Genomic DNA, 144,179 nt, shown 5'->3' on the forward strand with positions numbered 1-144,179 from the left:
TCATCCGTCCTACAACCTTGTCTCCTTGCCCAAGAACATTACTTACGAGATCACAATTATGCATTATGGGGATTGTCAAGGTCTGTAGATATTCACACGAAATATAGGTATATTAGCATTCTCTAACCCATTCTAGCAGCAGAGGTTAAAAGTTTTAGCACCTTTAACATATGTGAGATTAGACAATGTAACTAATGCACATTGTTTTACTTAATATGGTTTTGGCAAGTCCACCGTTTTGATTGTGCACAGTGAAGTGTCTGCAAACAATATTTACCTAACATTGTCATGCTTTTGGATGTAGATCTTGTGGAACATCATATCTTCCTTCTTGGCATTGATATCTTCCTTCATTTCAACTGCAACATGCCTTGGCAGCACTGACAGTAGTAGGCGCTCCTGAGACACACACACAGACAGACAGGGGAAGTGGAAAATGGACAGATGAGGAGAGAAAAACATTGTCCATTCATTTATTTTCATGTGTGAATGCTCAATGAGTCACTGTGCCACGCTGGCATCTGCGTGGGAACGTGTGAGTCTAGCATCTAGCACAAGGAGGTGGTGCTACACAATATACTCGTGAGCATATTGTTGGTCTGGGCACAGTGACACAAACAAATTGGAAATAGGAAACACCCCTCAGCTCTTTTACATATGAATGTGGTTGCCTGGAGCTCATTTGCTTGGGAGCTGTGTGAGAGGCTGTTTACTATGCCAGTACCTGCTGTTGGTTTTCTCTCTGTAGGTGTAGCCTGGCCTGGATGTACCCTCTGGTCTCTTGAAAGGCCTGCCTCTGGGACACCTCGGCGGGATAGTGGGTGCAAATCCCAATCATGTTAGTGCACAGGAAGATCAGCACGTTGGCACTGATCTGAAACACAAACATTCACATAACATGGTCAAATAAGGGAAAAATGACACAGAATCCCACCAAGTATGTGCATGTCAAATTGTAAACCAGGGTGAACTTTGCCTGACCTGGGTGAGGTCAATAAAACTAAATTGATAACACTCGATGTCATAGGATTTATGGCAACATTCTTCAAGCGTCTGAGGAGCCATTAGAAGTGATGTGGTTAGAGAGGACCAGCGCAGACTCATGGTTTACTTTGGAAAAGGGACAGTCTCTAACAGTGGACTGGACACATGACTATCGGCACATACTGCCTTTGTGACTCCACTAAGAGAAGACATCATTCTCCAACAAACTAGTAGAAAAAACATTTGTCAATAATCTTATTTTTAATAAACCAAAGAAAGCTCAAATCAAAGTTGGGTTGAGCAGACAATATTTATATAAGCTACAAGCTGTGACACTTAAATATTAGCCCCTAAGTCATTGTGGCACTAGAAATATTGTAGCGTGAACTTAAAAAGAGACTCAAGTAAAATAGTGATTAAGCTAAATCAGGGATTACCATTTAACATGAATAATAAATAATGATTGGCTAGGATGCGCAACAGAGGAGGACCTTAAAAGGACTAAATGTAGGAAGAAATTAAAACTATATTAACATATGAACACTAGAAACCTTATCATAAAGAGCTTATGGAGACCAAAACCAGTGTGTTTACTAATGAAGAGCCATGAATTCGCCTAGTAAAATGACCACAGGAAAATAAATCATGGTTCCTTGCGGAGAGTAGGAGGGTTTGGCTGATAAATATGTTCCTTGCCATTTAAAAATAGATGGTATACTTGGTTTTCATAATAAAAGGGGATGTCAAGAATGGGATTGAGGGTGGAAGCAGAATGAGTCTCTCATTTGGGTTGCCATTTCCAATATCTAAATCCAGTTGGTTTAAACCTACAATGACTCTCAGATCTAAAGCCTCACTACCTAAACCCCAGCACCTGCAGCCAAACATGAATCAATACTAGTGCAGCCTCTGCAGCTTAGTGAGTGAATTCTAAAGGTTACATATATGTAGAGAGAGAGAATGACAGAAACATATATGTGTCCTCTATATGCAGGCTAAGGCACTGGCAACCAAAATTTAAAAACCTACATTAAAAAAAAGCTTAATATTTGAAAACTAAAATAAAACATTAAACAGGTGAAAGACGTCTCAACCAAACATGCAGTTAGTTTAAATGTCGGCTGATAGAAGGAAACAACAAATAATGCCCGGTCCATGTGCAGTACGGAGGTATTTTGGTTATACAATGAGTATTTTTAAGCACATAACAGCATTATCTCTGGATGGAGCAAGTGAAGTTTAGACACAGTTAGCTTTACAGGGTCATCGGCCTTAAAAGCATTCCTCTGCACTACTCTATGTATGTGATGGAAAGTCTGTGTTTGTGCTGTTTATGAACGTGGGCAAAATCTGATATAATGGGTTTAATAATAAAACAAATTTTGAATTCATTTTAACACTCAAAACTCATTCCAATTACACTGGATATAGAGTTGATGCTGTGGACTTCCCCTCGCCGCTTAAACACACACCACAGTAAACTGTGCTACACACAAGGACACACAGGCACACACTCAGCCTGGGAAAGTCACTTGACCCATGACCGGAGCACACAGTGTTTCCTCTGAAGATGATATCATCAATAATGAGAAAAAGACATGCAAACATGATACATGTGCACGCACAAAGAGGCCCCACTTCAATCATTTTTAAGCAACATCACAGCTTCAAGACGAAGGACTGGAAAAAAATCCTCTCCAGCATCAGTATTTATGAATCTGCTGGTATGTTGCCAAACTTGTGTTTGTGTATATTTGTGTCAATGAGAGAAGCACAGGCCTGTACACTGCAGAGACCATGACTATCTCCCAGGCTGGATTCATGGAATAGTTCTATTGAGCCTGCTTCTTTATCAGTTCATAGTGTGAACTCTAGGGCCTCTCATGCTATAAAGGCCTGGTAATATAACATTTGTGACAAACCCAAAGCCATAAACTGTGAAAGCGGTGGCAGCGGTGCAGGTTTACACTGTACACACACATGGGCTGGGCCCTTGTTGCCACAACAGACCATCCAACAACCTGGACCTGAAACAAAACACTATTAACACTGGATTGCCATAGGCAAATACTGCTGCAGAGCTTCAGTGTGCATTAAGTGCAGCCATTGAAATAAACAGGCAAACTAATGGGGAAACTTAGGAGCAATTATGAAAATAAAACCATTCATAGTTAATACGTAGAAAAGTGAACATGCCTTTGATGTAGTGGGTAAATACCAATGGGAGTTGGTGAGAATCGGCATCACAACAACCAAAGAAGTATGTTTAATTTGAGAGGCTCCAGCCCGGAAGACAGAAGCTTCATGGCTGAACTCCTTGACACTGGATGATAGAGAATAACAGATCAAACAGGATTCAGATCAAAGCTGTCAAGAGGTGTGAGACACCACATCATCACCACTCGATTGAAAATCAGCAGGAACAACCTAGAGAACATCCACTCATGTGCACATGTTACATCATCAGACTCCCGTCGACCTGCCAGCCCATTGTCCTCCTCACTCACAGGCCATAGTCCTGATGAGCTGTGCTCAATGGACCACCAGAGGAGGTGCATGCTCTCAACAAAACCTTTATCACATAAAACTCAAACAGATGCCTCCCAACAATGAGAACCAGTAACTTCGTTAAGTTCTCAGTCTGAGACCCTGGGCCACCTGCAGTTCCCAGGACAGAGCTGCAGAGCAGAGCCCGATAACATCCTAATCTAGGGCTGTGAAATGTGACAAAAACAATTGTCATATGTTTTTACAATCATATTGATCAATCACAATTTTTATTAAATTTTTTTTTTGTCTTATTAAAAACAAATAAAAAAGTATTTTCAATATTAATTTCCTGGACATAAACAAAATAGACTTTTAGTAATAGGCCTTTAAAACAAAATTTTTTTTAATGGTCTTCCTCCAAAATATGATCTCTGCCTCAAGCCACATGCTTCTGCTCACAGAAGGTCGGCTGTAGATCTGTCGATTAAAAAGACCAAGCACATCACTGACAATTAAAGATGACCGACTGTCAAGCTCCATTAAAATTCCATTAATTGCACACCTCATTCCTAAGACTAGGCTTTGGCAATACAGCCTTTGCCTAAAATGCATGTTTGGAAAACACTCAATTCGTTTAGTGAGCCAACACAAGCAAAGTGTTAAAAGTTAAGGTATTCATTTATTTCTGATGAGGCCTTGTGTTGTCCAGGTTACAACCAGTGCTTGTTTAGTGTTAAAATAGAAATTCAAATTTATTCACACACCCTCCTCCATCCATGCTCAATGAGCAGTATTTGTGACTCAGCTCTTGACTGATGTCTCCATGTGAAAGTAGCTGGGTATAAGTGCAGTGCAAAACATGATGAACAAAGCTTGTGTTAATGCCAATTTATGCTGATGCTTAGTCACCACTGGGTCCGCAGATTAGAGCAGGGCATTCAGAGAGGCTTTTGAATAAATCTTGAAGTGTGAACGGTGTGGGGGTGACTGTCAGGACTAGAGGCTCTTTGATCCTGTGCGTGTCATGTCTGTTGATGCACTAATATCACTGCGACCTCACAATCCAGCAGTGAGCCCAGCCCGCTCAGCTCCGGCACTCCCAAGTCTCACAACACGCGGAGACTGAAAACACAGCAACTGCACTATGCACCAAACTTTGATTTCTTTAGTCTTTTGGGCCCAGTGATTCTCACTCTACGTCTATTTTGGAAGGAGGCTCTTGGCGGTGAAGTTAAAAGAACTCCAAACATTAGCTTATAAGGTGCGGCTGACGGCAAGGTGCTTCACAAAATAAGACAGATGGACAGAACATTAAAGAGCAAATGAAGGGAAGGGATTTGGGCAGATATGGGCCTGGCACACAATCAGCAGACCTATTCTACAAAATGAATAATATCCAAGTATGTTTTGGTAAAGAGAATTCAAGAAATGTGACCACTAGAATGAATTTTTGTTGTCTAGGACACAATAAATATGGACATTTGTGGGCAATGTTGATATTTGGGGATTTAAATATGGAAATAACCAACTCATCAGTCAATATAAGTTTTTTAAATCTTGAATAATAATAACTGTTGCTAAAGGTCCAGCTTTTCAAACATTGTTAATCAAATACATCTTTTCTTTATAACAGACGTACACTAAGATTAGACATGGAACTTTCCAGCCTCTAGTTTCATCCCTTTAAAAATGACTCTATATAAAAATTGATTTGAATCCAAACATATAAATGCCAATGGCAAACAATTAATAAACGTACAGCAGCAGTGAGGAGAGCCAAAGCTTTCAAAAACATGGTTTGGAAATTAATCTATAATAAAAATGTATAAAATTATTATTTATTTGTGAGACACAAAAGTGAACTGGTGGAACAAATCTACATCTAAATATGCAGTTCTTTGAAATGCAGCTGTTGTTCAAATTATCAATGAACAGACTTATCAAGGAGCATTTTGAAAGACTTACAGCCCAAGGTAAAATAAGCTCCGATCCATGACCTGTGCTTAAGCTACAAGTCTAAACTTTGAACAGCCAAAACGTCAACACTCAGGGGACAATGCTCTTGACTTTGGGGTTTGTCTCTACTCATGACAGGCATCTGCTGGAGCTTTCAAAATGACTTAGAGGGAGTAACATCAACACACACTGCAATAATAACATGTGGTCAGCCAACGGTAAAAATAGAACACACTACGATGCACAATTACTGTCACAAGAACACTGCTATTCCTTATAAAGATAAATGTTGCTGAGTAAAGTGGGCGGGGGTGGACTGGTGGTGCCATCTTGGGCCCCTGCCACTTGGAATGGAAGCTCCTTTTTCATTGTGGATTGAGCCCAAAACCAAAATTGGTCTCAAGTGACCAGTAAGGCCAGAAAGTAATCTTTGAGAAAACACTGGAGCGGATTGTGTGAAGCTCTGTGAAGGCCCCACATCAGTCAGACAAAAGAGAGTCTAAATTAATAATGACTGATAAGACTGTACAAACACAGTGTAAATCCTACCCATCCAGACCACTCAGTGAAACAAAGGTAAACTACTTTATTGAACACCAAGTTCTCAAATCATTGAAAATAAATGTACAGAAATCTACTCCACATAATGCACAATAATACTACTACAATAACTGAGAGCAATCATTTGCTTAAGAGCTCCAAAGTAATAACTGGTGACTAAAACTATGACTAAAGTAGTAAATAAATGTGTTAATTATTATAACTTCTCAAAAATGGACTAAAGAAGTGTGGACAAGAGGTATGCTCCTCATGGTTGAAACTTAATGTATTCTTTGCCAATCCACAAGAAGCTAAACAAACATCTTAAGTCACGTTCTTTGTTAAATCTGCATCACCAGATTTTTCCCCTGCAGAAGGAGGAAGTCGGTATTTAAGTCTATCCAACTTGTTGTGAGCTCTCTCTAACCCTTTGACCTTTGAAACGTCACTATTATTCACCTGCAAACATTTTTGGGAGCTTTAGCGGCTTTGTTGTGACTGCAAAGTAATGCAGGGGTTTGAAATTGATAAAATACTTTATTATTAGCTGCAAATAGTGCACAGTGGTTTGCTTTCATCATTAAGTGCTGCTCATAAAATAAAGTAAAAAATGTGCTCATTTACAAAAATAAAGTTGGGTACCACAGCTTTAAATGACTAAATAAGTCACAATAAGTCCAACTAAAATGTGAGGCTAAAGACTTTTTAAAATATATACTAATCTCTGTAGGGCTTTTCTAAAAGGAGGAAACCAAAAGAAAAAGGTTAACCAAAACATTGGAATTGAATAAAACAGCAATAGTCTGCTGTTCAAGCTCAAGACATCCTCAGACAGTTGTATTCTTGTTTGTTGATTCTCTGTCAAACCTTTGAAGGAATTTAATAAAAGGTATTAGGTGACTTTCTGGCAAAGGCAGACATTTCCTCTACAAGATTTCACTTTCAGGAAATAATGATAAAACAGAAGCCTATAAATATTGAATTTAGGAGTCAAGTCAACTGCTCCTGGTCTAGACAATTCAATATCGAAGTTGACATTAATTCACTTTTTTCTTCCTTCAGTTTGGGTTGGAAATTGTAAATGACTGTGGTCTACTATTCATTTGATAATCAAAATAATCAATCAATAATCAATATGACAATAATGACGTCAATGGGTTACAAATGATTGCATCATTCATTTCAGGTATTTGGAGTTCGAGTCTTTTCTATTGATCAATGAGCAGCTTGGGTCTTTTTAATCAGGAGGTCCACACCCACTCCTTTGTTAGTAAAAGCATGACACAGAATTCAGACTTTGGAGGAAGAAATGTGACTATTTTTATGTTAAATGACAATTATTAAGGGTTTGTATTGTTATAAATCGAAAGTCATTTTAATTTGTTTTTTAATTAATAAGACAAATAAAATTAAATAAAAATGATCAATACAATCTCCAATCTTTATATTGAAATGAGTAACTTTTTTTCTGTCCTAATCACAATTTTTGTTTAATTTTTTGCCTTAAGCCACTAATCAGTGCCATTTGAGACAAAAATTCTAATAAATAAATCAATAATCAATCAGCTTGGACAATAAAATGACCAAGCAGATTAGATTAAAATCCAGTTAATTAAATGGCACTACTGAATTATAATCAAATCATGAGATATCCATATTCTTGTATTATATTAAATCTATTGTATAAAACCATTTCTAATCGTATCCCTTCATCACATTGGTATTGTTGTTGTGAATCCATAACATTCTGCAGTTACGTAAGTGCTACATGCAGAGCTGGTAAAACACATGTCACATGCTCTGGGTCTGTCAATAGTATTGCTGTCCATTAGGTCTGTGTTTATTGTTTGTCAGAATGGCCCTGAGCTGGGAGGGGTTAAGTGGGCAGAACAGGCCACACCCCCCTGTCCTCAGTCACCCTCCACTCACAGCAAAAAACAGCCTGTATAAAGTATGTATGCATATATTTTATTAATTAGGAAAGTTACCAGTTGACTCCCTTTTTTGTGGCATGATTTGTGTGACTGTGAGGTAATCATGTCGGAATTCCCATTTGAACTGCAGCAGCTCCTTCTCCTTTTAAGCCCAACTTGGTATAAGAGCCACAGTCATATATTCACTGTGACAGAGATAAATATGGTGTGTTTATCAAGAAAGGAATGCTGCCATTTATTATGAGGGTATTGCTCCAGTACAAAATGAAACTATTGTAATTATTCAAAGGGCGGTATAAGGCTGTTCAGCAAATGTTAATGTTGTCTTTTGTTTAAAGATCAAATGTGTGCCAGCTGGTGCACAGGTGGGAAATGACAACAACGGATCAATGTTGTAAAGTTGATTGTCATTTGAAATAGGCAGAATCGTGTGCATCATAAAACTGAAATATTGTTTTGAAGAAAATTTTGAATACTGAAGGTTTTGTGTATAGGAAATAAGCTAAAAAAGGGGTTAAAGGGGTCCCAATGGAAGTCTTCTTACACCAGGCCCAGCGAGCAGACGAGCTTGTCCTCTGCAGCGCTCCTCTATGTTGACATTTACTACAGAGTATATCCATCTCCGGAAACAGGTAATACTTTAAACCAATGGACAAAAGTGCTTCAGTCATTCCACAACTGCCCTTTCTGACCCATCTTCCTCCATGTGCAGAGGCTTGGGACTCAACTGTCATCCACCAACATGGAGTTCACTTCAGTGCATGTTTTTTTTTTATAGATACCAAGTCCTTAATGGAAAAATGAAAATAAAATCATAACTTCAAGGATTGTAGGATTCATTTAAATAAGGACACACTGTTTCAGGGACAATATGGGGATATGTTTGAGAATTTGTTGATCTTACATAAATCGTGCTGTCCCACTTAATCGTGCTTTTAAATAAACATTGAGTCTGGTTAAAAGCATCTGTTGAAAGCAGATTGAAGAAGACATTTTTACGTTTTGTTCATTGTATACCACAATATTGATCTAAAATGGCTTAGTAATAGAAACAGATCCATTGACTTCATTTTCAAAAAAACTAATTGACAGACTCAGGCTTTTCATGGCAGCTTTTCATCGTAACAAACAGCCGATTTTTATTTACAGATTTTATTGCTATATGACCATGGTACATTTTGTAACTCTACGTTGTATGGCCCAGAGTTTGAATTTTTGTCTGAAAGAGTGAAAAAAAATAGTGAGCACTCAAACCTTAAATGCAGGACAAAACAAAATTACTCTATTTATAAGTACATTTTAGGTAATATGTCCCCTTTAACAAAGACAGACATTTAATTGTAATTAACCAGGTTTTAGACTGAAATGACCTTGAATCGCATAAGGTTGGTTTAAATCTTCACGAGTTGGGAGTGAGAGCAATAAAGTTGTGAAACCAGACAAATGTGGCCGATGTTTATGTTAAGTCCTCTAGGTGGAACCAGCAAAGGCACAAAATCCACTGTAACTCTCCACTGAGCCACTGTAGTGACATCATGGGACAAGGGGTCTTGTTTTTGTAGGTGACATCATTTTTTGAAAATAAGAACAAGCTGGATATGAGTTGAACATTATACAAAAAAAAAAATATTTGTTCTGTGGGTGCATATACATTACAGTGAGCCATTTGGGGAATAAGGCAAATGGAATGAATACCACATAGCCTCAAATCTTCTCAAAAAATTAAATTACCTTAATTGTAGATGACAAAGTTGGAGCTCTATAAACATTGTGTAGGGGTGTTGTTGGTGACGTGTGTAGAACAGGCACAATCCTCTTGTTGGTGTATGTGGCAGGTGGGTTTCATGAGAACATGATCACTCAACACTGAATGAACCCCACTCAAAGCTCTGGGACATGCACAACACATAGTTCAACATTTAACACTACAAATTGACTTGGTAGATATATTTCCTGGCTATGTGCCAGCATCCTACTGCCAAGCATTTGATCCCTCTATTTACTTTTAGATACTGGTAACTTGTGCACTGTTATTATAAGGCTTCAGTTCCCAACAGCTATTAATAGTCATGTAATCATTTCTTTATCAGTAGCCGTATTTTAAGAGCAATATTTGTGCTTATCACTGGTTTAATTGAGCTCCCCACAGTTGTCGGGAGTGCAAGTTATCCGTGTTTGTATCACTGCCTCTGGTGGTAATACAATAAGTGGATGAGTCACAAGCTCTCCTTCACTCACAGGGGGTGGGGTTACAACTGAAGGGGATCTATTATTTGAGCTGCTTCATTGTTTAGGCTTGGACTGTACCTGAAGATGTTCTCAACATCTGATAGTAGCCACAAGCTAAGCTACACTACACTCAGCATAAACACATTTTAATGGAAGGAAGTAAATGGAAAAAAGTTAAAAAACACAACTTACTCATTTGCTCCAGCAAAAAGCTGGTATTAAGCATAAACTACCCAATTAGAGCTGGATGCTCAGCAGCATTGCATAGCAGTAAATTCTACTATATGGAACAATTTAATAACCAACCGTTTTTCAAACAGATAAAATTAAAATGCAGAAAATCTTAAACTGTATCTTATCTGAAATCAAATTATTATAAACAATCATCAAAGTACTTGTGCAAATTAATTGACTGATTTAAATAGTTTCCTTATTTGTTTGATAAATACATTGCAATTCATGACTAAAGACAAAGTGTATATGCACTGTCACTGTACATAGGCGACAGTGCTCTTAAAGAACACATGAGCAGAAGCCTATAGGCTACACTGCACTGTGTGTGGTTGTCAGAGGTTTGTTACATAAGGCCAATGCCTAAATTCATTATACATGCTTTGGTTGTGATTGTGCTGATTCATTGATTGGTATCTTTAGCTTTGCAAAGGATAGTGCTGTGTACATATGTTCCCATAGTCCCACATGTGTTGACCCCATAACAGTTGTTTGCCAAGAGAACTGTTTTTTCTTCAGATTTAGCTCACAAAAACAAAATATACAAATGCATGTTTCTGAGACACACAGCAAATGAAGCAGACGCCAGCACAACTCTCACGGACTCCACTTGTGATTTACTTAACCAAATATACAATGTCACATAAAAGCACTTTTTTGTTTGTTGTTAATCTCTCTTTGATATCTAGCACACCGGATGGCTAAGCATTTTTAGAAACAAAACAATAGTCAAAACCTCTTGATCTCTTGAAAATCTTGTAATCCCTCAAGACAAGCATGCAGCTGTTGCGCATATATAGCAAAACGAGTGCTAAAGACTGTGGAAGACAGGTGGTCTCTCACAGAAACAGCCTGGAGAGATGTGGAACATGTGACGATTTGTGCTGAACAAGTTTGACTTGCAGCCATAGATTCTGTACTGTGAGGTGGAATCATACCTCAGATGACTGGGCCAAAGATACACCAAGATAAAGAGACACTTTACACAGCTATCTGTTTAATCTTTGCCTTGAGTTTCATATGGTGCAGCAACTGTTAGTTAACAGTTTTAGAAATGTATTGATGTGGGATTTGGGGATTTTACAAAGAAAAACTTGTCAAGGCTACCATGAATGTCTAAACACACTGGTTATCAGCCAAACGGCAGGAAATAAACATTTTCCAGAACAGCTTCAGCTGTCCCAGCTGTCTCCAGCAGACACTAACCAAAGTGCGTTAAAGGATGAAGCATGCGAATCCAAGTAACACGGGTGACGACACAGGAATAATGAACGGGCCCTGATGTGTCCCAAGCTGCCCACCACAGAAAAAAAACACAAGAAACAAACCTCACCTTATACTGTGCCAATAACTTCTAGTTTCCAGTAAACAGTAGTTACTTAAAGGCCCCTGTCCAGATGCAGTTAAAGCAGCCTCACAGCAGCACTGTATCATCACAGGTTTGAGACAGTTAAGGTGAACTTAAGTGAGATGCTTGTTTGTTTACGAGAGACACACTAACTAAAGATAACCATTGCCTCCTTAGTCCACAAAATATTTCAATATAGTCTTACAGATCATCCAGATTTTTTGGCAAACGAGACGCGTTCGTCACATTGAAACTCCTCTATGGACTAGCACCCATCTTACAATTGGAGTGTTTATTTGGGTTATATAAAAGTGCTCGAGAAGATCATATAATACATAAACTATGTTTAGTATATACACAAAATGGTCATGGCACTGTCCTGAATAGTGTAAACAACACAGAGTGTCATAGAAAAGAATCACATTATAAGATACACTCCAATTTCAGACTATGAAACATTACAAAATATATACATTTGTTAAAAACAATCACAAATGGGAGTATAATCCATGTAAGCCTACAGTCGACCTACGCGATTATCTATCCCCCTCCTCTCCCCACACACACCATTTACTATTAGGCGTGAATCTTACTTTTGATTAAAATGGTATTTATTGCCAAGCCCTAAATAAAAATTTGAAAATGTGTTTTAAAAACCACCTGTTTGAATGTGTTCCCCTTCTCAGTGCTGTCTTTTGTCTAAAACAGAGCTAATCTTTTCTGCTTTGACCGTCATCAGCTCATTTGTGCAGTGGTCTGAGGAGGCCCTTTAAAGCCTGCACATCACGGACACAATCCCCACGAGCCGCTCACCAATAAAAGACCACTTCATGTGAGGATTTTCTCTGACTCACAGAAAGGAAAAAGACTGACGGGCTTTCACAGAGCGATGCATCATCCCAGCTTCATTTCACACTATCCATGGTTGTCCCCTTGTCTCTGCCATAACCCCCTCTGCCCCCCCGCCCCACTGAGGAGGTCCTTCAAACAAAGACCCCCATTGTCCTCGTCATCACCAGGCTTGCATCTTCTGAGCACTGATCCTGCCTGAACATCTCCGTGGGGAACTTTGAAAAAAAGAAATGAAACTGTGGAAAAAACAAGAAACAAGGCCTAAGGACGGTGAGATCCCTAAAGAAGAGGCAGTAGCGTTCCCAGATCAGGATGAGGGCCCATGTGACGCCCAGGGCCACAGAGGGCCGCAGAGGCTTATGTGTGTGATGAGGAGCGTGTGATGGACTCAATGGGTCCAGTATTCACCAGGAGCTGCACGTCAGGTCTAGGGTAAATCTAATGCAGATTCACAGTGCTACAGAAGTTGTAAAGGGGATGTTTTCAGTAGTTTTAAGCTTAGCTGGGGGCATTGTTTTTAATTAAAATGTGCACTACGTAACTTTTCAGGTAGAGAGTTAATCAACTGCTTCCGTCCATGGAGATGCTTTGCCTAGAATGTTCTGCAATATGGCATTAAACTTACGGAGACAAGCAGGTGGTGTCGTGACAGTAAAAATTGATGCAATGTTTTGTTTTGTTTTTTTTCGAGGTACTTTTGATCAAACAAACCTTAATAAAACATAATTGAACTAATGGAAAAAAGGTTACGTTTAATGCCACACTATGGGATATTTCAGCAAAGCAATATCATCAAGCAACAGTCCTTCACCAACAAAGTTGTATAGTGCAACAACAAGAAAGCCAAATATATTCTAGGATAATACTTGGAGTGAGTGATTTTGACAAAAATTAGTTGCTTGATATTTTCACAATATGGATGATCAGAAAACATTTTTTGCCAATCCAGCTGAAATGAGCATGTGTAAATATATCACTTTGTCATAATTTTAAAGATTACAACATTACAACAATTTTACTTTTAATTTCCTCATTTTAAAACTTTATGAGATAGATTATAACATAAACAATATAGTCGATATTCAACTTTTGCATATCTTCAAAACAGCATTCACAATATTATCAATAGTTCCATATATTGCCTGATAATTGTTGAACAACGCAACCCAAAAAGTCTGTTTGTGCCAGTCCCAGTATGTAAAAAATAGAAACATTAACAGGGTGACAACAGGACAGCTAACATCCAGCTAAAAATACTGCCAATCTAGAGGCCAAGTGATTTTAAGTGTAAAAGTAAGATGTGTGTAAGAGCAGCCTCAGACGACTCATGTTATTTCTCTCTATCAAACCCCAACAGAGAGAGTAAGTGTCCAACACCACAGGCCCATGTCCCATCATTGATTGTTCAGAGAAGTGGAACGTAGAGCGTTTGGGGTCCAGGCCCTGGGGCAGAGCAGCAGTCCATCAGACTAGAGCCAACCAGAACACAGAGCCAGCAGAGCAGCCTCTGTGTGGCACTGTCTAGGCCGGGACATGGCACTTAACACAAAGCTCAGTGGACCAGCAGTGCTAAGTCAATATTGCCTTATTCACAGTGCAGGCTTCACACACGTCAGGTTGCTTAATACTGAAGTTTGGGAGGGAAAAGCACGACTCCTCTCAGGCCAACAGACAAGTATGTTTGTTGAATGTGCTCTAACTGGATCTTTAAAAGAATAAAATCAAATTGGTCAATAGATTCCAAGTTATCACACGTACAATAAAGAACTTCCATACTGAAATTGCATCATGGTGTCAGACTTTTCTGGGACATTTTAAAATAAAAATATAATCATATACAGCACATAATTTGAGTGCCTTAGAAACAAAGGCTTGTGGATCAAATTTGATGTTTTGTATTGCTATAATAATCAATAAAATTTGGAAGTAAAAGCAAAAATAAATTCTTTGCTATTTGACACTGAGAGGCCAGTTTTAGGATTTAGCTTACAAGAATGGTTTTCAGTGGTTAACATTATTGCCTTAAAAGAACTATGTCAAAGGCCAACTCTAACATAGTTACAGAATATTGGAGATTTGCTGTTAACAATTAGGCTCTGAGTTTATACAGCTAATCTTTTCGCCATTTTAAACATGTTTTTTTTTCTCTAGCTGCTATTAAGTTTGTATATTAATTAAGGTCAGGAGCTAGGTGACCTACTTCCAACAATGTCCCAAAAAAGGTGGTATCCAACAAACAAAAAACTACAGTAAAACACTCAACAGCTTCCATGTGTTCTTTGCTAAACACTCTGAAATCTGTTTATGCCTTTCCTCAGAATCCAATACGAGGAACTAATCATGTTGTTTTGCATCAACTTCATTGCACAATCTCAGTATCCCACCCTTTTTCATTTGACTACAATAGCCTCCTTGTCTTGGGGGATAGCGGATCGGAATGGCACCATGCTACATTATCATGATATTTCTCCACATAGTGCTGCTAAAGGCTTCACTCAACCCAGACGACCTCCAACAAACCCCTACAGAGCTGCCACCGGCTCAAAGACACAGCTCAAAACACAAGCTCATTAAAAAGCTCATTTGAGAGGCAGCCAACATCTACAGCACCATCTACTTTTAGCATGCCACCTCTGAAAAGTAGTGGAGAAGCAGCCCGCTACACTGTTTGTCCCATATTGATGGAGAGAGAAAGTAGGGCGTTTCCACTGGCGAGTACAGTGACAACATTGTGCTCAATTGTATAGGTCCCAATTAGAGAAAGTGAGCTTTGTTTTGTTTCTGAATAAGCATTTGCATGTTAATAGCACATGTCTCTGGGTCTGAATATGCATTTGAGCAAGCTTAAAGTAGTGCAGTTAAACATGTGAATATCTATGGCCACATGACTTTCCTGGCAAATCCAGAATGATATCTCTATGTATTTTTTATACAGAATGATATCAGTCTGGTCCTCACGTCCTCCATTGCGTCTCAAGCCCGGTCAAACGTGATTGTGCAAGATCCGTTTTTTTCAGTGACACATGTGAAATAAAGGAGGTCATTGGTCACCTATGATTTACAAATAAAATAAATTTTACCTCAGAGAGTTTAGTGTTTCGTCAGTTCATTCTGCAGAAATCCTCAATGTTTTTCAGCCCCGTGTAATTTTTTTAAATTTATTTTTTCTGATATGGACAGACCATGCCTGTCCCTGATTCGCCAATCAACCTGTCAATCACTCCCACTTGAAAATAGGGAGACTCACTGTATTGAAGAAGTGTGTATTCTGGATCCCAGGCAACCTTGTTGGGTCTCCTGGATGTGAAATTAATTACCAGAAATACTTAAAATGAATCTGTATAAGTTTTCTAAGCTTCAAAAGAGAACTACTTCAGAGGCTGCAGCTACTAGTTTACATTCAAGACAAATTAAAAACAGTAAAGCTCCAAAAAACAAACCAAGTCTTTAACCGTTTACTAAATACAATGTGCTGAACTCAAACATCTTAGTATCAAGGCTGCAGTGACTATGACATGCCTATGCATTTAATGTGAGAGATTCGAACAACCCGTGTGTGATAATGATGTTGTACCTGTGTGAAAATGAACTTGTCCTCCTGGTTGAGTTGCCAGGCTGTGACCAGGTGGATGATGGACAGCACTGCTCCACTGAGGACCGCAGCTCTCATGCGCACCGGCAGCAGAGTGTAGATGATGTAAATGAAGAAGACGGTCCACCAGACACCCTCTGAAGCACTGCGGGGCTGCACCATGAGCACCCCAAACACCTGTACCACGATCAGCACGCCCATCACCAGGTAACTGACTATCCACATGTAGTCCTGGTGAAAGCCATTACGGTTACATACCACCATCAGAGCCAGGAACAGGGTCATGGCAATAGAGAGGATGCAGATGTAGGCGATGTCGGGATCCGCATTGATGCAGTGAAATACCAGCATGACCCCACACACCACCACCAGCACCCCCATTAGCATGGTCAGAGAGCTTTGGTTGAGTCTGAAGAAGTAACGCTGGTACAGGCGTTCCAGCTTGGCTGAACTAAACTTCTTTGATTGAAAAACCCAAACTACTCTCCTCCAGCAGTCTGCGGCACTCATGGCCTTGCAGCTGCCCTCTCCTCGCTCCCCCAGTTCTTCATCCTTCCTGCCCTTCACGTCACCATCTTCAAAGCCCAGATCCACAGCCTTCAAACCCACATCTCCAGCTGTGGGTTTCTTCAGGTAGTGGTCCTCCTGCCATACACAGCGCAAGTTGTAATTGCCTGCACTGGTGCCTGCTCCACCAGGGTAGTGCTGAGAAGCTGCATTAGGTGAGTCGAGATCTTCAGTGTCCCGCAGACAGCTCATGTAGCGGGGGTGGCACAGTGAGGAACTGTCCTTTCGCTTCTTGCCATTGCGCTCTCCCCATGCTGTTTTTCGCTCGTCCACTCTTCGTACAAAGAGCCTTCTGGCCCACGACATCCTACACCATAAATACAACAAACATTAAGACACACAGTAGCACATGACAAACAGCAGTGACTTTGGCGTCTCTCACCTGTGTGGGCTTTGTTGTGTGTTGAAACGTTGGCCAGGCCACTAGTTGATCCCAGCGAGCACACACCATGAGCTCAGTGCTGCCAGAGGCATCAGAGGTGAGTCTGCGAGTGTCTCAGTAACAGACAGAGAGATACTCCTCCGCCCATTGCCCCTCTCTCCACCTGTTCTCCTGGAAAATACAAACATATTACACATAATGGCTCTGAGTGGTCACAACCTGGGAAATGGACACATTTCAGAACCATTACAATAAACACGAAAATATTCATAACAGTTGTTTAGCTGTGAGTAATTCTGTGAGTAGTCATGTGTTTGTGCATGATTCGACAGCAGAACTCAAGTGATCAAAAACACAGCCAGGCTATAAAGTCCAGCAAATGATTTGTCATAACACTTTCCATCGCCTATAAAGCAGGGACTAATTTCAGGGGGTTTAAGGTTTTGTTTTTAAAAGCACACAGATGTGACAACAAAATCTCCTCCAACAATCACCTGATGGAGCATGCGGCTAGTTCAAACCATACAATATAGAAAAAAACAAACAGAGACACTGGCATCTTTCAGCGACTCCTCACCAAACTCGTCTTGGTGCAAAGGACAGCACCCAACTCGACTTTATCACTGCAATCGGGCCTCACATCTTGAGCCGACAGGGATGGGTGTGCTCTATTTGACAACAAAGACCTCCTGAGTGGGCACCATCAGAGATCAAGAGCTCTCCAGTCCACATTAAATTGTCCATGCTTCCCCCATTAGCTTTGATGAGTCACTACGGTTGACTTCTGGCAACACATGTCAAGGACATTGCTAACCTCTAAACTTAATAAGCAAATCTCTGCCAGAGCTGAGACAAACAGCCATCTGCACATGATGTGAACAATATACACCAGTCAGTGAGCCTGTGAACCCCAATGTCATTACCAGACTGTAGTAAAAGTTCATCATAATCAAGTGCTCCAGCAGCTGCTGTCCACTTAAGCAGAGCTCCAGTCAAGGACTTAACTTTGTGTAGAAAATACAAATAAACTAAAACATGTTTTTTTGTAGATTATCACCTACAAAATGGAATTTGTCTCTCAACAGTACAGCTCAATCATTAGTTTATCCCTAAAGCCAAAACATTCTGTCCTTTTATTTGAATATGCCTCATGCTAGAAACAATAAGCTCTGTCTCTAGATAACTGAATTGTTAGCAATTAATTTCCCTTCCATTTAAAGTGATTGGATCAATAGACAACTCAATATGCAATTTACAGTGAGACAAAAAGCCTGAAAGCTTGAAAGCGTCAGTTTACCATGTGACCTACTGAGGAACTGTGGGCAAATGTGTGGAGGCTGAGCTCCAGTGTTCAGAACCACGTAGTAGGTCACCTTTGATACAAATGTGACAGGAGGACACTTCTTGGGTAATCTAAATTATCCTCGTATCAGGAATAACGTCAAGATAAGTATGGCTGTTTAACGCGACAGCTGCTTGCCCTAATGCCCTCCTGGCACTAGAGCATTATTCCTTAGAAGCCAGATAATGAGAACAATGTTCAAAATGGTATTTAGATTTAACACGTGTAGGCCCAGGCTGTTTGGTTGCGGGCAATCGGCCGAAGCAGCCCATTACATAACAGGATGCACCAAGTAGCCTACATACTAAGTCGACAGCTCCCTAATTTTCAAATGTAGCCTGCAATCGGGGAGTTTTCCCTGTATTAAGTTAGATTTTTGTTTAAATAAACAAATCGCACTGTGTTAACTACAGCCCATGGATGCGTGGATGAGATGGTGCACCCAGCGCACTCCTGCACCCCCAGCAACTTAAAGCATTCCACTGGCCAACTTAGGGGCCAGGGACCGTGGCTCTTGTATCTTAGAGGATGTGCGCGAAAGCTGACATGTGGTAATAACAGGGTCTCTCCACACTGGGCCTGACTCCCTATAACAGCCAAACGTCATTATGTTTGGACTCTAAACAGGTCAATGGACTCAAACGAATTGGCGTGAAAGGACTACTGGCTGCTTTACGTACCACCAAACAGCTTTTGACCCTAGTTAAGTGTCACAATTAAAAATGTCTTGTGAAGTGCCTGCGTGTGCGCAAGGAGCGAGCTGGCTGCTTCGCACAGTCCTGCAGAACAGTTCCCAGCGCTGCAGCAATCATCACAGCGGCACAGACATAGTACAAGTCAGATGTTGGCATTTGTCCGACTGCTATCGGCTTACTTCGATCCCGATCTGCAAGAAATAACATTGTGCGGAACAGTTGCCCAACAAACAGAACCGCGGGAAAAGCTGAGGAAGGCAGCAGTATCAGCGCACTCACCATTGGATATCCAAAGAGTAATACTGCAGTGGAGATCCAGTTTTTACCGCCGTGTTCGGTCCAGCATGTAAGCCGCCGTCCCACGTCTCAAACGCTGTCGAGTCCGTGCCAAAGAGGCCGACAAGCTGCTCCACAGGCTCGGGTAAAGGAAGGCTGCCAGACCGACCGGGACAACCTTCACTGTTCCCAGCCCGAGCTACAGTACATTCCCACCGCCTCGACCTCCCCGACTCCCTCTGGTTCTCTCTCACTCTCGCATAGCCCGAAACCAAAGGCATCCCAATCAGTGTGTCCAAGGCGCACTCTAGCGGGCGGATAGGGAGGTAATCTGCACTACTGGAGCCTAAATAGTGGATATATATGTCATTTTTCAGTGTTTTTTTTTTTTTAATGGTTATTTAAAAGTTGATGTTTGATGTTTTACGCATAATCATTTAGACTGTATTGCTTGCTAAAGACACCATTTGGACATTTTGACAATACATTTTAAATAAATTCAATACATTAACTTGTGTGTTTTGCAAAAAGACAAGCCTATGTGTTCTGCACGACAATGAAAAGGGTAAATATCTGACATTCTGCATGAAATCTATGTAACTTTACAGCACCTTGTATTGACAAAGAGGTGTAATCTCTTGCATGCCAGTCAATTAGTAAAAGCAGATGGCTCCTTTCCTTTTGGTGTTTCTTAGTGGTCTGTGAGATCATTTCCAGAAACAATAAAACCAATAACAAAGGTGGTTCAGCCAGAAACAGGACAGCCAATTGCACTGAGGAGTTTGATGTGTAACCAGAAAGGGCACGCTAATGTTGACACAGACCAGAGAATATGTTGACTTTTCATCCTGTAAACAAGCCCACACCCTCAGACTCACCTACATGACATCAAGTTCACCATCAGTGCAGCCAGCTTGTCTGTCAGAGGGCCAAACTGACAGGAGTCAAAACAGTGTGACAGTGTGACCAATACGCTGATTAGGCCTGTCATACATTCATATTTGCATCCAAAAAGAAATAAATATTTAATACAACATAAAACATTATATATTTATCTGTATGTATAAGGCTCCACTCTGTCAGAAGCTCTATTAGCCTTTAATCTGACTTTTAATTTGACAAAATCTGACCAGAACGAGTTAATTCAGTTGGAACTACAAGTGAGATGATTTGCGCTGTTAAACAAGTCACAAGATAGTCAGGATTTGCCAAGATTAGACCGTTTTTCTGTTAGTCTCTCTCACCTTTTAGTGAAAAATTAAACAGGACCTGAAAATGTGTTTTTTAAATCCATTTTGTATTTTTTCTTGAATTTTCAGTCAATCTAAAAAGGAGTTTGACAGTGTGCATTATGTTTCCATGGTAACTACTGAACATTGCACCATAGAGATCCATGTAGAACACCCTCAGAGTGACGTCACTATTACTATTAGACTATTACCCAGATACCGACCATTGAAGCATACCATATGTTGCATCAATAAAAATTTTTTAAAGGATATTACTATATTGTCTTTATCTTGATCATCACTCTCATTTGATTGTTTTAACTTATTACTCACATATCATCAAACAACAATGGCATTTTTCATCCTGATAAAGGTTTTGACCTATTCAGACATTCAGCTCAACAACTAATATTTGAGTCTTTTGTTTAGCCTAATAAAATATTACAATTATTTGCATTTTTATTTCAGCAGAAAAATATTTCACTTATATTCTCTTTCTTTCTTTTTTTTTTCTTTTTTTTTACTGATTTAAACATTATCTTATCTTTGACTTTTAGATATTTTAAAGAGTAGCGTTTAACTGTGCTGCCTTCATATTCCACCATGTGGCGCCATTGCTCAACAAACATTTGGATTTGTTTTGGGCTCAACACATCACTAAACACCCAGACTACACTGTTACTGTACTGGGCCAGTGTTGCAGTAGAGCTTAATGGCTTTGTGCTTTCCATTTGAGTTTGAGTTGTTGAGTGCTACAGTGGGACATTATTCAATCACTCAACCACATGCCCAGTGCTGAGCTGTTTCTGCCCTGGGCCTGACTGGGGGAGATGTGGCTGCCAATCTGTGCCAACTGCCTCCCTGACCACCAGTAGACCTAAATCACTCACAAGTCACATTCACACAGACTGGGTCATTAGACTCAGTGTCTTGTCCCAAATGTTACAACTATTACTTTTAATTGAATGTTTGGTCTGAACAGTGGCACTATATTCTTTGCCTATTCACGCCTGTATCAATGGAGGATGGGACAAAGACAAAATGCTGATTCAGTGAAAAATGAGCCGAGCTGCTGCCTTGGCCACTGGATGGGGCAGGCTGTGTATCAAGACTTAAGTTTAAACACATCCCTGTTTCAATTACCCATCTCTTAACTTTGGATCTATTCTATGTACCTCATTATTTCTGGGTTATTAATAGAATCTGTCTATGCTAATGATAATTGGGTATTCCTAATTAACCTGGCTCACGACAGATTGATATGTTTAGCACTCTGTAAACTCACAAATATCTTGAGAATCCATTGTCCTGTGCAAGATTAATCCCTAATGAAAATGCCATGTAAATAATGAGAAACTGGCTCTTGCCCCCATCTGAGAATATGATGTAATCACAGTCTAAAATCTGAAATAACATCTCGAAGCAACAGTGGGTATATTTAATGGCTTATTTAGGGGGAACTAAAGGGATTTTATAGCCCTGTTATGATGTTATTATACCTTAGTCGTTGAGGTGTATCGATAAACTCACAACTCCCTCTAGTGGTGTAATAGACCTGCTGTAAATTGTCAAAATGTGTAAAAAAAAAAAAAAGTCTACTTTCACAGTGACGTAATATAAGATATAGGCTGTAAACTGTCAGTAACTTTAAAAATGAGCCAAATGCATCTCTGAAAGTAAATAAGTGCATCTGCATATTGATGTAGACACAAATAATTGGCCTATATCTTCAGTGAAAATCCAAAATAGTCGCACAGACCCCGGGGACAGGGCTGTGTGAAAAGTGCAAGTCCTGCATAATTTATCAAGAAAGCTGTAATCTATCCCTCCGTGTGTCCGCGCGCATGGCTTTGTGCACACTCATCGATCATGGTGCGCGTCCGAAAAACTGGAGGATTTGAGTGTGGACCGTGCGCCTCCAGCCGCGTGTCTGCGTTTGAGAGAACTGTGTGTTTGAGCCGCGATGATGTCTTCATTTGATGTTTTATAATGCACAAACGCGATTTTTACACAAGTTTGACTCCAGCAAATAAAATCTCAGTGAGCTACGGATGTCCCTGACCAATTCAAGCGTCTTCCTGCTCAACGAGGTGAGTTCGTCTGCAGGTTTCTTCTGTGACTGTCCAGCTGCATGTGTTACTTCTACAGTCACAGGCGTCTGTTCGCAGACGATTTTTAGACTATTGAATTTTAAGACTATTGCAAGTCACTTAAATATTAGGAATACTTTAACTAAAAGATTATACTTTTCAACAACAATGGAATTTTCTTTTTTAAATCTAATATGCCATTAATTCTGAGAGTCTGAAAGTATTTCACTGAACTTCACTTAACTAATTGTGACCTCACTAGGGTAGCCTAAAGCTTGCACTTGTTGAAGTTTTCATTCATTGTTAGAATGATGTTAAAAGTTGATTTAAGCATTTTAATTTTATATTTGTTAAAGGAATTGTAGCCTATGTCTTGTCTGGACACTGAACATGGAGGAGAGTTTTAAGTTAGATTGTATAATTTCAGTGTCAACAAGTCATAGTAAATAAAATCTATATGTCTCATAGTGGAAACATAGAAAATGTTCATTTTATGATAGGTGCTATAGCTGTTAGTCTATGCTCTAAACCAACCAGTCTTAATCAGGTGTACCTCATCCCTCTTCAGATCAGTACAGTAAAAGTACAGTTAATGTGACATGCTCCTTGATGTCTTTCTGTTTACATCATACTTCAAACTGGGGTCAGCTCTGTGCACATGCTCTGCCTTCATGTCTCCACTCATCACTGCTCTGCTCTCTGAGGAAGAGATTCAGCAGCAGCCAGGTGCCATCTCGCCCCGCTCACAAATCAAAACGCACCATCCCCAAAGCCTTAAAATAGCCTCATCCATAATGCACCAGCAGCAGCAGCAGCAGCAGCAGCAGCAGCGGCAGAACAGCCCAGAGCAGTGCCTCGTGTGGGACAGACTGACAGACAGATACTCTCAATGCTTGGGTGCCGTTCCTAAAAGTCGTTCTTTCCATTTCTTTAGTTTCAAGAGGCCATTCGTTCGTTCATGTTTTATTCAGCTCCATAGTTTAAGCAGAATTCAGGTTGCAGCCATTTTTGTGTGGCAGATTCTCTTTGCTGCACCATTTCCTGCAGCCTCAAATATGAATAATGAATGTAAACTTTGATGGGGATTTTTCTCAGCTGTCATCGTCCTTGTTACTGTAATGTCAGACCATTTAATTCAACCGTTTACTGGTGCTGTTTCAATTATTTATCCAATTCCCAATCATTCTCATATGGAGCTTGTCTATTGTGTTTCATAAGTTCATGTAGGTGGACTTTTTTCCTTTCCTCAGTTGTATCTTCAAATGCTTCTTATGAAATGTAATTCATTCACGTTGTGTACAAGTAGATGAGTACTATCATCATTTTATAGGCTTCAGTATTTTAAAGGTAATGGATGATCTCCCAGGTTCTATGGGCATTTGGCATGGTATAGCAGCAGAATCAGCATGGGCCAGCCTATATAAAAAAAATACTTTTGACTGGAACACAACTCATTTCTTTATATTGCCATTAAATGTAACTAAAGCTATAGGGTTGGGAAAAGTGTCTGAGCATAGAATTGCATTAAACAGCACTGAATATGACGTTATCACAAAAATAGCACCATCACACAGAGGCAGAAATGATAAAAGTGATAATATAATAGGCTATGTGTGTATATGAATAGTAACTGTAAGAAATCATATGCATTGTATAAACTGTTCAAACCTATACAATCTGGTGAGACAGCAAGCGAGGTTAGACAAAGATATCCAAAGTCTTTTCATGTATAATTTCCTTAGCTATATTTATACTGCAAACATCTCCTGATCATAATGTAACTATTGACATTGTGTCTTGCAAGATTCTTGGAGAAACCCAATCCTCTCCCATTCCATAGGACAAGGTAATGAGGAGCAAGAGGAGGAGGAGGAGGAGGAAGAGAGAGATGTGCGGAGAGTCTCAGTGACGTAGTTGGGCTTGTGTTCAGTGAGAGGTGGAGAATGGAGCGGAGGGTGGGGGTGAAGAGGGGGGGCAGAGAAAGAAGAAGACTGCTTATGAGCACGCTACACTTCACTTTAGTGTTACCCCAGATAGGGCGCACCATGAGCGAATAGCAGAAGGCACGAGCCACTGCCTACCTCCAACTGAGTAAGTACACTGCAGCATCTTCCACATCTTGTAGCTTACTATTGCACTCATCTGTGTCTGTGGAATCTGTGATAGATGTTTACTTGTCAATGCTTTCATGCAGTTTTAAAGAAGTTTGCAAGCTACCTTTCGTGGTAAAATTTCTTAATTTCTTCCCAAATGGTTAGTTTGGTTTAAACATTTTCTAAAACACTCTTCTGTTTTAATACAGTTGATATTGTATAGCCATACTTGCTGGTGCTCCGTGTGTGTTGTCGGATGGGGAAGAGGCAGTGCATTTGGGACCGCTAGGCTTCCTGTGCAGGGTCAATTAAATACTGCATGAGACAGAGCACTAAAAGCCTGTCCCGCGAGGAGCCGAGTGCTTTGTGTGTGTGCGATTCCTATGCGTGTGTGTTGGAGCGTCAGCGAGCAGTGGCTTGATTAAATCTGATGAACCAGCAATGTGCAGAAATTCAATGATCTCGGGTCTAGTGTTTTTGGTTCCTTATTATCAGCCTGGACTTCCATAAGTGCCATAGTGAAATAAGAACTGCAGCTGGTATATATGAGTACTTTTTATGTAAAGTGAAGTGAATGATTGTAAGCTGTCTTTATATTAGGGACAACGGCAAAGTGACTCACAACATGAAAGTCCAACTGGTTTCAAATCCCACACTTTGCCTTATTTATGGTTCCCTATGAGTTGTGTTCATCTAGTCCTCCTGTTTCCCCCATCAATATACGACCTGGACCATGTACCCCACTTATGGATTTCAGTGAGTCAAATTTCCCTGCAAGCACTGTAACTTATACTTAAAATTGCTCCCAACTGCATTCAGTCCTACAAATATGGCTGTCTGTAAACATAAATGTGACCATTATTAAGTATTGTTAATAGCCAATACATCTATTGTGACCCACACAATATATTTTCAGTACCAGTTTATATATTAAATTTAACCTGGGTTCTTTTTAATCATATAACATTAAAAGATTTTTTATTGAGATCCAAATTCAATCATTTCTAATCGTCAATGATCAGCTTGGGTCATTTTAATTGAGCGGTCCAGGGCCAGACCTCTGTCAATAAAAGCATGTAGTTTGGAGCAGAGGTTAGAAATTTGACTATTTCTGTGTTAAATGGCACTAGAGGTTTATTTAAACGTTTGTTCCTGTGTCTTATTATTGAATTGATTTTTTTAATTTTTTTATAAGAAACCTTAAAAAAGAGAAAAAACTGTGTTGTCATGGCAGCCAACCCTATTTAAATCTTTTGCATATTGATGATTTAGTTTTTCACTGTTTATCTCGAACAACTACCTCCAAATTCAGAGCACCCAAATGAGGCTTTAATCAAACCCAGAGCTTAAATCAGGTCAGATAGGAAAAGAAAACATCCCGTTTACAGGCGGCAGCAGCACTGCACTGTTATTGCTGGTACACAGTTTATGTTGGCAGCTCCAACACTTTGAAGCAGTTTCGTCAAGTCAGGTTTGACGTTTTCCAGGGAACTAAAGGCCCAGGTGCGCACAGCACAGTCAGCAAGGCCAAGACCTTCCCATTGATTAAAAGTTAGTCTTGATTACAGACAATAGAAAAAATAATATTTTGCACCTCTGTATATGTACAGTTCAATGTGTCTCATACTAACACATCTCCAATCATTTTGCCTGTCTGTCCAACTATGTTTTCCATTTATTACAAGGCCTGTATTTGTGGATCTTCCATCAGGCTTCCGTGGCTAAGCAATTCACAGCTTTATCCCCAAGTTTGAAGGTACAAAACAAAAACAAAAAAATCCATATTCCATTCTCTGGAATTATAGCCTTAAAATAAGGAGGCTGTTTGTCCAGGATCTGACCTTTAAGTCCAAAGTAGTTGGGATAGGCAGCCTCCTAACCCTCACCATTTGTCACAAATAAAAACTGAAGTAACTTATATGCTAACTGTATGGACCTTTAAACAATCGTGTCCGTAGTTATCACCTTGGACAAACAGCAGATGGATAATTTTTTCTGAAAGTCTATTTATAAACAGTGAGGTCTGACAGGGGCTTATTATAGATGGCAGGAGACACAGTATCCTGAGGTCATATGATGGAGAGGAGGGTGGAGCTGGGGCAGGATACAGAGGAAGAGGATGGAGAAAACGTGTGGTGTGCTCATCGATCCACTGGGCTGTTCTGGGTCCACTTTCAGGAGACTGTAGATCGTCATGTAAAAGGCCTGGTCAATCACAGAGGGTGGGGGCCTGTTATACATGAGGAGGATTTCAGGTGATAACCACACAAAGATATGCATGCATTAGTCTCATTTGTGGTTTTACATTCTTTTGAAGTGTCAGTCATCCTAATTTACCAAAGAATACAGGAAAAAGATACTAATAATAAAAGTGCCAGAACATTTTGAGCAATTTCGAAGCTTGTATTTTTTGTCTTTTTCCTTCAATATGACTTATATTGTTGATGGGTTTCTGGCATGTTTGGAATTTGTTCATATCTGACTTTATTCATGGAGAGGCCATTGTTATTTGGTGCTATCTAAGGACTATTCTCAATACAAATTTACATGTTGCATGAAACTAAACATTTGGCAATGAGTATATATGAGTAAATATAAAACCATCTAAATATGTCAGTGTGGCTAAGATTTGGATAATGGATCAATTATCTCAACTGTCATCCAGACGTCATTTTGAGTCTCACCACATTTGAAACCTTTGAAAGCTTTTATACTGGGGACCACTCCTGAGGGGTTACACTTCAACAGAATTCCATTTTTAAAGTACCATCCTATGTGCAATGAGCACTGGACTAAACAGTGCACCCTGCATAGTATAGTAGTACAGCAAAGTGGAGACAACATGCATTATTTTTGCTTTAGTAAATGCAGTTGATTGGATGAGAGTCAGGATAAGAAATAGAAAAGGAGAAAGCTGACCAATGAGGGCCAGTTATATGCAAATAGTCCAATAATCATGTGCTGTTCTACTGGAAATGGGATGCTTAGAGCTGGACAACCCAAACCATCTAAATGTAGCTCATTCAAAGCTTGAACCTGAAGGTCAATATAGACAACCAGTTTATTATCTCAAGAATTAACATAGAAACATTTACACATTTAGACAGCTGCACATATACAAACTGAAACTCTCCCATTGTTCAGTTACCACTTCTGCAACACAAGATCTGATTGACAATAGAAAGGTGTATAACATCTGTGTGAAGACTGAAGAACACTCTAACTTTAAAGGAGCTGCAGACCCAGTGTCCCTCAGATGTGCCTCGGTGCGTACGACGCCGAAAGGCTCAGAACCTGCTTCAGTCTCACAGTGGGGAATTCATCAGAAGTCAGTGAACTTTGACAATCTCCTCCTGCCTCTTCTGCACCCAGGGCCGGTCAGGGAGGTGTGAGGAGAGAGCTATATTTAGACAAAAAGTCAGCTTGTATTTATTTTAAAAATCTCTTATCTCTCATACTTAAGTCAGGATGCTCAACATTAGAAACATGCAAATATATATCCATCCATCAAACTAAATAAAACCTTGGATATTATTGAAAGCGTGTGTACACAAGAGAGTGCAGACGCAGCAAACTTTCAAAACAAAAAAGACAATTGAGGTGCTAATATTTTCTTCATCTTATTTATAACAGCATCCACTATAATTAATTTAACTTTGCATTAACAATCACAATCACAATGACCAGCAACTGTATATAAATGAATAATACATAAACACTATACATTATCAAATACACTTGACTTAATTTAATAATGATCTTGCAATATATACTTTAGCATTACATTACATACATTTAGTGTATTGGCTATCGGTCTTAAATCTCTAGCCGTGGCTGGTATTTTGTTTTGGTCAATCTGCTGCCTACAAAATACAGACCAAGCTTTATATTAACACTTAAATACAAAAGGATTGTACAAACTGTAACTGTACAAAACTTGATTACACAGCTCTCTTATAGGTTTGTGGTAACGTGAGGGCTTGGAGGGAGTTTGTAGTGAATTAAAATTAAATAATTTGGGGAAAATAATCAAAATTGTTTTTACATATTGGCCCAAAAATATCAGCAGAGCTTATCGACCATCAGTTGTTCCGTATTCTGAACAAAATGTATCGTCATCGGCAATGAAAGTAGTATGGAAAACTCTGATCCAGTGTTGATTCAGTGAAGACATTTGCAAAGTGCTTTATTACATGCACCAACATAATTGCAACTTAACATTAAATATCTTTTATTGTAGATTTTGAAATTATTAATGGCTGCAATCATTTTCTATCCGATTCCACTACCTTGTGTGTTTCTTAGCATTATACGTCTTTAAAAGTCCAGTAGATCTAGCCTTAAGTCATTTTCACAAAAAGCTCCAGTGAAGTGCACTTAATTCTGCAGCAGTCAAAGTTGAATAAGGTTGACCGAGAGTGTGCAACATAATGGAGGGCAGAGCAGGGTCTTGATGTCCTGGGGCAGTGCGCTGAGTGAGTGTGAGGACAGGCACAGGGACAGGCGCAGCGACAGGCGCAGGGAGAGGCAGAGGGACAGGCTGGCTCTAGCTGCTCTACTGTCCAGTTCTATCCACAGTCTGATTAAGACTTCTGTGCTGATGGACGAAACACTGTTGCTGACTCACTGTGTTTCTCTGGGAGGACACTGACTAGAGCAGGGCCTGGTCCAGTCGTAATGTAAAGAGCATATATTTGGTGATTGGTGAATGTAAATTAATCTTACAAATTATTTAAGGGGAATTGATTTTAATTAAAGCAGCATTACTGGATTCATCCCTTATTACCACCTGGTATCAGGACAAAATAATATGTAGCTCGCATTTCCAACACCAATAAGTCATGTTCTGTCCTTATGGGGCTGTACTGTCTTTGGTAGTGGTTTCAGTTAATTTGATAAAGTTTGAGCCTAATGATGTCTGAAGTTTGTCTCGTTTAGAATAATTGTTATAATGTGCTGTTAGGGTGTGTCTTTTTCTTGCAAGATATAAGCTATTTTGAGTGTTTTTGCTCAGTAAGTTTTGTTCATGAGATTAAAAAAGGAAAGCATGAAGTACTAGCAGGATAGTGACAATGAGAGAAGCCAATGAATGTTCCACAGTATGACATTCAACTTTCTGTTTACCATTTACTAAATTACAAGTGTTTTTATTGCTTAAAAAGAGAATAAATTACAGTGTATATGTTTGATGCTATATTGTGTAACATTTCAGGCAAAGCAAAAACATCTCCATGGAGACAAGCAATAATGGCAGACCCTTCCCACAGTGTATCTCTAACTGTCAATGAAACATTTGGGGAAACAAGAAACCTCCTGAGCATTTTGCATCTCCACTTCACATTCCTTCAGCCTCTCTAATTGGCACAGCAATGCCAAGGACACATTTCTTTCCCATTGTTTACTTGTTGTTAGCATTTAGTTACATAACACTAAAGTCTTTGTTCTGCTGTATTTATAGATCTGTGTCCAGTGAAAACGTCTTAAAGTCTACGTTACCCTATTATGAAAGTGGGAGCTGAATGGGCTCTAGTGGCATTTCATCACATTGTCAAAGTTGCATGCACTTGGATGGCCAGTGACACTGTATTACTGATATTAAAGAAATGTCTGAGATGATGCATTATATTGTATAGGTAGAATAACCACACAGCTTCACTGTTCCGGGCGTGTGCGCTACTGCAGTCCGGGGCATCAATTTTGTATAGGAAATGGCTGTTGGAGCACGCAGCAACGTCAGCTGTGAAGCACTTAGCATCTTTCTCGCTCACCCCCGTTAACCACAGTGGGCTAAGGGGAGGAGGTGGGTCCGCCTTTCTCTATGCAATGGGGGGAGGAGGTGGAGGAGGAGGAGGAGGGAGGGAGGGAGCGCGCGCTGGTTGCACAATCATGTCAGCCTCAGATTCGAGTGCTACGGGACTCATCGGTAACAAGGTACGCTCTGGGTCGCCTTTTGGTGTTTGCATGCTCCCCCCCGTGTCCGTAAGCAGCCTCCCCTCTCCTCCTCTCCCCACTCCTCTCCCACTCAATTCTCATCCTGTGCACTTTGCGTCGCGTCTCCTCCTCACTTCGCAGCATCTTCCACTGGCGACATGAACATACTGTACTGCCGCCGGGTTCAACTTTCTTTACGCGCTAGGCTGACTTTGAACTTTTTATTCTTGCATCTGTTGAGTATTAGCAGTTTGCGTTTTGAAAGTCACATAATGTCACTTGCGCTGAGATTTAGGTGTGTGGTTTTTAAACTTTTGGCAGGGAAATTGCAAGAGTTGTTTATTTACAGCTCTCTGGCTTTGGGTTATTTTCATTCAAACATTTTTATTAAAACATCTTATCATGCCAGTGTGTTTATTTCATGTGTTGTGTGTACTTAAGTCTTGGTATAGTTGAGTTGAGTTACACTACTTATGCTGCCCCCTCCTGGCAGGTCTTCACAGCTGCACAGTCATTATCTCATGTTACATTATAGGGACTTCCAGTATACCTAATCATTTTTTCTCTCTCATTTCCTCTTGGTCATAAAGGCAGCCAGTGTTTCTGTTTTGTGTGTTCATACATTTAAGCAAGATGCAAATGATGTTGCTGCATAGAAATACGGAATATGTTTGATTTTTTTTTTTTTTTTTTTTTTTTTTTTTTTTTTTTTTGTAGATGTTTTTGGTGCTTTGTGATGCCAAGAGTTATGGCATATCTAACAATGATCTGTGGCTGACTGAAGATCATTTAAAAATAAATATTCACATTGATATGTTCACTATGTGTCTTATCAGAAATCACAAACTTCAAAATTTACATTACAAGTTATAATGATTCTGACTCCTTTTGTCTTTATTGTTTGTGGAAGAATCTACACAAAAAGCCAATGGTTTTCTTTGTTTTTTTAGCCAAGGCCCTAGACTTATATAGACAAAGGAGGTATCGTCTGTTTAAAACAAGTTCAGAAATATGATTCTCTGCTGTTACACACTTGACTCTGCACTACTGCATAACTGAAGACAATAGGCCTTTTTTTGTCCTTTTAGTGAGTTTCTCCATTTACTGCAGATTACATCTCATAATCCTTTTTACTTTCATACGGTTAATGCAGTATTTCAGCTTGAGACTGAGACTGTAGCCTGTATAATTATCTATGATGTTTATTTCAGCCCTCACTGGTCTTTCCAAATATTAGATTGAACGGTAGACCGGTCTCCTCCATCTGCAGCACCAAAGGGCTCTGTGCTTCACTGCTTTAATTAGACTTTGTTTCTTCTGGAGAAGACTTTTCAGACTGTGCCTCACCTCCAGCTACCTTTGATATGCAAATGATTTGTGCAAACTCTGCATGAGGTTTGTAATATTTGGGAGAAGAGTTTGAAAAGGGGAGCTGGAGTGCAGGGACAGCAGGTGGGGACAGGTAGAGCAGATGACGCTGCAGTGTGGTATATTTAGAGCCTTCTGTGGGTGTCCTGTCGGTGTGAGGAGTCTCCTGCACCTCCATGGTACTGCAGCCTCACCACACTCAGGAGTGTTACATGAGGTAGTTCACATAGTTGTTTGTATCTGTGCTCCTTTTTTATTGGGCAAAACTTGTAGACCAGCATCAGTTAATCCTAGCTATTTAAGTGGGAAGCGAGACTTTGATTGTCAAAAAGGTAAATCCGGGTGGTCGTCTTTTGGACAGTCCCTACCTAAAAGTAAAAATGCTTGTGCTGAGTATACAGGCATCAACCTAGAAATATTTAGTATCAGCATTTTCTGTGATATCTCACATATTTTGTTGGCACAGTGTATTAAAGGGTAGTGCTTACAACAGCAGAGGAACCAGGTTGTGTTAGTGTCAGGGTAAACTCCTTCTGTATGTATTTTATGTAAGTATAATCATGTTTGCACTATTCCCTCCATGTTCCAGGGTTCAGCCGATTCCTACACTAGTCGTCCCTCGGATTCAGACCTGTCCCTGGAGGAGGACAAGGAGGCGTCTCGGCGCGAAGCCGAGCGCCAGGCTCAGCTGCAGCTCGAGGGAGCCAAGGTGAGCCCAAGGAGCAGCTGGGAAAACATGAACCATTTTTGAAAAAAATATTGAGCTGTCTTCAGATTTTGTGCTCGACTTGAGGATATCACTTTTTAAACATGTCCTTCTGCTTCCAGTACAAACCTGTAGCATTTGCAGTAAAAACTAATGTGAGCTACTGCGGTGCCACTGATGAAGAGTGTCCGGTCCAAGGAGCCGCTGTGAACTTTGATGCCAAAGAATTTCTGCACATAAAAGAGGTGAGCTTGTTTTATTTTGCAAATACAAATTCATTTAATAAAATGAGATTTGCTTTACTCGGCATTATTTGTTTTTGGTGCTTTCATGTTTTAGAAGTTCAACAATGACTGGTGGATCGGTCGACTGGTGAAAGAAGGAGCAGACATCACATTCATCCCCAGCCCAGTCAGACTAGAGGCCAGAAGGTGAACCTCCCCTGTGTTTTACACCCACGTCTAACAACCTACTGCTTGCCCCTGTAATTTAATTATTTATACCATTATTTATAAACTGTATCTGTAATCCTTTCATGTACAACATTATAATATTTGATGCTTATAATGTTTCATTTATATATTTTTTTATTATTTCATATTTTAACTTCCAAACTACAGTTGAAACCTCCAGCCCTCAGAACTGTGTTGTTCTGTATTTGTTTCTCACTGATTGTGTGAGGATGTTCCTAAAGGTTTTTTGTTTTTGCAGGAAAAACGCATCTACAGGCTGGAGATCCACGCCTCCCTCATCTGCAGGTGAGTGGGACTTATGTCTCTCATTCTACTGCATGCTCATGATCAACTCTTAAAAACTGCTGAGTCTTTTGTTTTGTCGTCTAATGTCCATTTTTTGTGTTAAAAGCCAAACAGAAGCAAAAACAGGTATGTACGTGTGGACATCATGTACACATTGATGTCTTCTATTTTTCAAAATACTAAAATATTGTGGTTTTGATTGTGATTTTTTTTTTAAAGAGGTTAACTTCTATTATTTCTAATAAAACTGTACATTGTCAAAGCTTTGAGATTTAACATTTATATAGCATCAATATTTAAGCTCATGACATTTTGGCATGATACTTTACTTCTCACGTCTGTGTATGAATGTAGAGAAGGTTGGTGTTGGTTGTTGTAGCCTTGCTCCCAGCCTGCTCCAGGGCAGCTGTGGCAGCAGTAGTATCTTACCCTGGCAGTGTGTGAGCAGTGACTGAATAATACATAAAGCTGCAGGTTTGAATGTCCAGATGTTGTGTCTGTCTTATGTGTGTGTCTCTGTGTTATACAGATTGAGCAGGTCCCTCCTTATGATGTGGTGCCGTCCATGCGACCGGTCGTGTTGGTGGGCCCTTCACTTAAGGGCTATGAGGTTAGTGGAATTACATACTGAACTATAAGTAAATCATTTAAACCTGGTGTATCTATATTTGAAAAGTAGCCCTAGCTCGTGCTATTTGCTGTGTTTTTTAGGCTTGGCTATATCTCCTCCACATTTCTCTTGGTATCGACTTGCTCCCTTCGATCTAAAGAGAATCTTTCTGGCCTCCATTATTCCATTAAGAGTGATACAAAACACCACAGCCACATCCTTATGAAATTATAGCACTCAAAACACAAATTATATCCCACCAATATAAGGCCTTTGTGTGGTCTTTCAGTATGTACTTTCAATCATTCTACAGATATATAACTGGAGCATGTATTTCATTGTGAATGTCCAAAATGGGCTGAGCTGAAGTATGTTCTCTGCACAGGTCTGAGTGTCTCCTGTGTGGCTCTCAGGGCCGTGTGCCAAGCCACTTGTTTTTGTCTGTCTCTAAAATATTTATGAACGCTCTGGTGGTGCGCAGTGCTCTTCCTCTCTCTGTCCTTCCTCTCTATTGTCTTTCTCATACCGTTTAATGTTGTTTGACATTGAGAGCCGGAATGGATTTCAGGCTTATATAAATTTGAGAGCATAATATAGGCTTTGATATTTTTTGCAGGGTTGCTAGTTTTTTGTTGTTGCTTTTTTACATTCCAGCAGTTATTCTGTACTTTGGCAACCTGGGATTCTTACAAAATAGATTTCTATTACTATTACATATTTATTTTAGCTTTCTTACTTGTATAAAATAAATGGATTCTTACTTAAGTATAATTTCTGTTTACTTTCTACTCTACTTCACACCTCGAGACTAAATACAAGACACTACACAGGTGCATATTGAATGTGTGTTTTAGAAGTGTATTGTTACTACAATGCAAGATTACAAAAAAAATTATGTAAACACTGAGTTATTTGTTTAGACTTTTTTGATTGGCTCTGTGACATGGATACGAGACATTACACATTCAAAAAGTGTTCATTTAGGCTACAATAACAATGCAACAGAGATTCAGCTATCACAATAACACATTTTAAAGTGTGATGTATTGCATTGTATATATGTTTTCATTGTATTGCACATATTGCAAATAAATATAGACAGCAGATAGCAGAGGAGAGACAGCAGGAGAGCAGGGTGCTTAAAGAGCCCACATTGACCTGGATTGTACCACATGGCTGTTGTGTATTATACTGAAAATGACTGATATTTTAAACAAGTCCTCTGTCTCTTAGGTAACAGACATGATGCAGAAGGCCCTGTTTGACTTCCTGAAGCACAGATTTGATGGCAGGTGGGTCTGTGTCTCAACATGAGCTCCTATTATTCTATTGCGTTTACCACTGGAGGGGACTTGCACTTGATGTATTTAGGCAGGGGCATCTCCTTTTGAAATGCTAGTTGTGATATTGCTGCAGTCATGTGATAATGTTGGTCATGTGATTATTCTGGTCTTATGTACAGGGTCACGATTACACGGGTGACTGCGGATCTGTCACTGGCAAAACGCTCAGTGCTAAACAAGAAAGCCATAATGGAAAGATCCAACGCACGCTCTACTATGGGTGAGGGACAGGATATGTTTGCTCTGTTCAGTGGCTAAATAAAGATGAATGCCTTCAGGAATAGAAACTGTTTAATGTTTTTGTCTTTCTCTATTGTTGGCTCACAGCAGAGGTTCAGAGTGAAATTGAGAGGATTTTTGAGCTGGCCAAGTCCCTGCAGCTAGTTGTCCTGGATGCAGACACCATCAACCATCCTGCCCAGCTCCTCAAGACCTCCCTGGCCCCAATCATCGTATATGTCAAAGTATCCTCACCCAAGGTACTATGTGTATTGTATTATGCTATTTGAAGTAAATGAGCTTTTTTGTTTTTTCAAGCCTTTTGAGTCATTTGGGGTGTGATTTTTACAGTGACAACCTAATTTGCAGTTGACAAGCTGTCACTGTGACTATGTTTATTTGGCCAATGCACATCAAAGCCAGAAAGGAGCCATTTAAAGTGTGAAGTGCTTAGACAGTTGATTTATTAATGATCAGTGTTATACATGTCTGCCAGTTGCTAGGTTTCAGATGACATCACAATATTCTATAGGCCAATAATATTTAATACATATGGGGCAGATAAAATATTGTTAAATAGGGGACAAGCCTTCTCTAGAATGACTAATGACGTGATGCACGTCCATAGCTCCTTCATAAAGTGTTCAAAATGAGACTACACGAAAACTAAGAATTCCATGTTAGGTTTTATAAATCACTACAGGGTGCTAACTACATTTAAATTAGTTTAAAATAGCAAAACAAACATGTTAGGGAGTGAGGGGTATGCTCCATTGCTAGAAGGCTCTAAAATAAACTTTTTAGCCCCCTCTTAGTTCCTCCAAACAGAAATGTCTGGCGCCGCCCCTGTTCTTTAGACATATTTATCTTAAGCCCTCATATGATTCAGGATGAGAAATATTTGTCCCAAGGCAGAATACCCACGTGCTAAAGGTTACTGCATAAAAATACACTCGTAAGGTTACACATGAATATGCATATGACACACAAATAGCAGTACATGTATCTACCACTCATTTGTTTAGCTATTTAAAGCTAAGCCATGCAAGCAAATTTGTGTTTATGTGCACGTGCTAGAATTTCAGATGGAAGGTAGGGACCTGTGTGTGTAAGTCTATAGAAGATTTATTGTTTTTGCAAGACATATCCATGCTTATGATTCACAAATGTTGAACCTTGAACCTCTTTATTTGTTAAAGATTGGCTCCACACACTTGCCACATTAATCTTAAATCCTTTCAACGAACAATAATCACATCTTTTTTGGTTGAATAAAAAAAAAAATCCAACAAGTTTATTTATGCTGTCAGGGAAGACTTTGTGCCAGTTTTTGTTTCATGTGTGTAGACCATAGACTGTATATATAAATGGACATAGCTAACCTGCTAACGCTTCCAGCCCCATCAACTCTGGCTCCAATTCACTTTACATTAGAAAACCATCACCCCTCTCTCCGTAAATACTGCTGCCAGGCTCCTCATTTTGGTCTCTACGCGATTCTGGTGTTTTTATTTCACTTTTGTGTCCGTAACTCAAGATATGAACATTAATAACAGACAAAACAGCTGCCTTCTTTCCCCCGAGGTCACTCCCGCTAGCTTTAACAACAGGTTTGATTGACAGCGTTGCTAAGCGCTGGCAAATTCCATCACAGAATTTAGACTTTCCTCCCAGCTAGATTTTAAACTATAGTCATGTGAATTGTAACCTATTAAGAGTGTGACAAGTAAAAATATCTTTCTTATTTCTGATCTAGGTTCTTCAGAGGTTGATCAAATCTCGAGGGAAGTCACAGAGCAAACACCTAAATGTCCAAATGATGGCTGGAGACAAACTAGCCCAGTGTCCACCTGTACGTTCATATGATTCTGACAATACACTTTATACTACATAGACGTTTGGACAGTTACTACAACACCCTTACCCTTACTTTTGCCAGGATATGTTTGATGTAATCCTGGATGAGAACCAGCTGGAGGATGCGTGTGAACACCTGGCAGAGTACCTAGATGCTTATTGGAGAGCCACACACCTCCCCTCCGCTGTCCCACCTGTGAATAACACGGTGGGAGACCAAAGTGTCATCACCCCACCCTCTGCTAACTCCAGCCAACAGGTAAAACAAATATTAGAATATTTTGTATCATAGGTATTGTGTATTTATTTGTGTTTATTTATAGAGTTAGTTAGCTATTTCATTTTGAAATAGGTCCAAATATGTTAATGTTTGTCCTGTAGATTATTTGTCTAAAATTGTTTTATTACATGTCAGCTTCTCTCTGAGCAGTATTCTGAGACTCAAGAGTTGATAGAATGAGCCACAGTAAAGACCAAGGTGACATAATATTCTTTACTTCCTTTTTTGATAAATGGTTAGTTCGTCCTATGACATTTCTATACTGCCCATGTAGGAAAAGATGGTGCTGTTGGCTGGAGTCAGACAAGAGGTCTACGTGCACAGGGTCCAGGGTGCCACTAGGGGGCAGCAGCACGCCTCATCTCTCCATCTGGAACACTCGGGAGAGCCAAAAGCATGAAAGTGCTATGTAGTGGCGGACAACAGGAGGTGCTGCCCCGCAACCCCCTCTCCCTGTTCCCAACAGACGACTCAGGGTCAATACCTACAGCTGCAGGGATCCAGGCAGAGCACTCACACCTCCGATACGGGATGTCCCAGCTGGTCATAACGCTGAGCCAGCCCATGTGTGTTTGGATACAAATTTAGACTGACATTAGCTATTTTTCCAGTAGCTCCAAATTCATTCAATTCCCCATTCTAAAAACCTGTCGCCAAAGAGTGCTAAGTCTTCCATCTTCACATTTAACCAAATGATTCCTAAAGGCACAAATGTATCAGATTTTCTTGCTTTTCTGGGAGCACAAATTATGATTTTATTTACTTGATTTATGTATTGTTTGTGTATTTATATGTAACTTTTACGTTTACCTATGGCTTCACATTATAATACACATATCTGCCGCAGTAATGCAAAGCCATGCATGATACGCACAGATTGCACATCAATCATTTACTCAACATGCATCTTGGCCACAACTGTGAATGTAGGCAACACTGGTACATTTGGTTTGAACTGTATTCATGCAAACATAGACCGTAATATGCCTTGTTACAAAGGCCAGACCTGAAACATCTTTTCCATAGTCATTACAGACTTCAAAGAGATGTCTACTGACCTCTATCGTCATGACAACTGTGGATGTCCAGTGCTTATTACAGTGCAAGCACATGTGTTATGTATTTGAAAAAAAATGCTTCCAAATTCAAAACTTCACTAGACATTTTTAACAGAACTGTTTTGTTTTTTCATTCCATGGCATGTAGTGTAGTGTTACAATAATATATCAATCATTATCACAGACGCTTATGCAGTAACATACAGCTTCTTATCAGTGTAAATAAGCTGTGCACGACACATTATATCCACACTTCATCAGAAGAGCCTCAGGAGCTTCATGAGCCACTCTGCAGACTCACAGTGTGACCTACATTTAAATATGCATATACCCAACCTGTACATACTGTATATTTAATTAGCTGATATATTTACTGTTGATTTGGCCAGAGTGAATATTTATTTATATATGTATTATTTATGAGCACAATACAGTATTTTTTTCACATTGTTATATATCCTCTGATCATTTTTGAGCTATCAATAATAATTTATTTCTGAAGACCAGGCTGGAAAAATAAGTAACAGAAAGCACAGTATGTTCCAAGGAATATTAAACTCATCTTAGCAAAACTGAAATGCAGGAATTTGTACTAAAATCAATTATCCTCTTGATATTGGAAGCACAATTTTGTATAACTGTATTATATTTATTATTATTTAATATTTACAATACCTATTTCACTCGCCTGAATCCTGTATGCAATACAAAGTAATAGGAAGCATTACCATATACTAGCCAAGACTAGTGAAGCCCCTCACTCATGAGGGGCTATGAACGATTGCACTAATATCATTTCTGCTTTATGATGCAATAATGCACAAAGTGTTATGCTATTGGTTTAGCCATCTCCAATACTGAACAACTATCTGGTCAAATGAAAATGTTTCCAAAAGTCAATAATTCTCTCAGTCTTATACGGGGTGCATCTGTAGTTAATGCCGCACTGGACTAAAGGGGGTGAATAAAGAAAATGTTTAAGTAATACATTTTTGTGTGAGGTCTTCTTTGTGATAGTAGTTTCCAACCTTACCAGCAGAGGACAGCAGTGACTCTAACATTCCCTAAAAGTAGGCGAATGTGGCAAAACATGAGCACATCGACAGAAAGAGTTTGTTTGTATGAATATGCCTGTAAGTGTTGGATTGTTAGGGTGATATGAGGCTTTGAAACCACTGCTAGCTCCAGTAGACTACACAAACAATGATACACCTGATAGTAACTTGTACTTGGTCTTTTTCTCTGTCTACTCTAGCTAGGAGGGTTTTGGGGTTTTTTTTACCTCCACAAATGCACTTGTCCCTGGTGTTATTGTGGGTGTGGCCTGATGCAGGAGGTGTGATGGGCTGAGGTGTCACTGGTCTCACACACCTCAAACTGGGAGGTGTCACTGTGTTTACTCACAACCACCTGTTCCTGTGTCCCACCAGCTCCCTCTGAGAGTCACACTTCCTTCTGCTGTGCATCTTTTCACTCCTTGGATATGGCCATTGTCTTTTGTTATGTAAGAAAATATGGGACCCTATCTGAACCTGTAAGGCAGTAGTTTAAACAGAAAGTTATATGACAGTGAATGTATTTTTACACTGACTCAACAGCAATACACATATTTGAAAGTCCTCTGGGATTGTGGAAAAAGAAAGTGAGGGAGGCTGTAACAAGGGATAAAGTTTGTATATATATGTTTATGGATCGTACCTGGACGAATGAGGGATTACACAGACATATATCCATGTTTATATATTTGGATGAACTGTTCTGGCTTTGAAGCATTAACTTTTCAAAAACACACTAGAAAAAATCATATTGGCATGTATACATTATGGATTTTCTATTGTACATTTGCAAAATGACACATTTGATGCTGTACAATTCCAGTTTTAGTGATATTATAGGGGCTTTGGATGTAGTGAAGGAGAAATTCATTGATGAAATTCATGACACAGCTGCTTAAATTCGTCTTACTGACAATGCAGATTCATTCTTATTTCAACACTATTTATAAGTGATTCAGACTAGGATTTACCTCAGACAGTTAAACCATCTGATTAAAATGACAAAGCCGTTTCATTACAGAGAGCAGAAATGTAGAAAATGCAGTCTATCAGTTTTACAGCAGCGCTCATAAACAAACTCAGATACAGGAGCAGTAGTGTGTGGCTTATCCCAATGAGCTACAGTACAGGGCTGTAAAAGTCAGACTAGCCCAGTGTGAGGGAGGGGAGCATGAGATATGTCCCGTTTGATGACACAGGCCAAATTGCTTTGACCCACTGGGCTAGAGCTGCTAGGACACTAATTGGCAACAGTAAGTAAATTAGATAGCGGGTTGCCAGACACAGAGGAGCAATGCCTAATAGACTTTTATCTTTTAATACCGGCTCCTTTGCCTGACAGTGAGATGCTATTTCCCCACTGTAATAGCCTCCGGGGTGTGAAGAGGGTTGTCCACTTCAGGTTTGACCAACAGACAAAGAACAGAGGACATTCACAGCATGTTTTCAAAGGTCAACATGAGAAACTTAAACCACTCTGGGCTTTGATCACAGGGCATTCACATGGGCAGGCTCAGGTTTTATCTGACACTTTTAGCAGGGACATAGGACAGATTGATGGAGGCTTTTGTGCTGGTTGTCAATAGTCAATGGGAACAATAATTCTTTCTAATGGCTCACAAAGACATGTATGACTGCCAAATAGTGCAAAAATCACACTTGTCATAGTATAAAGTGTCACACCAACAAAGAACAATAATAAAAACAGTTGTGGTGGTAAGTTGGACATAGCCACATAAATGTCCAGACAGTGAGTGCACATTTGAATAATTTAGAGGAAAGCCAGTCCTTCTTGATCTTTTGGATTGATTGTGCGTCGGGAGATTAGAGTAAACTAATTAGCCCACAATGGAGAGGTCTATCAGGCCTATTGTTCTGAGGACTTGAGGTATGCCATTGATCCAAAGCCCAATCTAATCAAATAATCCACAAAACCACAAATGACAGAACAACACGTGTCTGCAATGGCCCACATCCCTCAGAAAACAAATGATACAGACGATCACAAGTACGAAAGAAACTTTAAGATGCCATCTATAAATATTATTTTAACTGCATTTTAAAGTACTTGGTATCAAGACATGTCTATACCTATTGACTGACTGATTTGACTGGATGTGCTGCAATATCTAGTTCTATCTTCTCATGGATATGGTACATTAAATTATGTACATTACATTGGGTTAAAACATTTCACCAATGAAGTAATTTCTGCCAGAAACAAAAAAAAAAAAAAAAAAAAAAAAACAGGGAGCAGGGGATATAATTTATTTTACAAAGCCAACAATCTGGGAGATTTTGTATTAGGCCTAAACTAAGCTATCATATTAAGTCTTTTCACCTCAACCTTTTCTTCAACGTGAGAAACTTCAGCTTTATATTTCAGTGCAGATTTGTGCCACTGTCTGTCACTTTTCCTTGTGCAGCGCAGTGTTTTGGCTCTGTGGGGACAGAGCACGGTGCAGTAATGTGATGTTATAAAGCCTGGGGAATGGCGCGCTCCTATTGGCTGTCGGGCTTCTGTATAAAGAGCCGCAGTGGCAAATTAAATCAGATCAACTGCGTCTTCTGCGTGGGCAAGCACACACGAGGACGCGCGCTCTGCACGGGGAACATTGACGGATCTCTTTACGTTTTTCCCCTTCACATTTTATTGCACCTTTTGGACTATATTTTTACCAAAATGAAGGAAAGGAGGAGTACGCAGCCGCTTGTTGTGAGGTGTAAACTGGTGCTGGTTGGAGACGTCCAATGCGGAAAAACGGCGATGTTGCAAGTCCTCGCCAAAGACTGTTATCCAGAGGTATGTGGCACTTTAGTCGATGAAACAGAAGAAACAACTCTTGCACGTGAATTGTGGCGGCTATAGGGGCATTTTTGCCTTAGAAAACGGTAAAAATGGGCCGTAATTGTGTGTTGCGTTTGTTGCAGATGAAACATTTCATGCGCAATTCCTCTATCAAGTCATCTCCCCCGATGAATCACTCTTTAAGGAGATAGTTGTTGCATTTGTTGACATAATTTCCTATATGTGCTTTAGTGGACATCACTTAAACTGATTGATTATCCCAAAGCCTTATATATATATACCAGTACACGCTGTTCCTGGGATGAGTTGGGTTATCTCTGCATGTTTTAATAACGCACTTATTAGCCGGACAGATTTGATGATGTGGCCTTGGCTGACACGGTCCCACTAACAGCCGCGTGTTGTTAATTGCCTCACCAGACGTACGTGCCCACGGTGTTTGAGAACTACACGGCCTGTCTGGAGCTGGAGGAGCAGCGCGTGGAGCTCAGCCTCTGGGACACCTCAGGTAAATGACTACAGGCTACATGCATCCTTTATGTCTCTATGGGCCCCTCTCAGACTCCTTTTGTCTGTTCCACTAGTGAGATGGATGTTTGAGCGTAAACAATGAGTGTATGTTTAATGTTCTGTCATTCAGCCCATTGCGTTTGTGCATCATTTATTTTTATTTATTTTTTCTCTTTTCTTCTTCTGTGTCTTTCGGAAAGTGAAAATTGTAATTGTTAGTTACAGGGTTGGAAATGGTTGCTGTATTATTTCCCTTGTTTGTTTTAGCTGCAGTTAAGGTCACAGTTTTGTTTTTTTTTAATCTTGATTGACTTCAAACATGTACAGAAGCACTCAACTCAAGAGTTAATGGTGGCACATACCTGACCAGCTGCCGGCTTGATTTGATTGCCTCCATCTTTCCATGAATGTAGCTATTTATCAGTAACTCGTCAAAAGACTTACTTGTTTATATTGGGAAAAAGAAATGTGGAGTCTCTTCCTATTTTTCAGTCATCAATACATCTATAACATTGGCAAATCCTATAGTAGTCCTGACTATAACTACAGATGTCTTACAATAACTTATGAATCACACTTGTTGATCTGCTGTCAGCCCCTCTTTTGTTATTAGATGTATTTCCCCTGCCTCTTCTGCACATCCATGTTATTACTACACAGTGAAAGTAGGTTGAGAGACTGTGATTCCTTCTGCTTGGTTTGTCCTTCTCGTGCATCATATGTTCATTTACATTAAGCTTTAAAAATAGGGTCAATGTGTCAGTGTGGATCTCCTGTGGGCTGTTGTGTGTTGACCTGGATATTACAAACACAGCTTTTTACATCACCTGTTTGATTCTGTCTCTCCCTCTCTCCACTCTTTTTCTCTCTCCTGTCTGCTCTCTCTGGGTCACAGTTTTGCTCACACGTTTTGCGCATCAAATCCTTTACATAACAGCTCCAATTGTGTCAGACGATGCTGCATGTGTTTACCGTATTCCTCGTATACTCGCGCCCCCTCATTATCAGTCAGGCAGGAAGGAGAGTGTAATTCCCCTGTCAGACCAAATCCCGTGCTTTTTATTCCCACGCTTTGGACCTCATGCTGGAGTAGACCCTGGCAGGACCGCTGGGCTGGGTTCCCGAGGTTTTCTGGAGCAGACGGACGCAGAGGTCTGGTCTTTAAAGTTTGGTGACCTGCATTCTCCCCCCCATATGCTCGCTCCCGGACGGCATGAGGATTAAAACCCGCCTGGCCGACCCACTGACCCAACAAGTCTGAGATGGCACATTTCACTTTCTGCCTTTAAACTCTTTGGCTCGTGTCATTTGGCATATTATAAACCCCTTTGTTTTCTTTGGCTAGCATAATAGCAACAGATAGCTTGAGGGTGGTTTGCATATGTTGCCCCTCAATACACGGAACAATGAATGCAGCTGAAAACAAACACACACACTTCCATTTATAGTCAACAATACTACGAATAGCTTGCAAAAATACCACTGACCTGAACAAAGATCATATCTGTTTACTTACAGAAATCTTTTACATGACTCCAACATTGATTTCATCCACATAAACTTTAATTAGTCAGTTCATTATAATACAAAATGAGCCCAGTTTTTCTTACCAAGTCTGAACTCAGCTCTAAACTACACACTTCTACTGACAGAGGACTGGCTATAGATGTTGTCTTCATTATAAAACTCCAAACAGATCAATTACGATTGAAACTAATTGACCTTTGATTATATTACATTTATGATTTATTCCACAGTCCTACCACTAGTTGACTATCTTTCAAACTTGCGTAGCTTTGAATAATCCCTCATTAATGATCAGACTCAGAGGTTATATACCGTAGTGGTAACACAGTAGCCTACAGTTTCCTCATTGTAATTCTCTCTAATTGCATGGAGTGGCACTACTGCTAGTGTGTCCCAGGATCTGAGTGGGGCTCCTCATTATCCTGACTCCCCTACATTGATCCTCTGACCTCATCACCGGACGGGTGCTCCTTCCTCCCCCGGCCCACCTCGGATTTATACAAACTCAAATCGATGGGCCCGTTTTAATCAGCCTGAGCGCGTCACATACGGGGGAGGATGGCTGGGGAAGCCCTGAAAGCAGCTCATAAATACTGAATAATGGATGTTTCTATAGTGTTAGTGGGTGATTTATATGGGCTTAAATGGTCTCGCTGACAAGTCTTTGAGTTTGATGTATATTTGGTTTTCTCGCTGATACAAAGGAGATTGGTCCAGATTGCGACTGCTTTCAATTTAGCCAGATCAATGAAAGAACTAGTAATTGAGTCAAGCCAGTACTAATCCACCAAGATCTGAGACGCTTAAAAAAAAAAAGTACAGTACAGCTACTCAGAGGCTGCTGTCCCAAGCCTGGATAAATTGTTTTATAAAACCTAGCATAACTGTCTAAATTAATTCCCATATCCCTGGCTGCATACTAACCCCAGACAGGAAAATCCCAAATCACATAATTCCACAGAGTCATCAGATAAAGCAGATTGTAGTATTAGCAGATTAACTTAATTTAGTTGGATGAGTGATCGGATATGGGGTTACATGGATTTATATTAGTTCATATAATGATCTGGAGCATTCAGGAAAAGTGCAACGATTTATCGTTTTGATTTATTTCAGTATTGATACTTGTTCAAAATGAGTCTCTAGTTTTTATATTAGTGTTAGTTTAGACAACCATTTATTGTGTGTTGAGTAACAGAAGTAAAATATTAAACCCAGACTATGTTGTGAGACTTTATTGCCCAAAACTGATCTACAGGGGTGTATGTTGTTTTTTTTGCTAATCTGATTTATAGTGGTACCACATCCCCATCAACACATGTTCCATCATCTCCCTTTTTCTCACTCTTTTAGTCCAGCTTCATTTTGCTCTGGGCTCTGGATCATCCACACTCTAGACCCCTCCTCTGCCTTCGGACTTTGGTGATGCTTTTCACTCTTCCTCTTTTTATCTGCCTCTCACGGCTACTTTCATGCCTCAGAAACCCCCCATCTGCTGTGGAGGCCTACTGTTGAGAGTGAAGCAGAGAAGCCCATATTTCGGCCATATTTGCTGCATGTGCATTGATCTTTTGAGAGGGAGGGGTAGGGGAATCTTGTGTGATAGCAGGCTGCAGGGGGTGAAGGATTAATGGCACAGGAGGGTCTTTTGGTCCCCTCAGAGGGCTAACTCCGCTCCACCGCCTCTCTGCTATTGGCGTTTCCCTGCTGTTTCATCCACTTAATAACTTGGTGAGAGTGTCAGGAGAGCACGGCTAAACCTGTTATTACACACTGGTGGTATGATCTACAGCAGCCATGTCAAAGGCAAGACTCAGAGCATGTTAACTGTGGTCACTGATAATATGGGTTTTTAGACTTCAGTAGATTATGTTTATGGAAATAACAAATCTGACTTTTTTATGGTGAAGTAGAGGTAGAAAATTTGAATATTTCCCACGTGTACACAAATGTATTATTCTCCACTGATCCAAAGATTGGTGGTTCAAATCCTGTTCTCGACTTAAACATCAATGGTTGAGCGGTCAGATCCACTGACTCACAGGTTGGTGGTGCGATTCCAGCTCCCACATTGTGTACGTATACTGGTATATGAATGTGTTTGTGAATCTGTGAGTGATTCCTTAATGTAAAGTGCTTTGACTGCCTCGAAAGTGGGAAAACGCTATATAAAAATGTGACTATTTACCATTTTATACAAAGCATATTTATTTACTGACCCATTCTGGGTGTAAATAAATTTTTATCTTGTCCATGTGTGTATAATTGTTAACAAAACAAATCCAATTTAATGTAAGACAACAAACTATAAATAAATGCATTAAGACAGCAGGAAAGGAAGAGAGGAAAAGAAAGTTAATAATATCAGAAAGACTTGTTGCAGACTCTTGCGAGATATCCAAACTTTTTTACAGAACAGTAACACAATCACTGTTCTTGAGTGGTTGAGTTTCTTGGTTGAAGCTGGTTTCAAATGGTATCAAAGGCATGACTCACTTACAGTCTAATTACAACATTGTTTGCTCTCATTATGATTCCCCTTCACCAGCACTGCCCTGTGAAATCGAGGCCGTCACATTGTTACATGTGCCACTGTTTCTGCTTTAACTATGCAAGCTGCTAATGAATCACTGTGCCTGAAGGTCAGAGCCATTTCTCTTTCGCCTTGACAAGACTTAAAAACACCTCGGACACGTCTTTGCTGCCTGTTTTCTTCCTGGCAGGATAACTCGTCTGTCAGCTTTAATTGCACTGTGTCGTGGACATCCTGCACAGTGTTCCTATTGATCGCTGCATTTAGATCAGTGGCCGTTTAATGCGCACTCACAGCCAGGGCAGGGCGAGATAACCCTGAGAGATGGGGAAGATTTAGGACTTGGCTTTGCACAGACACAACACACCACAACAGAAAACATCATTGTCCCTATTTGAATGGAAGTTGATGGCCTCGGTCCTATAGCTTTTGTTTGGTGGCTCAAGGTGTAACTGTTGATAACAGACAAGTAGTTCTTTGCATTAAGGGAGTTAACGACTGGTCTGTTTACAAAGATTTTGAATTGTTGTTTTAGGGTAAACCTTTTAATAAAAAGGTTTGTCTTAAACTAATTTACAAATAAGGGTGCTGACATCCCATTACACTTTGGCTGTTAGGTTTTGCTTTTCTAGATTAGGTTATTTGTCCTCCACATTTGAGTGCTGGGACAAACTGTCAGGAACTGGGCAGTGCTCGGGACCCATCTCCAGATCTTGAGGCCTGACCTTTATAGTACCTTTATAGTAATAGGCTACTGTAACATTGATGGAATTTTTACTTGTTGAAATGAGATAACGAAGAAGAAAAGAGAATTTATAGCTGAATTTGATACAGAAATACTCATGGCCACACATGACCACCTTGGCTGGTATAGATGCCGATATCAAAAGTAATTTTAATGAACATGGTGTATTTTATAACGTCTATAAAGTGTAATACCACCTCCATGACCCATTGTTTGCTATTGCTGTTCTGTTTATTTGGTGAAAAAAACTGCTGGAATTTGAGAGCAGCTTGTCATTATTCTGCTCACAGAGCCCGGCAGCTGGCAAAATTCGGTTTTACCCTTTGATAATGTGAAAAAGCATTAAGTATTCATGAAAGTGATCTATATGCACACAGCAATGTAGCAGGCTACTGTTTAATTTGCCCTTCCCTGTTTCCTGTTCCATTGTTGTTTCTCTGCTGTAAATCAATTAACTTAGCGTTGTGTAATAGCTAATTAGTCACTGCTTTTGCTATAAAAGGAATCACATTTGGGAGTCACAAACATGCTAATCCCATTGAGCTGCTTGTTCTGTAGCAGGAGATAGCAGGATGTTGCATACCGCTGGCTAAATCCAAACTTTAAATCTTGTTATAAGTGAGCTTTTTGTTTGGTGAGGGTGCTTATCTGGGTGCAGACCTGAGGGATGTCCCCGGCACTGTGTGGGTGGGTGGGCATGTGGCTGGTGTGAACTGATTGATAGGCAGTTAAGTCTTTATAGAGCCAGCGGTGGGTGGAATGCATGATGCCGTCGTCAGTGGATTCCAAGGCTGTTGCTGTGGTAACAGAGAGTGGAGGTATGGCGCGCCTCTGGATTTTTTTTCTTTTTAGGAGAGGGGGGATGGCATGCTCACTTGCAATACTACTTGATTTTTTACGACCCCACCCTTCACAAACAACAGTAAAGCTTTTCCATTAAAAAGGTACTGCTCACCAACAAAATTGCCTTTTAAAAAACCCTTTTCTTGTTTGGAGCATCATTATTATAGTTATAGTTTTATTTTATTGTAGTTTTGCATTTAAATCACATTTAAACAAAGATGGTATCTATCTGGAATTTAGATAGATGTATATTCAAGCAAAATAATTTCTCTTAGCAAAAAATATTTGAGTCAGGGAGTCTCGGGCAAACACTATTTTCCAGGATTTTTTTTTTATTATTACTGCCAGGAAAGATCAATAGGGATTTAAGCGTTCGATTGTCATCTTCCCTTTAGCCAATCAGACGAGCTGGTAAAAGAGCATTTCCAGGGACAGAGAAGTGGGTCTCAGCGAGAAAAATCTGATCTGATGTCTCCTAATCCTGCTGCAGGATTCAGTGTGCACTCTGCTGCTCCACTGTTGGCTCATCAAACACCACAACAGTCTCGCCAATGAAATTACACTTGGCTTAATACATTGAATCATAAAGGTTTACAGTGGACCCAGTTTATAGTGTAAATAGACTTGCGCACTATTACAGTCTATCTAGCACCAAATGCCAAAAGCAATGCAACTTTTCTGGTGGACGGTCCGCCACTTGCTTGCCTCTAATGAGATGTTATTGTTGGTAATCTATGATACAACAAAGTGAATGAAAGTGAATTAAGAGTTTTATTGTTGTTTGATTAGAGTCAATAATTAGAAATAATTATGAAACGTGTGTTTCTTCTCTCAATAATCCTGCCACTAAAAATGTATATCTTGATATCCCATCTAGAAAGATGGAGATCATGATTGTATTTGTCTGCTCTTAGTACAATGACACTTAAGATCCATAGTTACTGAGATGGGGTCCAGTCAATTTCAGAATTAAGGAGATTAATGTTTGCTCTCGTTGTTCACTTTTGTAGTTAAGATCATTTAAGTAAAGTATTTATTAAAATCTGACATATCTTTAACCATGAGCTGTTTTATTTTTCAGGTTCTCCATACTATGACAACGTGAGGCCCCTGTGTTACAGTGACTCAGATGCAGTCCTGCTGTGTTTTGACATCAGTCGCCCTGACACTGTGGACGGAAGCCTCAAAAAGGTAATCAGCCATAAAACTGTCTCACTGAAACAAAGTAGATGTCCTCAAACAATCTCTTTCACTCATTATTAAATTGATTGATTGCCGACATGTATTGATTCTTTTTATGTTTTTTGCAGTGGAAGAACGAGATCCTGGACTTCTGCCCCAGCACACGCATCCTTCTGATTGGCTGTAAGACCGACCTTCGCACGGACGTCTGCACTCTGATGGAGCTGTCCAATCAGAAACAGACTCCTCTCACCTATGAGCAGGTTAGGAGAAACAGACTGAATAGAGTTGTTGTAGTATTGTTGCTTTCCATTAAAAAACAAAAGGGGTGGAAATTAAATTCTAGGGTAGATTCTTCTCAAAGAATGCCCTAAAACGCTTACATTACAATGTTACAAAAATTCATGTTTTGACATTTGGACTTGGATCTGTTGACATAAGACAAATAAATTCATAAGCTTTCCTGCTCTCATCTCTGTTCCAGGGCGCTGCTATGGCCAAACAGCTGGGTGCCGAGGCCTACCTGGAGTGCTCCGCCTTCACCTCGGAGAAGAGCATTCACAGTGTCTTCCGCACAGCAGCCTTGGCCTGCATCAACAAGCTACAGGCTGTCCCAAAGTCCAGCCCCACACGCCGCCTATCCAAAAGACTGCTTCACCTGCCCAGCAAGTCAGATCTGCTCTCCTCCACCTTCAAAAAGGAGAAGGCTAAGAGCTGCTCCGTCATGTGAGTGGACGCCATCTTGGGCTTCCAAAAGGTCTCTCCCAGCCCCTGCCTCTTTTGGTCTTGGGGAAGGGGGGTGGGCACGATTTATCAGGACATCCTGCTGAATCCTTCCCCTAACCCCCCACGAAACCTAAACACCACATCAGAAGAGGTGGACACTGCGCTGTCCACTTGCTCCTGAACATTGTAATGCACATCTGTCATTAATCAACCTCGACCTGCTTTTTGAAGAAACTGTTGTATTCAAGGTTCGGACATTGAGCTGTCATTTTTCACCTGTAACAGAAAGATACTACAATATTCACATTACATGTTGAGTTTGTCCAAAATCGGATATGTGCAACGTGTGACCATAATATTGATGGGGAAAAAAACTTCTCAAATAATTCAATGTATTCCTAAAGCTAAATCTAGCACGAACCAATCAGGAGCAAGGAATGTCCTGTGTCTTCTAGGACGCAGTATTAAGTAGCAGGACATGTAAAAGGGTACAGAAGTTAGACATAAACAGTCGGTGGTCGAAAGAATGGAGAGATGAGTTATTAAGAGAAGTTGCTATTGCTGCGTGTATAGATGAAGCCTGGTGGCGGCGCTGTGGTCAGCTCTGGTCGTTTTAAGGTGGAAGAATCAGAGCAGACCAAATCAAAAGGGGAGTTTACTTGGGCTTCCTGTATCGCTGTGACTTCAAACTACTTGATGAAGGAGAAAATTTATGAGGCGTAAAAGTTTCAATGCCTTGATGTGGCTTGAAGTAGTCACTGTGTGCAAAACACTTGGATCTGGCTGCTAATGCAAATCTTTGTAGGTTAGAATATAATTTGGATTTGTAGCATTGTTTGAGCTCTTCTTTAATGGTATGCAGTTTTGGAAAATGCCTTTCATATCACAATCCCACAATCTTTGGACTTCTATGTGCCTGTGACTTCTCTCATTTATAAAATATAATCCAATGTAGCACTCCCAATGACTTCCAAGACCTCCGTGTTGTTTCTAATTGAATAAGCAGCACTTACTGTAGGACACATATGGAGCAAACAGGGGCCTGGTCCGTGCTTAAATCCTTAGCTTTATGGTTGTGCTGACCATAAAACAGTGATGATTTAAGTGCATGTTATACAAGGGCGACCTGTGGCAATAAAACACAGCTTTGTAATTACTGTTATCTGCTACCGCGCTCCATGGACCATCTTTGCTGTACAAAAAGGCTGTTGATATGAGTATGCTATCCACTAAATATTAACACGAGATTGTGATGGACAAACCCCTGTAGATGCTGTTATTGCACGGAATGGACGCAGTTTTCAATTTTGCATTGGGAATCTACATATTACATATTGATTAATGTAATATTGACATATTACAAAGTTGAACCATTGTGAAAGGGCTTAGAAAATAAGACGTATTGGGGGTTTGTAGTTCAAATCAAATGCACAGGCTGGCCCTGTTCAAAGAGCGATATTATTTTCCTTAATATTTTTTTTTCTGTTATGATCGTTAAAAGCATGTTGTCTTCATGTTGTTTATGAGTAAGTGTCTATGAAGCAGTGGGCAGCCCTTGTCACAGCCGTGAAATGGTGATTTGCACAAAAACCTTTAGTTCACGGTCGCACCAAAATTCTGCAGCATCGCCTAGCAACGATTGAGTGCAGGAAGCAGCGAGGACCGAGACTGAGACAGGGCTCGATCAGTGGCACAGCCCCAAATCCAGACAGCAACAGTTTCTACCAAACAGCCTAACATCTGAATCAAAGACTGCACAAAATATAGGTGTAAAGAAAGAGATATTTCAACTTTTGAACCATAAGATACTTTTAGGTATTAATCAGAAGACTTGAGACTGAGCCAAAATTAATGTTACCAAAAAAGTAAACTATGTCTACATTCTGCTGAAGTTGAAACCAGTTGTAAATAGAAAGAAACAGCAATTATCTGCTCAAGTGTAACACCTGTTAATCAATTAGGTGGAGCATTGTATCAAAGCTACGAACTGTATCTAATTACTTTGCTAAGATTGTGATAGCAGTGATACCAGTTTGAGTAATATCATGCAGTCCTGGTTTTCTGTGGCTGTTCTAGTGCAGACAGAGCAGTCGTGTGCAGAGGAGGCTCATAGACCTGTAGTCGGCCTTTGTGTTGTGGTCAGTGTTTGGTACACTGGTGCAGTCCAAATCCTAAAGCATGTCCTATTGAAGTTGTATGATTGTACATATCTTCTGTCTCCTGTTTTATAACCACTGTAAGGCACTCCTGAGGTGTCAGAGGAACTCTTGTTGTAAATGTGAATATTTATTTAGTAGCTCTTTTTGTTGTCATGTAACTTCATTTGAAATCTATTTTGTAAATTGAGCCTTTTTTGTTTTGATTATTTTTTGCTGTGTTAATAAAGCTTGCCTTGTTCGGCATATTTAGTTGCATTTTGTAAAATCAATTTCCCAAAACAAGAAATAAGTTGATTATATTTAAACAATAATATTGAATAGTTTAAGTGATAAAAGCAACTCTATTGTCCTATCTGTCTTCTGTTATATTTTCAACATCGTAAGGATAATAAATATACAGTGTGATAGATTTATGTTCAGCAGAAATAATAGAAATATTGTGTTATGCTATATACATAACTCCTTTGGGTTACAATTTCTATACCACAACATATTTCGTATGAAAGGTCCCATATTACACAATATAAACTCTTGTGAGCTTTAAGCCACGTTATAATGGTCTTACCTTCTCAAAAACATAAGTGGAATTGTGCTTTGTTTTATTCACACATTTGAGTAACCCTTTATTATTTGTCTGTCTGCATGTCCAAAGCTCAAAATGCAGCTCCTTTTACCTTTTGTTCTGTAGAGATTCCAGGTCTGAAATTATCCAAATGATTTTAGTGAAGATGTATGGAGTTTAAAAACACAGTGGAGCACTTCCTGTTTTACCACATGACATCAAAAGGTGGAACAGAGTGTTTTCTGTTTGAGAAAAACACAGCATAAATATGCAGGATTTGTGTGTTAAACATGTGTGAATGAAACAAAACACCACTCCAGGTAGGCTATGTTTTTGATGAGGAAACAACATAACATCGATCAGAAAATAGCGTCATATGGCCCTTTAAAGTGTATATTGGTAAAACTACAACAACTTTAAACTAAAAAGTTGAAATTAGAATTATAGGCTATTCACAAAGGACACAATTATAGAGGTATGATATGCTTTTTGCTAAATGCCCCCTGTACATTACTATGATCCCTGCTCATTTATGCAGAAAAGCATATCCAGTCATGTATCTTCTCACTCATTTCCATATGAAGTGTGTCCCTTATCTCTTCCACTCCACTGGTGCTAATAATTCCTTGAACAGGCCTGGTGTCGCTGAGTGCATGCAGAGCGACTCTCATTAGGGACAGAACAAATTTGAATCGTGATGGATTGGGGATTACTGTCATTTCGTATCTCTTCTTCAATGCTGAACAGAGATGAGAGCAGCTGATGAGGAAGGCGTCTGGATAATCCCCTGAACCGCAGAGACCAAAGCGTGTCACGTGTAATTAAGACACACTTAACAGCGGCACGATCTGGATACTCCGGGTTCAACTAAAGGGGAGCAAGTTCCCTAATTGAGAGTTGTAAAACAAATCAACTTTCAGCGTAGATGGATTCTCCTAAGTGGAAAGTAACGCATTGGGCTGATCATTTGACTATTTTTAGGAAGGTCCTCAGTTCAATTCCCTCACATTGCCCTGGTTTATGTAGAGTATGCAAGGTGTTCCAGAGTGGGCTCTTTATTACCTGGTCAGCCAGAACCACATGCTTTGTATAAACTTTACAAAGATAAATGGATCTGTAGCTGTATCCTGTCTCCCCAATTTCAGAGGAGAGCTGACAGGCGGAGTAAGCAATCAGAGAGATGCACGGTTTGTTTGGGTCAAAAACAAACTGGCTGCTTATATGTTAAAAAGGAAAAAAAAACATAAAGGCCTGAGAACCAACACAGACTTTTGCAGAATCAACAATCAAAGCACCAAACTCTTATTTATCTCAGGTAAATGAAGTTCTACTTTGTTCAGAATGTGAGGAGAGGAGACGTCTTCTGCATTTGAGAGACACTTGATACAAATGAGTGACTGTGGTTGGACCGTCTCAAGTTAGTACAGAAGATTTTCACCTTCTATTGTTCGGTTCCAGATACTGGCTGTTATGCATGCAGGTTATCTCCCAACAGGACAGGTATACTTTAAATTTTGTTAAGGTGCCTGTGTGCTCCGCTGTTGCCACCCACTACCTCTGTAATGTTTCTCCTACAGTGGAAGGATTGGTCAAATACAAATGAAAACAAAAGCTTTAGCGTTACAGGATTAGTACCACTGGATAACTTTTATAATGACAACAAACTGATGTAACAGTAGTGGTTATAGGGTGAGCGTGTGTCCCTCTTGGGTGTCCTGCAAAGCTACACCAGCAACACTTTTGATATGATATGACCTGTTGCTATTCCAAACTCTTTAACTGTGTTTTAATGGATAAAGTTTGAAAATCATGCAGTTTCATAGCAGTATTTATGCCACCCCGTCCCATGACTTTCCCAGACTTGTTCCACTTTTACTACTATTTCAGCTGGTCATTACAAGTGGTTACAGCATAAACAAGTATGATTTTTATTGTTTCTGTCATTTCAACTGTAGCAGCAGCTGTTACATTTTGGCCTGTTGACAGTTTTTCTCAGTTTTCTCACAGTTTCAGTGACACTTCTGAACATGTAACGTTGCTCTGTGTTCAAGTAGAGCCCATCTGGAGCCACATGTGCACAGGTGTGTGGCACTGGCTCAATGCCCAGGAGACAGAGCACAGACACCAGACGCTCCTCAGCTCTGTCATCCAGTGCAGCTCACATGACAGGGCCTGGGGAATACTTTTGAATGTAAGTAGTGTTAGATCTTCTATACTTTGAAAAAATCTTGACCGACCACTGTGAAGAACAACAGAAACACTGATTAATTAAAATAAAAAACGTAATTATTTAATGCAAATTCTTGTCCCCATTGGTATGGAGACTGAGGTGGAGATTACTATTATACTTTTTTTTTCATATATATTCTTGATTTAATTTTTTTTTTCAATATTGTGGCCTTAATGCCGCAAGGCGTATAACCCCACAACCCTCTTCCACCTTCGCCCAGCCCCCCCACCCAAAAAAAAACAAAAAAGGGTAAAATATAATAATAATAATAATAATAATAATAATAATAATAATAATAATAATAATAATAATAATAATAATAATAATAATAATAATAATAATAATAATAATAATAATACCAACTTCACAATGCCCAGTTTCATCTGATCTCATAGATTACTGTTTTAATCAGAATTTCCCATTGGTTGTTTTCAAATGGGAAAGTGCTACTAACTGCATTGTATTCTCACAAAAAATAAGTCAATTCCCAAATGCTGATCTATGATACATATTAATCACTAAAACCCAGAATGTGCAACACTGTCAGAAAACATCAGATTCATAACAATATTCATTTTAGCTGCCCCCCATCTGTATTAAATGTAATTCTCACCGAGAATGTTGTGATGTTCCCTGACACTCAGTAGATGACTTATGATCAACATGACCATGAACCAGACAGTGTTACAATCCACGTGAAAAGATTTCCTGGTGCCCTGTAAAACTGAAGCTGGTGGTTGGTTGGGGGCAGGCCTGGGGCAGTGGGTGACTTTCACTCACCCACATGCGCCCTTGGGTGCCAGGACGCTGAAACGGGCCATGTGCTAGTCCCACAAAATGAGGCCAACATCTGGAGAGGCTGCATGGCCTGATTCTCCCGCTGAGGTAAAGGTTCACATTGCAGGTCCAGGAGGTTGTCAGGGCAACCTTAGTATTTTGTTGCGGCTTTAACACAAACTGCTCTTTGTCTCCTACACAAACAGTGCACTACTCTGACCTAGGATTATGGTGTTGCCATGGACAAAAGCCCAACAGGAAGGCCATTAGAGCCACATAAAGCCAGTTAGCTTTAACACACAGCAGATTGATGCCATTCAAATGCAGTGTGACTAATTTGTATTTGCATAGAGAAACATTTAGATAATTACATAACAGCAGATTGATGGGAATGACTTGTAATGAATCAAACAAATGATTACCGGTCATGTTCCTAGTCTTTTATATCACTCAGGATGAAACTTTACAGCCCACTACCAATGAAAGACAATTATATTATCTTTTTAAATGTTTTTTTTTTTTTTTTTTTGTACATGTATGCAGCACTTTACCTCCATTGGGTGCTACAGCTCCTCATTGTGAATGTGCATTCGTAGTGCACATGTGCCTAAGCGTGTAAGTGGGTGCTGTTGTATAACATACCATAATTTTCTGGGTCCTCAGAATGTCCCTGTCACCACAACAAAGCCACATGCTATCATTCACTTTACACCTATGCATGTGCCAGTGCTTTGGAACATTTCACACATAAGATCTAAATATACTGTAGGCCTATTTATGTGTTTGAATCTTTTACTATAAAGAGGAGGTGTGAGCGTGTTTCCTCTGCTCAGTGCCCCCCTCTAACACAGAGACACAGCTCCTCTGCCGCAGTGCAGGGAACAGCCACAACACCAAAACCTGTCCGCTCTTTTTTCAACCTAGCAATGAAGCAAAATACTTGGGAACAAGGACAGTACATGTAATACAGTAACTCTTTTTACAATAGAATTTCTACACATTTCAGTATATCTGCAAGCATATAAGTATTAGATACCAATATCCCACTGAATATACGTTCAGCACTTGTGGGGCAGTTATCATGAGCGCCTCTACTTTCTGTGTAAAATCTAGAATTGGATTGTTTAAAGAACAACTTGCTTGATAAGTTAAAACACATTGTTATTTTCATAGACTACTGATGTGAACTAAACCCACCCACTTTACACCCCCCCACCTCTCACTGTGACCTTTGACCCCTCCTATGGATAAACCTACTGCGGGTCTCGCTCTCTCTTGACCTTGTGTTTCCCGGGCAGCTCAGCTCAATGTGTGATGTGCAATTGTTTCATGTTTCCCAGCGGTCACGCGACTGAAGCCCAGATGTCCATTTGAACACACACAGACGATGTGTGGGTCGAGAGGACACGCTCGACTTCATTTGTTACAATAGATCGTATGGCAGTGAGTGGGACTAAAGTCAGGATTAATATAGAAGTATTGGGCATATTGCTACTATTGTATTGAAATAACATGTCTATAACAATCAATCTACTGTTATGTCCAGAAGTACTTAAAGGGCCTATATTACGCCATTTTCTGATATGTGTTATAATGGTGTTTCCTCATCAAAAACATACCTTCAGTTGTGTTTTATTTCATCTTCACATCTTTAACACACAAAACCTGTATATTTAGGCTGAGTTCTTCTCTCAAACTGAAAACGCTCTGTTCCACTTTCTGGTGTCATGTGGTAATACAGGAAGTGCTCCACTGTGTTTTTAGACAGACTAATAAAAAGGGTTACTCAAAGATGTGTGAATGAAAGAAAACACAACTCCAGGTATGTTTTTTTGAAGAAGTAACAGCATTATAATGGCCTAAAGCTCACAAGAGTCAATGTTATGTAATGTAGGACCTTTAAGTAACCCTTTTGTCTTAATATTAATGGTAATGATCATAAGAATTTGCTGATTTCCCTCCAAAGTTGTCTCAAGAGCCACTCAATATAATAGTCAGTATACAGACAGTGATGGCATGGAGGTTCAAGAGTCTTGCCCAAGGACACAACAGCAGCATTTTGAAACTGGGTTGTAATCTCAGAACTGCCTTTGCGTTCAGTGGGTAAACTCTGCACAGACTGTAGTTTATGGCAAGATGCATTCTACAAAGTGGTGACTATAGCTTATAGGCATTTGTGCCATAAAACACAGAAGGGTGAAGCATTAAGTCAATGAAACACTAAGTTGAATGTATAATGTTAGCACAAGGCTGCTTTTTCTAATTGGCAGTAATGTCAGTGCCACAGATGTTCCCTTCACATTATGCACTAATTCCCTACATCACAAACTCACACAGGCACATACCCATTGTGTGTATGGCATCACCGGGCAACAGCACAAAGACCTAGGACTGGCTGCTGTACCAAACAATACTATTAGAGCATGAACAGTTGTGTCAACATAAACCAAAATAAAATCATGTTCAGTTTGTTCCCGAGTGGCACTCTCACAGCTGCAGTGGACAGTGGGCTCTGGTGTCCTTTATGCTTCTATGAGAATTAAACACACCATTAGGTCAGAGGCAGCAGACTGAGAACAACAGGGATCATTACAGGATAATTACTACATACTGCTTCATCTGAAAGCTAACAATTTGTACTTAACATGACATTTTCAGCCGTTGGGCAGGCTTTTTCAGTTGAGGCACATAAAGTGGTAAAATATTAGTATAAAATATTTTTGTAATAATACTATTGTGTTTTCTATTGCTTTCATTGCTGATTTTGCTATTAACTGTTGCTACCACTGGTACTTCAATTTGTTGCACTGATAAAGTGAATGAAGTGAATTCAGGTAAAATGTAACATCAGCTAAGTGGGACAATTAAGCGTTTGAGTATTTTTAATATGTGAAAATTAACAGGCCACCCATCAGTTGTGTTCTCTGTAGCCCCAGACCTTAAGTTAACAAAACACTAGTTTTTTATATATATATATATATACATATATATACATATATATATATATATATATATATATATATATATATATATATATATATATATATATATATATATATATATATATATATATATATATATATATATATATACATATATATATATATATATATATATATACATATATATATATACATATATATATACATATATATATATATATACTGTTTATATATATATATATATATATATATATATATATATATATATATATATATATATATATATATATATATATATATATATATATATATATATATATATATATATATATATATATATATAAACAGTGTGGGTGTGGGGGGGGGGGGGTGTAATTACTATGTTTCATCTAGATCAACTCCAGAACACTTTATATTTGCATTACTTGTCACATGGAGCAGTTCTAACTCTCTTGTATCAAAAGCAGGTCTGCATTACTTTGAATTGGCCATGTGCTTGCAGTGGGGGAGGAGGGACACAAAGGGACGGCTGCCCTCTTCCAAAGGGAACCATGGCTACGGGACAGAGCGTCAGAGTGCCCGGGGTACTCTCTGTTCACAGGGTCCTCCCCAGGACACATAATTCTACAGCTGCTGCCACTGCTGCTGCTGCTGATGGTGGTGGTGGTGAGGCAGTGCAGAGAAAGAGAAAGTCCAGAACTAGTGCATCATGTTCTCCATTACAACTTAAAAAATGCTGAGTGATACAAAGTTACAAATGTGTTGTGCAGTAGACAGGTGAGCAGAATTGGGTGGAAAATGAAAAAGGATTAAGTCCTTAAACAGAAGTACACTGTACTTCATGTGCACTTCTATACACTTTCCTACCGAGGTCAAATGAAACTTGTATTTATGAAAAGGCTTTTTGTGGATAATTTAAATAATAAATAGCATTTACTTGTGTAAAACTATGCTATAGAAAAAGTACACACACAATTTTATGGAAAATGTAATGTGCTAAATGAATGAAGCTGAAAGGGTTTTTACTACAAGGTTAAAACCACACGAGCTTTGCACTTTTGCCAAGTGAACAGACTACATTAAAATATGCACTTTTTCTGCATTATTAAAAGGATCCTAATATCTGACCCAGTTCCGCCTTGTTGAGGCTCACAGCCTGTCAATGGAGTCAGAGGTGTGAGACTACATTTAGCCCAATTAAAAAGTAGGATAAAACCCAAAATGTGTCATTGTTCATATATCCTAGACGTTTAAATGTTTTTCATTGTGTATTTATCTGATCATAGATACGTCATGAATCCAGTTTACTTGCTATAATAAGCTCACTGATGACAATAGCCTTTATAATGGGAATATCTCATGCATAAAGTGTGAGTCTTAAGAGATAAATTTGGACGTACCACTAATAGAGATACACTACAGACAGGGGGGGCGTGATAGTGATTGTTGGTGACGGGGGAACTGTAAAAGCTTTGAAAACTCTCATATCGAGGGATGTTCTGCTATTTATTGACTCAAAGGGGGAACTGAAGCATGGAGCCAGGGCTGATTACATAAGCGCTGCATTAGCACTGAAGGGGACACGAGCTGGCAGGGATTACAAGGGCCAAGACTCAGCAGGAAACATAAAACAAACAAGGTTTACAGCTACACTTAAAGTATGAAATCTCTACTACATTTCGGACAGCAGCATCCCGGCATCCTAAAGTTGTCGTCATGGCAACAACGTGTCAAATCCTCAACAAAAAGATCATGTGTGTGTTTGTGTGTTTGCGTGAATGCATGAATATTTGAAGAGGCCAGAGGAGCAGTATGTCTTCACCATGAGCAGCAGAGTGCCCATTTCGTGTGAATTTATTTATTTCACATTTGATCTGTATGTGACAATTGAAGTCTTTTAAGGTTGTTTTTTTTTTTTTTTTTGTCTGACAATGTGGGCGGTTTATTCCAAGATATCTAAGCCATAATATTACAACATAAAAATAAACATTTTGGTAGGCTAATAAACGTCAGTAAACTTGAACAATCATGGGATTCTCTTGAACATTAATGTGATTTTGGCAATGGCTGAATGATTAGAAATTTTACCAAACAACTCTTGACAGGTTGCATCAGTGCCTTTGATAAATGGGTCAAATGCAAAAGAAAAATATCCTCACAGAGACAATGAGAGAGGAAAGCCAAAAAGTGCATGCATGTAACAACTATATATAACACAAAATCATGTTATGTTGTCCATCCTAGAGCAGAGACCTCACTCACACCTCTGTGGCTCTAATTAGCCGATGGTGTTGTGTTTATGATCTCGCAGGTGAAGTGCTGACTGGGCCATCACTGCTGCAGCTGGAGGACTCCTCTGGGCCGTGACGTCACTATGACAACACATTAGAGGTGAGCCCAGGTGCACGCTCCATTATGGCACGTCTGACTCATACATATTTGGAGTATGGATCATAGGACAATCTCTTTTTAGATATCTTACAAACATCAACTAACCACAGAAGTATCTTGAACAAACACATGTCTACTGCTAAACAGAGAATATTTTAGTTAACACAAGACAGATTTATATTTATCAAAATATTTAAATAAATAGAACAAAACAGCAACACTACACAGAGTTTTATCATGCATTTGGCATTAAAATACCAAGAGCAGCCTTTTCTTATCATAGCACAGTATTCAATACCATATGGGGCTTAAATCAAATGTCTGAGCCACACTGATTACAAAAGTAAAAGTCCTTTATTACAAGTTGGACATATACATTTTAAATGTTATGAATAAGGCTGCAATATTTGCAAATGACACCATTCATTCATAGATTCATTCATAAATCCACTACTAATATTTAAATCCCGCTTGATATCATAACACACCTGATTTAGTTCAATGTGTATATATTGTGTCAAATAATTTTGAGGGACACACTGGTTTTATTTGCTTAAACTTCACAGTAAACTATAATGTTCCATTTTCCTTTGCTGTAAAGTAGAATGAAGACTGTCCTTTTCAGTGAAGAATATTCAAGCAGAAATGCCCCAAACACAGTGCAGTGAAGTCTCTCCATCTGTTTTTGTTGCTGATTTGAAAAGACAGGCCTTGGTGTTGTTTGTGAAATGACGAGGGTCATACTTGTTGCCATGACAGCCACTGCTAATTGTTCAAACCCGAAGTGTCCAACCATAGACGAGCATTCAGACAGTCATGAAAACAGGAGACATACAGACATACAGTTATGTTATGCCTTTATTTTCACTGTATGACTGTAAAGATGTGTCAAATTCATTTGGCCTATGGTGACTGCAACTGCAACCTTTATAATAATATATTTAACAGCCACAAATATGAAGTGAATAAAAAGAACACAGTTAGTGAGCATGTGGAATCAAGACACAATGAATAGTCCCCATGCAGACAGGACTTCTTCTACTGTACTACGACTGTACTTATGTGCCTTTACTGGTCCCAGTTAGTATTGTTCATTTTGCAATAGCACCAGAAACTTTCAGGGCAGACTATTAATCAATCAACCATTACCAACATAAACATGTGAATTTACTTTTTTCATTTTGTTTGTTGCTATTTTTCCAATTGGTATATTTTAATTCACTTTAAATGTTTCAAAAGACAAACAGCTTGTGCTTCAATCTGTGACAAACTCAATCCAAACCCAACTGTCTCTGATTCTGCTCTTGTGTCCTCTCTTTAAACTCACCGTATAAATCTGTCAGTGTTTCTAAGAAAACCGTAGGCACTGCTGCTGCATGTGCTAAATCAGGTCGACAAAACACGACTATAGTGATGCAGCGATGAATCACAGAGGAACACAATGTGCCCATGTTACAGCCTCCACAGACATACGCATGTATCCAGTGGAGTGTATGTGTACAGGCTGTGTGCTCAGAGCCAGTCAAACAGACAAAAGCCACCCACATCCACACTCCTCTCTGGTTATAAGTAAACACGCCAGAAGCAGAGAGGGGGAGAGCTGTGGTCTGACACACAGGGACACTTTGGAGACAGACGCCAAGGCAGAAGACGTCCCACTGTTCATATACTTATATGTGGATATGGTTCACAAGCCTATAGTTTGAGACTCAGACTCAAACTATAGGCTTGTGAAGTGACAATGGCCTTTCTTTCTTTTTGAAAAATAAAACACAATCAGCTTTTGCCAATACCTGACATAGCATTCTTAACTGAGCAAAAGAAATTAGCAAGAATTGGCTGCTTAATGCAGAAGTACCTGATTTTCAAACTGTGAAAGGAAAAATATATTTAAAATCTGTCAAACTTCTTCACAGATTTCACAAACCCTTTGTCACATAATTATTGTTCACATGAATTTTTTGCCCACTAGTCCAGCTTTAAAGTGCCTTTTTTTGAACAGAAAAGTGAAGCAGAGTGGATTACACTTGTACAGCAGTGCTCACCTCAAAAGGCCATAGTTCCTCAAATGACTTATGGTTTGCAACAGATATCATGTTTTCTCATTTTTATTTATTTTATATTTATTTTGAAAAAAGACACAATTCTGCTTATATTGATAATCCATGTAGGTCTACTGGAGAGTGAAGGGTGGTTTGGCAGTAAAACAAAAATGCTTTATTTAAAAAAAAAAAAAAAAAAAAAATCAATGCATTTGTTTAGCAAATCTTTGTATCACTGCTCTCAAAATAGTTTGGCACATGGTTACATTAGTTCATTTTCAGTTTCATCATCACTTCTAGTGTAAACTAATATATATTTACATAAAAGACCCAAACCACCTTTTTTATAGAATATGCACCCAACATATTGTTCCTACTTGTCTCCAAAATGAAATTCAGATAGACCAGGGACATTATTGCCACTCTGAAAAACAAAAACTGGGTGAAAATGCTTTGATGGTATGCTGCTGTCTGGGGGGTATGTCCTCATTACAGTGACAGGAGATGAGAGGCATGCCCTGAATAGACAGGTACAGTGTGTGTGGGAGGGTATTCATCACATGGTGAGGACTGAAATCTACACAAAGTCAGTTTGCTTTGTGGAGACCAAACATCAGGCCCTCATGAGGTAAATCCTCCATGGTTCAAAGTTAAGGTAAGATATATGTTTAATTTATTTTTATTTTATTTATAGGTTTAAGCCAGTCAAATAATGATTATGATTAGAGATCAGTTTCCACGAAATAAATGTCAATGTATTTCAGTGTCCCCACAAAGCATCGAAACGATAGCAATTATGAGTACATGTTCTCCTACTGCAAAGTTTTCAACACCATATGTTTAAGAGACACACTCTTTGGATCTGGTTAAGATTTGAGTTAAGCTACAGAAAATGTATGTCCCCACAAGACATATCAACCAACCTGTTTGTGTCAGTGAAACAGACAGAAACAGAGAGAGGGAGAAAAGGAAAGAGGGGGAGAGAGGGGGGAAGGAGAGAGGGAGGGAGGTAGAGAGGTGGGGTGGCGGGTTGAGGAGTGAAGGAGGAAGGCAGCGTGGCAAGAGACGTGCCAGTGCTGTCCCCTCACTCTGAGACAGTGTAATTAAAGAGCGCAGAGGGGGCTACGACACCCACTCTGCCATTGTCACATAATGATTTAGAGATCATCTCTAGTACAGGAATACCCCACATGTTTCCACTGGTTTCCTGGTAGAACCCTGACTCAGAATAGGATGTTATATTCAGTAGGGAAAAGGCAGCTTTGTATTAATGATTCGAGTGTTTAATCCACACAGCTTATGTTTGCCATTTCATCATCTATTTTACAGCTTAGATAGAGTTATACTGCTACACATTTACTATGATGCATATTTAATCCAGCCTGACTGAATAAACGTGATGTCTTGGGTAAGCAGATATGGAATGAGCATGTTTACACTATTTGTTAGGTTTATGTTAATATATACCAAAATAAATACAAAATGGTGCGGTTAGTATGTCCCATTTTTAACATCTCATGTTGTAATTTAGGTTAAACCACTGAAATGAAAAAAGTTTTACAAATATCTGAAACTATAATGCTGACCGACTAAAATAGGCCTACGTGGTGTTGTTTGGATACACGTAGACACTTGAAAGCAAAACCAAAATGCAGAGAATATAACTCAATACATACCACTGATAACATTACATAGGTTGAATAAAACAGAAAATAACAGACAAATGAATCAAATGAAATTGCATAACCTTGTGTTTCAAATTGTGCATTTAATTAAATTGTGCATGTAAACATTAGCATGCTTGTTGCTAGTCACAGCTCACATTGGATAATTGTTAGAGAAATATAAAACAAAACAAAAGTGAAGTAGCTCTGCAGACAGATGGGTTGTGTTTTGTTTAGTGAGAGCAGCAGATGCCCTGAGCCTGCAGGCTGCACACTGCCCTACACCACAGAGATAAAGAGACTCAGCTACCAGAGCTGTGCGTCACGTGGATCAAAATATAGGAAAATAGGTTAAGCATATAGTCCATATCCCATCAGTTTATTCACTAACACACTGGATGGAAAATAAAGCAAATACATGCAATTTTTAAGTAATCCTCTGGTGACCATAAATTGTTTGCTTGTAAGGTTTCCATGTAGGCCATTCATTTAAAGACCATATGAGAGGTAAACATGTTTTCCTATTGCTTTGTTTGGTGGTAAATAGTCTTACACAAGTGTCAAGTGGCAGTTTTGAAGAGATGTTGGTGAAGAAAGTTAAAAACTGCAACATTCTCAGTAATTATTACAATCCGCCAAGACTCCATAAAACTGGTATAAGCAGAAATGGTTTATGGTGGAAATGCAAAAACAGCACAGGTGTGATATGGTTTTTGGGACTACCCGTTGGTCTTTGCAGTACGGACAAAAAAGAACAACATGCAGGGCTGGTTACCACGTGACCTATACCCAAGTCACCCAGGCTGTGTCTGCTGTGGGAACAAAGGACAAGGGCCATATTTGAGCAAATCTGTTTTTAGAGCGTGTTAAGTACTAGACTGGTGACTTGTGCACTTACACTTGGCGTTGTAGGAAGTACGCCAACGCTCAAGATGTGGAAGGGAAGGATGACTGAAAATGCTGAGGAGGATACATGACAAAAATGAGGCACTGGCTTAACAATGGGCAGTTTTGCGTTTATGTTTATGCTCTTATTAAGACAAGTTGTTGATTTTTGAACTCACAGTTTTGGTTTTATTTATTCTAGTTTATGTCATTTTGTTTTGGTTTCCTCCACCAATTTGACAAAAAGTAAACACACATTTAAATTATAAAAAGAAATACCAACAGGTGTATTGATTATTTTTGACTATTAACCTAACCTAATAACCTGGGCAATATATACAGATAAAGAAGTCTTAGCATGTATAAAATCTTTATAAAGGATCTATGCATGTATATACCTAAAACTGCCTCATCCCCATAGAAACACATGAGTCATCATCATGTGGGGCAGATGGGGCTCTCTCTCTTCCTCTGACTTTTGGCTCATAGGTTTGGGAGGCGCTGCGGGGCTCGTGCGCGGTACAGCTGCATACCAAGCACGAGCCATTAGTGCACTTGTTGAGGCTAACAGCGCCCTCTTGTGCCAACCTACAGGAATGTAGAAAAGGTGCTATGAGCATGTTTTATAGACTCAAGCTTTCTGACAGGAGACCCAAAACACAAAATGTAAACACTAAACATTTTATCATGCAAAATAGTTTATGCAATTGTGAATCAACATTATAGCTCTAAACTGAACTGTTATCTATGAAATGTTTGAAACCTGAGGACAAAGATGTTTATGAAATATTGTATAGACTGCAAATTGCACATAGCCTATGTTAGCCTACCTAAAATGAAGTAGGCTGAAAAAGTGAGGACGTATCATGCATCAGTGGAATGTATATGATTTAATTAGAACGATATGCATTGCATAAGAGGCTTGTGAAGACACCTGCCCTGAGATTTCAGTCTCCAAAATGAGGTCATGTAAAACCGCTTCCTTTCAGAGGTAGGCCAACATCACTGATAATGACATTTCAAAAAACAATATTTCCTCAAAAGAAACACACCAAAAAATACAAAAAAGAGTAACAGTGGAATGGATGATTAAATAGGACTAAACTTACAGTCATGGACTTCTGGAACAATAATACAATAACAATACAAGCTGAGCAATAATGGAGATAAGTTTTGTTAAGAGCATTTTTTGCAGATCAGTCTTCGTCTGTGATTCCTTTTAGCCGAAGCTCTTCCTGAACCCTTGAGAGGTAACCAGGATCAGGATACCCAAAGCTGCAAGACAAATCCCTGGTTACCCCATATATTTGCTGATAATGTTTAGAAAACTAGACCTTACCACTCAGGCCCTCCTCTCATGCTGGTCTTATGGTGAATGTCGTTCCAGGTGATGACATTGTTGAGTCCAGTGGTGGCAGATTGACCAATGGTAAAGACCAGTCTTTGATCAAAGGCTTTTTTGAGCATTTTTAGGACTTTTTGTCCCTCTGGGCAGTCTGGTAGATAGGCTGTCCGGGCTGTGCCTCTGTATTGCCTTCCAGGATTAGGGTGCTCAGGCTGAATGCAATAATAAACATCAATGTAACACAGGGCAGGAAAACACATAATGACACATAATATGAGTATGATTTTTTATGGCAGGGAACTGAAATGGCCAATAAACCTTGTGTAAGGCTATTGTAAACTGCTAATATAGACTATATGTAGAGTACTGCAGGCTACTCTGTGTATACTGATAAACAATTTACTTGTGGCCAACACTAGCATATTGGGCCATAGTGGTGCAACAGGGACACTTGTGGAACCTGCTTAGGCAACACACTTCATATTGCCCAGTATAAATGTGTGTGAGGGTTGCTGGTGATTGAGGTGCCAATAGCACAGATTGGCAGCCTTACACCCGTCAGTCTGCCCTAAAGCAGCTGTGGCTCATCACTTCCGACTGGAGTGGACGAATAAGGCATTGTAAGCCTTGAAAGGAACTGTAAGTCCAATACTTTATAATACAACAGCAACCCCTAGTGGACAATTGACGTAACTTACATTGAAAAGCGCACGGAGGCAGACCATAAACTGCTTTGTCATTTCAAGTTGTTAAAACCCTTAAATGGTCTCAAAGTAAGTTATTCTCACCCCTTGTATTCCCGAGGCGAACACGTAGTCAATCGCGATGGAGCCGCAGTGTTCATACCCGGGAAGAGACTGAAAGCTGCGCGTCACGGACATGGTGCCGTCCGGCTGGGTCCCGGTGTACAGCCCGTGGAAGGTGTTGCATATGGGGCAGGCTGGCTTTAACCTGAACACGGAGTCGATACACTGTGAGCAGAAGGAATGGCGACATTTCAAAGTCTTCCTATCTTTGATCCGGTCTAAACAAATCGAACAGTCTTGCGTGTTTCCCATTGTTTGGTGAACTTTGTCCTGATGCGCTGAACTCATGGCGTCAAATCAGATGACGTCTTGGAGGAAAGTACCGCTCCTTTTCTATTGGCTCACAGCACTGCCCTGATTGGATGGGGATCCTTACCATAAATGACAATATGCTTCACTTTTGTATGGTAAAGCATAGGCTAAACGAGTCAAATAAATAACATAACCACAGTCTCATAAGTTCTTGCCCTTCCATTCTTCATGTATTTGATATGTAAAAAAAAAAAAAATAATTGAGCATGTACCAGAGTATTACTACAATGTGTAAAAGCGTGGGACTAAACTAAGCCAAATGGTGGTTTCTATCAAAGGCACAAAATGACCTAGAATATCTCACCTGTCAGAGCACATAAGAAACTGTGGCAGCTACAACTACCTGTAATTAAAAACTGGTTGAAAATGAACCAATCATGCACTCATGGATAAAATAAGATCAAATGAAAAATAAAATAAAATAAAATAAAATAAAATAAAATAAAATAAAATAAAATAAAATAAAATAAAATAAAATAAAATAAAATAAAATAAAATAAAATAAAATAAAATAAAATAAAATAAAATAAAATAAAATAAAATAAAATAAAATAAAATTAAATTAAATTAAATTAAATTAAATTAAATAAAAAAAAATTAACATTATTACTGTTATTACCAGCTTATTGGATGACAATGGGTTCAAAACACAAAAAGTGAAATACAAGACTAAAGCTCTTTTTTTTTTTTCTACAGGCCTATTCAAGCTTACCATGATGGCCAAAGAATTATAAGTCCTTTTACTTCTGTAGTTCCAGTACTTGAATTTTACACAGGACTGCATATTTGAAATAAAAGAGTGTAGATAATTTGAAACATAACTTTTTATTCAAGTATTAAAATGTAAAGCACATTTTATATCAACAGAGTATAAACTAAAACAACTGGAAAAGCAAATCCTCAACTTTTCCTCAACAATCCCTTCCAAAGTGTTAATTTTGCTCGCTCCTTCTTTATGTATGCATAGAAATGTTTGCCTGGTAACTTTGTAAGCTACTCACATAACCTATGTCCAAATGTTTTAGTTTCTTGGTCCCTTAACTGAAATATAGGGGTTTTAATAAAATAAATTACTTTTTAAAAGAATATAAATGATTAATGTTTAGTCTAGTTAAATTTTGGACTACAGAAAATGGGAGATTCTGTGAAGTTTGAAGTCATAATAAATCTTAATTACATGCTCATTTTTTTAAATCAAAGTAAATATAAGAGAAGGCACAATCATATATCTCTGACCAATTGTACCTGTAATTTTTTTCTGTTAATAAACAATGTTACAGACATTAATGCAATAGTTGGATATTAAGTACTTTACTCTCCCAATTTAACAAGGAGGCATCGATTTTAAAGAGCCTTTGTGCCTTAGATTTGGTGTCACTGGTCTAAATGCCCTTTACATTTTGACATCTTTATAAATCTAGATTGGCCTATTTGACAAGTATACTACTGAGGACCAACACATAAAAAAATCAGGTATAACAAAAGAATGATGATCCCAAGGAAAAAGACTGGACAGAAAAGTGCTGCAAAAGCCAGTTTACATTCGCCATTGTTTTGTAAAATTAGAGGAAATTAAAATAGAAAACTAGAACTTCCTTAAACTAAGAAACTGACATCAACTTGTAGTTTATAAGCGTACACAGCCCATAACTACAAAAAACAGTTTGGCCTCTAAGTTAACTCCTTCCACCCAGAAGAGCAAAACCAGCTCCACAAATCTAAATATTAATGCATCTTAACAATAAATAAAATGCCTGTGAGTGCCTTGGATTGCAGTTATTGTACAAAATTAAATCTTTCTGTCGTCTCATTTAAATTTAACAAATAATAATGAGTTTAATTAACTTAAGAGACAAGCTCCAACGCATTTTTGAGATTTAACCAAAATCTGTATACATGTAACAAAATATCCACAACATAAATATTCAAATAACAAAAACTAATCATTATAATAACAATGTACCTTGTACTGTACCAACATGGTTACACTCTTGTGCATCAGGCTTCTGTTCTATTTGAAAACAATTAGATTCATATTATACAAGAATGCTTTGCACTCAAAATATGGTCTTCCACTTTTAGCACTGCTGCTGATATGAACAAACAAAGGAACAGCTAATGTAGGGGCGAGGGCTGGCTGCAGCATCAGATGAGGGTCCTTTAAGCGGTGGGCAGAGGCTGGGGACCTGGGGGTGGTGCTCAGAGCATAGAGTCCTGGAAGAGAGTCACTATGATTTATCAGTCGGCTGTGATGCCCTTCTCTCTGAGCTCCTCTGTCACTCGCACCAGGTAAGTGGGGTCCGGGTAGCCAAAACTGTCAGAACAAATTCGACTGCCGTTAGTAAACCTCAACATAGACTCAAGGACATCAACTGATAGTCTTTTAAAGGCAGATAAATGTACTGAGTCTGTTATGTAAACTGATGCATTGAGGGAAAGAAAATGGTAGTAATGCACATGTATCTGTATAATCCCTCAATCGTTCAGGTAGGTTCCATCGCAAAAAAGAAAATTTTATTCTGTCAAGAGCACAAAAGAGTCAATATGTTTTCCAACTATAATTGATTCTCTTGAATAACTGTCGGTTGTTAGCTGCTCCCTTCAGATATTTAAGGCAGGGACTTTCCAGAACCCTGTCAGAATTGAAGAAGCTACTTGGATGTGTGGCAAAACAAATTCACTCCTAAAATCTTTTGTCCAGTAGACAGAATTCAATTTTCTTTTGTAATGCACATGTAATTTCACACACTGAAGCAAACTAGTGCATACTTACTAATTAAAGCACCATTTCATAAAGCTTAGATATTTACATAACTGATAAACAATTCATAATAACTCATTTGTATTTTGGTTTAAAAAGAAACGGAAAAATGTCCATATGCACATTATTGTATGTTTGATTTAAAAAGAGAACGAAATTTGATACATGATTTGTACATTTGGGGGCGCACTACTACCTGCCTGTTTTATTCTCATTTAATAGAGCATGATGAACTTTGTTAAAATTTTAAAAAAGAGACTAGAGCAACATGATCGTTTTGCCGTGCTGCAACCACATCAAGTTGTAAATGCATAAAACAGGCTCATTAATCATCTTTCTTTAGGGAAGAGGTTAAATTTGTTGCAAGGAGCAAACAAAATCTAAGATTAGCCTCTACACCAATATTTCACACATTCATTACTCGTCAATTACATGACCAAATATGTGAAATGGAGTTAAAATCGTTACATACCAGCGAGGCCCTCCCCATATTGAGGTCTTGTGGTGAATGTCGTTCCACGTGATGACATTTTGCATGCCCGTGGTCATGGAGGTACCGATGGTGAAGATAAGGCGCTGTTCAAAGGCCCGCCGCAGCAGACCCAGCACACGGTTCCCCTCAGGGCTATCAGGGAGGTAGGCCACACGGTCGGTTCCTGGGTAACGCACACCTGGGTTGGGGTGCTCAGGCTGGACATGCCAAAAAACAGTACAAATAAAAATAAATAATCCAAGGAATATTTACTTTTGACAACCTTTGCTTTCAAAAAGGATGAAAAACAAATAGGTTTTCTGCAAAAAGTGAACTTTTATAGATTTTACTCTAAATGTCATTTTCTCATCATGGGTTTTGACTCAGCCCAAAACAGTTGCATAACCAGTTCTGTTGTGTGAAGGAATCCGATTTAATGATTTCATCATCGCAGGCTTTTGTTAACAGGTCAGTCCCAGGAAATATTGGAAACATGGATGGTTTGATTTTACAATAGGATTACCTCCGTAATCTTTACATGGATAATCCTATAGGAAGAAGACACATTGTTTGTTTGAATAGATCTAAATTGGACCACACATAAGCTGCAAAATCTTTGGGTATTAAGCACTAGTAAGTGTCATAAGTTAGTAAGTAACTCACCGCCTGTAGTCCAGGAGGGAAGCTGTAGATGATGCAGATACACCCATATCCTTCATGTCCAGGAAGCTCAATATCAGGGTCTCGCTCTACAATCATTGTACCATTTCCCGGCTGGTTACCGATTAATTGTCCATACACCAGTCGACACACAGGACAAGCCTTCTTCACTTTAAAGGCCTGGTCGAGGCAGGTGCGGCAGAAAGAATGGCCACACCTTTCCAGCATGGTCCTGTCCACAATGTCCCCCATGCAAATGGAGCAGGTGCTGTTGTCCTCTGCCTCGCTGTGCGAGGAAATATTAGGATCCATGTCCTTTCTTTGAGATAACTCGTGAAACATGGCACAAGCCTCTTCATCTGCAGGCTTCCTGAAGCGGTGTTGCTGCCTCTGGGAGCGCCGCGGCTGAGGCAGAGGAGGGGGCATCAGGCTTCCCTCTCCACCGTTCGGCTCCAGGACTCCAACACAGGGCAGCAGAGTCCTTTTTCTCTTGGGTCCCCCCTCCACTTTGCTCATTTCTTTTCGGGCACAGCGGCATAAGTCAATGAAAGCTTTCCGCGTCTCGCTGGAGATGGGTTCATCCATCACCCCAGCACCAGAGCTCCTGAAGCCTTCCACCGGCTGCAGCCTCACGGCACAGCAGCCCCCCCTCTCTCCTCGCCTAATGATACCAGCTCTCATCCCCTGCTTGTGCTGGAAGTCAATGAGCCAGGGGCGCCCCGCTGCAGCCAGGTAATCCCACACTGCCTGTGAAACCAGCACCTCGTCACTGCCCTGGCCCGCACGCACACTCATCTCATCAGACGAGACTGCACAGAAAGGACAAAACACACATTTAGAGCACAAGAATGCAAATCCTGATAGTACCACATAGAGCAAGCTGCATCTCTGTTTCATGCGTGCAATGGGCAAATATAACTGGTTTATCAAACAAAACAAACAAAACGGTCTTGCAACCAGTGTCCAAACTCTAGTTATAGCTGAGTAATAAACTTGATCTGTCCATAAGTGATGGAAAGTGTCTGGTGTTTGGCTGCATCACGTTAGCCTCATGCAGCAGGCAGCATCAGCAGATCAGCTGTTCACAAATGCACACTGTAAACAAAGAGAAACTAGAGCTGCCGCCTTTCCCTGGAAGACTCATTTAAAACACATCTAAACAGCATAGTGACAACACAATCATTCTATAGTTATTTTACCTCGTGATCCCATAAATTCCTTCAATTGTGAGTGAAGCGCCCTGTTGAACAGAAAACAGAGAGAAAAGATGAACAAGAGCTTGCGTAAACATAAGCCCCCAGCTCCACGATGATGGGAGTCGACGGGCATTACAATGATTTTATGGCTGCATGAGCTCGACTTTTGTGCATTTATAGAAGAAAAGACGCCTCACCCTTTACCGGAGCTGGTCGCTACCTGTCAGGGAGGTTTATGGCGGGATTAAAGAGCACCCATCGGAGAAGAAGGAGGCCTGTGCTCGCCCCTCGCTGCTGCAGTTTATCCGCGGAGCATTACTCTTTAGTAGTCAAGACATGGTATCCCAATGTACGCCCGTTTCATAATCTCCATATCGGCTTAAATCCTCATCAAGCCGTTCTCGATGCTTACAAACGCCACCAGAGCAGCAGCTCGTCCCCAGTCCTGCCTGTTTGTCTTCCACGTCGCTTACGTCCTTGAGTTAGGCGTAACACAAAGTAAATAGCATTTTGACTTTCTTATCTGGCTCCCTCACGCAGGCTCTGAGATTGTTTGAGCCAGATAAACCTGACAGTTCTGGTATCTTCCGAGTGACAGCCTCCCTTCCTCCTCACACAGGCTACAGTAAAAGCTCCTCATTAAAAAGAGGTTTTTGAGACCAGCCTAAAATGTGACCAGGAAGTTCGTCACTGCACGCACAGGATTGGAGGATCTGGTCTATGTTGGTGAGTGTTCTGGCAGTGAATCATACTTCGGTCGTGATTTAGAGCTTGACAAACACGATATGTGCACACAGCCTACATACAGGGAGGACCCACTCATTCACTTGTCATGCAAATGAGGCTGGGGAATCTGTCTTTTAGCATTATCTAACACGTCTATTAATCAGTAGGCCAATAATAAAACAATGTGGCCTCCATACAAATAATGTAAGAATAAATGTGTTTGTACATTTTTGGCATAGCCTAACTGTAGGCTACAACCATAGAAATAAACCATCCCTGTCAGAAGACAGACCTTTTCAGAAGAAGAAATAGACATTTGTTTTCACTCACCATAAAAATATTACTACAGAGGATCTAGGTCAAACATTTTTGAAGTAGGTAATTATCTGAAGTCATTTTGCCTCTAGTCCATGGGCTTCTATGGACTGCTTTAGAACGTTATAAATACAGCTAGAGGATATATCACCATGGTGACCTATAGTAACAGACAAACTCATGTTTATGCATCTAATTTCAGCAGCCATTTTCAGACTGTAAATTCTACTCAAGAACTCAAACTAACACAAACTAACTAATGCAAACAAAGCCATTTTTATAACAATTTTCTTTAAACCGAGTTAGTTGATTTAACTTTGAATTATTATTTATCTATGTTTTTAGATAAATATAATAATTATCAAAGATTGTTTCCATGCAGTGTTTTGACATACTGTAATTTTACATAAAGTACAGTCCTGTATTAAGGTGTATTTGTGGGTTTCAGGCATAGACATTTATGTCTGTGGTTTCAGGTGAGGATTCCTACTTGATTTGAAGGATTTGGCACGTCAATGGCCCTCTTTAAATATAACACAATTTTAATCTATATAACCTTTTGAATGTCTGTACAAATTTATTACAACCAGAAAGGAATAATTTGCTTATCACCCAGATATTCAGTGAAAACAGGTATGTAACTAGCAAACAGACACAACGAGCCACAAGCGAGTTCTCACTACTTTGTTATAATTATTTGTAATTTTAAGGCCATTTCTGGGCCTGTTTTGTACATTATTTTCAATTAAGTCACAGTCACAACATGGCCGACTCATTCTCCATTGCAAGTATCCATATGTCTCTAGCATTTCCACATCTGTTCTGACCCTCGCGTCACGTGTGCCATCCCGTCACGTGTTAAGAAGGAAACCACGCGATACTACAGCAGAGCGTCGCACAATTTGTTAACTGTTTACGTTTCAATGAACGTAGTAGCCGGGTGAATCTGAACAAGGATTGAGTTTATTGCCCAAAACGTGTCCCAACGGTGAAAATTTATTAACACTATCAAAATGTAAGTTCTTGATTTATTTTTTTGATCTATAGTGGCCAGCACGTTCTGCAAGTAGAGTAGGACAATCGGCTAACATTAGCTTACTGACATAGCACACGCGTTAGCTTCAATACAGTCATAGTACAACGTGTTACTCACACCGAGAGAAGCTTTCGCGCTCAATAATGTACAATATAGTTTACTCAGCCTATTGTGATCAAACACCTGTCAGTGAAATAGACATATTCGTCTGTACTTCACTCACCAAAGCTCTATCATTAGCAAAGAAGCTAATGTCAATCACAGGTTAATGTTAGCCATGAAAAAGCGTGGTGTCATCATTAGCCTGGCAGATTACACTTGAGCTAATGGGGTAAGGCTCGGTGCAATATACAGGAAATGCGCCTGCCTGGGTCAGTTATAGAAATTGTTCATACCTTTATTAATAAACTGAATAAATATACATGGGACTAAATAGATTTGCTGTGCATGTGTTGATCCCTTGAAATAGTAATTGTAAAGTATGTTGGACCTCACCCCTTTCACTATAATGAATGGTGAAGCTTTGCCCAGATTTAATGTGAACTCAGATGACCTTTGTACATCAAATACACAACAGTGATAAAGTTTGAATGACCGATTTAATATTTTTTAAAATATATATTAAAATGACTAGTGTTTTAGATCGTGTCATTGAAACTTTTCTGTCAACAGGTATCCTGCACCAGCCAAATGGTATGACAGACGGGACGCAGTTTTTGTTGAGTTCTGTGTTGAAGACAGCAGAGATGTCAAAGTAAATTTTGAAAAAAGCAAGCTGGATTTCAGGTGACTTTTGATCTGCTACTAAACATTTGACACTTGTTCAAAAATAATTTTCACTTTTTCTCTCACAGCTGTGTTAGTGGAACAGATAATGTCAAACATCAAAATGAAATTGAGCTTTTTGGAGAAATAGATCCAAAAGTATGTATTTTATGATTTAGATTGTTCATGTATTTGTATGCATTTTAAATCATATTTTGTTTTCCAGGAATCCAAGCATAGACGCACCGACAGGTCAGTCTTGTGTTGTGTACGAAAAGCAGAACCAGGGAAAACATGGTTGCGACTAACCAAAGCTAAAGCAAAGGCAAGTCTCTTTAAGTTTATCAACAGAAATGGCAATCAAAGTTACTTGATAGTCCAGAAATGGCCTCTTCAGTTAGAGGTTTAGAGATACATTTTAAGGAGGTCCAAATTTAAAAATGCACTATAACTCAATAAACAGTAAAAAATAAAAATGATTAAGTAACAAATATATGTCTTATGTTATAGTGCAACTGGTTGAGTCTTGATTTTAACAATTGGAAAGACTGGGAAAATGATTCGGATGAAGATCTGTCTGGGTTTGACAAATTCTCAGAGGTAAGTAAAGACATTAAAGGAGTTGCACAAAGATCTACAGTGCTGATTGCAGATATTTTCAGATCATGAAAAACATGGGCGGGGATGATCTCGATATAGATGAGGTAAAATTCTTTTGTTTGTTAAACAGAATATTTTTAAAAAAATGTATTCTTAAAATCTGACTTGTATGTCTTTGTTGCAGCATGAGTCTGGAGACAGTGACGATGACCGTAAGTATCTCCATTATTTCAGTAGTCTCTATGTGGTTTTGTTTAGCAACACAGGGTGCCTAATGGCAGATGAGTCACTGAGAAGTGCTTTAAATCTTCTTGTTCATTTTTCAGAAACACCTGACCTTGAATAGACAAGTAAGGATGCCGCCCCAGTAGTACGTAATTCACTCGGGTTGAAGAGACTTAGTCATGAGATGGCAGCCGCTCCAGAGAAGATGTCCACTGTTTCAAAGAGAAACTGTTGAAGGGAGGGACTATTGATACAGACTGCACTGAGGCCCTCTTGACGTACAGTGCTGTGCTTCGCTCTTCTGTTCTGCATGAACAACTCTGTTCAAATGAAAATGTTATTGTTCATTAACTTTAATGACTGTAATGGGACGTGCTGATGTCTTACACATGTTTTTGCGATGTCAGATGATGTATTGTGATTCCTTGAGAAAATACAAACTCCAAAACACGATTTTCCAAAAACCCATTTTTAATGATAGTTTTCCCCTTTAAATGTTTGTATTGTAGTTTGCACTTTGTGTTAATTTAAAAAAGGGTTTTCTGTTGTATGTCATTATTTTACCACAGTTTAACTTCAGTGAAATAAAATTTGCTTGTGCATCATAAATATTGTGTTAAAACATTGATAAACATTTTTGCTTGTAGACATGCGACAATGGGGGTCAGTTTGTTCAAGAACACTGCATATTGTAGCAGGGCCATTTTCTTCCAAATGCTTTCAGAATAAGGACCTCAATCCCTGTTTTCAGTGCAGTATACAAATGTCTGTTGCTCACATATCACTAGATTTGCTTTACAATGTTCTATGTCTGAACTTGTGTTGCATTAGTCTGATGCTGTGGGAGTATGTTTGTAATAAACTGTCAGATCATTCAATTAACACTGGCCAAGCATTTATGTTAAAAGACAGCCACAAGGGTTTTGTTCATGACATAAAATTTCTTACAGAAACTCATTAAATTCTAATTTCTATTTTCCATTTGCACTCAAAATTCTTTATTTTCTTAGGATTAAAAATATATTAATAGGTTATAGGTGTCCAGACAGCTGCTAAAATTCATCTGTCTGCCTCAGGTAGTGCTGTTACTTATTTCACTGTACCTTTCTATGCAAAAGTGATTTAAGTACTTTCCTCTGGTTGGTAAGCCACTTTATACTCTGCAGAATTTTAAAAAGACATTTCAGAGCAACTTAACATGAGATCCCAAATAAAAGTGGGTTATTGCATGTTGATTGCACATTGTGTTCAATATTTGTATCATCTCCAGCTGCTGCTCCAGCTTTTAAGTGTCAGCAGTCTGGGGCCAGCAAAACACTAGGCAAGCACCTTTTGGTGGTCACCCCCATAGACTAAACCTCGGGCTTAGACCCACAAAAGAAGGCTTTCCAGGGATGCCAGGAGTCAGGACGTGGCAAACACAAAGGGGTGCACTGTAGGACAAACCAAGATAAATTATTTTATTTTAAGTTATTATAGACTTTGACGTAATATCTCTATAGGCCTACATAGTCAGTAGTGACTATTTCAACAGTGCTAGCCAATGCAAACAGATGACAGAAACCAGCAGAACCAATAGTGCCACTCGTGTGAATTGAAAAACAGTGAACTCATCACAATCTATTGAGTCCATACAGGCCGCCCCTCAGCTGCCCCGGTCAGCATCACGCTCTCCCCTCTTCCCTCATAACAGTTGCGGCTTTATCCAGACTGAGCCCCAAAACACACTAGAACACAATGTAAATGTCTGTCTAATCATTTCTGCTGCCACGGGCCAGTGCAGCAATGGAGCAGTGGAGAATTTACTGTAATGTCCATACCTTTGATAACTTTGAATCAATGTTAGATTCCAAATATAATTCAATTCAAAAACTCCATGTCAATCAAAGCTCATACAGGAGGAGGTCCTCTATGATGGAGCGGGCTCAGGTGCTGCCCACCACAAGGCTGCAGCTGCTCTATTTTCAGATTTGACGTCACTGTGGTTTCTCAAAGGGTTTGGAGAAAGTTATGAATGAGATTCTGTTTGGATAAACTTTGCTAATATTTCCATGTTTGCATTGCAGTGAGGGAGGGTAGTGAATCACCTGAACACTTTATGTGCATCTTTGCACCTGTTACAAATGTACTTGGCTCTATGGTGGATCTTTAGACTGATCAGTGGGGTGGGAGGGGAGTTCATAATTTTGTTTGGAGATGCAGTATTGTGCGTGACCCCTCCCCTGGTTGTACTGGGGTTAGCGTGGCCCTGTGGTGTAATATAAAGGCCTCCGATCTCTCCCCTCTCTAGTATAAAGACCAAATGTCTGCAGGGCATGCTTAATGTTATTGTACTGATCAGTAGAGGTGTGGCACATCTTTGTGACACATCTTCAGACAGAATCAGATTCAGAGTTTTAGATTGTAGATGTTTTCAGATTTAGAGAGAAACTCAGCGTGACGCCATTTATTTGTCATTTAAGTTTTGGTTTACCAGGTATATATCCTTATACCCATTTATTTTTAAGTTTTTGATTTTTGCCATGATGTGGGAGTTCAGGTCTATGTCATTCTGGAGGGCAGTTTTTGCTGAGTTTTATGGCACCATGTTCTTTATTTTCTTTGGCCTTGGAGCCGCTCTGCGCTGGACCACTGGGCCTCACAATGTTCTGCATGTGGCCTTTTGCTTTGGGTTGGCAGCTGCCACTCTGATCCAGTCTATTGGTCACATCAGCGGAGGACACATCAACCCTGCTGTCACCTTTGCGTATTTGATCGGCTCTCAGATGTCCCTGTTTAGGGCTTTCTTCTACATCATTGCCCAGTGTCTGGGAGCCCTGGCTGGTGCTGCTGTCCTCTATGGGGTCACTCCCACTAACATGAGGGGAAATCTGGCTCTCAATACGGTAAGACCCTCTCACAGCTGTATGTACCATGATGTAGTTTCTTTTCTCTCTCTCATCCTGACATCCTTTGGCTCCTGCAGCTGCAGCCAGGGATCAGCCTGGGCATGGCCACCACCATAGAGATCTTCCTCACGGTGCAGCTGGTCATCTGCATCTTTGCTGTGACTGATGAGAGGCGTAACGGCCGCCTGGGTTCTGCAGCTCTGGCCATCGGTTTCTCTGTGCTCATGGGACATCTTCTTGGGGTGAGAACACAACACTAAATCATACAATTAACTAAAAATCAGCAGGTTCAGGGTTAATAAAATTCCATTCTTCTATAATTTAGATGTACTACACCGGAGCAGGCATGAACCCAGCGAGATCATTCGCCCCTGCAGTTCTGGTCAGAAACTTTGTCAACCATTGGGTAAGTATTTTTTTTCTTATATTGAATTTTGAAACATTGAAATAAAACCTTTGTGTATCTTAAGTATTATCTCATAATGTAATGAATAAGCCTGACTGTTCTTGTGCATGTGGTGTTGCAGGTGTACTGGGTGGGGCCGATGATTGGAGGGGCCATAGGAGCTCTGCTGTATGACTTCATGCTGTTCCCTCGTATGCGCGGCCTGTCTGAGAGGCTGGCCACACTGAAGGGTATCAGACCTCCAGAGGCACAGGGGCAGCCAGAGACCAGAGGAGAGCCCATCGAGCTCAAGACCCAAGCTCTATAAACCACTACAGGACAAGTGCATCCTAAACCTGAACAGAATTTACAATACCTCCTCCAACAGTCTCAGTCTGTAACCCACCACAGGACCACCCTGGGGCAGGGGCCACACCTGTGGACCACCGGCCTCTCTCCTCCAGCCACACAGACCCCGAGTCTGAAACGGTGGTTTGACAAAGACTTGCCCAATGTGGCTGAACACATCATGGGCTTTTTGTGTGATTTTTTTTTTTTTTAATGTTTGCTCCCCTTTTTGTATTCTGAGTGAAACAGTAGAGCAGTAACCTTCTGCATGATGCTTATTTTTGACTTATCTGTTTTTATGAACTTTGGGTAAATGACACGTGCGGTAGACAGTTTTGGTAAACGTTTGTTGTGGTTGTGTGAGGAAATCATGTCTGTCACATTTGTGAGCGTGTTTGTGTGCTTATTTATTTTTTTTATTTTTTATTATTTCAGTCTTATGCTCCAACATAATACATTTTCACCTTATTTCACATGCTTTGAAGTTAGCCTTTGGCCCCATGTTTTGAGATGTATATAAAAACTGGGCTATTACAATTTAAACTGTGATTTTTGTTCAAATCAACTTTGCTTTTCATTTGAGTTTAGTTTTTCTCTTTTAGTGCAGCACTTTTACAGATGTACAGGTGTGGACCTAGTGTGCATTTCTCCTGTTTGTCTTCACATCAGCATTTGAATTGATTTACTTCGTTTGAAAATATGAATGTGTCTGTGGCTCACAGTAACAAACGTCTGGTTTGCTTATCGAGCTCAGAAACCTTAATTGTTAAAGAATGAGAGTATGAAATGATACATTTTACCCCCCACCCCCCTTGTTTATATGGCAGCCATCTAGTGAGCCCATTAAGAGACATTATGTGCTCTCTCTGCTTCTCTTAGTGTGATTTGTTTGGGCAGTGGCTTTAGCGTGATGTTGAAATGTGCTTTGTAAAAGACTTTGATGTACAGTGTAAAATCTTCTTTTCTATGAACTGACATTGGATGAATAGTGTACTTGATTGACATACTTTGTGGACCTTCTGGCTGTCAGAGGGGGAGAGACGCCTCTAATTACACATTAAGGTGCTAGGCCGATCTTCACCTTCACCATGATGTATTATTTTTATATGTAAAGAAAATGCTATGTTTCTAACTTCCTTCTCTTTCTTATTTAATGTTATTGTACAGTATGATTTTTACACACAAACAAAATCACAGTACCAACATCCACCCAAGGCCCATTTTAATGTGAGCCAAGGGACGTTTCAATAAACAAAAACTTCACAAAGCTATTTTTGTATTCATCAAATTAGAGGAAGATACAGGCAATATATTTTTATTGTAAAATGAACACACAAAAATGGAAAAGTCAGATTAACAAAGCAGCTATACACATTTTAAAGAAACCAGTAGGAAACCATACATACATTCACTTAGGCATCATTTTACAAGCTCAGGTCCACAAAAATGATAAAATTATGTATTTCACAGCTTAACTATACATACCTCAGAAAAAGATGTGACAAACAATACTGTAATACCACATAACATGACAAATGACCCTTTGGTTTATGCACTAGCCAGACTACTTCATAGAACTTCACACTGAGAAAGCTTCCACATTCTTTGGTGTGGTGGTTTTCTACTTGCGCTGTTTCTGGTAAAGATAGCTCAAAAATAACATTGTATAAATATATGGCAGCACAATTTGTAACTACCATAGCTAAAACAACTTACTTTAGGGCTAGTAACGCCATGCCCTTTTCCTATGTACATGTTCAATGATTGTTCATGAAACCAAATCACAGTGCGGTGGCACTGTCTATTGTTAGGTCAGAAAGAAAATCACCAAAATCTTCCAAATCCATTCTAGCACTGTCAGACCTGAGGAAGAAACAGACAGGCATTCAATTTATAACAATTTAAATTTATTTTCTACACAAAATAATATTATAACCCAGCATAAGACCTTACTGTAGGGTATAAAAAGGCAGCTTTAAGTGCTCTAAACTTAAAGACCTGTTCTCTCACCAAAAACCTTGAACTGAAATAAGGAAACTTTGGATTTGTCAATTCTGGAGCAGCTCGTATAAATTTTACAAAAGTAATTAAATAAACAGCACCCCCAAAGCAATTGTGTCACATAAAGTTTTTAAGTTTGAGTCTTACATGTTAAAGGCAACTTGTTGTTCATCAAGTAATGAACTGGGATTCCTGAAATACACACAGTTTAGGTAAAAAATTACATAAGAATTCATTTCACCTTTAGATTTAACTACAATGGAGTAGCTCCTAGGCAGCTGTTTCAAGCTTACAGTCACCCCAAATCCTGTCTAAGAATATATTTCTTGAGTATATTTTTAAAAATCAATCAAACAAGAGGCTTTCCAAAACCTGCGACACAGGAGCAAGTACTCACCTTATATTAGCACAATCTTATTTTTATTCTCTAGCCTTAACTTGTATATCAAAACTACATAAGGCTTTTGCAGTCTCCCAAACACAATAATCAACAATTTAAACTTCAAACTAAGTTTAGACTTCAGACTGTTCAAACTACACATTCTTACCAAAGTCTATTGACCAAAGACACAGGGCACATGTTATAACAAACATGGAAACAACTACGTAAAAGAAACCAGTAGAAACCTGTTTGAGACTCCGACGCAGTTATTATACCAATATGCATTATACATGATCTTTAACTTAATAGCTAATAAAATAAAAAACAAAAGCAAATGTTTTATAGAATCTTACATGCAGATTGGGTCCGAACAGTTTGGAGAATACTGTGCCATCATGGAGACTGGATTTTGGGCAGGGTTAGAGTCCCTATACACACAAGCATATGCATACCTTAATATTATGAACACCTTACTTAAATATCTCCTGTCATTTCCTAATTAAACATTCATCTTACGTCTCGAAAGACTTACAAAGAAAAGGACTCAGGGCTGTTCAGAGTTGGAGCGAGTCTCATCATGTTTTGGTTTGAAGAGTCATTTCTACAGAAAACACACAACTGTATCACTCTTTAAAATCATGATTATTATTTAAAACTATTAATAATAACAATCAATAGAGTCTTACATCTCTGAAGGTTGAGCCACAGTGACCAACTGGACTGGGATGTAACCTGAGCCAGCAGCCTTTGTGGGTCCTGTTTCATCAAATGTACAGCATAAAATTATTGGGTAATTGAAATATATCCCTTATATATGCTACGTTTTATGATAGGCCTTACCTATGTAGTACTTTTTAAAAACATTTTTTGGGATGTTGGGATACAGATATGTTAAATAGTTGATGTCAATGATGCGGTTTCCGAGGCCACTGATCTCCAGGTCTTTTTTACTGAAAGGCATTATATTTTGTACCTTTGCAACTCCAGCTAGGGGAATTAGAAATGATGCAAATTAGAATTTAAAAAATGCTTTAAAGAATCATGTAAAAGTAATGAAACGACACCGCAGTATAAAGGGCAATAAACGCATGATTTTCTCACTTTCAGAGACAGCCACATAGGCAATAGTGATGGCTCCGATCTCTGAGTCACTGAAGCGCAGTAGGAACGTGCCACCTGGTCGGTCTTTAAGTATCACATGCAAGTGCTGCTTCCCAATGAAACCAAAAATCAACCTGGACAAAGAGGAATAGTAATGTCTAAATAACTAAAGTCACCTCCAATAACTAAGGCTATAATAAGGTTGCACCTGTCACTCCAGTAAGGAAGAAGGTGCTTTTTGGTCAGCTCCATCACTCCCTCAAACCACTGCCAGAAAGTAAAGGATCGTCCTGGAAGTGTCTCCTGAAAGCAAACACATAAATAATTCATTTATGTTTAGTATAATATGTAGGTGGATACATTTCCATTAGACCATTGTGCAGTACGGTTATACACCTCTGGCTTTTGTTTTCAAATTATGACTTTGTTTTGATGGGGACATTAAATCATAAAGGGTGTACCTTGTTGAACTGAGGCCAGGACACAAACATGTTGCTGAAGTCACAGATGTCATGTTTGTCAAAGATCCTCTGGGCCAGAAACAGCAGGTTGTAATCGTTCAACGAGTGTTGAGTGTTCACCTCTGATGTGAACTTCACATTCAGTGTGTTACACATCTGTCTCCAAGGCACCCGCTCCGGGACCACGAATGGCACCCTGTCCTAAAGATCAAGATTACTGTATGTAAAGTTATGTATGAAGAAAAGTATTTCCTGTATAAATGCAGGGTAATCTACAGGAAGTTTTCTGGGGGCCTTTTGCCAAAATTCAGACATTGCTTAAATCATCATTTCTGTCCATTCAACAATCTTCAGGAGCACCTACAATACATACTATTTATAAAAATAAAATACTGCGGCCTCAAGATGAAGGCAGAACCCAAAACATATGGGAAAAATAAGCTTTCTTTTTTGCACCTTTTTTGTCTTATTAGAAAAAAAATACACATTAATCAGTTCAACATTCAACTGGGCCCTAGTGGCTGACGGGACCATGTTCATAAGCACACTGTGCCTATGCCAGGGGAACTGTATAAATATATATTTTTCTCACAATTTATTAGCAATAATGCTGGACCAAAACAGCATATACTCTCTTTTCTCCCCCTCACTTTTAAAATGAATTACTTGTGGTTTTATCTATGGGCTCCAGAAAGAGTTTTGGGAAAAAAGCAGCCATAACACAATTTTTTATTTAAAGGACAAAAGCTTGTTTTATCCTATATAAAATAAGAACAAGGAAAGAAAAAGGCAAACAAATAAGTAAAATATTCTCACTGGTTCTGCAAAAGCACAGTCCCAGATGACTGTGGCCATAGCATTGATGTCTTGACTGCCATGAACAATAACCACTATTGGCACTGAAAACACCTGTGAAAATTAAAACATTAATAATTAGATTTGAATCACTGTGCCAGAAAAGTAATTATAGGAGGAACAGGATGTAAGGAGCAGTTCCGATATTAAACTATGAAAATACACAGACATGTATGCTGTAGGGGTAGTCACATCCAGTTACGTGGATTTCTCCAGAAAATAGCAGAGCAAACTTCTCTTCTGTCACACACTCTGAGCCCTTTCTCTCTGCCCTCTTGATCTTTTTGATGGACTGTTGAATCAGATTTCATTTTAGATTTGTATTATATTCTGAATTGTAAGCTAAAGTTTACAATGTACCATATTTCTGAAGGCAGCCGATGTGGATTTCGTGGTTGTATTGTGCTCCAGGATAGCTGTGTGGTTCATCAGCTCGCCAACATTATCACTAAGTAAAAAAACAAACAAATCATCTTTAACAAAACTGTAAGAAAAAACGTAAAACCAAAAACATAATCACACAGGCCATGTATTGATTAAACGGTCTGAATAAACCTGTGCACACACTCTTGGTTTAGTCGCAGTTTACCGCCAATTTGGTGCATGTGTTATTGTGAACGCAGACTAAAACATCCTGCATTTTTACATATTACAATGTAAAATGCAGGATGTTGTCACTATTCAGCAAAAAGACATCATGTTTAGTCACACAACAAGCTAGATATGGCTTTGTCATGACTGAATGGTAGAAAAAAAAAAACGGCAGTGGAATAGGTCACGCATACCATACGCAATAACCCTTACTCCAACAGGATCATGAACAGTTTTATTGGTAACTATTTCGTAGAATTGTACTCAGTGTATTCATGTTTAATGACCGTGCTACTATTAGTGGTTCTGAAGAGTGCATTATCTTAAAAACATTTTATCCAAGTGAAAATATTAATGATTGTATTTTAGTTTTTCCTCAAGTGATGCAGAAAAGAGGGAGCCACTGTCTGTGTGAATGGTCATGTATGTTAGTTTATTGATCTCTGTATTGTGGTGTTGTGCCTCTCACCTGAGTAAACCCCCCTGGCCCACCCCTCGGGCCTGCTGTTCATTGATGATCTGCACCTTCAACATGGCTGGTTTTCCCGGAGCGATCTTATCCCCAAACAGGTACCGCACAGATGCCGAGAATTTAGACTGTGTTTTGATTACCTGCGGAGGCTGCTTTTCAATAACCAGAGAACTGTGACAGAGAGGGAAAATTGTGAATAAAAATCTCCAAATAAGTTAAAAGACTGAGATGTTACCTCTGAACTAGGACAGTGAGTAGGGAGGTGAGTTTCTCTGTTAGGCCCATGTTTGTCAGATCCCCAACCAAAAACACCTCCTGACGCAGCTTTGCATTCATTTCCAGCAACTGCTCAAACCTGCACAATATACAAGACAAAATTAGTAGCTAATGCAAATAACTGAATTAAACCAGTGCCTTTAAACCTGTGGTGCCGTGCGCGTGTGTGTGACTTATCTGACATTTTGCATCTGTATTACTTTAGTGGCATCTCAGTCAGTTAAATGTATTAATTAATTTAGCTTTACTACATTCGAACCTTTTCCATTAGTACTGCATTAATGTTGGATTAGTGTCAATTAGTCAGTTGGTGTGCAAATAAAATTAGACTTGTGCTATCTCAAGCTAATTGTATTACAGTTACAAATACTCGCAATACAGATACTGAATTTTGTGGTTGTGGTATCATAAAATCCAGCTAGTCAGTTACTCATTACTTAAAAAAAAATATATAAAATATTGAGGCTCTATAACTATGGTGGAGGATAACATGACAGGTTAACCATGTTTGGTAGAAAAAGTCCTGACCCGGTCTGCAGGGGGTGTAGGTTGTCATCAAAGGGGTGTCCAATAGCAGCTTTGTGCTGCTCGAAGCACCAGGTCTTGAGTTTGGAGATGAGGTCCAGCTGGTACTGCTCCAGTCGCTGCACACACTCCTGTAGCAGCTGGACTCTGGTCTAAACAAACAGTTGTACACATTAAGGTTTCACTAAAGCACCACACGGACCATATTCATATTTCTTTAAATTATTGTGTTTGGCTTACCATAGCCATGGAGTGCAGACTGTATTCTTTCTGTTGGATGCAAATACGAAGGTTTTTCTTGGGATCTTCACTGGAAGGATCAAGGCCATTTGGCACCACAGACCCTAATCCACAACAAGTTTCATATTAAAAATCACATCAGTATTAAAACTTGTTATTTATTAATTATTTTTCAGAAACCTTTGTAGTTGAAACACAACTATTCTCTATTCTACACTAAACAATGCACCTACTATGACTCTTTCATTAAATCATAGAAATACCTTGTAGAATTACCTTGTGGCGAAATTGCTTCAAATTTTTCGCGGTCCAGGTTAAGCTCTTCCTGTAGCACATGAATCTTCTGTCGGATGTCTTGGATCTCCACCACTTTGTTCACCAGTTGGTCCATGGTGATCTCCGGAGCTGTGGGCTTCTGCTGATACTGGGGGCATGAAATCTGAGGATACTGAAAACATCAGGTTAGTGAGAATTATCCACACAAACTTATTTAAATATATTCGATTATGTCTAAATCTCACATTGAGGAGCAGAATCCGTTCTTTCCTGAGGATATCTCTGACCAATACTCCAAACTCTAGAGGCTGTGGCTGGAGATACATCTGTAAATAAGCAGTATGGTCAATGGTCAATGATGTGTTTTCATAACGAGAGAGGGATCAGAGGAGAGAGGATATGTCAAGAGAGGGATCGGTGGATGAACACTCGAACTGGGCTACTGTCATAGTATAGTAGAGTAGTACAGTAATGGTTTGCTGAGTGGTATGTCGTCTTTAATGCATAATCGCAACCACTCTGTCACTATTTAATGAGTAATGTGTAGGAATTCCATTGTTCACATTTAACAAGACTCAGGCCAAGACTCAGGCCAAGACTCAGGCCAAGACTCAGGCCAAGACTCAGGCCAAGACTCAGGCCAATTTTTATGTGTTAAAAGTGTTTTTTTATACATCTCAAAGTTTACCTTGTTCTGATCCATAATTGATATAAAGAAGGTTTTGTCTATTCCTATAAAGCTCTGATAAAACTGATGTAGTGATGTGCATTGGGCTTTGCAAATACAATTACATCTGAATAGCTTATATCAACATTATTCAGCAGCATTTTGAAGTAGCACATGCTGGCCTGGGAACGCCTTGGAGGAGCTGGAAGAAGTGTCTGGGGTGAGGAAGCCTGGGAGTCCCTGTTTAGACTGCTGCCCTCGCTACCTGGCCCCTGATTAGTGGACGGAAATGAATGGATGAACGTGCTGTTAAGTGGAGCACCATATGAACTATGTAGGAAATTCATTAGCTGTTAGAAACATTGTTGTCTAAGAAGTTACTCAGCACCTAAGCATTTGATGGCTCATATAGAAATCAGACCAAATACACCCTCTGCAAACACGGCAGGAAAAGTGCTATTCAAGTTTGAAAAGAACAGTTTCCATTGTTTTCAAGTCAGGAAGAATCCAGAACATATTGTGCTTTTCTCTGTCTGTAATCTAATCTAATCTATAATCACACTAATTACAATTCCTCTTATTTACAATGTAAATAAGAGGGGAAAACAATTATGACATGTTTAATAGTTCGAAATAGGTCTCCATTAATGGAAAACACAGCCAATGCATACCAGAGTTTTGCTGATCTGTCTGAGCTTCATCTTGTCCACTATACTACTGTTCTGCTCGGAGAAGATCTGCAGCAGGTTGATCATTTGGTCCAGCTGGTATTTGGCCCGGGCCTCCAGCTCAGATTTACCAGGTTCAAAGTCATCCCTACAAATCACAAAACAAACACATAAACAATAATGTAGACTAATGTTATATACACTGTATACTGTATCTTGTCTTTACGGTGTCCCACCACATCTGTTGCTCGATCCATTCCGCAAGATAGTGCCGCACGTCGATGGGAAAAGTGGAGGGGTACAGGTCGTTCACCATCTCGTGGGACAGATATTGGAAGAGCTGGGTCATCTGGGACCACTGTGCCATGGTCACTCACAGTCAACAATGCTGAAACACAGTTCAGGTTAAGTTCAGGATAAGTTTTGTTAGACGTGTTCTATCAAAATGACGACTGGATTCGGTCAATTCAAATCTCAAAAGTTTATTTCCCTGACAGTTACAATCTAATACAGCACCCGGGGTCAAATGATCTATCCCTCGAATGTGCAGCAGGCGGTCTGTCTGTCTTTCCCTGGCCCCAAAGAATAAAAATGTAACATGCAACATGTTGAGCAGGCAGACGCCTTGATCCCTCCTTCCGGCCTCGTTCACCTCTCTGGGCTGCACTGGTCTGTTTTTTGGCCTTGAGTCTACTCCGGCAGCCTTATCTCTGCAAAGGAGTGTCTACACAACCCCAACAGTTTCCCATAATTCATATCACACAATGTTGCCTTTAAAGAGAGACTGTTATAATGAGTGAATAGTTAGTGCTTGTTAAACAACCTTCAAAAGGATATAGCATTCAAAGAATATATGCATTCAGTATAAAAATGGTGCTTACATGACAATATTCAAAGGATATATGAATTATTATGTTTTGATATGATATCTGAATTATATAATGCATCTAAAAATCTTTATTCGGACTAATATGCATTCAGTATTTTGATATATGTATATGTGATGCAACTAAGAAGCTTTGTTACTTAGCATAGCCTTCAGTTTCTATAGTTTAAGGTACTTTTTGGCGTTATCTTGTTCAGACAATATTTAACAATGCATTTATAATGTGCACATTTTCTTTCAGGGTTATAGTTTGCTAACAGCACACAGTGAAATTACCTGCACAATAATCTCTGAGCTGTATTTTACAAGACACATTGAACAACTTTTGGTTACTGCTGAATCACACTTCTGTTCAGCTTGTTTGCAGCAGAAAGGTACATGTAATAGATAAACCAATAACCAATAATAACCAATAATGGCTATAATCCGGTGTGTTTACATTCATGTTATATCATGTCTGTACATTAGCATGCATGCATTAGCTTGTAATTTTACAGGGAGCAGCTAGCTTGTACAGAACAGCATATTTCAGCAAAAAATATGCACACATGACAGCTTGTCAAACTAATCATGAGGCATTTAGAGTGAGAACTATGCACTCCAATCCAATACATGTAAAGGCATGTGTAGCAGCTAATAGATGATTAGTCAGTTAGTTTTTGATATAACATGTGAAGACTGTCCTGTTTTGTCTTTTGCTTTCACATTTGTTTAAATGAACCCGTATAGCCAAACAGGACATGGTTGCAGTTGACACTTCACTATCTACATGTTATCTAGCCCTCATCTCATCTGTAGAGAGGAGATAGGAAATAACTTCACCATTTGTGCCAGGGGCAAGGCAGAGGAAAACAGTGTGAACTATGTGAGATTATTATTTATGTCCTGTTTTTATTCAGAGATTGAACAGTGTGTGGTGCTTAAAGCTATTCCATACTGCTTTGGTTGGCTACTATCTACTGTAAATCAGTTAGATGGCAGCTAAGTGCTTTTAATAATGCAGTGGTATTTGGTTACTTGGGCAAAAGCTTCTAACATAAAACTAAGCACTGCATAAACCACAACCATGTTTTTCTTCACTTCCTCTTGATTCCAGCAAATATCTGACTTCAGAGACTGTACATACAGACAAGAGGGAGGATGTGGGCTATTGTGAATCTCAGAAGTTCATGACAGCATTTGAACTAAAAATGAATATATATATATTAATGTACACACAAAATGAGTCCAAAAAAAGCATTTTGTGGTCTTGGATCTTGCAAAGAATCTTAAGATGGTCCTATCTTAATGGTCTCCAATCCAAATGAGTGATGTCACGGGCTCATACCTGAAAAACAGCTTTCAGTTTGTCAAGGTGACTCATTCAAATTGTTTACATTATTTATAAAATCCCACACCCCTACGGAAGTGGTCCTTAGAAACCTCATTGTGTCCTCAAAATGTTAAAATCCTGCATTAATTACAAGTCTATAGTCAGTTATAATGTAACTAGCCAAACACAAACGGATTTCACACGTGGAATGTGGTTTCACTGTCGGTGAAGATGACAAAACAGCGATCCTAAATGTTTACAGTTTCCTAAAACTGGAGGCATTTCAACATTAAAGAAGTGATCATGTTATAACGCACTCTTAAATGAAAGCCACACTCCTATGAAATGACACTATGTATGCTTCCAAAATACATTAAGGAATTGTAGATTATGCAATGGACACTCCCAACTCTTGGCATAATAATCTAATAACAAAACCAACCCATTTACTACCACATGTTTACGTGTCACTTAAAAAAAACAAAAACTAACCGTAAAAAACAATAATATGATTTAACATTTGATCGCATTTAATCGACGTTAGGACAAAGTACAAACAACAGGCCGCGCGTCCCACGGTGTTTATTTTTGTAAATAGAGCCCAGGAAGCAGGAATCTTTGGACAGCAGGCATCTATAAAACACACCAAGCCACTTCAAATTAATTAAAATGCTATTACAACAACGAGAAAACACACTTACTTTCCTTGTGCTGAATATCACAACATATAGACGTCTGTTTCTCCTAATATGGCCGGTGCGCAAACTTTCACTTATTGATATTTCCGTGTCCCATAATTCAGTTCGCCCCAGACGCGATCTCAGGGGATGTGGGTGATGGAAGTCCAAAAGAAAGTTGGTCTGACAGCGTAGAAGCTTCGGTGAGCTCACTGAAAAATTGTCTCCTGTTTACTAGATGTGTTGATCACTTCCCTTTTACGCGCGACGATCCGGGGAGCGCGCTTTATTTCCTGCCCCTAGACTCAAGTTCACCACATTAAACCCTAACAACAGGCAGTTAATTAGTGATATTCTATAAAGGACTGGCGCAAGAACTAAGAAAACGACTTTTAAGAGAGAATATATGTTGCAACAGAGATGATTTATGCTCTGAAACTGTGAAAGCGAACAGACTTCCACAGAAGCGGAGGCGGAGTGACGTTTCAACTCACGAGCAAAACTTCCAGTAATGTGTGAGCTGACATGTGATCCAACCGAGGCACTCATGAAGACCACAAGATGTTAAATACAAACCACTACACAGCAGTAGTAGTGCGTAAACGGCATCAGAATTTAAAGGTACGCGCAAATTTGTGCCACAACACGCGACGTGTAAGAAACTGAATGTGAAAGTAAACCCAACCTGTGTAAAATGTCCAGCAGGGGGCACACACGCAGCACATTTTTTTCCTTGAACAATCAACAGAGTAGTTACAGAATATACTGTATAGACCCATTTAAACAGGGGTGGCCATTTCAAAAGAGAGACCAAAGTCATAAACTATTTCAGAGTCATAAAATGCAAAGTCAAAAACATTTGTGTATCAAGCTAGACTAATCTTTTAGAGGTTTATAGTTCAATAATCATACCAAATTACGCATTTCAAACAGCTTCTATTTTAAAATGATTTCGGGGTCACCTTCCTGCACAAACTGATGACATTAGTAGGCCTATAGCTGTAGTTTTGGCCTGTTGTTTTTATAATTTCAAATGATTCAAACTATAAAGTCTAAATACCCGAAATAGTCTATTTGTGCAACATGGAGAAAGCCAACATTTGTTTGTGCAGTGTGTCTATTGCAAGTAGCACCTGAAAATGTGTTGATACTGTAGTGTTCTGGTATAAGGAAACAGGACAAATTTATTCTGGTTGTTTATTTTCTGAACACAAGGGAACACATTAACAGTTACAAGAACAACAAAAAGTGTCATTCCTGAACTAAACACAGCATTATCGTTACAATATTATAGTAGCTTTCTCTAACGTGAAGTATACTTGTCTTTATAGTGAATGCTGCTGGTGGCCACTTGGGGGAGTCCTCCATCTTCTCCTCCTCTGTGCACTCTTCAGCAGGAGGAGCTGGAGTGGTCTGTTTGACATTACATCCCAACAGAGAAACGTGAGACAATGCAGACACCAACACAAGGCTCACTAAAACATTCATTCACAAATCACTACTTCTAAATATATCCCCATGCATGGATTTTGAATCACTTGGACCTACTTATTTTTAATTAAGTATTAGTGTGAAGTGAAGGAGGGGAAAGCTTAGTCCAATAGTTCATTGGGACATTCCACCTGTCACTTCTCATTTCCAGCCCGTTTTGAGTGACCTGTCCAACACAAACAATGCAGCTGCTCCAGATATGTATAGAGGAGTTTCCATTGAGTCCACATGGGTTTTGTGTATTCATATAAACGACACTCTCACATGTGTTTCAACTTTGGTTCAGTCATCAGCCTATAGGCCTATCTGATATATTTTATTCATGTTTTGAACTGCACCCAATCTAACACATTTGGTTCGGACAGGCAGTTATTAAAGGTGCACAATGTAACTCTTCAGGTGTATGTCACAGTATGGCATTAAACTTATCAGTCTTTATGTTTTTTAAATTACCGGTGTTATTAATGTTCAAATATACCTTGGAAAACATGTATTTGACTAGGGTAACCGCTACACAGATCTGACCTGGCACCCGGTCTGGTGGTGTCACATGCTTGTCTCCATGGAGATAGATAAGTTTGATGCCATGCTGTGGGACATTCCATGAATAGCTCTATAGAGGCAAGCAGTTACACAGCGTACCTTTAATTATATGGGATTTTCCAGCAGAATGAAGAAAAAAGGAAAGAAAGGAAAAAAATAACACTGATTATTGAAAGTCTCTGTCTGAATTCCAGATTTTAGAAATACTAGGCCAATTTGTTGTTGCTGAAGGCAGTCAAAATGGCTCCTGTACTATTATCTACATAGATTTTTATTTATACTAATTGGATAAACGACATTTTGCAGTAAGGGCACTGTTTGTTCACATTGATAACTCATTTCATTAAACGTCAAGGTTCCTGTTGTGGCGTATTTTTAAGGTTTTGATCACTGTGATTTGTAGATCTTGTTTCTTTAGATTCGGCCCCATAAGTCCCTGTCATCACTTTGCTTTACTGTAGTCTTTAACTTGAAGCGGATGTCCGTTTTGGGGATTATGCACTTTAGTATTCTGCCCCACATAGTCATAGCTTCCAGGGGCCAATCTCTAATCTTAACCCACAGTATTAGAGAACAGGTCATTTGAAAAAAACACACAAGATTAACACATTCTCCACACGCTGAACACGCATGTACCTCTTCACACTTTGCTAATGCCATTACCGCAACATGTGCACTTCTGTCATCATTTCTCGGGGTCCTCTTAGGTAAAGGGCCCTCGGTGCGGGCTGTGGAAACATCTGGAACCGATACAGCTGCGCAGCCTATCTGTGGGAGCGGGGCTGGGAGGTTGCGGGCCGAGTCAGGGGGGGGGGGGGGGCGGTGGGAGGTGGGCTAGTTGCTGCTTTGGCCCTGGGGGTGCGTGTGTCCCTGACTTCAAAATAGACTTGATTGCTAACAGCTGGCAGTCCTAACTCACCAGTGTCAAAGTGCTCCTCTCATGTCAGCCCTGTCAGTATCAAGGCCCGGGCAGAGCAGGCAGCCGTTCCAGGTATGACCCGCCCAGAGCCTGCACAATCACATTCACACGATGACCTTTTCAAACCAAGGTCCTTACCATAAATATATTCAACTTTTTGTCAAGAGCACCACGAACATGCATGTTGACAATAAACAGCGTGGCATGTAGACATTTGAAGGTGATGGTGTGAACTGCTACTGTATGATCTAATATTAGGATTAACATAGGCTGCTGAATTCTAGTTGTTATGTCTGTTCCATCCTTGTCACAGATGCCACTTTATCATAACTACACCTTAATTAGCCCTAATAAAGCATGAACAAAAACTTAATAGGCTCTGGGCTTAAACAACTCCCAACAATCACTTTTAGAGTCGCTACTTCCCGTGCAATTGTATATATGTTTTTTATTTTGCAGAGTCATGCTGAGTCAAACGGTTACTTCACACTTTGGAGGACACTTCTGCTTTTAGAAAGGTAGAGGTTTGTGTCTCAATGCTGATGCTAATGCTCATTTTGAGGCATAAATATTAAAAACAATACCACGAACTGAGGTCATCTACATAAAAAAAAATATTTGGTAGTCTTTACTTTAATTGATTTGAATTTTAATAGCGTGTTTATTTTATATTTTTCAATTTTAATAAAAGAAAAAAAAAAGTCATAATGGAGCTCAACAGTGACCGCTTGCTCCGGTTCCAGAACAAAATTTTCCATTCATTTTTCCCATAGACTTAAAAGAGTTCAAAGGCATCACCAGCTATGTGCTAACTAACATCTTTAACACGGTCCTTTTAAGTCCAAAAAGCTCATTTAAAATTCAAGATTCAGCAAAATGCTTTAATAACTTACTGGTTTATAACGTTTCAAGAACAGATGTTAAATAAAATTATAGATCTTATGGTAATTAGTCACCACATAACTGATTAGCTCTGAGCAAGCTTTCAAACTTTAATTAAAAAAAAAAAATTCTCAGAAAGTCTATGCAGCACCGGCGGGTGGGCATTCACTGTTGAGATCCATTCACCCTAATTCTTATTTAGGGGGTTATGGGTAGTAGTTAGGGTATCAGTTGGGTAGTTACTAAACCTGAAATATTTTTAAGCTATTTGTTCATTATGAGTTATTGTTCATGCTTTATTTTGGCAATTTAAAGTAGGCCTTTGGTTCATATAAATGTTACTCATTTGCCATCTAATATACAGTGATTTACATACACCTGTTCTTTACCTTTACCCTTCTTGGAACCGTCATCTCATATATACTGGCATTTGTTATTGCCTACTGCATATAGGATATTTGACAGGGCAGAAAAACACAAATGTAGGTAAAGAGTTTGAAGATCCATTTGGCAAATAGTCAGAGCCTGGACTCACAATGCAAGGCAGGCGTGTATTTCTGCCTGTGTGCTGCAACCTAACCTTTATCCACCAATGTTTAAAAAAACAACACATGTACTCAGTTCGTTAAAAATGTAAAATTATCTGGACTTCTGTACTTATTTTTTGGATTTATTTTTGTTTTTTTATTTGTATTTTTCTGTATTTTAAACAGGGCACCCATGAAGAGGAGAGTCTGAGTGCTCTCATTGGGCTCTCCCTGTATAAATAAAGATAAATAAATCATAAATCTAGTATGGAGGAGCAAGATGACTTGGCATTTTTATTTGTTTTATAGTCTATTCCTCTCAGTTTTTACTGCCTTTTGGCAACTGAGAAAAATTAAAAGTTGCTCAAACTTGGGCTTCCTTCTTCCCCTTTAAAATGTGAGATACAACCACTTACTATCTATTCATTTAACTATGAAGCTAATTGATTGGTCAGGGTATTTTTACCAAGCTGATGATGAGATAGATTAGATTGTTGTGAGCTCTGGAGAAAGTGTGTTTCTATCACCGCCTCACTGTGAGTAAATAGGACAGCAGCCTCATTAGCATCTTTTATTATCCAATTACAAACAGGGCTCGCCTAATTACCTCCAATCAGCAGGAGAGGGAAAATGATGGACTTCCTGTTGGAGGGAAATCACTCAGGACTCAGAGGACAAACAGGGCACATAGGGATGGGTACCACAACTGGGTTTTAGGGTTTAAGCCCAGATGTGATGTTTTGTGTGAGGAGAAGAAGACGAGGTTGTATGTGTAGGGCAGAGATACTGCTTTTTGGTTTTTTAATGTAAATACAATTAGAAACCAGATCTGACATTATTTTGAGGCCATATGAATTACCGGTAATATGTTTGGGGTCCTGTTCTAATCCAGGTCTAGTCCAGGACTAGTTCCAGTGTTGTCCTAATTTTGATGTAGTCTATGGGCAAGTGTGATCATCACCCTAGAGTACATAAAATAAAATAAATCTCAGTGTAACATTGTGTGCATTGCCCTGTTCATATTAAAGTGTGAATACAAAGATTTTGGTCAAAATATTGGCCAACATGATATCCTGTATATCTCTAGGTCAGGGTTAAGAAAGACATCGACCAGCATAGATTTATCATAATCATAATATAGCAGTTACAGTGAAAGTGAAACTGTGCAAAGAAGTCTCTCAAACTAATCCAAACTTTAAGAAAGCGTTTGGTCACATCGGCAGCTTTACTAGTATCAGTGTTGATGCAAACAAACCATATGTGCACTTGGCTACTCCAGATTTCAATATTCATCTTTTGATTTCCTGAAGTATATTGGACTTTAGATTTTGAAAGCTCTGATATCTGACATTTATCAAATATGGGTTACATCTGTCACATATCCGTAACTAATAATGGTGAAGAACTGCATAGTCGACAGTAGGTCAGTTGGTAGAGTGTTTGTCCACTGGCCTACAGGTTGGCGAGTGCGATCCCAAATACCACAGATGAATATGTCTTTGCAAGGCACTTAACCCACCTTGCCCCCAGTGTCTTTTTATACTGATGTATGAATGTGTGTGTGACTGAGTAAAGTAAGATGTAAAGTGCCTTGAAGATGGAAAAGTGCCATATAAAAATTAACCAATATAATAATAACAATAACAAATAATCCATAATAATCCATATAAATGCTGTTTTGGCCTGAGTCCAGCTCCACACAGGCCTTCATTCCCCCACAAGGTTACGCTGTAGTGTTATTGAGTTTGTGACAGGGAGATAGTGTAGAAATCATTTGGAAACAGCTGCAGGAGCGATTATCCTTCGTCAGAGGATGAAGGGCGGCCGCTGCACAAGGTTGTGTTTGTGGCTCTATGCATCATTATTAGACAATTAATTAGTCTGTCATCAGCTGGGACCCGACCACAGATGTTCCAGACCTCCATAATTCAACTTCATCTAACTAAAACTTTCAGAGATCGACTTTATTTCACCTGTTATTTTTGAATGTTTGGGAGATGTGAGAAGATGCTAGGAATAGTGCATGCCGTTGGGACAGAGTGTTGTTTACAGACGGTGACAGGGATGGAGGACTTCTGTGCTCGGAGATGCAGCCCGGGCCCCTGGGGTGTGATGCTGCTGCCTCTGCTGCTGTGGAGGCTGCAGTGTTCACATAAAGCACAGTGGACACGAGCTGTACACTGAGAGACTGGACTGTGTTTAATCAGGACTATTCCTCAACCTGGACACACTGAACAAGAAAGTTGTTTTGACCAACTATTAGCTCTTACTGTAGGTTTTTGTAATTAAAGTTAATACATAGTTGTTCAATAGTACACTTAAAACATATGAGTGGTATTATATTCTCTGTATTGGTTGTTTTGCCTGTTAATTCAATTCCGGTGAGTCTATTTTGATGTGATATTTATTCAGAATTGTTTATGGAAAATTGCATGTTTTCAAAAAAAAATTAAATATTAGTCAAGTCAGATGTATGTTTAAAATGGAGTCATGCAAACACATGGTACTTGGTAAACTGTGATCTGTGACATTAGAAAATAAACGTATAAATGAATAGAATCATTTATTTTGGAGTTACTGTTTTAAATGGTCTTGTTTTATTGAATCAGTTTATAATAAAATGTAAAGTATTTTTGGTCTCTCCATAAATGTGTCTCTACCAACATTTCATTGTATTCAAATCAGTGCCTGAATAACCACATAAATGCTGTTAACTCCACAAAGCCAAGTGTGATCTCAGTCCCCTAACCTTCTGGTGTTTTCTGCTGTTTATTGCCCAAACGATTCAGCAATCACTTAAAGTAACTGCACTGACCTCAACGCTGGGGTCAGCTCCAGAAACACAAGGGGCAACACACTAACCCACAAACAGAAAACACAGGAACAGGCTCAATGCAGTACTGACAAAGTCTGTTTAATATTGTTGATATTCTTTTCTTAAAATACAGTCTTTTCTGAGGTAGACCAATACAGTTCAAGAACATTATTATCATTTCAAAAGAGACATCAAAAAAGACATGAAATAAATACTTTCATGTACAATATGCCGCAAAAATGAGGTAGAAATGGTTACAGAAAATGTACGATAACCAAACCGCAACAACAGATTAAAACAGGTAAAAATAAAAACCTATTTTGTTGGACAAACTGGGCAAATAACAATTTTAAATGTAAAGTCTATGGTTGTGGAATTAATTTATAACTGAATAATAGATCTACAGAGCTCTAACGGCAGAGGCTGTGTTTTGGGTTGCTCAGACAGTGATCAGTGTGCACAGCAGGGGTCTCTCTGATTGATCAGGCTGTATGGCATGACTGAAGCCACCAGCTGGAGAGGGGAGCTGTGCTCTGATATAGGGTTGCTGGACATCAATCAGGCCACTTCCACTCCCCAAGAGTGGGTCCAGGCAGGAGGCAGGAGGGGGCAGGGAGGACGCAGCAGCGCCACATGGCCACTGGGGCTCGTGACCAGGGGGCAATCCAATCTAATGAGAGTGCATTGAGGAGAGAAAAGGAGAGAAAGAGTGATGGGGACGGGCCAGTAGGAAATATTACGTCAGTGTGTGTATGTGCGGCCCATGGCAACAGTCAAATATAGTGAGCAGTTTTTTCCAGCACGTTGAGGACCTTTCTATGGATTGTCTACATGTGGGTTACTCCTTGTGACTGTGTTCAGTTCTGACTTTGGGATTCACTAAATGCTCAATGTAAATGTATACAGAGTGTGTTATGTCTGTTCAATGGAGAATGGTTTGTGCTCAGAACGTCAGTATGAGTCCATACGTGATTGTTATATATTTACAGCAGACATGCATATACAAGACATGTAAACATAAGAATCACAGCAGTTTGTCCAACAAAACTAGGAATATTTTCTGTTTTTAACAATTCTTAGACAACCATCACTCCACCATAAACTACAATGAAAATAAAGGATAAGGGAACAGAAAGAAAGGTATTTATATATTCATATATAATAATACATGGATTTATGGCATCAAATATCCTTTGAAATACCTGAATTACATTCAATGTTACTCTTTGTAGCATATTCAAGTTTCTCTGCCGAGGTAAAGCCCAGCTGCAGTGGGTATGACAAGAGACAGGCTTCTTCACTTGCTGCTCCTCTCTACTAAGACCCTAAGATTACATACATTCTTTATTTCATATTTCTGAGGTAAAGAAATTCTTCCTGAGCATTTCAAACAAGACTAATACTACGAAACAAAAGGTACATGAGGACAGACCAAGGGGCTGGGTGTGCACTGTTGTTGGGAGCAGGAATCTCAGGACACTGCAGCAATGAGGAATGTGACACATGCATTTACAGAAGCACATGGTGAAGGAGCATTCAATTTGATATTGTACACAGTACTGTACTCCAATGTTAAGGGCAGACACTTCTCAACTGGTTTTGGTGGAAAGCTCTAAAGATTTGATTTTGGACTGAAACCGGATTTATTTGAGGAGTACAACAGCAGCATATTTGGTTCAAATTGTTTTTGGTCAAAACAGTAATTTACTGCAGATTAGCTGAAGCCCTTCGAGCGGCATGATTAGTGAAAGCCCAATGACTGAATATAAGGACAAAACAGAGTTGAAATGGCAATAAATAGGATCCTGAGAGTCGCAGTCAAAGGGAGGATTTCCTAAACCCTGATTATCCATAATCTTGGACCACGTCACCTAGCAACATATAATTGATTTTGTCCTGGACCAAGGCTAATCAGGATGTGAATCGCTTTCTGATTTTCCCATAGGCCTAACAACTTATACACTACCCCACATATCAGGCCTACTTGTCTTTCTTGTCTTTGGGGAAAAATATTGCAGATATTTTCAAAGCAAACTAAAGTAGCACACCATGGCATGCTAAAGCCAAGCCAGCACTAGCTTGTCTCTCCTTGACACTATCTCCGGCTCTTTTGGCTGCATAATCAGAAATTAGAAAAACAACACATTCCCAAGGCTTGCCATATCTGGGTCATGGGGCAGTTCGAGCAGAGCCTGGCTGCTCTCAGTGGCTGTACATCTTGCTCCACTCTAAACAAGTGTCCAGTTCTTTACTGGTGCTGTGTGGGCGCACCTTACAGAAGGCATTCTCAAAGTCTGTGAAGGCAGGGGGCTTGGTGGGCGTGGGGATCCCATGGAGGGTCCCTGATGGGGAGGCGGAGGACAGGGCCTGCTGACTCAGCTGGATCAACTCCCACACAGAGAAGCCCTCTGAGCGCTGCAGGACTGCACTCATCTCTCTGTCACTCATCCCACAGCTATGAGGTCCCAGTGCCTGCAGCAGCACCTGCCTCCTCATGCTCCCGTCCGGCAGGCCCACGTGGTAGCGCTTGGCAAAACTCCGGTGCACCGAGTCCTGCAGGAGGTCGGGCCTCCCGGTGGCACACACCAGGATGACAAGGCCACTGGAGCCCATCTGGGCCTTCTCCAGAGCAGACAGCAGCGTCTGCCGCAGACCCTCCTCCTCCAGGGCCTCCACGTGGCTCAGCAGCAGCACTGAGGGCTGCCGCGCCGCTGCCACCTGTAGCAGAGTGCCCAGGATGTGCTCCGCCTCTACCTTACCTTTGGCTGCCAGCATGGCTCCACTAACGCGATAGAAGGAGGCTCCCAGCTGTGAGGCCAGAGAGCGGATGAGTGTGGTCTTGCCCCCTCCGCGAGGACCAAACAACAGGACGGTTCGGGGTGGCCTCACCACAGGACTGGGCCTCAGCACAGGCCACAGAAGGTCCTCCTCCAGTGCAGCCTTGACATGGGTCAGTCCCACCAGGTCAGTCCAGCCCAGCACTGGGGAGCAGTCCAGTAACTCCCCATTGACCATATCCAACACCCTAGGGTCCGGGCTCTTCAGGGGATCTGTGGGGGCACATAATGAGGGGCGTTTATGGGACTGAGGACGGTGCTGTGAGTAACTCTGTTCAGAAGCTCCGTTCTCCCCCGTGAGCCCAGCCGGGGGGCTGTAGTCCCCCGCCCCGTACTGAGGTGACACCAGGGGCTGTGAGGACGGCTTGGTGGGTTTGAAACTCTGAGTGTCCGTGCTGCCTGAGCTGCTGAAGCCATTTCCTCTGCACTCTGTTTTATCGAAAGGTGAGCCATACTTCCTAAAGCGGGAACCATCCCCATTCTCATCCTCCTCCAGACCCATTTCAAAGGCCTTTCTTTTCAATGTGCCCCCAGATTCAGAGGGCAGGGTGGTGTTTGGGTAGCTGTAGCTCCCTCCAACCACCGCAGGTCTGGTGGGGACCGGGGTGGGGGCGGGCAGACCAGATGGCAGGTAAGTGGCGGAGGGGTGACTGTAGTTGGAGGCTAGGCCTGGTTGGGATGGGTATGTACTTGGGGTGTAGTTGTAGGCCGGTGTGGGAGGGCTGTAGCTGGGCACCAGTGTTGGGGTGGACTGCAGAGTGTGGAGCGAGGCAGGGGGAAGTGCTGCACTGGGCTGGGGACAGTAGCCTGACGAGAGATAGGTACCATTGTAGCTGGTGGGGTACTCGCTAGAACCACTGCAAGAGCTGCTACCACTGTAGCCAGAGTCTGACAAGTTACTGTTGACTACTGACACAGTGCTGGCCCCTGGGGGCCCCGCAGATGTGGTTTTAGAACCTGGCAGACTGTCGTGTCCTCCAGGGGCTACTAAGGAGTATGGGGCATCAGTGCTGTGTGTGAGCGGCCAGGGCTCCAGTTCAGTTTTCTGACCATTGAGTCCAAAAGCTCCGGCCTCAGGGTATGTGCCAACAGGAGGCCGGTCATAGGGTGAGTCCAACACCCCAGAGTACTTCTCGGCATATCGCTTCAACAAGTTGGAGGCGGTGAGGGCGGAGATGTCATCGTTGGCCCAAGCGTAGCTGTAAGAGCCACGGCTGCGGCTCGAGTACAAGTCTGACTTATGCGCTGGCGACGAGGTGGTGGACGACACGTCTAAGTGCTGCTCCGGCCACTGGCTCAGGGGCTGGGCATGCTCTGGGGTCCAGTGCATCTTCAACAGGCCTGAAACAAACACACAGTTAAATTAGACAAACAGTTTGGGTGTTTAGGACAAGTCTTTAAAGACAATATATAACTGAATATTTTTTTTACCAAGCATGGTGTGATTGCACAAAAGATCAATATGACATGAATGACAAAAGTTACAGATGATATGGTCAAGTTTGTGTTTTAGTAGCTGATGCTGGGTTGTGATTAGATCCTACACCATCCCATCCTGCTAGCATCTGCAGCTCTCCCAGAGGAGCTATTGTTATCTCTCTTTTGCATGTTGCTGTGAATGCCTGCTCTCTCCGCCCTGCACCCCCAGCTACCACCCACCCAGGCAGCATACACCACAGTTCCACAGAGCGAGCGCCGGCTGGACAGTGGTGTGGAGAGAGTGGGAGAGAAAGAGGGGGTTGGGTTTGGTCCTGCAGCATAGTGTGCTATTCATCAGCACAGTCTCCCATGGAACATTGGGAAAGTGGAATGTGTGTTTGTGGGGCTGACTTCAGTGCAGGTCCGGTCTGATCGATCACGGCTGCTACGCTCAGTGCTAACGCTCAGCTAACACAAGGAACTTACTTTTAACACAAAAAGGTGCAACCAAACCTTCACTCTCAGACACATATTGTTGTAGTTATTTCAACTCATGTTAAGGACTGACAAAAGCTAACAGTGCCTGTCTTTTTCCTTTTATACATTGTTAAGAGCTACCCTGCATTTCAGCCTTTACATTTTCTATTTACCTCATGAGGACTAGCACTACTTCTTGCTGAGGCATTAGCTTAACATTCCACACATAGCTTGGCATTATTGAACTGTCATGCTTTTGCCCGAGGTGAGCATTACTTGAGCTAGAAAACAGAGAGGTAAAGAAGAAATAAAGCAAAAGCTGTGATTACTGGCTTGCTTCCCCTTCAGTAGACTCCTCATGATTCATTATTCATAACCACCTGCATGTGTGCATGTGCAGAGCCAGGCCTTATTGCCACTTAAATCAAATCTCAATATCCAGCTCCTCTCAGTTCACTGCTGCAGCTCGCACCTAAACTTTGGCCTCTTTATTTCCCTTCTCTCCTCACCTCCCCGTGTGTGTTTTCAGATTATTCCCGTTATTTATTCAGCCAGATGAGATTCAGTCACACCAGATGGCCGGATTATCATGTCCTTCATATTCAAATCCACTGCCTTAAGTTCCCAATGGCCACACCAGTTCAAGTGTTTTACCACAATTACCACAAGATAAACTGGACATTTCAACTTCTATTGGTCAATACACACCCAAATCACCACATATTTGTTTCTGCAGAGGTCTTTGTCCGAAAGCTACAAGAAAGAAACTGTATATGTCCTGAAGGCCCTTCCCATCTGCAGCCTGACCAGTTTGTGAGCAGCAGCAAGCAGCTCCAATAATGGGCCCTGTGTGTGACAGAGATGGATGAGAGCCCAAGGGAGCTCATAAAACCTGAAGCAGGGAGGGGAGGGGCGAGGAGGGGCCGGCGTGGAGAGAGTGGACAGCAGGCTTCGTCCTCTTCAAGTGGGCCGGAGCGGACATTAGAGGACTCAGCCAGGCGGGCTAACGGCTGTCTACTCCATCATCAGAGCAGCACCGATACAGAATGGGACCCTAACCAACTCCCCCACCAAACCCCCTCTTACCAATGTAATGACCAGCTGGACTTAAAGAAAGAATCCATGGTCAATGCTTGTGTAGTCAAATGTGGGTAAATTAGTTTCCTTCCAAGTGTTTCAAGAGTGAATAAAGGAACAGAACAATGCCTCGCATTGTGTCTTTAAAGAGGCACCACAAGAGTTATTACATTAGCTACAGTAGATAGTTGTCATTCATTATCTAGGTTAGAAAAGCAGACATGGGAGGCACACGCTTGAAGTCATGTAGGGTCACCGAAGCCAGCGTATCCAAGAGTATAAGAAAAAACTGCTATAGGTAAAATGATATATTGGCAGTTCCTTATTGTTAAAGCAGTTTAATTTGTGTGTTTTTCTCCTGTCTCATAAATTTACAAACTCTAGCTACAGCATGTATTAACATTCACAAAATTCTGAACTGAGTTGCCTCTATTTTAAGGGCATAGGAGGTTATGTGATAGTGGCTGAGTGGCAGGACATCACTCAAACACGTTGGACACACAGCGGGGTGACCGGGTGGCAATTAGAGCCTGCCTTCTGCTGAACGCTGCTGCACCGGGCCTCCACAATAAATTGAGCAAAAGCCTTAATCTACAGTTGTGCTTAAATCAGAGCCATCATCTAGATTAATTCACTGGGGGCCAGGAAGAAAGCTAAGATTAGAAGTAGAAAATCAGGACAATGTGGTCAAGCTCAGGCTACTGGAGCAAAGCAGATTAATTTGATTATCTTCTAGATTTTCGCTAAAAACTTCAGAATAAGTGATTTGCATCTTTTGTTACTAGTAAGTGCAACAGTCAGATTTAAATAGAAAAAGAGAGATGCTTTGTATTAAATCAATGAATGATGATACCAGACATGTGCCAATACATTAGAATATTGTAGCAAAGTGTTTTATTTTAGTTTTTGTTTGTTTTTGCAGTACTTTATAGATACTTGATTTTACATAATACATCTTTTTTAAATGTAAATATTTTCTGCACTTTCCATGACTAAATAAATTGTTGGTTAAAAATATGAATTGCATTACATCTTCTAAAATGCATATATGTCATTTTAACAGAAAACATTTTTAGGTTTTGTCGACAATATGAAGAAGAGAATGTGAATTGAATTAATGCCCCCTGTTTAAGTTAAGACTTGTCTGAATGCAATGTTTGCAGGTGGTTGTGTTGACCGATAGTCTTATATGCATATGTGGGCCTGATAAGATCCCTGTGTGTATGTTTGGGCTCTTGCTCTCACTGTGGGAGAAAAGTCTAAACCCCAGGAGAGACAGATGTTCGTGTGCTGACCGCCTTACTGTCTGCGCCGCCATTGTGGTCCGCGGCCGACCAGCAGACGTGCGCACTCCTCGGACAATCCAGTTGGCCCTGAGACAAAGCCTGAAGAATCCTATTGTCAAGGGCCTGTCTAATTATGGAAATCTTATTAATCTATTCAGCAGCAGTCCACTGACAGCTTTTGTGTCAGCCCGGGATTTATTGAGAGACCTGTGTGAGCTGCATCCTATTGAGGGACTTCGTGACGAAGACAGTGTCCTGGGCTCTCAAATGAAATTTACTTTGAGGAGGCCCTAAAATGACAATGGGAGCCCTATTACTCTTGGGAAGTGTTTAGGCATTTGTGATTTTGTTTTTGCAAATAAAAGCAATAAAAGCCACCATTTGCTGTGCTCACTCACTCAGTTTGAATTTCACGTTGACTCACTGAAACTCAAGACGGCTCTGGTCCGTAAAGGCTGTAGTACTCGAGAGCATGTTGTGGTTTCCTATAAAAGGGATATCATTGGTCAGGTTAAACGTTATCCTGGCAGGAAGCCCAGAGACTCCAGTGGCTCCAGTGGCGGTTCACTGCTCCCTAGAGGATGCTTCTCCCCTTTCTCTTTTCCCGGTACTTTTTGTTTCCCTCATGCCCCGAGGAACAAACCGGACATGGACGCAACAAGCCTTCTGGGACAGTGCACTATTAAACCGTGCCGATTGTGAAGAGGCCGCTTGTAAACAAGAGCTCTGGATCAATCCAATCAGGGTCCTATTCAGAAACTTCAACCCCCACCTCAGCCACTAGAATAAACTACCAACACCTCCACTCCATCATGCACATCTATACCTCACATGGTGTTAAAATTCACTTTAATATAGGCCTTTAAATCCTGTCATCTTTTGTCCTGGAAAACAACCAGTTTCTCCGGGATCTAATTCGTTTGGGAATGCAGCGCTAGTCGTTGTGGCAGTTTGTCAGGAATTCAATTTGCTCAGCACAAGTTTACACGAGCACTACTTTGAGAAATAATAGCTTAAATGCTGCCATGCTAAAGACATTGTGGCTAAAGGCAGAAGGGCAGAGCAGGACAGAGGCTTTATTTGTGCTGATAAAACACAAAGTTGATGCTCTGATGACTGCAATAGCTCTTATGCATTCAGCCAACACAAGCTGATCAATGAATTATTGGATGAACTGTCCTGTGCATAAATATGTAAAAGCATCTCTTTCTCGTTGACCACACTTTGTTTTTTCACACATGTACCGACTCAAAGTGCTTTGTGTTCTGCGGCAAAGCAAAGCACGTGAACTTCAGTTATTTATAAGTTTGTTATCTTGATTTGTCATCGCGTCCTGGAGCCCCCGAAGTCCTCTGTTCTCAAGTTCACTGTGATTTATGGCTCTAATATCAGGCAGGACGTTCTCACTAGGCCTCGGCTGCATACTACCTGGGCTGTCATAAAAACACCAATCCACAAGCCGGCTACATTTCACCCAGTGGCAGGTGGAGACACTGGAAAATTGTCTGTGGAGTCCCTCTCTCACTTTGGTGTGAAATACGCATTATATCAGCCCCAGCACACGCTGTACGGACACGCTGTGCAGTGATGTATTCTGGCTACACATAAGAGAGTACATTTGTGTTTAAAAAAGTGCCTCACAATGACAGATAGCACAAGCGCACAGGGATGCTTTTCTACTGCTGTCTTACCTCTAGTATTTAAATGGTAAATATTGGAGTTTAAGGTTGGCCGTAAAAAAATATATTATCCTACTTAAATATAAAAAAAAAATTAAAATTAAACATTGCTATTCTTTTTTGTTTGTTTGTTTGTTTGTTTATTATTTAATGAAGGGACAATGCATATTAAGAACAGAGGCATGAGGAACGAATCCCACACCTGTAAATATGCAGGATTATAGCTAGTGCCAATTTTCATCCTTTGTCACTTTTGATCCAGCAAAAGTATTAGTTTTGGTTCTTAGTAGCTCAATTTACAAAAGGCACATCACATCACTAAGTATAAAATATATTAACTATTTAAACACATACTATATTATTTATTTGATTATCTTTCTGAACTGTAATAGTGCAGTCTATCAATAACAGCAGTGTTTGTGTGTATAAATCACACAAAAACTTGTTGAAAGAAGTGCACCTCAGAAACAGAGCAGCAGTGGCCAACAGTGACTGCCCATCATCATAACTCATGGGCTGTGCATAATTAGGTGCAGATAATATTATTATACATCTATGTGTTACTCAAAGGGCTGCTATCAATCACCTCACACAAAATGGCACACTGGTGGTGGCTCCCTTCGGCTCATCTGCTGCTTCTTTCAGGGCCCTAAAAAGATGTAATAACAGAATAGTGCGGGAGTTTTCACACCTGCTGCCCCGTGCAGGAGCAGACGCAGCGCTTTTCAGAGTGGCTGGTCCCAGAGGAAGAGGCCAGTCCTGCATGTCCTCTGTGTCTCTTTGTGGACAGAGCGGCCGCTCCAACATGCATCAGGCTGACAGCTTGACTCACAATTTTTTTGTTTAGTCCGCAGGGAGTGTGTCAGGCCCACTGTCAAAGCAGCTTTTGTCACTGTTTGCAGCTAATTTAGTTTTGCTAAAGGTAAAGGACATTGTGACAACTAGGACTAGGAGATATGAAAAGTGGAACTGAAATGTAATCTGACTCTGTGACAATGTGCCATTTTGTTATAACTTGATTTTAAGTTTTTCTGCAGGTCTATATTGAAAGACCAAATGTTTTTCACGAAACTCTACTTATTGGTCAACCTTGGTCATGACAATCTGGTTTAACCAATCACAATCAAGTGTGAACTCTAAGAAGAAGAAGATAGTTATCCATGAGTTAATATAAAGTTACTAAGCATATACACATGAATCATGACTTTAAAAAACAAACTGTGGCCTAGCTGATATACATGTCACGTATCAGACAACCGGCTTTTCTGTTGCCAAAACCAATGTAACAAATGGCAAACGTTAACGTGTCATTACTGTGTTCATTCTGTTGAGTGTTTGTGGTGCTGCAGTGGACAAACTACTTGATGATGGCATTTGTTAAACATTGATTAATTGGCAAACACATTTAGAATGGCTAATTATAGTGCTGCAAAAGCAAATCCCATCTGAGCTTAGTTTACAGCGCTTTCTCTGCACTCTCCAAAACTAGAAAGCTTGAGGAATAATTGTTAGATGCGTCACTTCATGCTCGTAATTTTAGAAACATCCCCCCAAAACCCCCCCCACCCCCAACCCCCCACCCTTAATGCACGTCCACAAATGGCAGAAGCCCGTCTGCTCCACCCTCCCACCAAGAAAAACAGGGTCCCTATTTTCTGTGACTGCAGGCTGGCTCTAGGTCATTGTGTCCACTAATATATCAAAGAACAGCTGTCCTAAAGCTCTGTGATGACCAATCACCCTTTCCATCTGTCTCCCTAGCCCAATCTCTGCTCTATCTCACTGCTCCAGCCCTGTCTTTACCATGCAATCCCTGCACCAGCCTCTCTCCCCGTGTTCCCAATGAGCATGTTGCACTGCCTCTTTTCTCTCCAAATCCCAGCCCTCTGAGATTAGTCTAAGAACATTGGAGCTCTGGGATTTGTTGTTTTCTGTAAGTATACACACAAATTACAGAAAACTCAATATATTCACAACAGCACTTTCTTTTTATGAGCAGCATACAACTAATGGCATAACGATTAAACCAAGTTATTTCTTAAGTGTGGTTGTTCGCTAATTAGCTGTGAAAGACATTGTGGCTCATTGTGTGAAATGTGCTGTCTCAGGAATCCGGTGAAGTGTTGCGATCCAAATGAGCCTCACCTCCTGCTTCTTAATTGGGCCCTTAATGTTTAGTGAGATGTCCTTAATGAGCTGATGGACCCTCACAGACAGAGAGGGGGCCAGTGCACTCTCTTGGCCTTGTGTCCCTAACCTCCTCTGCTGTGGACACACACCTTTACACACTAGGGGCTAATTAGGGCCCATTCACACCATCCACTAATGATGTGTGCTTTTATTCACATACACTTAAACGGCTGTGTGTTTACTCAAGGGCCTCACTGGCCCCTCACTGCACCACTCATACCACTCGCCCTACAATGGGCTAGATGCCTGGGCGGCCCTCCAACCTGCTTCTCAAGGGCCCGCATGAAGCAGCGTCTTCTTCTTTCTATTCAGACTGCTCCATGACTTGGGCGAGTCATTCAGAAAGACACTTGTACAAAACATTAAAAAAACTGAGGTAGAGAGGGAGAGGAGGCAGCGCGGGGTCAGTCAGAGGAGAGCTATAAAATCTGCCAGACCTGTACTGTGTGTGCGTGTTGTAAAAGAAAAGGTATCGCTGAAGCAGCGGGGCCCCTGCAACAAGAGTTAGGGCACTCCTGGGTTGGCGGCCTGGGACTGATTTAAGAGTCTGTTTGAAGTGCAGATTACAGATTCTTTGCACCAAATCCCTCCAGGAGTATCCATGGCCCCTGGAATCTCTCTCAGGTTACTCCTCCGCTCCGGCCGCTGCCTGCCCCAGCTTGAAGCCCTCTGGACTGTCCGGACATGAGCACTGAGGCTGGACACACCAGAAACAATAACATGGCAAAGAACCAACGCAGCCGACTAAAACCAATCTAAACCATGTGTCATCATGCACACATTCCTATGGACCTGTTCAGTGCAGGACCACAAATGCCTACAGCAGGAGTCAGAAGTAGCACTGGGAAGTGGAAATTCCCACAAAGTGAATTTCAACATGGACGTGAGAGTCTTCGCATGTGCTGCATATATGCAAAGTGCTTCACCGTCAAATTTGTGCTGTGTAAAATCATGAGTCCAGTCTTTAAGTGGGAGATGGTGAGACGCACATGGATGTTTGTGTCACTGGGCTGAGAGCAAACAGCAGAGCTCCTCACACTGCTGTGTGCAGTTATAGACATACAGGCTACTACACTGGACACTGCACTGGAGCAGTGGAAACAATCTGCTAACAGAGCACGCCTGTGCACACTGGACACATGAAAACCTGCATTGTGCCTCACCATCATAAAAGCTTTCACACACAAAGGCCAGTACAGAGTGCACTGAAGTTTCCCATAAGCACTGGCCGCTCTAGAAGCATGCTAACCATTTCACCAGCAGTTTGTGACATTCTTGGATGCAGTGTCCACTAGAACAGAGGAAGTGTCCTCAGGGTGGGCTCCCAAGCCACAGGGAGCTGATGGGACAAGCAGACTCTGCACAAACCTGTATGTTTACAGCACGGCCGCCCAGGGGCATTACAGTCATTAAGCATTACCTCAACAAAGGGAGAGGATTAACAACTAATGCAGACAGTTTAAAGTATTATTAAGGAGCATATTGTATTAAGTGAAATTGAAGCTGGTAAGTTTTAGTAGAGCATTTTCCCTGTGAAGCCTTTCAAGTAAGATTGACACATTTTAACTGTTAATTTATTTTACAGAATGAGCTATAACCACTGGTTTTATTCACAAAGCTGTCCTCAGATCACCTCTATCTGCTCAGTGTCTTAAAGATAACTTAAGACTAATGACCAAAACAAATGTCATGATGACTGCTGACACCTACAGGCAGCACATACACTCTCCCACGCGCCCGACCTGCTTAAACTCTGCCTTCCATTTTTTGCGTATTAGCGTAGCCATCACCAAAGAAAACTCAAGTCTCCTATAAGTAATACTTTTTCAATCAAGAGTTACGTTTGACTCCACTCTTTTCATGTAACTGTCATGCCGATAAAGCCCCTTTGAGGCTGGCTAAAGAGCTGAGAAAAGGGGGCTCTTCAGGCAGAAGCCCCATGCTGGCCACAAAACAATGCTGTTTTGGAGAAGCTGAGCACTGCACTCCAATACAGCCTGGTGGGAGGGGGAGCCAGGACTGGACACGTCAGTTATTAGGTCAGTGCAGAGGGGGGAGAGGCGCAGGGGGGAACAGCATGTGTGGTAGTAACTCTTGACCGTGTTGGTAAAATGACACTGGCAGAACTGATGGCTTTCTGCTGCTTAAACCATCAGCGCCACAGTCTCCTGCACCACTCTTCCTCTCCCACTGTCTTCCTTCCGTCGCATGATGAAACATTCAGACCGGACCAGGACCTGGGTTTAGCCTTTCCACAGCACGTCAAAGAAAACGTTACCCTTTTTCACTGGTCCTCTTTGTCCTTTCAGAAGACAGTTCATATAAAATGCTAGAGTTGGGGACTTATCTTAGTACATAAAGTTTGATGTTCTCATGAAAACTTCCCTTAGTGTGCTCTATGGCCACTGCTACATGGGAAATGTTTTGCACCTTTGTAAAAAAGTAAGCAATGTATTACATTTGTATTTGCCACACTTTATACAGTTTTATTCCTGGGCTTGTTTTGTCGCTTCTATGTCCTTCTTTGGGCTTATTTCAAAATTTGATCAGATTTTAATTTATTTCACCACAGACCTGAACAACCTTGAATATACTACTTTCTATAAATTCACTGAGAACTCCTTCATTTTGACTTTAAAACAGATAAAAAAGTGTTAATGATGTAATTAGAGTTTTGCCACTCTTCTTGTTGAGTCACTGGATTTTTAAATAATTAACAGCATCTTGGATATCTTTGATTTAGACATAAATAAAATAAAATAAGGCTGCTCCCTCTATTTATAGAACTCATTGATTTAGCCAAAGTCCAGCTAAAAGTCAAGTCCTGTTTGGTGGAATAGCATAGATGTTTAGTACTCACTATAGGGGACAATAGGACTCAGCATTCTGTGGAGCTGGTCTCAGTTTGAAGGAATGCCGTTTGGTGAATACCAGCTCAGGTTAGTGTCGGTCCAGCTGTAGTCCATCACTGGTGGGCTCTTCCACTGACGACAACAGCCCTGGAGACAAAAAGAACCAAGAGCTGTTACAGACTGCGGCACAATGTCCAAGGAAAACACTCAAATGTCAAGTAACCGTCTCAATCCACGGCGCGTCTGATTGAGTTACGGACCAACCTGAGAAGCCTATATCAGTGTGACCAAAACATGCACAGAAAGAAGAAGAGGAGAGTTGGGCAAATTTGACACACACAAGGGGATTCATTATGGGGCAAAGCATTAAGCTGATTGTGAGGCAGCGTCCGGCCACTAAAGAGGGCTTTCTAAATCTGCTTGACAAAAAAAGGACTCGGTGCATACCACTGCTCTGTGCACTGGGGTAATAAAGAGTGCATTCTTAGGAGACCAAACAGCTGCACAAGCCAAAAGCAGAGAGAAAGAATGAGTTTTGTGCAAAGGCAAAAAGTTGGAAAAGTGATTTTGAAGATGTGCCTTCACTTGGTGTTCTAGACTGAATTATAAAAAGTTAGAATACAGCCCGGTAACACTTGTTTATCTGCTTTAAATAGTGCAAATTTTAACATATTCAAAATGAAATACATTTTTAGATTGGCATTTTCAAAAATAGTACTACTGCTCAAATGGAAGCTATGGTGTTTTATGTTGCAATAGCTTTTTATGTGTCATATTTGCAGCCATATTATATAGTAAATGGAAATAATCAAAAGTATTTTTTAAGTGTTGCATATCTTTTTATTATCACAAATAATGCAAAAATGTAATAACTTCAATGCAATTAATAAAACATAAATTAAAAAAAAAGTCAGAAGCATTAATTCAGAAAACAAGTCAAGATATTATGCAAAATCAAAGCACATTTTCAGTCTAAAAGAAATCCAAGCTGATGCAAAAGCCCTAAAACTGTATGGTGTCTCTCAAATGCACCAAACACGGTCAAAACAGTGACGGCTGTTGACAACATTAAGGCTATTATATAACAAAAAGGCGCCTCACTCAGAGACGACTGTAGCCCATTTCCAATCACTCATGTGCCATTCATCTGGAGGAGCAATTACGCAACAGCCATGACCACCACTGTCTCCATACACCAACCTAGGACATCCCGTCTCTCCAACCGACTTTCAACATGCATCACCCCGTCTAACAATAATACATAAAACTAACTTTAAAAAAAACTTCCCACTCAAAACAAACCTAGATCTGCCCATGCTTGAAGCAAGCATTGGCTAAACATGTCTTAGTGGTTAAAATAAACACAGCAAGCTACAGTAACAATACTTAAACTTCTTTAAATGCATGGCACAGCACAAAAGAGGATGTATTCTTACCTATTCATGCCTCTGTATTGTCCATCAGATCTCAAAATGCTGCGAGGATAATCCCTGGAGTGGAGCTGTGTGCGCTGTTAGGCTTTTTTACACATATGGGACAAGCACAAGTGGACTCTGCCAGCCCCTCTCTGTTCTGCCTCTCTGTGGCCAGTGACAACAGAGCAAGCAAGCAGCCCTCTGTGAGCTCACCCCTCCCCCACGCCACTCCCCTCCCTCTGGCCCCCTCCTTCTTCTTTCTCTCTCTCTCTCTCTCTCTCTCCTCTCTGTCTCTCTCTGTAGCTCTTTATGCTAAAAGTATTTAAGTAAGGAAAGAGTAGAAATAGGGGTGGACAACAGTCAGGAGGGCCATTTGAGGAGACTGGACACTGTAGTGAAAGGCTACGGTTGAAATTTTGGATAGTTCTCTTCTGAAAGGTACGTTTGAAGGGAAAGTATCAGAGAAGGAAATGTGTATATTGCTACAAAAATCAGTTCTAATCAGTGCTTCCTCAGAGGTCCCTGAGCCTGCTCATGTGCCTGAATGTTGTCAGACGAGTGACTGAACAATTCTTTCAGGAAAGAGATTGATAAGAAACACCAGAGGCATCACAGTGTTGCAGCACAGCTCATGCTGATCAGTCTTTGCACTGACAGCTGCTTCAAGCATCAGCCTCACCAATCTTTGGCAAAATTTCATTCTAAAATTGGATTACAGTAGAACAATGTATGTCATGATGGGTGTTTCTATTGCTCAAGAAAAGTTTGAAAAATATGCATCCTTGGCCTGCTGGAGGCGTGCCACCTGCTTGTCTCTTGCCTGGAATATTCCACAGTATGGCATTTAACTTGTGTTTCTACATGGAGAATGTTCCCAAGTATGGCATTTAACTTGTGTACATGGTGAATGTTCCATGTGTGGATGTGGGTGGGGGGGTATGTTTCCCGTCATTGCCCGTTTGGGAGGCGTGTGTATGTGTCGGTCAGGTGCTGCTCCAGTTTCCACACACAGCTGTCAGCCTGTTTTTAGCCGCACACTGAGGCCACATGGCCCAGTCATCTGCTCCTGTTACACGGAGCCTATTCCTCTGTCAAGAATCACAGAACAGCCCCAGTGGACCCACCGACCACACTCTCCACGCGCTGAGGAAAGTGTCTGAAAATAGACAGGGATGCTGTGATCATATGTTTGGAGTCCAGAGCATCCCATGCACTTCATCATGTGACAGGATTACCCAAAGTGTTTGCTGCACTGACAGCTAGAGGCACACACATATGAATCATGCTCAGCACAACACAGAGCCAAGGGAGTAACACCACTTTCACTTTCAAAATCAACTAAAACATAATTAATAGTAAAAAATATATATATATAAAACCTTTAAGTCACCTAGCCCTAGTCCATTTTACAACTACTTCATTTTTGTAATAGTTTGCTGCAGTCACTGTAAACCTGGTGTGTCAACGAGCCACTAAAGCAGACCAAAGATGTGAGAAACACGTTCTCCTTTGTAAGAGATGTGGGCTGAGCTATTTTTGGGGACGCCCCAGTGGTCAGTGACATGGCTTAAATTGGAATGTAGGGCAATAAAGCCATTGGAGGAAACAGTGTGACTCATTATAGCGGTTACAAAATTTACAGAGCAGAGTCCCAGTCCAGGAGCACAATTAGACTCCTTAATGTTTGCCTTAATATGGGATCCTCAATAGATTTGCTAATGATGTCTCTGTGGGGGGTTAGCTCAGGGTATGCTTGAGTAGGGATGTTGAAAGCAGACAACTCTGGCGCGCTCTCTATCACTCTATTGCCTTATTAGTGCTGAGGCAGCAGAGAGTGGACATAGGCAGCCTGCTGAGCCCAGCACTACTGCAGCACAAAGACTTTGGGCCCCGGGACACGAAACAAGCCAAAAAGTGTAGAAAACAGACGGACAGAGTCTGACAAGATGCAGCCTGTACACAGCACGCTCAGAGTACAGCAGAGAGGCCTGTCCATTGGCTTGTCCCATGAGCCAGTCTGACAGGTGTCAGAGAGTCCGCCCCTTGCTCAGACACACATTAAGATATTTGTGCATGTTTGACAGCACTGCTCCCCTGAGCTCTCACACTTGTTCCAGTAGAGCTGGGTTACTGTGAGGTGCAGAGGTGCTGTGCAGGAGGTTAATGGAGAGATATGAGCGAAGACAAAAGCGCCGTGGCAGGCTGAAAATGCCTCCTGAATGGGCCAAGGCTACAGGTCAACACGCCTGTGTTTGACCTACAGAAGGCCACGTCAACTCAACACCTACATTCAGCAGGTTGTTCGCTGACCAGCCGTGTTAGTGGGTCAGCTGGTTTTATGGAGGCGAACTGATGAATCAGGAAAATGTTTAATTTGGCCAAATGAGATCTGCATGCAGAGCAGCCCCAGTGTGATTAGCTAAGCAAAAGAGCACTCTGTGGTATGAACATAGGGCCTTCCTCTGAAGGACACGTGCTGGGACCTTTGTCCTCATACAGATGTGCGTTCTGACATATTGGTATAAGTTCAGAATTTTTTTTTAATTTCCATTTATACATTAACAAAAATGTTTACACTTTTTCTACTCAAGTTAAAATGATTATGTACAGAATGTGCGTGTACATTGTCAGTCTAAAGTAAGGCATAAAGTGAAGTATTTCAAACCCCACTTTTGTGCATGATATCATTGGCACACTGACTGCAACACTTATGTTTTTTAAAATTGTATAAACACAACATTTTTCTGACATTGCATAGGCCTTAAAGTATGAGGCTCTGAAAAGTTAAAAGGACAGCGCGCACTAGGTTCGGCCTCGGGAGACTAATTGTTTCCAGGAGTTTTCTAAACCAAAGCATTACCAAAGGAACTCGCAGATCTAAACTCACTTTGAGAGAAAAGAGGCTCAGAACAAATTTTGCACATTATGTTTCCCAAACACACATTACAAGTAATTTCCTGTTATTTTCTTGAGTGACACAATTTCATCGTTGGGCGAAGAACAAGAGGAAACAACACTCCAGAAATACTCCAGAACTATGTGCCTTTTTGTCACCACTAAAGTGTCAGTGAGAGAGTGTGCGTGGTAATAATCACTTCCAGGTTTATAGTACCACCACTAACCAAGGGGCTGCTTAAAAAGACATTGTGCTCAAACACAGATTCATACAAATGGTTGGCTATTTCTTCTCAAAAAACAATTTTGCTGGTCCCAAGCTTAGTTAAATATCTTTTTTATCTGGGAGTTTTGGGACAGTATTTGACAGCCTGGGGTATGGGGACCCCTGCGGGTAATGAGTATTGGAATCTTTTCAGACTTTAAAAGAAGGTAATTATTATTACTTTTTTAAAAAATACATTTTGCATTTATCATTTTGGCATTTTGGATATCATACGAAACTATAAGGATAATATCTAACAATATACTACTACTAACACATACTACTAGTAAACACATGCTTTTGCCTAATACTCATATTAGGAGATACTCGAGACAAAAGAGATTGGGAACCACTGCTTTAGGGCTTATAGTGACTTCATTGGTTGCATTTCATGATAGTATTTTGAACAAAAGGCGAATAGTAACTTAATTAAGAGAAGGTGTGAGTGTTGGGGCTGAGATTAAGGCTTGTATGGAAACTGAACCCGAGGCGCAGTAGCCCTGAGGAGGCAGAGAGATGTGGAGGAAGGGAAGAAGTGTGCTGGAGGGGGGTGGCCGGTCAGTGGGATTATTAGTGGGAGGTTCAGCTGTTTATTATTCCAATTCTATCTCTAACAGCTGAAAATTGGAGAATTAGGAGTCCGCCCTGAGCAGCCTGGGGGATCAATGAGAGGAGGTTAAACCCTGTGGCAAGGCTCGACGCTCTGCCAACGCGCACAGAGAAGTCCTGACGCAGCACAAACGCAGAGGTCACCCACGAAACTCACCAGACACATCACATTTACCGCTCGCCTCTGATAAGACACTCTTCAGGCTCTTCACACCACACTGCTGCACAAAGCTTTGGATGTCAGGGAAAAGACGGGGCGTGGTCCTATGGAGGAAAGTGACAACACAATTATTTTGGGGACACTTGCTTCAATACATTCTGGCTATTACTACTTGATATCATTAAATAAAACTTGCAGTATAATCTTTCAAGCACGGGTAAAAAGTACGAAATTGTGCTCTTTAGTTCCATTTGTGCAACACTTGAACCTCAGACAGGCAAATTTTAGCACATTTCTGATGTATTGCCATAATATTGTTTGAATCTTACATAAAAAATATATAGACATTTTATAGGGACAATATGTCTCAATGCTGATTGAATGAAAATGGTTAATTCTTTATACAACTCAAATTGTCTTACAAAGTGTATACATGTTTTACTCTAGTTTTAGTCCTGGGGCTGCTCAATTATGGATAATGAATCCTTACTGAAATCATCATGAGATGATTGACGCCAGATGAAATGCAAAAAGGGCTATTATAAACTTTTATAACAAGCTCCAACCTGCTCTGCAGGCAACATTATCATCCTCCATAATATAGTGTTTCTAATTCTTGATATAATGATCACAATTAATGCAATTCATTGCATAGCCATAGGTTAAGTTGGTTTAAAAATGTTGTAACATTTAGAATGCAAAATGCCAAGGACCAGTGAATCTATGAAAAGACAACATTGTCAAGTGTTCGTTTCAGCCTCACTGCTCTGATGAATCTTTATGTATCTATAAAAACTAAAGCCCTTTGATACTTTATTTCTCCCATTCCCTCTTCTTCACGTGCCATCAACTGCTAACAGCATGTGACCGAAGAGGAGAGAGCTGCAGTGAAGCAGCAGAACTGTCTCTCTCAACATGTCCAGACAGTAGTTATACCTTTGCATTTGTCCTCTCGGTGACTTTCTGTGGCACATAATAGTTGGCATGAAAGTGTGTGCGGTGAGAGAGTCTGGTCACGTCCGCACATGTTGTTAATCTGGACCAGGACATGTGACACTGGGAACTGAGAAACATGAACTTTCAGCACAATGTGGGTGTGCAGCCTGGAGACAGCTCTGTGGACATATGGAGGTCAGACATGGAGAGTTTAAATAGGCTACTAATTACAATAGGTATTTTTAATAGGCTAGTCATTAGGACGGTTGATATGATCCTACATACATCACAGTTATTAATAGTGTTAATTAGTTGTGCACGGTACTAAGTAAAAATAAAGATTATTATAACTATCTACAGCATAGTTATGAGGAGATTAATGCCAAACATAATATCTCATTTCTATCCAATTTATTATTATTATTTTTTTAAGGATGGTATGTTTATGGTTCTCGTACTGATTCCAAATGTCAAGGTTGTACTAAGGAGTTCAACTAGGACCAGTGTGCTCCTTCAATCTCAGACTCAGCAAATAAAAGAGGGTGATTCAAAACGATAAACTGATGTAGGGCATTGCTTTCAGAGGTGTGCTTTAAGTGATATTCACTTTTAAAAAGTTCACTTAATGAAGACATTTTACTTCAGCTGGAAGCCACAATATTTTTTCAAATTTTTTTATATTTTCTGACATATTACCTCTAATGAGAAATGAGAAGAACGGACAGCAGTAAAAGAGTCTAGTAGAGCCATAGAGCCAACTTAACACAATGGCACACAAAAAAAACAAAACAAAAAAAACAAACAAAATTCAAATAGCTGGAATAAACATGCGAGTCACATTAAAACTCCACTCTAAAAGTTTTGCCGTTGTTAGCTTTTGCAGTAATAATTTTGAGTTAACTTAGACCACAAACATAATAACACATCTACTTTAAACAACCCTTTATAAAAATGTATGGGATCCACAACAAATAATTTGGTTTTCCCTTCTCTGTTGTGCTGTCATGTAAAAACACTTCTCTAATCAAAGTACTTGTATGCACGCTCCATCACAGCCCAGGCATGTGTGAATAAAAAGTCACTCAATTATGGCTCAATCACAAGCAGCTATTGATGTTGTTGTGGTGGAGAGGACTTCTGGTGCATTGACTGGAAATTGATCTGATTTTTGAAAAGACAACTCATAACGAAGGCAAAGGAAAGATCAATATTAGTTATCTCTGTGCAAAACAAGAACCGGGAAGTCCATGGGAAACTATGGGATCACAATATTAGAAAAACAAAAGTATGTATGTACAGAGTGTAGCTATATAGCACGTACCGTAGCTTTATTTGGTCTTGTCTGGCGGTAAAATGAATTCTGAATTATTCATTATGTAACAGCATTTATTTTTAAAAGATAGTAAAAAAATAGCAAAAATAAAATTATGTAGAAGACGTAAATATATTTATACATTGGCTCTATTAGAAATATGTATCAAAAGTGTGTACAAATGGTAAACGGTTACATTTTTATACAGCGCTTTCCCAGGCACTCAAAGAACTTTACAGCAAGGAACTCACCCATTCACACGCACATTCATACACCAATGTACACAGACACCGGGGTTGAGATGTATTGAGTGTCTTGCTCAAGGGAACAATGGCAGTATTCATCTTTGGGATCTGGAATCACACTGCCAACCTGTGAGGCAATGGATCTGACCACTCTACCAATGACGTTTAAGTCGAGAGCGGGATTTGAACCCTCAACCGTCAGATCAGTGGACAAACGCTCTACCAACTGAGACACTGTCACCAAATCAGGTAGTTGTTTGTGTAATAATTTTAAAACTATATCTAAATTGATACAAGTTACCAAAGCATCTCATGTTAGTCCCTGTTGTATTGCATAGCTGAGTGGAACAACCTTTGGTATGTTATGATAAATGCTACATCACAGAAGCAAGAAAATCAATACAGATATTTTGTCCCTGTCCACTCTTGTATAACATAACCCAGCTAAGGAGTGTGGGCTGTAGACTTGCTCCCAGTGCGCTCAGAAAAGGAATTAGTTTCCCCTTACATGATTGTCACAGACTCCAATGGTTCTTGTTGGTCCATTGGTTCCTCTATTTTCCCCTCTATCAACAGAGATGGGTGGGGATCTAATAGCCATTCTCCACTCTTTAATAAAGCTTTTGGCCGGGGTCGTGCTTGTGTCCAGCGTTGAAGGAAACAGAGCCAACCGCGCGGTCCACCTCTCTCCGGGGAGTCCTTTCTCAAATGTCCATCCCGTTGGAGAGGACCTGGACAAAGCAGAAGGCCGGTGAAAGCTGCCTGTTGTCCACCTAATCCCAGCAATGGCCCTGTCGCCGTTGACAACGCAGAGCCGAACAATGGTCTCTTTCAGGAGTTGCTTTCTTCACTGACACACTGACAGAGCAACAATAGATGAAGACACGTTAGGAATGGAAAACCTTGTCCGTAATCACGCATGCACTTTCTTTACAAATTATACAGCAAAGAAAGCCGCTTCTGTAAGTGGCCACCTTCAATAAATAAGAGTAGGGAATGTGCTGCCATAGAGAGAGGGGATGGCACACCTATTTCTACAGTGATGATTGCAATAAACAGAGGATAGGCAGGCTGGAATGAGGTCCACTCTGCGCGCTGGTATAAAATGATTTCTCTTCTTTCAGATCAGCTTTTCTCACCTTGCTCCTTCCCGTCGCATTGAGCGCATTTGCTGACCAACAGAAAAGGAAGATGAATGCTTCCATTTGAGATGCCAAGGCCCCTTCTCTCATCTTCTTCGATCCAGATTCCACATTAAACTTGTAATAGCATACGACCTGCAAGGCGCCATTCTCATTCAGGTGGGCCATGTTATATGAATGAGTTTTGGTGAAATTCCAATATTTATGCACATACATTCGCTTTCGCCACTTTTTCCATCATTGCATCTACTTTTGTGCTAAAAGAGGAGCAGCTGTCATTTCAAACATCAAATTACATCCCGGATTATGCACATAAAATGCTACAGCAACCAGAGCGCACACCCCAGACAGTGTTTAGCCTGTAATAAGGGTCTACCGGCAGCGCTCTGACCAGCTGGCCCACTAGTTACTGCTACAGTTGTTGGGAAGGTCATCTGTCAGAAGCTGAACTAGGCAGTGGCTGTTTGGCTTATACCCAGGAGGTCTGCTGAGAGGAGAGGGGCGTCTCCGAAGGACACTTTCTCTCCTCTCCATACTCTAATTCAATCGCTCTGACAGGCTCGCGCTGTCCCGGTGTCTGCCAGCCCAGTAATCTCTGGGTAATTGAGTTCCCAATCAGCCATCCATCAATAATGCATCTGAATCCATGAGGGACACACAGCCTTTTCCAACCAGAGACAACATTACAAGAGTGTAGTCCGAGCCACACAAGCGAGACCGGAGTGGGCTAGACCTAAGACCAAGATCAAGAGGTACAGTACAACAAATCAGAACCAGTTTTTACATCTTAAAAACATCCTCCAAAACACTAAACCAGCCACTCTAAAAATCTGTTATGGGATCTATTCTTATCCCTGCCCATTTTGTTACGACCCAGTTTACACAATATTTAATAGCTTCATTAATATTTTATGACCTTTCAGACTGGCATACATCTTATAAAATGTCTTAATCATTTCCTTAATATTCAAACAAAATGTAGGGGTCACAGAGGCACTATTCAGCTATTAAACATGGAGCAACTTTTGTGTTAAAATCCATTGTGAAGCACTGAGAATATGTTGTCACCTGTTTGTAACATCTTCATAAATAATTGATGGCAGTAATTTACTCAATACAAAAATAAGTAATCCAGCTACATAATGATTAGGGTGAATCTTTAAAGTGAGTAAGAATGATATCCAGTTTAGATCAGATCAGGTATCATTTTAAACAATGACAGAAAAAGGGCACAAGTACACAACCACAACAAAATTCTAAAACATAACAGGAAAACCTATACAAATATTTTAACTTCACAACTCAAATACTGTTAATCTGATTTACTCCCCATCAAGGTGAATTACACACTCACTGCTCATTGGCAGCAGCCCATTACACTCACAGTATCAAAAGTTTACAAAGCCCCAACTGGTTTGTTTCACTAATTGTCCTTTAACACCTCTAATGCAGCAGAATGTGAGTTTGACGACCAGATATTCTTCTATTGGTGCTACATGCCAACCCATCAATTAGTGACTAAGACCATGGTCCTCCAAGGTTAAACTGTACAGCTGTCTGAATGATTTTCAATTATACAGTCAGGAAGCCCCCGACAGCTCCCTGGCTTCCACCTCCCACTCGGGCTTCGCAGGGTCATTCATAAGACCCTCAGCCCACCTCAGATAATTGTCTTTTGCCATCTTTGCTTTTCTATTTGTTGAACAGCGGTATTACCATTTCCAATTTCCGATCTGAGAACACCTGCTATCCACTCCTTACAAGCATTCGCAAGAAAATCTACGAATAATAGAGATGTCTCACAATCGTATGTATTTGAGAATGTGCTGTAAGAAAAATGTCCCCTATTATTTCCTGACAGGCTTAAGTGAAACAAAAAGTGCAGCTCGATAGCCTCGCGTCTTGGTTAGCTCCCTGGATGGCGCTGTGTTGTGCTGTCCCTTTACCCTTGGGTCTGCCAGATTAATGGCTCATTAAAGTTCCCATTACATTACATTAGCCCGTTGGACGAGCGCACACTGTTCACTCCCAAGCAAATAAATCACATCATGAAAATATGAATCAATCTCAATAAGTGACTGTACATAATCTGTTAGATGTTAAAGACTATGACAAAGGTTTACACTGAGTGCCGCAAATTACTGTCACTCAGGGAGGGGCGCACAGTAATAGCTCACCGGGTATTGACGCTATGGGCTAATTTAAGGCTACGGTGGAGACTTTTTTGGCGAATCTATTATATGTACAAGGTCGATCGTAAAAGTGGAGGAGGCCAGATGAGTCACAAAACTGGAAGCTTATTACAGTCGTTGAAGGAATACCAGAATCTTTAATGAAATAAAGATATATGCTGTGCTAAGTGTATGGGTGTTGGTGCAGAAATCAAACCAATCTACACTAATGTAAGGGAGTAAAGTATTGAGTGTTAAATTAGCATTAAGTAGAAAAAACTAAATAATATTATGGAGGGGTTTTTGTCAACAAGGTAAGTGATTTCAAAATAAAAAAAATAGCATGTTTTATCAGAAAAATAAAAGGGGAGCAAACAGGACAGTTTCAGCTTTCTGTTATATGTGACAGTTTGAGGACTTTTTACTATCCAAAATATATAATATAAAACCCCAAGGTAAAACTATTAAATTGACTATAATAAGACTAGAACCTAACTATTAATGGTAACACCACTTTTGGCATTTACCTACTTTTTTTCTCTTAGATAGGGTTAAAATACTATATCCCTCAATGATATTCATGTGTTTTTAGATAATCCTGTGTATCTTTATGAAAAATATTATCGGTAAATTATACTGAAGTAAAAGTAGCCTAAAGCCAAATCCTGAAAGTGTGAGCAGAAAAAGGCGGTTTGCTGCAGCCTGGAAACATGTCCATAGGTGTGGTGTGTTCCCAGCTGGAGGTTAATTTAATTCGAGGCTGCTCCATTTTGAGGCTGCTGTCAGGCGCAGGTCTGCAGTGTGACATTGTGAGGGAGAGGTAATTACATTTTGGCCCAGTCCGGCGACTCAGCGTCTATTCAGGGGTACAGCCAGTGCCCTCCTCCTATAGACCACAGCCACCAGAGGAATGTCCAACAGCAAACTGCAGCGCTCCGGCCAGGAACACTGCAAACACAAATACAGAGCCAGGGTTGAGCTTTGATAGTTCTGTGTAATGTGTGTTTTAAAAGATGATTTATGTGGATCGGCAACTTTTTTGTACAAATTACATGAAGAGATATTTTATACATTTTTTTTATTTTATTTTAATATATAATGTCGTGGAGTAGCTAAGCAGAAAAAAATGGCATAGAATCGAAATGTAAGAATTTATATTTACAGGTTTGCTATGAAAATTTCAGAAAATAAATTCCATGTAAGATGTTGTTCCCTAATCAAATATCTGGACAGTATGCTGCCTATGTTTTTTTTTTTTTTTTTTTCCATCCACTAAGCCAATGAGTCAAGCCATATTGACCTTAACCTTTGCATGGCCTAAATCTCAGCTCATCAATCTCAATCCAAAATAGCTAAAAATAGTTTAACAAATAAAAGGTCACTTCCTCTGTATACAAACAGTCACATAAGTGGGATAAATGGTTAGACCTGTCACGATAACAAATTTTGAACTACAATATATTGGCCTACTCCCCCCCAAAAATACTTTATCTTGTGCAGTAGTGTTCATGAAAAAATGAACCACTAGAAGTTATTTTTTCAACCCTCTACAGCGCAAATCTTGTCATACAGCAGAAAAATAACAAAAAGTTACTCAATAGTACAAAGAAAAAGTACCCACGATAAATATTGAGCCCCAAAAATAATGGTTCCATCTATCATGTATTGAACGATAAGTCAATATAGGATTTCTTGTGACAGGTCTACAAATGGTCACAACTTGAGAGGGAAAAAAAAATTGCTGTTGAAAAGTGTTTTGGGAGCAGATGTTGCACAGCACTTCAGATTTACAGCCTTGCAATATTCTGGGTTCATGTGTGGCCGTGTTGTACTTGTCCATTGTGTACTATTGATCAGGCTGTGGTGAAACTTGTGACTAAAGCTTAGTCCTATCCCTGCAGAATAAATCACAGTATTGACCCTGTGCTTATCAATAAAGGTAATGACAAACATCTGGCCCCACCTTTAATGGAATCGACAGAGTCTTACTGGCAGAGGCCCAGCATTGGTCACACATAGATTGGCTTGATCTTTCCAGTGGGAACCAACTCTTAGTATGCAAATGAAGAGAGAAATGCAATCACCATCTAAAGGCAGGAGGCACTGCTATCGAATTAGGAGCTGAAAATCTCCATAAACACCAAAGGCGAAGTGGAGGAGCGCTGCTGACAATGAGGATGTTTGGACGGACTTAGATTTATTCTGTCAAGGCGCTCTGCCACAGTGTATCCGTGTCAATGCAGGAATATGTGAAGAGATCAAATCAATGGTCGCTCCACTGAGGGCCAGAGGTGCTGAGCTGGACTTTTGGAGGGTCCTGCAAAGACAGCACTTGACAAAAACACCACCCGGGCCAACGCTACAGATCTTGTTACCAGGTTCAAGGGGCGTCAATGGCAATTTACACCTCTGTATGAGAAAATACACTGTAAAAAACACAAAACATTAATATACGGTAAATAAAATGTATGGCCTCTCTACCATTAAAGGCTGTTGTGGTTTTCAAAATACACCTCTTACATTGTAGCTTAAAAACAATTACTTTTTTATTTAAAATGCAAATCCATGAGACAATTATCATACATTTCACCACAATTAATCGATTTGGAGCATGCACATATTTGAACACACACTAAAATATGTTTAAAAATATGTTAGAGAGTCAATTTAATCCACTGACCATTCATTGCACATGTTACAGTGTAATGCTTCATTTCTATAAGTCTCACCTATGGCATTTACACATTTAGTATCATTATGTTAATTGTACACATTTGAAAAAATGCATTATACAGTATTGTCTTATTTCTATGACTTAAACGTAAATAAAAAATTAATCACTCCAAATTCAGCATCATGTAAAAGAGAAATGGACAATAGGTCACCTAAGAGCCTCAGGACACCTGAAAACAAAAAGCACAAACACCGATCCAATTGTTCCTATTTAAAAAAATATTACCAAAAAAAAAAGTCACATGCAGTTCATTTCAGATATTTACCTTTTACATAAACTCCAGGCTCATTCTGCCTCCCCCACATGTGCTAACATGAAGCAGCAGCCTCCAAACACAGGAGTTATAAGTCACTTATGGCGCCTCCATATTGTTTATCTCTCAGTCATGTGTGTCCAGTGATATTAAATAGAATCATGACTTAAAAGGACATTACAAAAGATGATAAAGAAGATGTGTTGTCTGTGTGGTTTGTCTTTTGTTTGAAGCAGAATAGTAAAAGCCAAAAGTAAAATATGTCAACTGGACAAAAAGTTGTAGGAGTGAAGACGTTTCACTGCTCATCCAAGCCGCTTCTTCAGTTCTGGTTAGATTGCTGGTGGACACTGCCTTATATCTGTCTGAAGGAAGGAGCTGACTACACTGAAACTGGAAACAGCTTTTATTTACAGTTTCTGTATGTAGGCTTGACATACTTACCATATTCATACAACCCGTAACGGTTATTCTTCATTCCTATTGGCAACCTGGCTTGAAGCAGAATAGAATGACAAATACTCCCTAACATCACTAGAAAAATGTAAAGCAGTCATGTTTTACGGTGTTACTTACTAGATGAGTGTAGTGGATGGGGGAGTGAGGTTCATCTGACCACTACACACTACAGAAGCAGATATCTGCAAATCAACAATACGATCAACAAATATGATGACAGATCTTCAACAAACCAAGGGAAAACGTGTCTGACTAATTATGTTGCTGCCAACAAAGTTTTGGCAAAGGTAGGTTATTAGCTTATTTTAACAGCCTATTACTAACATCGTTACAAACCCATCCAAAGCATGGTGCACACTGAAAGAAAACATTTATCCCTAATGTAAAGAACTACACTAACCTTTTTACAAATGGAGAGACAAAGCCAGAGCCATGAGTGCATTTGGTGAGTGAGAGACTTTTGGTTTCTTCTTTTTCTCAACATAAATCCAGCAGAGTTGAATCTGTAGTATTGATGCAATCAGAGCTGAACTCAGATTCCTCTGTCATGAGGGAAAGACATGGCCAAACACATGTGCTCCAAGAGAATCAAGATTGTACTATACTTAATTCAAACTTGAGTCCTGCCCAGACTTTAGGGGCATTGCATTGGGTAATGTATAGTAATCTACAGTTTTTAAAGAAAATGGTATTGTTGTTAGTGTATTTTTATGGTAATTTATTACAGTGTACAACATACATCTGCTTAGGTATTAGGTATTTTGTCTTGCACCTATGAAGTGACTATCAATGTTTCTGAAGTCATTCTAGCATATTTCAGGATTTTCACCACAGCTCCATGAGTATTTTCAAAGTGAGCGAGTTTTTGATGTATAGACCGTTGCCATGTTCAAACTTTTGCACAATCTTTTTTATTCTTATTCATTTTTTAACACATTTGATCCATAGGGCTGACAGTACAGTAAGCTGGGTAAAACAGGGGTAAAGAGTGGGGAGAGGCATTCTGGGCTGGGCAATTGATCAAACTGAATCACACTGAGATTCAATAGTTTGAAATCATTAATGATAAACTTGGTGCTTTTTAATTGAAAGGTCTATAGTCACGCCTTGATCAGAGTAAGAGTTCGTGAATGTTGAGTTCATGAAATTAATGTTGAAAAAGCATGCATGTGTTTTTAATAAGATAAAAAAAAGTGATTGATCCAGAAACATGACAAAAATTATGATTTCTTTTATACCGTATCACTCCCAACAGTCTCAATACAATACTGAGCACAGAATTTAGTCCCTCCTCAATAGTGCAGAAACCTGTAATGCACTTTTAACTTCTGGAAGACTTTGAGATGATCAGGTCTACCTACACAGCAAGAGTAGCATCTGCATTACTAGCCTTTAAAGACCACAATGTCCTTCGACCTTGGTATTGATGGAAATAAACAGGAAGCTGCAGTAGATGCGTGTTTCTTTGCTGTTATCACGTCTCGCACAGGAGAGAGAGAAAGCAAGAGCAAAGATGTGGGCGCTCATAAAATTCATCATATTTAAGACTCCGGCTCATAACAGGAGCTGATACCCCGAAGCCCAGTTAGCGTTAGCGACTACATCCCACCATCAAATTGAACAAGCTCAGAGCTCTAATAGTGAATGACACCGACTGCGTTTTATCGACAGTATTGAATTCCTCAAGGCACTGAACACCAAGCTATTACGGCTCTCTATCACATACAATTTAAAATAACACAATAACGCCAGTCGCCCTAATCAAAACATTACAGCTGGCATTTTCCTTAACAGGCAATTTGATGCAATAATCATAAACAAGAGAGGAACAACTTTTAGTACAAATAAATATATGTAATCGGAAAGAATTATCCGCAAAATAATTAATAAAACATATGAAATAAACGTGCCACTTTTATGAGGAGAGACCAAAGACAGTTAAAGTTTTATCAGTCAAATATAAAAATTCCCTCAACCTTGTGAATAGTTTTGGGTTTCTTTTTCATTTAGTGAATGGGACAGACATATGGGCTTGGTGACTCATAAACAAGGGACGTGTATGTAGCAAACAAAAGAAGAAAAACATAAAAGACCAATTTAATTATGAGGGACTTTAGGCACTGGGATCACATGACATAGACATAAAATGGAAGTTAACTCCTTCTTTGCAAGACAACATATGTTTTCTATGCATCTTCACCACGTCTGCAAGGCTTGTATCATGAGTGTAGGTCAATTTTTGTTTATCTTTGTAAAGCGAGTTTCATAATAAATAAAAGTAAGATTAAGATGCATTTCAGAGCATTTTTTTAATAGTCACATATTCATTTAGCACTTTTCACCTTGTTGAAAGCGAGATTCAAACCGCCAACTTTCGGATCAGTGGGCAAACACTCCACCAACAAAGCTACTCAATCAGTTACAAATGAGAGCAACTAGTGGATTCAGACTTTTTCAATTTTTAGTTCATTCACACACAGTTAAAGAGCAGTTGTGATCTTAGAAATACATCAAAAATGGACAGGAAAACACACCCCACTGCAATATGTAACTGATCTGTACACTAAAACATTTATTTTGTTATTTCCCTGATCTAATCCACATTCCCATATTGAGAACAAGATTACTCTTTAGGAAATACAATTGAGTATTTATGCTCTAGCAGTCACCCAGATATTTGTGCAGGCAGCAAATATTGTGAGCACCTTTTTTTCTTCTTTTTATGGGAATGCGAGGTGGCCCTATTCCTCGACAATCCTGTTACTGCCGGGATTGGTTCTGGCGGCCCTATAAAAGATTAGTCCTGGAGGAGAAAGAATGGACTTGATTAGCTAGACAGCAATTTAATGGGATTGTCAGAGGCCCTATAATAAATCAGCTTTTGTGATTAAATGGGATCTCCAGTAAAAGTTGTACGTCTCCAAATCAATACGTATTGAATGTTTCTGCCTTTTGTTAGAGCGTGAGGAGGGAGTGAGAGGGGGTTAAGCAATAGAAACAAAGCCAAAATTTCCGGTGTGCTAATGACTGTGTAGCTGGTTGTGAGAAAGCGCTTACAGCACGCTCAAGGGGATGAGAGAGAGAGAGAAAACATTGTATTTGGAGAAAACATAAGTCCATTTGCTTTTAGTTAATGCCCTGACTATTCCCTTAAGCAGAAGCGGATGTAAAGCCATAATTGGACTGCTACAGTAAAACCTCCATAGGCTGTAATGGCTAAACAGAGCCTCAGATGTGTACGACCACTCCCACTGTATGTCCCTGTGAGAGCCACAGACCAGAAGAGTCCTGCTTTGTCTATTACAGGGGAATAAAGGAGTGAACAGTCTCCAGCCGGCCTGTGACCTGCATCACTACAGAGAGCTGCCCTGGTCAATTAGGAAGCACAAGCCTGATTCACCAATACATATTAACTACCAAAACTGGAGAAGGTGCCGCTCATAGATCACCACTCCTCAGTAATTGAAAATATCACAGGCCAGTGGTGTTTTTGAGGCTAAGTAGATGTGGGATTTGGACTTTGGAGTCAGGTATCATAAGGTTAAAAGATTTTATTGATGTTGAAGAAGAAATTGCTTTTTCGCAAAAAAACTAAGAAATAAAGGCATTTATCATAGTGCACAAAATTATTTTCTTGTGGATGACGACCTGGAACTGATAATATTTTAATATCTAATTATATGTATCTTCATATTTATCTTTATTCTTCCTCATATTGCAGTGGCATGTTATCAGAAGTTGCAATTTCCTTACAATTTTGACAAACTTTAACAAAAACACTTCTCTGGTTGTACAGCAATCTGCTATATATATTTGTGATCTTTACGACTATACTATTGCAGTGTTCGGGTTTAAGGATTTAAGATTTTAAGGAAGGAATTTCTTCTAGCTGTTTATTTTCTGAACACAAAGGCCATAACCCACGCCAAAACAAGAGCAAAACAGCAGCAGTCTCAACTCACTAGAGCCAGTCTCCAAAACAGACCAGGAACTGACGAACCTTCACATCAACTTCTCGACATAGCATCCAAGTGTCACATACACAAGCAGTTACATTAACAACAAAAGGTGCAAAACCTGAACTAAACAGAAAATATCAGATCATTACAATATTATATAATCTTAATTTGTGATAGTAACTGAAACTAAAGATATTTTAAGTTGAATCCCATCTTCAGTGATACAGTTTACAGCTACTACAAAGAGTGTGATATTGACAAACACCCTGTATGTCCTAAACATGCATAGAAATGAATCATTCCTCATCAGATGTTTAGTACTGCTATTTCAACAATGAGTGCCATCAGCCAACTATCATTGATTTTCTTGTTACCCTGGTGAATGTCCTACCTCTTTCCTTGGACAGATCTTGCCCTATGCTGTGTAATAGTGGCTGCACAAATGCCCCTCTTGGTAATAACCCCTGTTCCCATCTCTCTCTTGTTCCCCTCGCATTGGTTAAAATCTGGTGTGCAGCTGCAGCGCCGTGGCCCTGGGCTGTATCTCAGGTCCACTTCACACATCACATCAGATCAGAGCGTTCCAGGTCCTACCAGGCCGCTCTACATTCCTGCTGCTTTGATACTGGGGGGGCTCCCCTGTGTCTGTCCATCATCATCTCCTCCACCTCCAAAGGCTCCTCTAATCCCTCTCGCACACGCACACACCTACACACACACTCACCAGGGTGCACGGTGCTGTCCTCCCCCAGCACAGAGGAATTCTCCAGCTCTGGACAATGTTTCATTTCTTCACAGGCCACATCCTTGATAGCTTAATGGCCCCTTCGAAGAGGACAACACACACTGACAGAGCTGCATTTAAAGCACCATCCTCCATTTTACAAGCATCACCACAACCAGCTGTCTCTGAGAAGACATTTTATGTACTTATTTCTATTAACATTCTTCAACTTCTTCAAATGAAACTTCCAAGTACATCTCAGAATAAAGAAGCCATGAACCCCAGCATAAAAACTAGACAGTTAGACATCTTAAACATAAAGGAAACGTCTTTTACAAATAAACGGCTGATTTTGTGAAAAGAAACCACTCAATTGAAGATGGTACATGAACACAACTTTACAAATCAGTCCTTTATCTGAAAATCATACTGATATCTCCTCCATTTTCGGGACACCACCAAGTTAAAACGTAAGTAATAAAAGTTGCACCACTTTTTTTGAATTTGTGTTAACAACAGACTTTTGGAAACGCCACGATAAGCTCCTGTTGTGCTTATGTTTGAGGCGTATGGTCTGACTCTGGCTGCTGCTGTCTGCATATTGAAGTACAAGAGGAGCCTGTAGCCTTGAGCATTGTCCAGGAAAAAGAAAAAGCTTTCACACAATAATACTGTGTGCATGGGCTGGACTCTCTCTCTCTCTCTCTCCCCATTCACCTCACAGCTCTGCTCTTTGTCAAAACTATTTCTCTGTATCGTTCGCTTTTCCAACATCACCGTGAGTGTCTGTGGCCCTCTGCACTTTGAAGGTCTGTTCAGTTTCTGGTCTGAAGAACACTGCACAGCGCTTATGCCCACCGCTCCATCCACATGACAGCAACTATTCGGCTTTTGTCAAGAGAATAAAAAATCTCGGCAGGGCTTGTGACTTGTAGCATGCCTATTAAAACATAAAAACACACATTTGAAAGCTTCAAAAGATAACGTAATAATGTATTGATTTCTGGCCCCTGCTCTTTATTCTGTGATAAATAAAAAGATCACAAATGCCTCCATCTACAATTTATTTTCCAGAGCTCAGAATGCCGTACACGTGAGATGTTATTTAAAAATCTAAAGGAGTGACTTATTGCTAACGATTGAATACTAAATATTTAGAAGACATGGTTCAGGGGCAAAAGATCCAGCATGTCCAGTGCATCCAGACTAACAAGTACATCCTACAAACTGACAACCTTTTACAAACTAAATATCAGACACATTAAAGCAGTCTTATGCAAATTACATTTTTCAGAGCTTTTAAACATGTTATATTTTTTTCCCCTTCTAATTTACTTTCTCAAAGTTGTTTCTGGAGTGATTCGTGCATGTTTGAGTAATTTTTTATCCCTTATTTTCAAGGCAACATTTTGCCCAAAAAACCCAGTTTTCACCGGCGTGCGCCCACTGTGACGTACATAATCCATTCTTCAATTTTATTTTCTTAATCAGTGATGGGTGTGAGATTCAGCAGGATTGTGTAGTAATTTTGTTACAAATGAAAAAAATAAGGTACTTGCCAGTGTGATGTGCAACTATCTATAGGAGGTGCTGACAGCTACACGGCTCTTTGTTGTGAAGACGTTTACGGCGACATCAGCTCCCATTGAAAAATATTGTGATTTAAAATGAGCAAGTTATAACATAATAATCCACGGGTGCCATATAGATTATAACTATATAGCAGATACAAGCACAATGTCTTCTTTAAGCTAATATAAAGTGGTGTTTCTATAAACTGTTAAGCAAAAATGGTTTGAAATTAGGGTTTTATTGTAGTGTTTATTGTAATTGTGATACTACAATCAGTGTAATCTACGTGCAGTCTTCCTTAATTAGTATCAGAATACAGTTTGAAATTTCAGTATCACGACAACACCGCTGAAATTAAGCACAATAATTTACAGGAAAAAATAAACAATAAAACATACAGCATATTTGGTAAGCACCAGATCCACATTTACCTGGTTTGCTATAGGGGCTATATTATGTAAGGATTCAGATTTTTAGGACAAAGGTCTTTTGCCCCACGCTCTTAAAGAATAAATCATATGTTTATATAATGAAAGCCACGAGACCAAATTACACTGGTTGTCTTGGTGAAATAACAGTAGCTGAAGCCATATCCAGCTGCTGACCTTCAGATGCCATTTGAGGGACAACTCCATGAAGTCATTTTTACAACCTCTCCCCCCCTTACTCTCTCGCTGCCTCTCTTCTGTGTGTAATAGCGTGGCCTGTAGTCATTTGAGCAGAGCCACATTTTATGACGGTCCATAGCTGTGCCTGCCTGTGGACCATTTCTGTACAGAGGCAGCAGCGGCTTGCCCCCACCACACACACAAACTGACCCTTAAGCACAGCACTGGTCGAGGCGAGCCACTGCTGGGCGGCCTATGGGGCAGATTATGGCACGAGAGGTGGGCGTGTGGGTTAATCTCAGGTGTTGTGAGCAGGTTTTAATATAGATGGTCAGTGCGGATGTGATATGGGATAATTGCTTCTGGGCTTGTCACAGATGGGGCAGGTTGATCTGTTAACAGGAGCCACACCAAGCCTCAGTCAAGGACATTTTTACCACTGTGATCGCCTTATCTCACCCTCACAATGTCCATCAGCTGCAGTCCAGTCAGCACTAGTCCAACTTCATGGGAAGATAATTTCACTGGTATTTTCTAGTTTTCTGTTGTGGTGTCATTGCATCGGTGCACAAATATAAAGTGGATTTTGTGAAAGTCAGAGGCTGGTCGAGCGCACAAGTATATGACAGATTTTGCATTTAATCACTAAGAAAATGATCATAATTCAGTGGATTACGGCTCCCACAAAACATCAAAAACAGTAAGAACCAAAATACAAGTGAACCCTAAATGCTGTAAGTTTAGGAAAGTTGCTCTAAAATAACTTGGCGGTAAATTGTTTATAAAAAAAATCATACAGCAGAGTTTATGGAAGGTAGCATTACTGTAAAACTAGATACTATTTTGATAAACACTGTTTCACTCTATGGGTCCTCATTATTTGAGGGAGTTACTGCAGCCCTAGGTCAGGTGATCAGCTCCTACTGACTGCGCCCAAAGCCAGACTGAAGACCCATCCCTGAAGAACACTGCAAAGACTGAAAATGCACCTCTTCTCCCTGGCATTTAATACTATTATAATATTGCTTTTATTCTGATGTATCGCTTTATCTGTATTTGTATTGTATTTTTTTTTTTTGTTGACCCTTATGTGAAGCACTTCGATAAGCTGAAGTTGTTTTTAAATGTGCTATATAAATAAACTTGAACTGAATTTCTGAAGAAAAGAGTAGAAAAAGTATTTTCTGAATAGTATGGGATGCTCTTGATCCAAATTAGCATAAGTCTACAAAATAATATTAAAGACACAACTCATAAATGTTGAAAATTACATTATCGTTTTTTTAAACTATGGTGGTATCAAAATCGTGCCCTTTTTTAGTATTGAAACCCACATTTAATGGCTGTACTTGCTACAATTTCATACAAAAATCAGCCCTAATTAGAAATCAATCTATGGATACTGCAGTGTGAACTTAGCACTATTTGAATGACAAAAGCATAGTCAGAGCCAAGCAGACAGTGAAAGTGACAGGCGCAGCGGCTCCCTCATCAGACCAGTTCCTGTCAGGAGCTCTGGGGCAGATCTTTCCATCAGACAGACAGCTCTGAGAGGTGTAAGCCACACATGGACCACTGCTGCGGTACAGGCAGACATCACTCAGACCCTTCCTCTATGTCCACATAAAAGTACTGCAGCCCGTCCTCTGAGAGAGTGCCTCCACTGACAGCTCCTCTTAAATATTTATGCTGACAGAGAGAAGAGAAGAATGTTATCTGTAACTGGACTTATCCCATATCAACACATGCTCTGACTCAGACATTCAGTCCAGACTCCCAGTTCCACTCATCCTCCTGCTTTTACAGCTAGTTAAAAGGCATTAGAGTGACAACAGTGGATAGTGTGTCCAGTGTGTTTATCTGTATCTGTCTGCAGTGAATTAGGGAGGGGGAACTAAGAACGTAAAAAGGTATTATTTCAAAATCTTAATAGTAAGATTAGCTGTTAAGATCACCAAATGCTTGTAAATATTTTTATTTAAAAAAAATTCACCAAGATAAAGCTTAAGGAGTACCACTTGAGGACATTCTGAGAGAGTGTAGTATTTACATCAAAAACCCTAAATGTTTCTGTTTGTCACTAAACCTTTTCTCTCAGCACATGCTAAAACCAGGGAACAGTTACTAAATTAGTTTATGCTTTTTTCCATAACTAGTTGTGATTAATCTCTTCACTTGTTTCAGCCCAGGTTTATATCTTGAGTTTGAAAATGCTATTTCCAAAAAAAATAAAAATAAATAATAATCCCTAGTTGCCGATATGCATCAGCACAAAATCTTCATTCCAGAATTCAACTGAAAATCAACCTAATTAAAAGCCTTGTTGTAAAATGTATTAAATTTCTTGTCTGTATAGCCTCCTAGCCATATAGAAGCATTCCAACAAGATTAAGTAAAGGAGAAAGCAGAATTTCCCATCCTGTATCTGAGATTAAAAGGAATGTCCACTAGTAAAAAGCTGGAGAGATAAGATAAACACAAAAGCATGTGGATACCTTAAACAGTAAATATTCATAGGAACCTTTCCAATTAAACAACTGTAAACTTGTCACCCGGAAATCATGGTGGTAGTAAATTAAAAAACACTTCCTTCACCCACACAGTGACCTGCACCCCTACATTTTATTTATGTGGTCCATTGGATGCAAGTTCATTTGGCACTCCCCCATCCCAAACACAGATGGGCCGGTGTTACAGTGCGCTGGACCCTGGGGACATGAGGGCCAGTGCTGTACACAGATGCCACAGCTCATGTGAGGCACATCCCATTAAAAGAGGGAGGACAGTTTCCCCAATCAACAGATCACCTTTTCTAACGCACCTTTGTTCCCAGGCCTCAGCAGCTGGCAACAATTAGCGGGCTGGGCGGTGCACAACAGTCCAAGTTGCCAGTCAGTCCATTATGGAGCTGGTGGAGTGAAGGATTGCACTCCCGAGTGCTAGAGGCTGTGAATTAAATGTGTGATAGATGTGGGAAGTGTGACTCTAAAAACCTTTGCAGATAAGTTGGCAGGGGAAGTTCCACACGTGTTAGATCTGAATGGTGCCATGTGGGATACCAGCTGGTTTGTGCTTTGTCGAGCTGGCAGAGTACAGAAGTGCCGTCTATCCTGCACAGCCAAGTTTCCCCTTGAAAAGTCTTGTTGCTGACAGCAATAATAAATTGCAATCCGACCAATCAATTACAGGCCAGCTTGAACCCTTTAAGTCCTTAAGAATGAGAAGCTGGGAAAAAATCAATTTGCAATTTACATCAGGCTGATGAGTGTTGAAAACACTAAGAAAGAGACCGCTTCAAGGAAGTATAATTACATCCCAGGCAGTATGAGCTCCTGGTCCACACAATGTCCAGCGGTTTACAATCAATGGAGCCGTGGACAACTCACTCAGTCCTGTCATTCAGCTCCGAGAGCTCACGCGCAGGTAACGGAGGAAGTGATTTGTGACGCATCATTGGGCAGTAAGTAAGTGGGGACGAGCCCTGAGTGCCAAACTTCCTGAGAACGTGGCTCTGAGCCTGAGAGACAAAGGATGGAGGGGAAAGAGACACCATTGAAGCTATGGGTCATACTGAGGAACTCAGGGGCCAGAGGCTACTGCTGTTGTTGATGCAAATAGTGTCTTATGTGCCGGAGTCTGGAGCCACTGGGTTGTGATGTTTTGCCTTAACTCTCATGTCAGTAGGATGAGCTAAGTTTCTTCTCTCAGAAAAAACAGAGACAAATAAACGCTATGGACACAATAATGGAAAAGCACTGTCAAAGATACAGCCAGAAGTCATCGTGAAAAACACAAGCACAGAGAGCTGTATGAATGGTCCGGTTCCAACTATGTTTTGTTTCGGCTGCAGACAGAGAAAGGAGGCAGAAAAAGGAGCAGGCCCAAAGGGTTAAATGTTGGCAAAAAGCGAGTAGGGACAAAAGCTCCATTGTAAGGGCCAAAAGTGTCCCCGGAAAGGAGGGGACAGAGAAGAAAGCCACTACTGGCTGGTCCCCCGTTCTCATTGTGGGCAAAGGGGAGTGCAGCCACGCATGACAGATGTCCCTAGCCATTGTTTCCCAGCAGCCTCCTATTTGCCTCCTGCTCCGCTCCAAATTCCTCTGAACGGGCACTGCCTGTGAGAGCGGCCCAACATCGGGTCCTGTGAGTGCCAGGCACGACGCCTCTGTCTGCTGGCGTGGTGGGAGTGTGGACTCCAGGTGGGCCAGTCTACTTCTCAGGACATTTCTTAGCAGTGTGCACAGGCACTTCACATGGTTATGTGTAACCACAGAGCCACAGCATTTAACAATAATTAAATCCATTCACACAACACTGTTACAAAGATGACAACATAAAACCTGACATTCAACTTAAAAATCAATGGAAGTGAGATCAATGACATCTGTAATAATCAGAATGCCTCACTAAAACAGCACCATTGACTCTGGCCTGGGGCGTTAACAGGCAAAGCAATTACTAAAATGTTAAGTGAAGCGCAGGTAAAAGCCTCGTGCAACATAAAGAGTTTAGGTAAGCTATTTTATAAAGCACTTTTGCATTCCCATTCAGTGTCCCACCATGTGGCAGGCCAACAGAGGCGGCTTGGCGAGCTGTCACTCACAGCAACACTGTGCCAGTGGGAAGGAGTGCAACAAAAGCTCTGTCTGGTTAATGGGTGAGAGAAATTACACACAGTTTCCCCTGCTCCTAAACACTTTGTACCAAAAGTCACGATCAGCTGCCCCACCCCCGCCTGCCTGTTCACATCAGAGACACATTCCAGTGAATAAGCAGGAGTAAGATCTCTAAACAGAAGGGCAAATCTTTCTGAAAGCAATGAATGTTTACCAGGTGGATCAATGGAGGCTGTTAGCTCGCTGAGTGAAATACAACAGTGCATCTCTGCGGAAAACACAAGCACAGTGTCCCCAAACTAAAACTGTGTCAGCACAAAACTAAGTAGAAGACATAAAGGTAACAATGCACAAAGGCTTTACATCTACTGACAAACTAGTGTGTATGTTTCTGTAGCAGATTCAGTCACAAGGATGGATGAATGTACTGAAGCTTGATTATGTTTAAATAGATAAAATAATGATGACTAAATACATTGTCCAGTAAAAGGTTATGGTAATAGAATTTGATACAAAATTAAATAGGAAAAACAATATTCATCCTCCAACCTGGTGGACTTCACTTTCACTGCAGAGGTGCAAAGGTGGGACATAAGGCCCTGTCTACTGGAGGGGTGGGAGTGACTGGTCCAGCAGAGCTCCGGGTAAAGTCAAATGAATGCATGTAAACATTTAGCCCCCCATGCACTGCGCTGTGATCCTGTGCATGAGCTTAGGTGACCCCAGTCAGCATCAATCAGACCCAACACAATGGGATGAAGCGCGCATGGGGAAATACCGGGTCAACCACACGTTTAATAACAGCGTGGATGGCACTCCAACCGCGGGTAAGCTGGGCACCTGCCCTTCTGCAGCCAGTTACGCCTGTGGTCGGCGCATGAGCGTTAGAGATGAGTGGATAATCTACTTGGACGGATTTAGGACTAATCTGCCATTTCTGCTCTCCAAATCAAATCACAATGGGATACATATAGGGCTTATGCACTGATATGATGGTTTAGGAGCACAACCAGCAGGAGCCAGGTTTCAATAGAATAGAGCATTTTATAAGGATTTAGAAAGAATCATCAGCGCAATGCAATGCATTTTTGTTAGTTTAGACAAAAAAATGTCATGCCTTTCCACAATTTCTTATTGCTGCCAGCACCATGTATCAACTGAACAGACAGAAAATAACTGTTTTGACAGCTGTGCGGACACATTAGCCCTTTTCTCTGCTTTCTGAGATAAGAACTATCAGCAGAGTAGAAAACGCAGAAGCTGATCACGCCTCTCTGCTGTAAGCGTGCAGTTAGGCTGTCATCCCCCAGGTTCAAGTCTGTCACCACAATGAAGACATGTACAAACCCACTGAGCTAATGACAGTTTACAAACACGAACGAGATTGCAGCCGCTGCCTGTCCGACTGTCAGTAAGAACAACACGGTGTCTGTGTAGCTATAAACATGTATAATAACATGCACAACCCCGCAAGTGTGAGAAAATATCCACACACCAGGGTCAAAATGCTTCCTTCTATAAGCCAGCAGCTGTCTGTTACAGTCTCTGACCCTCCCCTCCTCACACTCCTACAATGTACCAGCACTATCAACTGAACTGAATCCCCATCAGTGAACAAAATTATAAGGTGGAATCTGCAAGGCTCCTCAAAGTATGTGTCCTTAAACAGCCCCTACAATTAGTATTTTAATATCAGGTTATAGCAAGGCTGGACTGGGAGAAGAAATTGGCCCTGGACTTTTTGGTCTGGAGTGGCCCCTGGAATGATTGCAGCTTTATGCAGATTCGCCGATTCCGATTCCGCCAAAAAATAAATGTTTTTTCTTTTTTTTTTAAATGCCAGTTCGATACTGTCAAAAGGCTAAGTTCACTAATTTGACATTTTGTGTTCTTACATTTGATTATAACTGGGGAGAATTCCAAGTATCACCAAGTATTCTTAGAATACCTGGTGATATTATTGCTGCAATGTTTGTATTGGCCTGTATTTGTTACACAGACCATAATGCTTTTGGTTATTTTTAAAAAGCCAGTGACATTTTGATATGTTGAATGATTGGTAGAAATTAAAAATGTTATGAACTATGACGTAAAATAGAATAATTTTACCAGGCCCTCCTGTAGCACCCAAAATGTGCTTGTTATAAACGCCCCTGGTGCTCATAGCGCAGAGGTGCACAGCAACAGGCTGAGGTGGCCCACACCACAGACTTCACACAGGACATGAACCATAGGCTGTATAGAAACTAAAATATAAAAGTATATATATATATATATATATATATATATATATATATATATATATATATATATATATATATATATATATAAATATACAGTCTATGGTCTGAACTCAGATTTTATGTCAAATAAAATAAAGATAAAAGCTTTTTCTCCTTTGCAGAAATCCCGTAAGAAATACGCTGTGCGCGTCCGCGGTACACGCTTTGACCACACCGCATGAAAATGAGCGTCTTTTTTTTCCCCAAAAATTTAAAAATAACCAGAACAACGTGAATAAGTGGTCTATCGATGTAAAATAAAGACTGGTGTGAAGACTGAAGAGTGCAGAATGTCTTTATGGGTTTGGAGACATTCATCGTGTTCACAAAACGTCTTGATTTCAGCGTGATTTCAGTGAACGGACTCAGCAGCTTTGAGCGGGACAGGGGCTGCCTCTCGGGACAGGGGCTGCCTCTCGGGACAGGGGCTGGCGCTCCTGCTCCAGCCTCTGTCTGTCGGCTTTGGCCTGGACGGCTTGGGGGATAAGACTGGGCCAGGACTTCATGTTCCTGGGACTGCGGTGAACTCAGAGACGTCAGAGTGGAGCTGTGCAGCAGTGAAAGCTGAATAGGAGCGGGTCATTGGAGAATTACATCAGGACTGTGCGTGGTGTTGGGGACAGGTCTGACCTGGCCCAAAAAGTGCCTTGGTCCATCGGGAAACCCCCCGTGCTCCAGATGGCCAAGTCAGCCCTGGGCTATGGAATACTATACTTTAAAAAGCTTAATTTATTGTAATAGTAATTCTCAATATCTTTCTCAAGTCTTGTCAGGATTGCAGATGTGCTAAGTATGAATGATGTTAAATTATATTAGCTCCTTTCTCTTCTTGACAGTGAGGAGTCAAAACATTAAGTTATAGGCCAACCACATTTTATATAATTATGTTTAAACAGGGGGAGGCATCACTGCAGATGACACTGTGCTCACCCTGTCCTAGGTTTGGCACCTATTTTGAGAATTAGGTTGTTTTGTTTTTTTATTTTAAAGGGGCTACTAATGCTAATGCTAATGTTTTTAGGTGCTGGTGAGTGAAAGATAAATGTAGACCATAAAGATATTTTATTACTAAACGTGAGCCAGACTTTGCACTGTGGGAAAAAAAACATTTTGTTGTATTTATATAGAAATGTTTAAATTTTGGGAAGTGCATGGCCACAGTTGGGCAACAAAACCAAAGTGAACGAAGACTTGGTGCCCATTTTGTTTGAGAACAGTTGTCTGAAAATGGCCCTCCTCAGCTGCTCACTCAACTACCACTCAGAGCCAAAATGATCACTGGACGACCCCCATCCAGCCACCCCCCGAGGAGACAGGCCTGTCCTCAGCGTACTGATGACTTTAGGATCCTGTTATTAGCAAGACCACATTTACGCTAAATGGGCAAATCAAAATAAAAACAGGAAGGTATATGTTTAATACGCACTACTGGACAAGAGCAATACACATCAAATTTATAAACAAACATATGTTTCTATGTTCTTGGTTTGCTGGGTCTGTCTCTCAGCCTCAGCCCCCCACAGCCTCAGTGTTGGAGGCCGAGGATCCTTGCCCTGAGTGCGCTCGCTGGAGCACAGGGCCAGGCAAGAATGCACCTATTCAACAGGCAGTCTCCAGATGCGGCGCAAAAAACTCCTTCAGGCTACAGGGAGCAGGAGGGGAGAAGACAGGAAAGGCTGATAGGAATCTGATAGCCTATCATTAACAGACTAAATAAATTGAGGTAAAATCTCAGGCAGTGGTAGTGCCTTTAATGGTTATGTGTAAGGGAGGTATCCTTATTGTTTTGTCTCCTGTGGTGTTTCAAAGACATGTTATGCTTCACCAGAGAAGGTATTTGTTGTTGATAATAAATCATCTAATGTGTTGGGTCCGCTGCAATTCACTGAAAAGTCCCAAGTGGGGCACGGTCCTGCCCCAAGTGGACAGCGTGGGAGTTTCTTTCAAGGTAAAACTAATCCGTCCTTACCTTATCTCTACCACTGGTTTCAAATGTAGGACCTGAAAGAAACCAACAATCAGAACAAATGTTGCGCAAGCTCTTGAGTGTTTGCAA

The 144,179-nt window shown here is 40.2% G+C and overlaps 9 protein-coding genes across 17 annotated transcripts in view; 4 read left to right on the top strand and 5 right to left on the bottom strand.

Moving 5' to 3' along the window:
* Window positions 1-19,665, bottom strand: part of adcy6b (adenylate cyclase 6b) — a 33,242-nt gene extending 13,577 nt beyond the window's left edge. The window contains exons 1-5 of one of the 2 annotated variants that reach the window (XM_033970363.2): window positions 19,422-19,665; window positions 17,106-17,276; window positions 16,139-17,030; window positions 725-874; window positions 278-399 (exon numbers count right to left, since the gene is read on the bottom strand). In XM_033970363.2, coding sequence (XP_033826254.1) covers window positions 278-399; window positions 725-874; window positions 16,139-17,029 — 1,163 coding nt within the window. In that variant the 5' untranslated portion in view covers window position 17,030; window positions 17,106-17,276; window positions 19,422-19,665. Of the gene's footprint in view, window positions 1-277; window positions 400-724; window positions 875-16,138; window positions 17,031-17,105; window positions 17,277-19,127; window positions 19,148-19,421 lie in introns of those variants that run through there. The other variant, XM_055223287.1, reaches the window with a different exon arrangement.
* An 11,051-nt stretch (window positions 19,666-30,716) lies between these two features.
* Window positions 30,717-39,911, top strand: cacnb3b (calcium channel, voltage-dependent, beta 3b). Of its 3 annotated transcripts, none has more exons than XM_033968899.2 (14): window positions 30,717-30,761; window positions 32,719-32,838; window positions 32,958-33,080; window positions 33,175-33,266; window positions 33,547-33,593; window positions 33,700-33,719; window positions 34,123-34,203; window positions 35,437-35,495; window positions 35,666-35,766; window positions 35,874-36,025; window positions 37,522-37,617; window positions 37,705-37,881; window positions 38,038-38,100; window positions 38,177-39,911. In XM_033968899.2, exons 1-13 carry the CDS (start codon window positions 30,717-30,719, stop codon window positions 38,080-38,082), a joined length of 1,158 nt encoding a protein of 385 aa, XP_033824790.1. In that variant the 3' UTR covers window positions 38,083-38,100; window positions 38,177-39,911. The 3 variants fall into 3 exon arrangements, with proteins under 3 accessions (XP_033824790.1, XP_055079266.1, XP_055079265.1); XM_055223291.1 differs by having other exon boundaries at window positions 38,053-38,100; XM_055223290.1 differs by having other exon boundaries at window positions 35,877-36,025.
* A 2,662-nt stretch (window positions 39,912-42,573) lies between these two features.
* rnd1b (Rho family GTPase 1b) lies at window positions 42,574-53,297 on the top strand. The gene is made up of 5 exons (XM_033970004.2): window positions 42,574-42,818; window positions 43,245-43,332; window positions 50,064-50,173; window positions 50,293-50,427; window positions 50,649-53,297. The coding sequence occupies exons 1-5, from the start codon at window positions 42,699-42,701 to the stop codon at window positions 50,892-50,894; spliced, it is 699 nt and encodes a 232-aa protein (XP_033825895.1). The 5' UTR covers window positions 42,574-42,698; the 3' UTR covers window positions 50,895-53,297.
* A 14,038-nt stretch (window positions 53,298-67,335) lies between these two features.
* LOC117373212 (probable E3 ubiquitin-protein ligase DTX3) lies at window positions 67,336-68,974 on the bottom strand. The gene is made up of 3 exons (XM_033969134.2): window positions 68,676-68,974; window positions 67,882-68,099; window positions 67,336-67,817 (listed from the first exon to the last, which is right to left on the bottom strand). The coding sequence occupies exons 1-3, from the start codon at window positions 68,943-68,945 to the stop codon at window positions 67,739-67,741; spliced, it is 567 nt and encodes a 188-aa protein (XP_033825025.1). The 5' UTR covers window positions 68,946-68,974; the 3' UTR covers window positions 67,336-67,738.
* Window positions 68,975-70,244: 1,270 nt separating this feature from the next.
* dtx3 (deltex E3 ubiquitin ligase 3) lies at window positions 70,245-76,486 on the bottom strand. 6 transcript variants are annotated; one of them, XM_055223368.1, is made up of 5 exons: window positions 76,395-76,486; window positions 74,098-74,138; window positions 72,902-73,707; window positions 72,239-72,456; window positions 70,245-71,319 (listed from the first exon to the last, which is right to left on the bottom strand). In XM_055223368.1, exons 1-5 carry the CDS (start codon window positions 76,406-76,408, stop codon window positions 71,244-71,246), a joined length of 1,155 nt encoding a protein of 384 aa, XP_055079343.1. In that variant the 5' UTR covers window positions 76,409-76,486; the 3' UTR covers window positions 70,245-71,243. The 6 variants fall into 6 exon arrangements, with proteins under 6 accessions (XP_055079343.1, XP_055079344.1, XP_055079346.1 ...); XM_055223369.1 differs by lacking the exon at window positions 76,395-76,486 and adding an exon at window positions 74,315-74,884; XM_033969133.2 differs by lacking the exon at window positions 76,395-76,486 and adding an exon at window positions 74,292-74,883 and having other exon boundaries at window positions 70,246-71,319.
* Window positions 76,002-78,639, top strand: ptges3a (prostaglandin E synthase 3a (cytosolic)). The gene is made up of 8 exons (XM_055223373.1): window positions 76,002-76,150; window positions 76,844-76,957; window positions 77,026-77,095; window positions 77,163-77,267; window positions 77,453-77,536; window positions 77,599-77,640; window positions 77,721-77,748; window positions 77,863-78,639. Coding segments are annotated over exons 1-8 (465 nt in total). The 5' UTR covers window positions 76,002-76,148; the 3' UTR covers window positions 77,883-78,639.
* Window positions 78,640-79,687: 1,048 nt separating this feature from the next.
* On the top strand, window positions 79,688-83,093 carry mipa (major intrinsic protein of lens fiber a). Its single transcript, XM_033969158.2, has 4 exons — window positions 79,688-80,646; window positions 80,727-80,891; window positions 80,975-81,055; window positions 81,177-83,093. The coding sequence occupies exons 1-4, from the start codon at window positions 80,284-80,286 to the stop codon at window positions 81,360-81,362; spliced, it is 795 nt and encodes a 264-aa protein (XP_033825049.1). The 5' UTR covers window positions 79,688-80,283; the 3' UTR covers window positions 81,363-83,093.
* Window positions 82,516-93,447, bottom strand: stat6 (signal transducer and activator of transcription 6, interleukin-4 induced). Its single transcript, XM_033969156.2, has 21 exons — window positions 92,797-93,447; window positions 90,134-90,285; window positions 89,901-90,045; window positions 88,808-88,888; window positions 88,563-88,734; window positions 88,287-88,390; window positions 88,050-88,198; window positions 87,481-87,600; window positions 87,243-87,416; window positions 86,543-86,630; window positions 86,352-86,474; window positions 86,144-86,236; window positions 85,328-85,528; window positions 85,075-85,169; window positions 84,867-85,000; window positions 84,606-84,752; window positions 84,452-84,521; window positions 84,298-84,366; window positions 84,119-84,193; window positions 83,531-83,575; window positions 82,516-83,245 (listed from the first exon to the last, which is right to left on the bottom strand). The coding sequence occupies exons 2-21, from the start codon at window positions 90,262-90,264 to the stop codon at window positions 83,164-83,166; spliced, it is 2,298 nt and encodes a 765-aa protein (XP_033825047.1). The 5' UTR covers window positions 90,265-90,285; window positions 92,797-93,447; the 3' UTR covers window positions 82,516-83,163.
* A 6,585-nt stretch (window positions 93,448-100,032) lies between these two features.
* On the bottom strand, window positions 100,033-115,342 carry fignl2 (fidgetin like 2). Its single transcript, XM_033969460.2, has 3 exons — window positions 115,203-115,342; window positions 113,775-113,913; window positions 100,033-104,127 (listed from the first exon to the last, which is right to left on the bottom strand). The coding sequence occupies exons 2-3, from the start codon at window positions 113,797-113,799 to the stop codon at window positions 102,152-102,154; spliced, it is 2,001 nt and encodes a 666-aa protein (XP_033825351.1). The 5' UTR covers window positions 113,800-113,913; window positions 115,203-115,342; the 3' UTR covers window positions 100,033-102,151.
* Window positions 115,343-144,179: the final 28,837 nt, after the last annotated feature.

Source organism: Periophthalmus magnuspinnatus, chromosome 7, assembly GCF_009829125.3.
Source record: "Periophthalmus magnuspinnatus isolate fPerMag1 chromosome 7, fPerMag1.2.pri, whole genome shotgun sequence".
NCBI classification, from domain to species: Eukaryota; Metazoa; Chordata; class Actinopteri; order Gobiiformes; family Gobiidae; genus Periophthalmus; species Periophthalmus magnuspinnatus.

Bases quoted from the DNA above. Each gene is read 5' to 3' on its own strand.
- fignl2 (XM_033969460.2), bottom strand. From the start codon at position 113,799: ATGCTGAGTCCTATTGTCCCCTATA. The intron at 104,128-113,774 runs GTGAGTACTAAA...TGTTTGTTTCAG, and splicing joins GAGTCCTATTGTCCCCTATA to GCCTGTTGAAGATGCACTGG.
- cacnb3b (XM_033968899.2), top strand. From the start codon at position 30,717: ATGTCAGCCTCAGATTCGAGTGCTACGGGACTCATCGGTAACAAG. The intron at 33,267-33,546 runs GTGAACCTCCCC...TTGTTTTTGCAG, and splicing joins GTCAGACTAGAGGCCAGAAG to GAAAAACGCATCTACAGGCT. The intron at 35,767-35,873 runs GTGAGGGACAGG...GTTGGCTCACAG, and splicing joins CAACGCACGCTCTACTATGG to CAGAGGTTCAGAGTGAAATT.
- rnd1b (XM_033970004.2), top strand. From the start codon at position 42,699: ATGAAGGAAAGGAGGAGTACGCAGCCGCTTGTTGTGAGGTGTAAACTG. The intron at 50,174-50,292 runs GTAATCAGCCAT...TGTTTTTTGCAG, and splicing joins TGGACGGAAGCCTCAAAAAG to TGGAAGAACGAGATCCTGGA. The intron at 50,428-50,648 runs GTTAGGAGAAAC...TCTCTGTTCCAG, and splicing joins CTCCTCTCACCTATGAGCAG to GGCGCTGCTATGGCCAAACA.
- stat6 (XM_033969156.2), bottom strand. From the start codon at position 90,264: ATGGCACAGTGGTCCCAGATGACCCAGCTCTTCCAATATCTGTCCCAC. The intron at 86,631-87,242 runs GTGAGAGGCACA...TTTTTTACTTAG, and splicing joins GGCCAGGGGGGTTTACTCAG to TGATAATGTTGGCGAGCTGA. The intron at 83,246-83,530 runs GTAAGACTCAAA...TTTCTTCCTCAG, and splicing joins CAACAAGTTGCCTTTAACAT to GTCTGACAGTGCTAGAATGG.
- ptges3a (XM_055223373.1), top strand. The intron at 77,096-77,162 runs GTATGTATTTTA...TTTGTTTTCCAG, and splicing joins TTGGAGAAATAGATCCAAAA to GAATCCAAGCATAGACGCAC. The intron at 77,268-77,452 runs CTCTTTAAGTTT...TTATAGTGCAAC, and splicing joins AAGCTAAAGCAAAGGCAAGT to TGGTTGAGTCTTGATTTTAA.
- LOC117373212 (XM_033969134.2), bottom strand. From the start codon at position 68,945: ATGGGAAACACGCAAGACTGTTCGATTTGTTTAGACCGGATCAAAGAT. The intron at 68,100-68,675 runs GTGAGAATAACT...TATTGCATTCAG, and splicing joins TCGCCTCGGGAATACAAGGG to CCTGAGCACCCTAATCCTGG. The intron at 67,818-67,881 runs GTAAGGTCTAGT...TTTGTCTTGCAG, and splicing joins ATGAGAGGAGGGCCTGAGTG to CTTTGGGTATCCTGATCCTG.
- mipa (XM_033969158.2), top strand. From the start codon at position 80,284: ATGATGTGGGAGTTCAGGTCTATGTCATTCTGGAGGGCAGTTTTTGCT. The intron at 80,647-80,726 runs GTAAGACCCTCT...TGGCTCCTGCAG, and splicing joins GAAATCTGGCTCTCAATACG to CTGCAGCCAGGGATCAGCCT. The intron at 81,056-81,176 runs GTAAGTATTTTT...GTGGTGTTGCAG, and splicing joins GAAACTTTGTCAACCATTGG to GTGTACTGGGTGGGGCCGAT.
- dtx3 (XM_055223367.1), bottom strand. From the start codon at position 74,227: ATGCCCGTCGACTCCCATCATCGTGGAGCTGGGGGCTTATGTTTACGC. The intron at 73,708-74,097 runs GTAAAATAACTA...CTTTCTGTGCAG, and splicing joins GGAATTTATGGGATCACGAG to TCTCGTCTGATGAGATGAGT. The intron at 72,457-72,901 runs GTGAGTTACTTA...TGGCATGTCCAG, and splicing joins TCCCTCCTGGACTACAGGCG to CCTGAGCACCCCAACCCAGG.